General features: G+C 51.9%; 1 protein-coding gene across 1 annotated transcript; it reads right to left on the bottom strand.

Moving 5' to 3' along the window:
- Positions 1–6,560: 6,560 nt before the first annotated feature.
- On the bottom strand, positions 6,561–93,467 carry COL13A1 (collagen type XIII alpha 1 chain). Its single transcript, XM_016918471.3, has 39 exons — positions 93,447–93,467; positions 90,494–90,529; positions 87,639–87,665; positions 85,149–85,199; positions 78,203–78,238; positions 77,387–77,413; positions 76,277–76,303; positions 71,126–71,152; positions 71,003–71,029; positions 70,128–70,154; positions 66,948–67,013; positions 62,848–62,955; positions 60,749–60,775; positions 59,895–59,930; positions 48,087–48,131; positions 47,102–47,134; positions 46,332–46,358; positions 45,693–45,755; positions 43,486–43,539; positions 42,628–42,714; positions 41,567–41,620; positions 40,415–40,459; positions 39,551–39,619; positions 38,310–38,333; positions 36,409–36,471; positions 35,320–35,364; positions 34,857–35,009; positions 32,766–32,810; positions 29,991–30,032; positions 28,627–28,653; positions 27,689–27,769; positions 24,377–24,412; positions 21,208–21,261; positions 19,657–19,710; positions 18,040–18,075; positions 12,381–12,467; positions 11,324–11,401; positions 8,306–8,344; positions 6,561–6,649 (listed from the first exon to the last, which is right to left on the bottom strand). Exons 2-39 carry the CDS (start codon positions 90,506–90,508, stop codon positions 6,647–6,649), a joined length of 1,845 nt encoding a protein of 614 aa, XP_016773960.2. The 5' UTR covers positions 90,509–90,529; positions 93,447–93,467; the 3' UTR covers positions 6,561–6,646.
- Between the last annotated feature and the right edge of the window lie 24,223 nt (positions 93,468–117,690).

The following is a 117,690-nucleotide window of genomic DNA, read 5'->3' as shown; positions in this document are numbered from 1 at the left end:
ACAAGGCACCAGGAGGGGTTGAGCTGTTGCCAGAGCTTGGCTTGGAAGGGCTGGAGGATGACGTGGGTATTGGGTCATTGTTACTGTGATCACCTGCTGGTTTGCCAGGTTGACATCTGCTGTCACAGCCTACTGACTACCAGGGCCCTTCTTACTTGCAAAGTGTCCTGGATAGAACAAGAAAATATGGTCATTCTATTCATTGAAGAAGCAAGCAGCAAGGTGGTTTGAGTGTCATGACTAAGGAAGATATAAGGTGGTTAATTTCCAGCCACTGTCCCTTCAACAATTTTGCTAAAAGAAGAGGGCTTACTTCAGACCCTCCTGAAACTACATAGACTGCTGCCTCCGTCTGTGTCAGTTTAGTACTGGCTGGGGCACCTCTGGGCACCGGACTAGATGTGTGAGGCTCCTGGTTCTGAGGACCAGCCCATGCACCCGTCATGTCCACCCAGTATTACTCCTGGGCTTCTCTCCTCCGTTATGTTGCGGTTCCGTCCTTTCTAAGACAAACGCTCCTTGTTTTTCCAGCTTGGTACATTCGTCTGCTTATGACACTGGAAAGAGCCCAGGAAGTAACAGGGTTGATGGTGGCAGCATCAAAGGAAATTGAAGGAACTCTGTTGAGAAGAGGTGGGAGAGGTGACAGCTGCCTGGCCTGCCTCGGGAGGAGGCTTTCCAAGTCAGATCAGTATGGTACTGACAGCCCCTTCTGCAGAGAGGTTGCTCACAGAACCACAATTCTTCATGAGCAAGAGGAGTCTGAGAGCCCTCAAAATTGCAGCAACAGCAGAGGGTCCTGGCTGGGGCTGCAGCAGACACCTCAGCAGGCCACGAGAGCTGGAGGTGTGCGGATGTGGGGGCCTTGGCTTTCCTGGCTGAGCTCTAGCCCTTGGAGAGGACAGAGGCCCATCCTTGCACTCCTGAGGTCACAATACACTTTGATCATCCCCTCAAACCAGGTACCCCCTGGAAGGATTCGGCCGGCGACCCTCTGTCCAGGGGCAGCTTCTCCACCTCTTTCCTCCTCCAAGGCAAGGCGCTTTCCCCAAGGCTCTGGGCTTGCTGGCTTCACTTCTTGGCGACTAACCAAGGACTCTGGCCCTTGAGGAGGTATAGAGAAGGGGCATTTGAGAAGGAACCTCTCTGGTGATAGGCACATCCAGGGGTGCCTCCCTGGCCAGGACATCCCCCACCCCCAGCCACTGGCTGCCAGACTCCCAGCCCCTCAGAGTTGGGAGGTGCCCTCTCTACCCTCTTCCTTCCATCGCCATCCCACTTGTCCTCCCCTACCTGAGAAGTGAGCATGGCCCAGGCTCGAGCTCACTGGAAGATTCTATCGAGGAAAGGAGCTTGAGCCCAGGGTGGGGACTGCCTACGTGCAGGGCCAGCTCCTCCATCTCTGCTTTGTAACACCCCTCTCAGCTGACTCAGTCATCTGCTCATTCTGTCCACACTGGCCACCGCAGGAGCTTCTGTCCTCAGCACCCCTGCCCTAGCTGGCTGTACCTCTCACTTAGCACTTAGCACACTTGTCCCTGATGGGTGTGCTCCTGGTGGTTCTGGCGAAGCTCCTGGAGGGTGGATGGGTGTGCTCTTGGGTGTGCTCTGGCGAAGCTCCTGGAGGAGCTGGGTCTTACAGTCCTAGGGGCCTCTTCCCTCTCCTTCCCAGCCTGGCAGGAAGCCCAGTGTCTGCACACAGCAGGTGCTTAACAAAGCTGGCTGATAACTCAGCAGGTGGTAGATATGTATGATCCCCCGTCGATGGCTGGATTGTAGGGGAGACACTGAGCTAGGTCCCTCCTGAGCCTGGGAGTAAGAAAGTCCCTGCCCTTTAAGAGTTCACTATCAAAAATGGAAGAGCCCCTTTGCACACTCTCACATAAAGTGGAGGAAGAAAAGAACACTGAGTTCCAGGCAGTTGCAGGGAGGAGAGACTCCACCAACTGAGGAGCCCAGAACCGTCTCTCCAGGGCCATGGGATCTGAGCTGGGCCTTGAAAGGAGGCAGATAAGAAGCAATGGCATCTCCAGGTAAGGGCCCGGCTAGGGCAAGCGTGTGGAGGGGCAGCAAAGTGTGTGCGCAGGGTGAGTGGCAGGCCCTGGAAAGGAGGTGGGCCTGCTGGGGAGGGCCCTGGGGGTACAGGGGCTGTGGCCCTCTACCTCCCTCTGAGTCGCCTTCCACAGGTGCTTGGCTGTTTCTCAGAGATGAACTTTTCTAGCAGCCAGAGGTCACTTTGCATGTGGATTGCACCCAATTCTGCCTGAGTGGCTAAGACATGGCTCCCTTCCCTGCACCATCCTCCTATTTCCTTCACCACAGTGAGGGGCATCCTGCTTCAGCGACCCCTTGGGAGTTCTGCTCCTTTGAGAGGTGAACGGCTGCTCCTGCCCTTGCTTTCCTTCTCTGCTCCACATCTTGATGTGGTGTCCTTTTTTCTGAACACTCACAGGGAGCCTACTCTTTTCTTTTGCAATGATTTGGAGTCTAGGGTGCTTGATGTCTCATGCTGGCTGAAAATGTGTCCAAGTCCAGGGCAAGGGGAGAGACACGCTGGGGGAGTGTGTGGGGTGGTGAATGGGAGAGACACAGTGGGCCTGAGAGGAGGGAGGGAGGTGGGCCTCCCCATGCCAGTGCAGTGTCCCTGAATGTGTGTTGGGGCTTGGGGATTCCCGCGTGTGTCAGGTGGCCAGTGCTTTATTACTTTCTCTCTGATACATCCTCTGTGTCGACACCAATGTGAGAAACAACCCCTACAGCTGTTCTTGCCCTAAGGCAAGCTGACCCCGCTCACCCTACTCCTGGGTGGCACAGGCCTACTCCCAGTTTTGTTATTTGGGGTTACAAAGCACACACATGCCACACACAGTTTTGCAAAACCAATGCCATGCATAATACTGTCACAGCCAAATAACTCTAGGTGGAGGGGGGGACATGGAGTACTCCCGCCTCCACAATCCTCCCAGGAGGTGACCTGCCTGTGGGGCCAGAGGGCCTCAGGGTGTTGGAGCTGGAAAGTTTTATGGAGGTCACCCATGTCCAGCTTCTTCACTTGACGCTTGGGGAAACTAAGACCCGGAGTAAGGTGCCCAAGCCACACAGTGAGGTAATGGTAGAGAAAGAACTAGAAGCTGAGTCTCTCGACTTGCTGGCCAGTGCCCTCCTCCACTTATGGGTTAATAACAACCCTCCCCAGCTCCATCCTATGCCATTCTGCCAGGCGAAGGCAGGGCCGGAGAAGGGAGGCCAGCACTGGGTGGGGCGGAGATGGGGCGGGGTAGGCATGTGTGGAAGGAGCCTCCTCTTCCCTCAGCAAGGGAAGCAATGTGGCTTCCCTTGGCTCACATGACCACAACCACATAAGTCTCAGCCTTGGGGAGAGGCACCATTCGGGCCCAGATGACCCGGTCACACTGCCACCCATGGGGTACTGGCTCATTCTTTGCAGGTATCCAGGTGGACAACGCTAGGCATGTGTCCTGGTGTGCCAGAGCACGCAGCCACAGGCACTGGAATGAGAGAGGAACTGCAGGAGACAAATGGCCTTAAGACCCAGTGCCTTATAATTTACAAAGAACTTTCACCAACATGCTCAGTGGGCAGGGCTGGGTGCACCTCTGGCTCCCTGGGCAGGCAGTTCTCACCAGGAGGTGCCGCAAGTCCCCCAAAACAGACAGCATGTCTTTCTCCTCTGCAAGCCCTCTGTGGCCCCTGTCCATAGGGCTGGCCTTTCCCTGGTCCCTCCTGCAATGTGCCTGCTTCTCCTGTTCCATCACTGGATTGTTCCTTCTCGCCTGGTTGTCCTGGTCTGCTGGGCGTTAGTATGGACTCACAGCTACTGTGCAAACTCTTTGACCACGTGTCTTTTTACTTCTCATCTCCCTGTACTGCATTTGACACACAGCCAAGATTCAAGTGGAGAGGCTTGGGGGCAGGGGCCTGAAGTCAGGAGCCTGGGGTGCAGTCCAGTGATAGGGTGGGGTCCTGGCTGAGTACTATGGCAGCAACAACCGTGTGGGGTGACAACGTGTTTACACACACGGGGCTAAACCTCGGGGGGCTGCAACCCTCTGGGCAGGGCAGTGTGGGCTCCGAAACCAGGCCCAGCCTTTTTTTTTTCTGTGACCACTAGGTGGCCTGAAGTGATGTGTGTGACCCTGCCTCAGTTACGGCAAGGACCTTCCCCATCCCCTGGGCTTCCCAGCCACCGCTGTCTCCTCTCTACTTGTTTTCCTTGACTCTGACTTTTAAACTTCTCTTTACACACAGTTCTATTTTATTACATAGATTCTTGTGACTTTGAATCCTTTGTGGCAGTAGGTAAAGTGTCATAAGTAAATGAATAACCCCAGGACTGGAACAAAAGAGGTTTCTTTGCCCATTTACCCAGGATATTCAGCTAATACCGAATCTCCCCTTTCTGGGTTCCAGTGAATGTTCTACTCTATCCTGAGGTCATCAGTGAGCTGTGATTGCCCTGGCCAGACCCTGAAGGGGAGGGGTCAGAACGGGGTCACACCCTGATTGCCTGGGCCCTCACCTGGGAGGGGAGGAGTGTGGCCTGGAGGTGGGGACACCCGCAGCTAGGGTGACTGAATTCTAAGGGGCGGAGGATGTGGGCTGGGCTGCATTATGACTTTTGGGGGCCCTGGGCAGTTTTGCCTTCCTCCATTAAAAAAATACAAAAAATTATATTTTACAATTGTGCTGGTAGAAAGAGAAAAACAATCCTGGCTGGATTCATTGTTATATATTCATTTTTTTTTTTCTAAATTTAAAAAGGTGAAAAATTAAGATATTTTTGTGGCCTCTAAAAGTACTCCGTGGCTGCTGGAGAAGTTGTCCCTGGGCTACAGGGCCGTGAGAATCCGGCCCAGGGCAAGAAACATCCCTGGGTTCAGATGAACCCTCTTTGTGTCCACAGAGATCAACTCTTGTTCACTACTGCATGGCTTCACTTTTCTTTTTTCTTTCCTTCCTTTTTTTTTTTTTCCTTTTTTTTCTTTTAAGGCAGGGTCTCACTCTGTTGCCCAGGCTGGAGTGCAGCGGTGCGATCATAGCTCACTGCAGCCTGAAACTCCTGGGCTCAAGCAATCTTCCCACCTCAGCCTCCGGAGTAGCTGGGACTACAGGCGAGTGTCACCACACTCAGCTAAATTTTGAAAAATGTTTTTGTAGAGATGAGCGTCTCATTATGTTGCCCAGACTTGCTTCACTTTTCAAATGAGGAACCCAAGACTTAGAAGAGGAAGTTGTCCAAGTTCTAAGCTAAGCTAGTGACATTTAGAGTAAGAATGTTGGTATAGACGTTTTGGGTCTGAGCTGCATGTGATTTCATTACCATGAGCGCTTGTGAGTGTGACCTCATCCCCACACATGGCAGGGGTCTAATGACTGTGGAGCCCACTAATTTAGAGTTTTGTGTGACAGCATGTGGACAGAGTCTGAAGTTAAATTTCCCTTTGCGTTGTCTAGGAAGAAAGGATGTGTAAAGAAAATGCAAAATGTAAACCAGATGGGGATGTATGTAAAGTACTGGAGTAATTTGTTGTTTTCAAGCTTTTAGAAGCATGAATTTATGTTGTCAAACAGCTAATGATAAACCTGTATGCTACACCACAGGTAAGACTTAACTGGTCATTAAAACCGGTTTCCTGAGACCTTTTCTAAGCAATGCACTAAATATGGAAAGCAATACAACATTATTTCTTAAAAAAATAAAAACAACTTCAGATTGGCCCAGCCCAAGCCCAGATCTAGGCATGTTTCTGAATGCTCTTTGCTGGAGTGGAACAGCAGATGAGGCAAAGCTCCTTCAACTGCTAGTTGTGAGTGAACCCACAAACTCATATCAAGTCAACAGCTGTGATTAGCAATAGCTGGTACTAGGGACTGTAGCTCAAAACAAAACAAAGCAAAACAAACAAGCAAAAACCTACCATAACCCAACAGCAAGAGCAAATGGCTCCTTTGAAACCCTGGGTGCCCTTAGCACAACTGAACCTAAATGCTCACACAGCAAGCACTGTGATAAACTTGGGATCTGTAACAACATACATTGCTCGATAAAGTTCCCCTCCCTCCCTTTGTTGAACCTCACATTTCAAAACCTTACTCCACACTCCTGAGGACCCCTACTTCTGGGAATTCCTGCTTTCACAGGAGAGAATGTATTTAATATAATGATTAATCAGGATCATGAATTGCCATGTTTCATTTCTTTTAATAATGAAAATCCATAAGGGTTTAAAATACTCTTAGACACACCTAGCTTAGCAAATATCATGGACCTCTACATTTATGTGAATTCACACATGAGCTAGCCAGCACCTCAGTTCTGGCTGGCCCCCTTTGGCACCAGGACACAATAATTTATTAAGCTTCGATACTTAATAAGTGTGCACAAATATCATGCAGACATTACGACCAAACAAAAAATGTATTAGAGACATAGGCTTATACAAAACATCTTGTAAACAAAAGGGAAGAGGTTGATATTTTCTGTACAAAATATGCAGGTTTTTCTTTCTTTTTTAATAATCTGTAAGATGCATCATACTTCTGGCATTTTCAAAAAGTGAAAACTGTATAAAAATAAATATTCTATGTACAAACACACACACAGGCCAATCCAAGGTTAGAGGCATCACTGCAAAACAAAAACAAAACAATGTTCTGTTAGTTTCAGTGGGTCTGCAGAGGTTTATTTCCTTTGTAGGAAGGGAGGTAAATCTTGTCCTGGGTTGGATGGGAGTTCTGGACAGGAGAACTGTGGGAACCCTGAGCCCCTAGGTGAAAGAAACTGGTGGCGACCTTAGCTCCCTCAAGGGAGGAAACCAAGTTCACCTCTCTGTGAATCCCCTTTGTGGTCACTAGAGGGCACTCTCTTTCTCTGCTGCCTTTGGAGGCCTGATTGTTGTAACCACTGCATTGTCCCAGATTGGACTTAAGGTGTGAATGAGTAGTCTTGAAGCTCTCTGGTTGCTTCTACAAGACATTGCAGCTCTTGGTAGTGGCTGTTCTTCCCCTGCTAAGCACAACCATTTCTGTCTCCTAACCATTGGCAGCAACCTTAAAGAGGAAATTTTTTTAGGGGTCAAGGGTTCGGAGGTCTTATGACACCTCTGACCTGCTTTTGTGGTGCTTTAACTAGGTCTAGGTGGAGCTTGGCAGGAGGACGAGGCCAGGCTCCAGGGATGGATTCTGGGGAGGCATCTCTCTTGAGTGTTGAGCTTTTCCTTCTTGGGTTAGGGGGTGCTTTAGGTATCCAGGCAAGTAGGTGGTCAGCACTGGCCTGGGGTCTTGGTGGTTTCACCACTTTTACCCAACCCAGTGCACTAATGAGATTCTGGCATCTTAGTACAGGGGAGCTTGTTCATCTCATTGTAAGTGTGACTCTGCTGCCACTGGAACAGGACTGGATTCATTGAGCACAGATTCTTGAACAGGTTGGAGTCTCCGGTCCCTTTATGAGGATGAACCTTGAGACAGTGGTGGTGGGGGTTGGTGAGAAGACTTGGAGTGACAGGCAAGGTGGAGGGAGACGGTATGGGGCAGCATAGTGGCTGCCACCATTGCTGGGGACCAAGGCGGGTCTTCTGGATTAGTTAGCAAGCAGATGGCCTCTGTCTGCCTGGGCAACCCTGTGCTCTGGGGAGCCATGGTTGAATGGGGCGATCACATGCAAGGGCACAGTCCTATGATGTCAGACTGCTCTAACAATGGCAAATGCCAAGGCCAGTGTGAATCAATGAAAACTCATTGTTGGTAGGAACTCTGGGAGCCCAGGAGCGATCTGGCTGCAGGTCACATGTGTGGTGGCATGAAGCTCTGCCAGCTTAAATGCAAGGGGAGTGGTAGAGTGGTGAGGAGCACAGCCCCTAGGGGAGGCACAGTAGCATGTGAGTTCAGAGTGAAAGCAACTGAGCTGTCCTACATCTAAGACATGTCATCACGTGGCATAAACGACCTTAGAGGAACTCTATGAGTGATGGTCTGGAACTCCTTGGGGAAGTTCCTTGGGGGAAAGACACTATGTACATTGAACACACAAAGCATAAAGATGTCACCTGTGTGGCTGCATGGACATTCCGCGTAGGGTTTACTGATGTTCTAAGAAGCATTTTAAAATGTTTGTTAACAGCATGCAGTGTATGGGATGTTTAATGGGCACCCTGCCTTTGAGACGGTGACTATTTGACCTGTGTCTTGCTGCCTCATCTGTAGCAAGGCAGAATGGAAATTGTGGAAGCTTTATGGCACTGTTGAGAACAGAGCCCCAGTGCAAACCAATGGGAAGCCTTACCTTGTTCCAGCAGCCTTGGACTGGTAAGCCATCTTCGCCCTGCAAGGAGAAAGGAAGGCAGAGGGCTCAGACTTCCTGCAATGGTCCACCAAGTGGGCAGGACAGGGGTAACAAGGGCCACACACATTTTGGCAGCTGATCAGGTTATGGCCCACCCACTCTTGTCTATTTCTTTTCTCTACTACAGGTCAGAACCTCAGAAGGAGGTGGAAACAAATCCGGCTATTTTCCCATTGGTTAAAGGTCACATGCAGCTATAGTGCAAGGTCAATAGGGGCTGTCCTAGCCTGTGGGACCAGCAAGCAGAGATGTCCTTCCGTGCCACGAAGAAACAGTCTCTGCTGTGGCCCTATGGAGTGCCGGCTGCTCACGGGTAAGCCACTCAGCACAAGGGGGCCTCAGTTTCCTCCTCCATAAAACCTTGGCAAGGACAGTTGCTTGACGTGACCGCTAAGGGCCTTCCCAGCCTTCTCATTCTCTTATTTGTCTCTCTTCCTAAGCACAGGGAGGAGGACATGTAGACAGTCCTTCTTTGATGATTAATCCTGGGGTGGGGTGAGGGGCATGAAGGGACAGGCAACCTCATGAGTATTGCAGGATGGCCCTGAGATGCCTTTGGCAAGAAGACAAGGGTTCCTGGCGAAGCCTTAGACCTTGCTGGGAATTTGGGGGTGAAGTGTAGTAAAAACATGGGAATCAACTGCACACCGTCGGTCTCCTTTGTTGGTAGCAACCATGCAGCTCCTTTAGCCTCAAGATGTTCGTGTTCTGCCCTTGGTGATAGAAACCTTCCTGAGTTTTCTTGGGCCCTCATATCCTCTCCTTGCTGGCATACCCTATGAGGAATCTAGAAATCTAGAGACCCAGTGGGGAAGGCGAGGCTGGGCCAAGGGCAAAGGTCTGGTTCTCAGCCCAAGTCTGCTAGACAGGCAGGGCAGACAAGGAGATGGACATGGGGCTTCAGGAGACCCGGAGCAAGTGCTCAGTCCTGAGGGAGCTTGTGGAATGAGAGTCCTCTGCTGCCCTGGTCTGACGTCATCCACCCACGCCAGGGGCTGAAACCTCTCATCACCTGGCATTCAGCAGGGATTGGTCCCAATATGGAGGGCTTAGGAAGTCTGGTTATCTTGTAGTAAAAGTCATGAGCAATAGCTACCCCTACCCCTCAAGCCCATAATAACACAGAGGAGGAGGCAGAGTGAGAAACAAGGGGAAGACACTTCCCCGGTAAAATTAATAGAAAATTGACACATTGATATGGGATGTTATGGAAGAAAATGCCATTTTACATGGAGAGTCAAATCAGGGTGACCTTCATTTTCCCCTCTGGGTTGGGGAGGGGATTGCAGGGGGAGGAGGTGCATTCCACAGTTTCAGGGTGACCCTGTGCCCCTTCCCCAGCCTGCCATGGTGCGGTATGACACACGTCACATGGATGCTGGGAGGGAGAGGAGCCTCTGCGGGCCACAGCGGCATTCCCATTGGTGTGTGGATGGTGGCAGGGGGATATGGAGGGCAGGGCAGGCAGAGAATGAAAAGTAATGTATGGTGAGGAACAGAGAGGCCAAGGCAGCTGCTGGCAGAACTAAAGGTGCCCAGATTGTGGGAGGGGATTGTGGCTGAGGGAAGACCTGGCCAGTGCTCAAGGGAGCCCCTGCGGGCCAGAGCAGCATTCCCATTGGTGCGTGGATGGTGGAAGTCCTGGTTGAGAAAGGTGGCTGTGCAGTCTGCAAGCGCAGGGTTTGGCAGGACCAGCAGGGACAGGAAGCATGCTACCCGCCTGCTTGCTCTGCACTCTCCTTTTGTTGCCTATGCTCCTCCTAAAAAGTCCCTACTGCCCTTCAAGGGGCTCTACGACCACCTCTCAGGGTCACACAGCATAATTTCTTATATCTTTTTCTCTTTTGTTCAAAGAGAATTCCTGTGTGACCCCACGGCGGGGATGTGAGACCCCAAATTCTCTTATTACTGGTATGATAAAATAGCTCTTGAACTCCAAACCTATTGGGGAAATTTGGGGAGAGCTGTAGCCCCTTGAGCCTTGGAGTGAAGTGTTCCCTTCAGCTTCTTTTGCAGTAAGAGGATCAGCGTGGAGGCCTAGACTGTCCATGCCTAGAGAGGGATGGGCAGGCGGGAATAAACTGCTACCACTTCGCCTGGGACGTGCTTGGAAGAGAGGTCCTTAGCTGTCTCCCTGCCTCCTCCTTAACTACATTCTTGACCTTTCCGTCTCTCCCAGACTCTTCAGTAAGAAGCCATCTGATCATGAAAGAAAGGGACGAGGAAGGGTCTGGTAATGTCTTTGGAGATTTAAGCAAGAAGGACAAACCCTTTAGGATCCGAAAACCTAATCCTGGACCATCCCCTAGTTCTGATGGTGTCACCTGGGCAGCGACCCACGATCCAACCTGGAAGAATAGGCAGGTGGCCCCTCCTCCAGCTCACTTCTAGAGCTTCTCAGTCTACTCTGTAATCATGCCCTTCTGTCCCCCAAATCATGTGATGGAGGGGCAGGGGATACAGGGCTGATCAGGCATCTCATTCACATGTGTCGCTAGGTGTTCAGCCAGTGATTCTGAACTAACTTCACTGCCTGAAGGGAAAGAAGTGAGTCATGGTTCTGAGAACCAGTCCAGAGAATCCACTTTCCTAGCTGGTATCTGGTGGCAGCTTTGTCTAGAATCAGCTTGGAGATGAGTATCAGAGGCAGCCAAAACCAACTTCAGGGTGGGAGAGCTGGCTGGCATCAAGTGGCTGTGCTTTAGAGGTAGCTGCAGCAGGAAGCCAGGAAACATCCCAGTAAACTTTGCATGCAAGAGGGTGGCATGACTGGGAGCCCCCAGAGTACTAGCCTAGGCGGGGTGACCCTTGGCGTTTACAGAATGAAGAAGTGGGAAGTGGAAACTGGGGTGGGGATGGAGGAGGAGTGTGGAGGGTGGCTGGGGAGAAACCCAGTATGAATCACACACATGGGGAAGCCCAAATCGGCCATGCAGGCAAGCAAGGGCAATGCCATACCAATGGGCATGGGGCATCCAGTCCGTCCAGCCCTGGTAACCCCGGCTCCCCTTTCTCTCCTTTAAAACCTCGGTGTCCCTGTTCACAAAACCAACCACGATGATTATTCAGGTCAAGGCTGGCCAGCTCCAACCATGGAATAGAGAGGCCCAGTCCTACCCTGGCCAGGATGCAGGACCCTTGAGGCATCTACAAACAGGGGCTAAATCCCAGGTGATCCCCCATCTCCCAAATCCAGCTTTTGTGCTCTCTTTGTGCTCTGGAGAGTTCAGCTTTGCACACATACAACCTGCCCCCTTTCCGTTGATCCTCCTCTCTCTACAGACTCACTTAGTGTAAACACAGACAAACTTCAACTTTAGTGCATCATAATTTTTAGAACCTTCAAATGGATTCAAAGGCACTTGAGAAACCCAGCAGAAGTGCCTCATCATTAATTGCTGGCTCTTTTGAGAAGGCTTCCCATGGGGTGTCTGTCTGACTACCAGTTCTGGTCTGCAGCTTTAAAGGTTTCAGCTGGATGGCTGGTGAGTGTTGGGAGGCTGTGCATTAGAAGCCCCTCATCTGGCCTTGTTCTGCCCAGTTTTGAGCATCAGTGGCCCTGAGGAGACGCTAACTCTGGTGTCCTGCATCCTGATCAAGTGAGGATTCAGACAGCTTGAACTACTGGCCCACAGAGGTGGCCATGAAACGAAGAAGGCAAATCCGTGGCTCACAAATGCTACACTGGTTTCCAAAGCCATCCTGGAGCTAAGAGCTGAGGCCTTCCCTGAAAATCCCTTTCCTAGTGGTTTCCTCACTTCCACACATCGATTGCTCTGTATCTTCAAAGGAAAAGGATTCAAAGGCAAGGGATTTAGCCAGAATTACTTGCAGCTGTGGTTATAAAACAACTCCAACAGCGGGCAGAATTTCACCGGTCAAATGAACAGAGAGATTTTGGTAGCCTCAGTGTAGACATTTGGTTCTCATCTTAGTTTATTTGCCTTCTTTGTTTCCAACTTACAAACCTCAAGGACAAAAACCAGAACAATGCAAGTGATAAACAAAAACATACCAATGGGCAGGGGGCATCTAATCCAGGCGCTCCTTGGTCTCCCTTATCCCCTTTAGGCCCTCTAGAGCCTTTCTTCCCCCTCTCCCCCTGTAAATAATGGTTTAGTCCGAGAAAAAAAACAACATCAAAACTTTAAGATCATTCATGTGTTAAGGTTAAAGACAGAAAAAGAAAAATTAAATTAAAAAGGGAAAAAGAGATGCTTTAAATTAGGATATTGTCCCCAGTAGGATTTGGAGTCAATACCCACCTCCTCCCCACCCCCCAGGAACCTGAGAATTTGGCTAAGGTGGGTGGGAGGGGGAGGGGAGGACAGGCAGAGGGCTCAGAGCTGCAGGTGCAGGGAACCACAGACTGAAGATTTTGGTGGCCGGTTTTGCTAATACTAAGCCCAGCGTGGGTCTGTGCTGAACACAGTGGCTAGGGACCAACTTCCTTCTCTTTGAGTCTGTTTTTGAAAGGCTTTGGGGTGAAAACTTTTTTTTCCCCAATTAATGTTTATCCTTTTGACATTCTATTAGGAGGCAAGGTGATTTTGCTTGGAGCCCTGGGATGTGTGTGAACATAGCATGTATGAGTGTATGCATATATGTGCTTGTGCACGTGTGTGTATATGTATGTATGAGTATACAGGTATGTGCTTGTGTATATGTGTGTGTGTGCCCACGTTTGAGTGTGTGTGGGTATGTGCTTGGGCACATGAACACATGTGTGTGCCTTTATTATGCATTCCATTATAATAATATAATATGTGTCCATGTGCACATATGTATGCGTGTGTCCAGAGCTCACGGATGGCCCCTTGTGCTCAGCTGGGTTCTCCTGTTCTATCTGTGTCTCTGGTTCATCCTGGTCTGAAGTCAGACAGTTATTTGTATATGAATATGTTGGTTTAAGGAATTCATTTGTTTCTGAAAAGCTACAGTAAACATCATTTTTCTAAATTGAATCCTATATTGTATGTGTCAGAGTCTATTTAAAGAAGGGCTGTGGGGAATTCTTTTTAAAAGTGAAGCATCACTTCTGTAATGAATTTGCATTTGCATTTTTATATGTGTTTCCTAAAAAGGGGGCTCAGTATGCCCCTAGGGAGTCTTCCTGGGAGCTCCCCTCCTCTATGGAAGGGGGATTATCTAACGCTTGGGGACTTCAACAGTGTCACTCCAGGGTGACACTGAATGCTGGGCAGCGTATTAGAACAAAGGCTTGAAGTCAGAGTTGGTTCTGACAGTTAGCTGCGTGACTTTGTGAAGTTACTTCTTTGAGCCTTAGTTTATTTACCTGTAAAATGGGTACAATAATACCTGCCTCAAAAATTTGTTGTGAGGCTGGGCATGGTGGCTCATGTCTGTAATCCCAGCATTTTGGGAGGCCAAGGCAGGAGGGTCACTTGAGGCCAGGAGTTCGAGGCCAGCCTGGACAATAAAGCAAGACCTCATTTTTGCAAAGAACAAAAAAATTAGTCGGGTGTGGTGGCATGTCCCTGTAGTCCTAGCTACTCAGGAGTTTGAGGCAGGAAGATCACTTGAGCCAAGGACAGGAGTTTGAGGCAGCAGTCAACCATGATTGCACCACTACACTCCAGCCTGGGCAACAAAGCAAGACCCTGTCTGAAAAAAAAATGTTGTGAGTTCTTTGTGCACATTAAATGCTTAATAATGGAATATAGTATGTGCACATTAAACGACAGCTGCTTCATAATGATAATAATGGTCATTATTTCTTTTTAGCCAGTATAGGAGCCAAAGGTTGGGGTCAGAGGTTGTCATGTGCACTGTTCCTGCAGTGGAAGGCTGCAGGGTAGATGTTCATTAGAGGAAGGCAGAGGATAAGAATATTTTTGGCTGGGCACAGTGGCTCATGTCTGTAATCCCAGCACTTTGGGAGGCGGAGGCGGGCGGATCACTGGAGGTCAGGAGTTCGAGACCAGCCTGGCCAACATGGCAAAACCCCATCTCTACTAAAAATACAAAAATTAGCCTGGTGTGGTGGCACTAGCCTGTAATCCTAGCTACTCGGGAGGCTGAGGCAGGAGAATCGCTTGAACCCAGGAGGCAGAGGTTGCAGTGAGCTGAGATTGTGCCACTGCACTCCAGCCTGGGTGACAGAGTGAGACTCTCACAAACAAACAAACAAACAAACAAAATAATATTTTTGATGTTCCTCCAGATCTTCGGAAATTACTCAAATTTCTCTATTTCAGAGGTGGTCTGCAACTGCCAGTGCATTATTCTAAATGAATTTTCTAAAAATGCAAATCCTTACTTAGAAAATGACATGCGTTTAAATATGTATGCACATATTAGGTATATTCCCATCGGCCTGAAGTTTTGTCTGCCAACAAGAACATCATGGCACAAATCATCCCCAAATGGTAGACCAGCAAAACCACTAGCTATTTGGGTGGGGAAGCCCCCTGGTAAACTCTCTCAGGAGTGTGGCCCCTCATTCTCTGGGTCATGAGCAGTTTCCTAATGAAGAAGCTGGGCAAATCTGCCAGAGTGGGGGATCCCAGTCCAGGATACCCCGGGGGTAACAGAGGGTTGGCGTGTTCCAGACTTTCACAACAGGTAACGGACACTATGGGGAGTTGTGTTCTAAGAATCTGTGCAATTGCCCCAAATCCGGTGTCCTTTGAGGCTATTAGAGTAGTAACGTTGCCTGCATTCTCCCTGCCTCCCACCCCCAGTGACACAAAAGAGACCCATTGCACAGAGGGAACCCTAGCTGATAAGGGAGAAAGGGGCAAATAAAGTCAAGGGGCAAAGGCTTCTTAAAAACATAAGTAAATGTCTAACAGTGGACTTTGGAGGAGATAAACTGACAGCTGGTGAGGGGGAGGGGAAAGGATGAAGGACGTGGGATTATTATAATGGAATGAACATATCTGGGGGGAGAAGCAGTAAAGGAAGAGGCCAAAAGAGATAGTGGAGGAGGAAGAAGTGAGGAGACAAGACGGACTTAGGAAGTGAGACATACACACACACGCACACACAAACACATGCGCACACACACACACATGCACACACACACACACGCACACACAAACACATGCACACACACACACACAAACATGCGTGCACCCCCCACCCCCCCAAAGTTGGGCATCTCAGAGAGCAGAAGCAGCCTCACTGCATGCACATAGACCTTTTCAGCTGGCTGGTTTGCAGGCAGCTCCACAGTAACATCCAATTTTCCTGAATGATTATATTGCCAGATTCATGCCACCCTTTATCTTTTGACTGATTTCTTACCCTAAAGGTGGCTCCCGGGCCAAATTCACAGAGCTACTTAGGGGAAAGGGAAGCACCCTTAGTGACAAGGTCAGGATATTCTTTCCACTGGCGTGTGTGTCCCTTAGAAAGCTCCTGGTCTGGGGCTCTGGGCCTTTGCCCACCATGACAAGGACTTTCCTTCCATGAACAGGAAAGAGGCTCTGAGACCATCCTTTGATGGGACATGGAGAAGCATACCTGTAAGGTTGTATCTTGGTTCACTGTAAGATAAAACAAATCTCTGGGCCAGGTGCGGTGGCTCATGTCTGTAATTCCAGCACTTTGGGAGCCGAGGCAGGAGGATCACTTGAGGTCAGGAGTTTGAAACCAGCCTGGCCAATATGGTGAAACCCTGTCTCTACTAAAATACAAAAAATTAGCCGGGCGTGGTGGCGCATGCCTGTAGTCCCAGCTACTCAGGAGGCTGAGGCAGGGAAATCACTTGAACCCGGGAGGCGGAGTTTGCAATGAGCTGAGATCGCGCCATTACACTCCAGCCTGGCGACAGAGCAAGACTCTGTCTCGAAGAAACAAAGAAAGGTCAGAATGGGAGGCAAGATTGAGGGGAGACTCTTCCAGGACATTTGGGCATCCTGAGAGTCAAATCCCTGGCATGAAGAGGACAAGCTGCCCTTGAGTTGGAAACCTGCTCTTTGGGAATAAGTCAATTGGCTCTTTATGGTGTGCTCAAAAGAAAGGTGCGTGCCACCTCATTGTTTTCTGAACTTGACTTTTACTAAGTGACACATTCCTAATTTGTAAAGGGGATGGAGGAAAGTGTGTCAAACATCGGGAAGGGGAAGGGGAATAGAAATACTTTCCCACTGATTCCTGGGGCCTCCGTGGATGACTCAATAACCTCAGTTGCTGCAGCATCAGAGCCGCCAGCCCCCACCCTCCCTCTGTCTGTGACAAGGGTACTTGTCCTGCCTCCACCTCTAGAGCAACATGGTCACCGTCCCTTGAAGGACCGATTTTGCAGCCTTCAGACGGCTCAGTGTCTCCAGCCAACTGAAAAAGTCTGAAGAAGGAGGTTTAGAAAATACTAATTGAATATAATAAAGAAAACTAGAACACGTCAGAAAGACATTTGAAAGGAAGTTAGTATGCCAATGAAGAGGTGGAATGATCAAAGATTTTAGAGGCCTAAATCCTTTGATGCCACACTGAGGAAAGTCCTTCCCAGCGTGCTTAGAGCATCTGGAAGCAGGTCTGTTTATTCCGGCGGTTTCCAGACCTGGTCTTGCCATGGGCAGGGGTGGCGCTGCTGCTCCCTCTTGTTTATAGAAGATGCGGGACAAACTGAGCTGCTTTTGACCAGCTGCCAGTGAAGAGCACTTAGGAAAATGGGAGTGCTCAGTAAATAGATCTTGAGTTGAAGAGAATGGAATTCACTGTTGCCAGATAGGAGCATAGGCATTCTGGCACTTTCTGTGCATGAACGTGGTATCAGTGTGCAAAGATCAGCCACAAGACCTGGGTTCTGGAGACCGTGTGCTCTTCCTCTAACTCTCCATGGGATCCCAGAACACATAATCATTGTCTGGGCCTTGTTTCTCCATCTGTTCCTTCTCCTCTAAGTGCCTTGGATTTTAGGACCCGCTAGGAGACACACTTGGTTTCTAGGGGGTGTGCCCCCCACTCCAGGAAGCCCCATGATGCAGCAGCAGATGAGACCCTCCAGAGGGGAACCCAAAGGCCATCTCTTGGTCAGATGTAGTTAAATTCTCCCTGCTGGGCCCAAATGCTGAAGGCTGTGGCCGGTGCCACCCCCTGTTATGTGGCTGTGGGTGCCGTGGGCATTTGCTAAGTGTGTCCTGGTGAAGATGGCAGAAACCAAAGGGACAGCAAGGGTCTGAGAAGGCACAGTCCTTTCAGAGCCCTGCCAACTCTTTCCAAGAGAAATAGTGGCTGTAATATTTTTTAAAAGGGTTGGCTGCTTCCAACAGCTGTCTGCTTGTTCTTGGAGCTGGAATTTATTTTCTCTCTCACCAGTGGCCTGGAATGCCTGGCAAAACCAAGTTTCAGAGGGCAAGGACAAGGTAGCAATGGATCTAAAATGATCACGTAGGGGCCCACAATCAGGGCAACCTAGAAAGAGCTGAACACATGGATCTTGTTGCTGGATGGCAATGCTAAGCTGGTGGCTGCCATGGGATTCAGTCTCTCCTTGCTGTGTGGAAAAATACAGGCTTCCATGTGAGGATCAGGCCCCAGGCTCCCTACATGCCACAGGTTAAGGCCCTCCTTGTAAAGCCTTTCAATTTAGGATGACTTATCAGGAAAAACTGTTTGCCATGTTGGTCAGGAATCACCGATCGATCATTCCACCCCATGATGAAGACATTAATAACCAGAGCACGAGTGCAGGGGCTCAGACTCACCCGGTTTCCCTTGTCCCCGGGTGGTCCATGTAAACCCTGCAAGAGATCAGAGGAAGAAAGGCATGTTAATGAGGACACACAGGCCAGCTGTACAGTGCTTTCTTCCAGGCTCATCAAACTCTCCCAATGCCTCACTCACTGGAGACAGGTTTAGTTATTCCCACTACACGGAAAGGGGACAGAGAAGCAAATCGCTAAGAAAACCTGACCTAGAGGCAAATGATGAGTTCTGGGCAAAGCCAAGAACACACTTCAGGCCAGGCACGGTGGTTCATGCCTGTAATCCCAGCACTTTGGGAGGCCGAGGTGGGCGGATCACGAGGTCCAGAGATCGAAACCATCCTGGCCAACGAGGTGAAAGCCCGTCTCTATGAAAAATACAAAAATATCAGCTGGCCGTGGTGGTGGGCACCTGTAGTCTGAGCTACGCTGGAGGCTGAGGCAGGAGAATCGCTTGAACCTGGGAGGCCGAGGTTGCAGTGAGCCGAGATCATGCCACTGCACTCCAGCCTGGCGACAGAGTGAGACTCCGTCTCAAAAAAAAAAAAAAACAAACAAGAAAACACAGTTCTGGTTTTCTCACCTCTCCAGCCCAGGTCCTGGCCTGTGGCTGGGTTCTCCCGAGGTCACTACCGCAGGTGAGGGGTCAGTTCTGAGGATGCGCTTGTGGGGGCCAGGAATGCTCTAGGCAGAGGGGAGTTCCCAAGGCTCTCCTGCCAGGCTCTTGCTAGACCCTCTTTTCAAGGTGCAAAATGCTCTTCATTCTACAGCTAGGGGAATTTAGCACGAGGCAAGCCTGGCCCAGATGTGCGTACCTGGCCAACACACACAGCCTCCAGTGGATGGGAAGCTAAAGTGCGGGCTCTCTCAGGCAGACAGTCAACTTCTGTAACACAGTGGTGGGAAAGCATGCTGTGATGGAAAGCCAGGTGTCCCCTGCAAGGACCAGCTGCTCCGCTCATGAAGCCTCTCCTATCACAGGGGTCTGGATTTGATTCTGCCCCTTCTGAGGGCAGGGGCCATGGCGCACACTTTGCTGAGGGCAGGCTGCACTTAACACAGTGGGAGGGGCTACATCCCATTACAGGGTCCCCATGGCAGAGGCCCTGGTCCTCTCACAGCGCAACGCCCAGCAGGGCATGCTAGCCTATCACCAGTTGCCTCTGGGCAGCTTTGTCTGTCATGGAAATGAGAGTTCTCCCTTGGCCCTGGATTTGTGCTCCAGGCCCTAGGTGTTTTTTTTTTTTTTTTGGTTTGTGTGTTTGTTTTTTTGAGATGGAGTCTTGCTCTGTCACCCAGGCTGGAGTGCAGTGGTGCTATCTCGGCTCACTGCAACCTCCACCTCCTGGGTTCAAGTGATTCTCCTGCCTCAGCCTCCCGAGTAGCTGGGATACAGGTGCGCACCACCACACGTGGCTAAGTTTTGTATTTTTAGTAAAGACGGGGTTTCACCGTGTTGGCCAGGATAGTCTTGATCTCCTGACCTCGTGATGCGCCCGCCTCGGCCTCCCAAAGTGCTGGGATTACAGGTGTTAGCCACCATGCCCGGCCGGCCGTGGGTATTTCTAATGGGGGCAGGGGTGGGAGGAGAGGAACATCTGATCCCAAGAGACTCACAGGAAGCCCAGCTGCTCCCGTTGGTCCTGTCATCCCAGGGTCTCCTTTGCTGCCCTGAAATGGGAGAAAGAAATGCATGAATCCTGCCAGACACGGTAACAATCTTCCTTGCCATTTTCTACTTTGGTATGAAATACAGGAAACCTCTCCAGTCCCCTCAAGAGCCCTCCAGGAAGCAAGGGCTATGGGAAAGGTGGGGTGCTGCTGATGCGAACACTGCCTTGGGGAGGGGGCTCAGAAACCCCCCTCACTCTCCCTCCAGCAGAGCCTATCCCCCAAGGCCTCCCAGAATGACCCGTGGTGTCCTGGGCCTGGCTGGCCTGAGGCTGAAGCAGGGGCGAAGAAAGCAGGACAGGAAGGCAGGGAAAGAGAAAGGGAAGAGAAAGAGAGCTTTGCTTTCTTCTCCAGAGCCTCAAGGGTCACCTCTCAGAGCAGCCTCCTGGTTTCCCCAAGCTGGTGGTCACGGAGAAGCTTGTGCCCTCTGCAGAAGCTCCTGCCCTCCCCACCTGAGACAGAGCCAGCAAGGTGGGCGGATGGGGAGTGCAGGGAGCTGCACACACAGGCAGAGAACTCGACGGATGCCCACATAGGGACCTCCGAGCCCTGAGTGTGTAGAACCCAGGGGCTGGCTGGGAAGAGCTGATATAGAAAGACACAGCTCCCCTGCCTCCACTCAGCTGACACCCTCCACCCTCACCCTCGGACATGCCCATTCCAGCAGGACAGGCCGGGAACTGCAAGTCCTGTGACATGGCCAACGTCCATCGACAGCGACCGTGGGAGCCTGGCCTATGGCTCTGGCCTCCTGACTTCTTGCTGTCCTCCAGGAATTATCTAAACACCACCTGGCCCTGTGTTCCATGCAGTTTCCCTAAATCATTACAAAGTTTAGGCATGTCCAGTGACAATGGCGCCCAGGGCCTTGCCAAACTGAACCTGAGATGGACACAAGGTGGCCAGAAGCCAAAGTGGAGGAAGTTCTCCAATTCCTTTTTTTTTCTTTTCCTCTTTTTTCTTTTTCTTTTTCTTTCTTTCTTTCTTTTTCTTTTTCATTTTTTTTTTTTTTTTATAGAGATAAGGTCTTGCTCTGTCTCCTAGGCTGGAGTGCAGTAATATGATAATGGTTCACTGCAGCCTCCACTTCCTGGGCTCAACTGATCCTCCTGCCTCAGCCTCCCAAGTAGCTAGGACTAGAGGTGTGCACCATCATGCCTGGCTAATTTTAAAAAAATTTTTTGTAGAGTCTGGGTTGCGCTATGTTGTCCAGGCTGGTCTCAGACTCCTGAGCTCAAGTGATCCTCCCACCCTGGCCTCCCAGAGTGTTGGGATTACAGGTATGAGCCAACGTGCCTCGCCTCTCCATCTCCTTGATCCCTCCAAGTCTTGTCAACTCATAGCTACACAACCAGCACCCCCTGTCCCAGGCTGCTGTGAGGATGACCAGGAGAAGAGATGGAAGAAGGAAGGCATGAGGGCTGAGACCCCTGGTGTTGGGTCCCAGGCATGCCTCTCCCTCCTGGCCGCCCAGGCCCCTGGCTCAGTGACACTCACCCTCTCGCCCTTTGGTCCCGCTGGGCCTGGAACTCCAATTGGTCCTGGAGTACCCTGGGAAGGGGAAAGAAAGCAGAGGTGAGGGTCCCCACACTCTGGGGAGCCCTGGGTGCCCCACCTGATGCCTAGAGATGAGCAAGGTCCAAGGCCCAGTTTTCAGGGTTGGCGAGGCCAGGCTCGTTCAGGGCAGTCATTCGACTGGGCCGTGATCCTCTTTGGGTTCAGGGGCTGTTGGGGAAAGAGCACCTCCCCATGCCTCAGGGCCAGATTTGTGGACTGAAACCCTTTTGCTTCACAATCAAGCTTGCCAAGGCTGAAAACAATGGGAGAATGGTTGCTTAGTTTTGCTCCCAGAAGCACATGGGAGGGAGTGGACCCATCCCGGGGCAGGGGCCGGGGGCTGGCACCCTCTTTGCTTTGCAGCTCCACATGCAGCGGGAGGGTCTTCATGCCACAGAGATGGATGCGGACGCACACACAGGGGCAGAGAGAGGGTTGTTTAGCCAACACCCACCCCACCAGCCCACCGCAGACCCACAGCCCTGGCCTCAGCCTCTGGCCGGGGCCTTCTCGCCCCACTCACAGGCCTGCGGAACTGGCTGGATCGGGGGTGAATTAGGGTGCCTCAATGTCTGCACCGACACCGGCCTGGCAGGGAGGCGTGTCATGAGCTCTGCTAGCCCGGGGCTGGGGGTGCTGGAGCCATTGGAGCTCACGGCTTAGACACAGAGCATCAGGGCTTGCTCTGGCCTCCTCCAACATCTTCCCACGTTCCCAGTTCACAGCCTGGCCAGACCAAGTCTCTAGTTCAGCGTCTCCTGTTGTTGGCCTCAGATGAGGACAGGAGGAGTTGACTTGGGCTGTGGACAGTTTCCTGTGCTCTGAATGTATCTGTGAATGGCGGGGCATGACTTACTTCACGTGAGACAAAGAGGGGAGTAAGATGTCCTCAGGGCCCCCCTTTGCAACCACAAGGGAGGAAGGAAGGCTGCAGGCATCCATAATAGCACAGCAGAAAGAAAAAGGAGGCCGGGCACAGTGGCTCATGCCTGTAATCCCAGCACTTTGGGAGGCTGAGGCGGGTGGATCACCTGAGGTCAGGAGTTCAAGACCGGTCTGGCCAACATGGCGAAACCCCAACTCTACTAAAAATACAACATTTAGTCCAGCATGGTGGTGGGTGCCTGTAATCCCAGCTACTTGGGAGGCTGAGGCAGGAGAATCGCTTGAAACCCGGAGGTGGAGGTTGCAGTGAGCCAAGATTGCGCCACTGCACTCCGGCCTGGGTGACAGAGCAAGACTCTGTCTCAAAAACAATAAGGAGTCAGCTCGGGCCAGTGGTTCGGCACAGTGCCATGGAGTCATGTGGCTGGCCTTGCCTCGGAGGCCTACAAACTCCTGGGTATTGGAGAAGCTCCTTAGCCTTGCCGAGTGTCAGTTTCCCCGTCTGTACCACGTGTGTCTGCCTCCTTGACCGTGCCAGGTTTCCATGCATGAATGCATAGCAAGCATTTGGTGCTGAGCCTGACGCGTAGGAAGTGCTCAATAAATGTTAATATTGGCAGGGAAGGCTTATTTTTTCCCCACATTTTCCCTTAAAGTTAGGATACTGATTTTATGAGGAAAATAAAGCCTCAGTTCCTAAGGGACAGAGTGTATGAATTTGTACTGCTTCCCTCGGTCTAACATAAAAGGGAGAAGCCATTGAGAGGAAAGTCTTGGTTTCTCTGATTGCAACCACAGATCATCCCCGAGCCCTGCCCCGCACCTGAGACAGGTTTGCTAGGTGGGAAAGGATGGAGAGGGAGGGACTGTGGCGAAGGAGCAAACCCATAATAACTCCTGGAAGCCAGGGCATGCTGTCTGCATGTAAGGGTTTACAGTGTGAACTCCATCAGTGCAGGGAGGTGGGGGGCTCTGAAGAAGTCTGTCATCTTGGGCAAGCCATGTCACCTCCTATTTATGAGGGCACAGAATAGGCATTCAGTAGGACGGGGCTGTCACAGAGGTCTATCTTGACCCTCCTACCTCTAAAAGCTCTGGGCTTCTCTTGGTGCCAGTTGCAAGTGCCCCCGGCCACCTGGGAAGACCTGTGAGCCTGTGCTTCAGTGCGTCCCCTACGCTGCACACATGAACCCTGGCAAGGTCTCGCCTCCCCTGAGGGTGGCTCCAGCCAGCTAACTAGAACTCCATGCAGGCATGGGCAGATGTGGCCTTGAAAGCCCTCTGCAGGACAGAGCAGGGCCTCCCTGGCTGGAAGGGGCTGGGTGCACAGAGCTCTCGTGATGGTGTCCGAGCAGGGACTCGAGACTTGAGGGCGAGTGAGCTCAATACCCTGGGAAGGTTGACCTCAGAGGGCGCTCAGGGGAGGGACCGGAGGTGGACAGGAGGGAATTTTCCTCTGATCCTTCAGTTGTTAGTCATAAGCAGAAGGGCCAGGTGCTTTCTAGTCAAGAGTAAATGATGCCTGTTTTCTGGAATCAGAAAGAATGGAGGAAGAGAGGACCCAAGTGTGCCTCACTTGCTCTGTAATGAACCGCCATGTTGGGTTGCAGGGCGACTGTGCTGTCATAGGCAGTGCAAGGGTGGTTAGAACGTGCATAAGACATAGAGCTGGGACTGGCTTCTATGCTTCTGCAGGCTACTCCTGTCCTCAGCCTTCAAAGCTGTCCTACCCCACATATACCAGACTGGTGGCTGCACAAGACTAGGAGGCCCTCGTGGGAAGACAGGAGATGGACAGAGCTCACAGCATGAAGACAACACAGCATGACGGGCACACACAGACACTGGTGTGTTTGGTGGGGAGAGGCCATGGCTCAAACCTCCAGGGCTGGGCACCCAGGCTGGACTCAGCATTCCTGTGGAATCAGGAGCGGTGCTGCTGGAGTGGCCTCCCACCCCACACCTGGCAGGTTTGAGGTCCCTGGTTGTATTCTGTGGACCCTGGTTGTATTCTGTGGACAGGGGCATTCAGATGAAGGCCAGCCATATTTGGTCAAGAGGCCAGAAAAGGCACTTCAGAGCATCAATGGCACCTTTCTGGTGTCGGAGGTGGGACCAAGCATGATTCACTGGGAAAATGAGGCCACAGTGGGACAGACAAAAGGGATCACAGGCCAGGTGTGGAGTGGAGTGGGGTGAGGGGTGATGGAGAAGTGACACTCACCGGTGGCCCAGGCCTGCCGTCCAAACCTGAAGCTCCCTGGACGAAGGGCACAGTTTGACCAAAAGAAGGGGAAGAGAGGATTGGGAGGGAGAAAAAGGGAACAATGGGGAGGGAAGAGGTGAGTAAAGCAGTGACTCTGGACAGACATAAATGCTGGTAATCAAACACAACTGGAGAAATAAGCTTGGGAGGACAGGGAATGGTATTTACATGGAAACCAACGAAAACATGTAGACACTGAATGCAGTGGCTGGCTGCTGACCAGGCTGGGTGGAGGTCGGCGCAGATGGCCACCTGCTCCTCCCGCCCCCTCCTCTCCTCTCTCCCTTTATTCCCTCTCAGAAACCCCTCTCCCTTCAGTGTTATGGGGAAAGGGATACAGAAAGGAATGCTTAGAGAGATGTCTTGGAATCAGAGCTGTGCACCCTTCCCAGGACAGGTTTCACTGGGGAGGGGCCCCAGGTGAGGACGGCTCTCCCAGCCTCTTTGCATTCCTGTTTGGATCAGGCCATGCTGGGGCGCCCCTGAGGGTCTCAGCCCTGGGTGACAGCACCCAGTTGTGAAATCTGGGTGGGAGTTGGTCTGCTTATCCTTCAGCCTGGGGGAATGAGTTGGCTCTTAGATAATATTACAAATGATGCGTGACATTTCACTGGCACTTTACAGTCTGAGATGCTCAACCTAAACTCGATCCATTCATATGCTCCCAGACAAGGGCTCTTGTGTAGGCAAAGGCTTTGGAGGCAGCGGCCTGGGACAGAGGTCTAAGGCCATGTATTTCCCAGAGCAAATGGGCAGCAGGTGGGAAGCTACTGAGACCAACCTGCTATCAGCACCCTTACTTGCTCTTGTCCAGTGAAATACAAGGCTGGTGGGTCAGGGGTCGGGGGGCGCTCCTGTTCCAACCCTGGGTTATGAAGCTGCCTCTGAAACCCACCCAGGAAAACCCAGGGACCCTTTTCTAATGATTCCAATGTGACAAGTCAGGGAGAAGGCAGCGGCAATACTCTGGCCTGGTAAGGACTGAGTGCTTGAAAACTGCTTCCAACTGAGCCTCAGCCTCAGAATTTCAAATGAAAAGGAAGTCCCTAGAAGAGGGAGGCAATGAGCTGCTTCTTCATGGAAAAGGTGTTGGGTAGAAGGACTCTGCAGGGACTCTTCTCAGATTTAGGACCACACGATTCTGGGACCGACCTTGACTCACTGGGCTAGAGAGCTGTGGTTCTCAGCCCTGGCAGCACATTAGAATCTCTTGGGGGCAATGTTAAATAAAACAGATGCCTGGGTCCCACCCCATCCCAGCCTGATGCAATTCAAAATCTCCAAGAGCGAAGCCCGGGGTGATGGTGAGTTTGAAAAGCTCTCAGGGGATTCCAGTGTGCAGCCAGCATTGAGAATTGCTTCTGCAGGGCAAATGGGGGAACACTCCAGGATATGCCTGGAGAAGCAGGCTGCTACTACATAGAATAAAACATCCAGGTGAAACCTGGAAACAGAATGGTAGCTAAATATCCATGTACTTTAAAAAAATGCAGCATTAAAACTCAGTTGTCTTGAGAGGTCTGGAGCAGAAAGCACAAATTAGAGGCTTTCAGGCCATATGTGGGCCACTGACATATTTTGTATGGTCTGCAGTGTTGCAAATAATTTTGATCTAATGTTAGAAAATGGAAAGATTTCACATAAAACACCAGATGTTTAACTTCCTTTGAAAAATAGGAAGATCCAGAAATACCAGCTCCGCCTTCCTCCAAGGCAACAGTCAGCTGAGCTGAGAAGGGACGGTTCCCCTTAAGAAGGGATACACGGTCTCTAGTGAACCACAGTCCCCTCCACTCCCTAGTGTCTCCCTCAGGTTTGTGTCAGTTGTCTCATATGAATGCTTGTTCTGTTGTTTACTTAAACTAAAAAAAAATACTTCTCTGTACCCATGCCTCTATCAAAAGTGAGAAAATTAATGATAGAGTAGGTACTTTGTCTTTCATCTGGCACTTTCCTTGTTTATATTAATATTACCTGTTTGGTCGCTGTGCCTTTTGCATTTCAACCCCTGACTGAATTCTCGAGTGTTCATCAAGGTCGTTGGGGCCATGAATGTGGATAAGAAGAGGTTTGTGGTTGAGTGGGGCAGGAAGGCTCTTTAATAGTAAGGAGCACTTAATCATTCCAGACACAGCTTAAGACATGGGAAAATGCCTGCTAAAGTCATCAGTTTTCTGTAGTCTGTCAAGCAGATTGGCTTCTTAAATATTCCTACCTCGAATGCATTCATGAGAGTATAATTATACCTCCTGCATTTGCTGTTTGGTTGCTGTGATTGTATTAACCAGGCCTTCAAGCTCTGCCAGGCGGGGGTAACTGGGCTTTCCATTGTTTCTCTGCTCTTTATGGCTACCTGGGGTGGGAACTGGCCTTGAGCCCAGGACAGAGGAAGCCTGAGTGGCTGGAAGGAGTCACTTTGCAAGGCCATGGCCTCAGAGCAGCCTCTGGCTTGGCCACCAACTTTGTATGTGACCTCCGGTGACCCACTTTCTTCTCTGGGACCATCAGTGAAATGATGAGATGGATCGCTAACATCCCTTCCAGCTCTTGGAAAAATGCCAACCTCAGTGGAGGGTTAGGGGGCATGGAGCCCGGGCTCCAGGGAGGGTGGTGGGATGCGCTCACCTGTACACAGGTGAGGCAGTGAAGAGGCCATCAGCCCTATCCAGCCCAGCCCCATATCATGACATGTGAACACCTTCTGAGCAGCTCCCCACCTCTGACCTGGGGCTTCTGGCTCTGGGCAGGCTGAGATCAGAGATCTCCACGAACCCAGGAGATGAATGGCCTTGGCCTGCTGGGACCACAAAGTCCGACTTTGTCTGTGCCTTTCTGCAATGACCAGTGCTTAAGAGGGGAGAGCAAGAGTTCTCTTGGGGTCCCTCTGGGAAAATGGACTGTAATGGAGACTATCTTCTTGTCCCACTGCTTCCAAACCCTCCAAGCTTGGCCCCGTAAAGTCAGCAGGCTTTGATTGCTTCTGAACCAGGCTCAAGCAGGGCCTGAAGCTGCCCTCCCAGCTCAGTGCCCCTTGGGGTGGGGGAGCCTGTCTTCTTCAGCATTGCCTTTCCCCAGCACCAAGGTGGGGCCTGGGCCCAGAGGAGGAAGAGAATCAGAGCCTGTGGTCTTGCCCAGGTGGGAAAGACAAACCACATGGAACTCTGGATGCTCAGACTCTAGAACCTTAGCTTTCCGCTGGCTGTCCCCCAGTCCCAGCCCACACCCCTGGCCCATCAAACCCACCAGTCTTGCTGGGTCCAAGGTACTTACGGGTAGTCCCAGGGGACCACGGTCTCCTTTTTCTCCCTGGACGCCTTTCTCTCCTTTTGCTCCATCTAGTCCTGCTTCCCCCTGGAGGAAAGGGAGAGGGGACGAGATCACACAAGGACATGTCCCAGACAATTCATTCTTGCATTCTGGGGTCCTGGAGGCTGGGGTGGCATTTGTAGAGGAAGGAGGGGTCAGGGTGGCAGGCTGAGGATACCAAGAATCCCTGAATTCTTAGCCTACTCCCACCTCAGTTAGTAGCCCCTGTATCCTGTGGGAGCTTTGAGAGCCCCACAGAGAAAAGGACTAGGTGGCCTGGGGACAAACCCACAGGTCAGGCCTTAGCACAGGTGCCCAACTGCATGGCAGGAAAACGGGAACCTTACAGAGATTTGCTCAGATGCCTGAGATGCTACCTCCAGAGCCCTGAGGCTCACAGCCTAGTCGGGAGAACAAACTGCCCCGAAGTCTCTTGAATACCAGGGCATGAGGAAAGGGCCATTGTCACATCAACAGCCCCCAGCCCCCTCATCCATTTGAAATGGTTCAGGGGAGGCCGGGAGAGCCCAGTGCAGAGTCCCCCCAAGCTTGACCCAGGGAGGGGTCCCTGGGGTCCCTATGTTGCTGTCTCTCTCCCACCTCTACTCAGCATGAGTGAAGGGGCCAGGGCAGGTTTGATGGGAAAAGGATTTTAACTATTGGCTAAGAATCTAACCTGTCCCTTTGTGGGGTGACAGATGGGAAGCTTCTGAAGCCAAAGCATGCCAGGTGTCAATGATGGATGCTAAAGGGAATCTAGGACTTCCTCCTGCCCTGACTGGACCCCCTTGGCTGGAGTGTCACCTAATGCCTTCTAGGAAAAAGGGTCAGCTGGTCTCAGGTGCACTTTCCCTCTTTTCTACTAGCACTGACACAGCGCCTGTCATGTGACTTCTCCTTACCTTTGGTCCAGGAACACCTTGGAGCCCCTGCATTTGGAATAAAACAAGGTGCATTAGAACTGCATCTCTAGTTAACTCAACTGCCTAGTCCACAAATGGACCACAGAAGAACAAGGGTTTTGGGTGCAGAGTATGGTTTGGGGTCCCTGCCCATGAGAGGTGGAAAGAAATGCTAAGTGGGGGTCATGCTTGGGGCTTCCTAGGAAATAGTCTGAGCCAGTCTTTTCCAGCCAGGGCTCACAGAAAATCTCTCTGTGGTCCTCATGGTTGACCCAGAGTCTCATGAAAGAAAGACACAGAGGTAACACAGCAAACATTAAATTAATACAGGCAAAGTGCTTGGAACAGTGTCTAGCATCCAATAAGTTTCAATAAACGCTGGCTCCTATCATTATTCCTACTGCTACTTCTACCATCCACAACAGAGGACACACAGTGCCTTGGGGACCACGAACCACACAGAGGCATGGGCCAGCATCTGTTGCTTCAGGGTGCTTGGGGGCCCTCTAGGGGCAATGCACAGGGGCCCCATAGTTACATTTCTGTAGCCAAGGAAAGCCAATCCAGTGGGGCTGGGGCTCGCCCTTCCTTCCTTCCTTCCTTCCTTCCTTCCTTCCTTCCTTCCTTCCTTCCTTCCTTCCTTCCTTTCTTCCCTCCTTCCCTCCCTCCCTCCCTCCCTTCCCTCGCTCCCTCCCTCCCTCCCTCCCTCCCTCCTCCCTCTCTTTCTCTCTTTTTCTTTTTTTTGAGACAGGGTCTCACTCTGGTTGCCCAGGTTGGAGTGCAGTGGTGCCATCTTGGCTCACTGCAGCCTCGATCTCCGGGGCCCAGGTGATTCTCCCACCTTAGCCTCTTGAGTAGCTGGGATTACAGATGTGTGCCACCACGCCCAGCTAATTTTTTGTATTTTTAGAAGAGACAGGGTTTCATTATGTTGCCCAGGCTGGTCTCAAACTTCCGGACTCAAGCGATCCACCTGCCTCAGCCTCCCAGAGTGCCAGATTGGTATCACGGGCGTGAGCCACTGTGCCAGACCGGTGAGTCACTTTCAAATGAGGAATGGGAGAAGCAGATGTTTGATGGCAAAGGGTGAGGTAAACGTTGGGCAGAGCTTAGAGACAAGGGACCCTGGGGCTGCCCTACCAGTCAGCTATTTCCGGGAAACCAGGCAATGCCTGGGCTCCTTGGTGTCCCCAGTATGGTGCTGTTTAACATGGGAGGGAAAAAGAGCGGGGAGGGGTTTGTAGACCAGAAAATCCCTCCCTGGGAGGAAGAGGTGATAGTGACTAAGGCTGAGGTTGAGCCCAGTGACTGCCGTGGAGAGGGGACATTAGTGGAATGGCCACTGACAAGCCCTCCAAACTTACCAGAGGTCCGGGAGGCCCCTCTGGCCCTGGCAGCCCAGGAACCTAAAAGCCAAAGGGGAGCCCTGTTACATTTGAAGTGGCCCTCCCTCCTGATAGGGCCTAGAGCCCAGCTGGAGACTGCAAGGCCAGAGGAGGACATGGCTGCCCACTGGAGGTCAGCCAGTGACTGCCCAGCACAGTATCCCCCAAAAAAGGCTCAGAACAGGTCAAAAACTCATAGCAACCCGGTGGACTGCTCAATGTTGAAAAAGCAAATTTCCGGGAAATGTCCCTAAAGATCTATTCTTCCAGATTTTTCTTGGAAAAAAAAAAAAAAAAGAAAAACACCAGAAGATCTAGCAGCACTAGGTTCTTGTTCATGCACGGCAACAACAGCCTGGAGTGGAATTAGAGCTTTCCCCTCTAGGTGGGGCATGACACCTTCAGTTTACTCCAGTCCTCACCACTCCTTATTGTCTTTGATCCAGCGCTCTTGCAGTCACTTTTTGCAGGCCTGGCCCTTGTAGACATTTGAGTTTGAGACCCTTGGCTTAGAGAAGCAGAGATTGGTTATCTGGAATGTGGGGAGACTGAGCTGTTCCTGGAGATTGCTCCTCAAGTCCCCAAGGTTTGTTACAGACAGGATGGGGACTGCTGGTCTCTGTTTCCCTTGAGAGCAGATGCAGATTGTGCTAGAGGAGATTCTGACTGGACAGTGAAGATGGAGGAGCTCAGGGCTGCCTCCTCTACGGAGGGTGGTGCCCATTGCAGCTTCTGTCTCTGATGAACACACACATCCTTTCATCCACAGGCAGCCACTGCTGGGTCCTTCTGAGCTGCTCAGCCCGCCTCGGCTTCAGGGCTCTCCTCAGGTGCCTCGTCTTCCCAGGGGTAGAATTCCCTGGAGCATGGCCAGGGGAGTGACTCCTGTGCCAGGCCACGACAGAGGGCACCCCTACACTGGGCAGAGAGGAGGTCCCTATTGTTTCCTGGACCTGTGGACTTTGTCGCTCCATCACAGTCTCCTTGGAGGGAACACAGTCTTTGGAAACTCTGCCTTCTTAAAAAAAGCTTCCCATTTTTAACAAAAGTTTACCATTTTAATTCTTATTATAAGTAAGTGGTTTATGTATCCTAATCATGGTATTGGTTATACAAATCTCTACATGCATTTACATTCACAGAACTGGACACATTCCAGAAGAAGTCAATTTTACCTGGGTGGTAATTTTAAAAATAATAAAAAGAATAAAAAGAATTTTTAAAATTTTCTTTAAAAAGAAAATTTAAACATTTTCTTGATGTATCAGATGTGCTTGAATATATGTATATACTTTTGATATTTACATGTAATATGTGTAGAATTGTATATACATATATGTATATGCTTATGATTTCATATACGTATAAAATTTCGTTTTCAACTCTTTTTCACTTACTGTGAAACTGATGTTTCCATTTTTTATATGTTCTCCACCAGCTTCCTGGTAATGGTGCTGTGCTATTCACTGGGTAGAGTGAAAATGAGTTGTTACATACCCAGGGCTTAGTGCGGTGCTTGGCACGAGGGAAGTGCTCAGACGTGGTGACTATAATTACTATTAGTATTATTACTATAAGTTATTTAATCCTTTCCTTCTTGATAAAATTTAGACTGTTTCTAATGTTTATTTTAAATACTTCTTGGAGGGACAATGTGCGTATAATGCTTTTCCTGAATTAGGATCATTTCTTTAGGAGGCTATCCATTTCGAAACAAGTACCATACACATTGTACAATCAGGCCTGTTTCACTACATTCAGACGGGGCTCGGCAAGGTGAACCCACCCTGATGGGGACTGAGAAGGCTTGGTGGTCTCTCCCATGGGTCTGAGGTGCTATTTGGGTTGCCCAGACCCCGCCACCAAACATCCTGTCTCTGACGCATCCTTGATCTCCATTGCTTTCCGGGTTCTTGCCCCTGAGCCCACAAATATGCCTGATTCTCTGCTGTCTTTTGAAAATCTTGCCTCCATCCTGACTATTCTCACTCAGCCATTCTGTTTTCTCTTCCTTTCACCACACTTCTCAAAAGAATAATGCCTCTATCTGGAAAGCCTACCTCTGAAACTTTGTGGCAAACTCCTACAAAGCCGTCAAGACTCTGCCCAAATAGCACGTCTTTTGGGATGCTTGCCCGATTCCCTGAGTTGCTCCCATGCTAGTGCCCATTATGGGGTATTGTGAGCTGTGGAGGGTGGTTCTGTTTTTTTTTTTTTTTTTTTTTAGGCAGAGTCTCACTCTGTTGCCCAGGCTGGAGTGCAGTGGCACAATCCTGGCTCACTGTAACCTCTGCCTCCTGAGTTCAAGCGATTCTCCTGCCTCAGCCTCCCAAATAGCTGGGATTATAGGCACCTGCCACCACTCCTGGCTAATTTTTATTTTTAGTAGAGATGGGGTTTCACCATATTGGCCAGGCTGGTCTCAAACTCCCAACCTCAGGTGATCCGCCTGCCTCAGCCTCCCAAATTGCTAGGATTACAGGCGTGAGCCACCGTGCCCGGCAAGTTCTGTTTATTTTCGTATCTCCAGACTCTAGCACCAGGATGGAAGCACGGGAGGTGCTCTGTGAAGGTTGCTGAGAGATGTGGTTTGGGAAGACTGGAGCAGTCCAGAGGATCAGTGCCTGACCTACGGTGGTGCTCAGTAAACATAAACGTCAGGCAGTTGCAAGCTTCATTCTAAAGCATAGAAATACTGTGCATTCTGCAGAGACTGTCGTTTGATGAGTCTCTGTCAAATTATCTCTCATGTACCTCTGCTCCTGGGTTGCCCTTCTCCCCGGCTTCTCCTTTCTCTCCCTGTGGGCACAAAACACCACTGCATGAATGCCAGCCCTTGTGAAAGCCTGGGACAGACGCACCCTCACATCTGTGACAAACTAGACTGGGACGTGACTGGTCTAGGGGTCAACAAGGAACACCATGGAGGATGTGGAGGTGTCAGCCTGCAGGACAGAAGACTGGGCAGGGACTGTCATCACTGTCTTGAAGAATCTGAGGCTCTAGTACAGGGGAGGAGAGGTTGATACTCTCTGTGGACTCTGCAGTGTACAGGCCTTAGGGTGACCTGTGACTTGTTTCTTAGCCGTGGAGTAAGGCACATGGCAAAGGTGGTGGGACCTCACTTCTATGATTATGTTGCAGATTATAACATACATGTCATACAGATGGTGACATATAACATATGTTAAGATTATGTTACAAATATGTTACATGAACACACAAACACACGTGCACACAGCTCTGTCTTGCTAGCACTAGACACTAGAGAGACCCTACTGCTGGCCTTGGCCTTGAAGATGCCAGTTGCTATAATGTGAACTGTCTACTCTGCGGGGGGTGGGGAGGGCAGGGGCACAGGTGGCAGGAACTGTAGGTGGCCTCTAGGAGCTGAGTTCTGTTCCAGCAAGGAACTGGATTCTGCCAATACCAGTGAGCTTGGAAGGGGATCCCTAGCTCCAGATGAGAATACAGTTGGCTGAGACATTAATTGCAGCCTCATGAGACCATGGGCAGAGGACCCAACTAGGATGTGCCTGAATTCCTGACCCACAGCAACTATGTGCCAATAAATGTGTATTGTCTTAGGCCGCTACCTTTGCAGTGATTAGTTATGCAGCAATAGATAATAAATATGGCTCCAGAGGCCAGAGGTTCTGAGGGGTCAACTCGGGGAGGCTGACAAGGGAGCTTCCACACCATATCCAGGAATGCTCCCTCCATCCTGGGGCTGCCCCATGGTGCAGTGGACAGGTCTGGAGGCAGTGAGCTGCCTGCCTGTGCCGGTTGAGTGAGGAGTCCTGCACTGGGTCAGACTTGGGACTAGTTGACCTCTGAGGCTCTTTCCACTTCCTAGAGGAAAATTCTGAGACCAAGATTCTAGCACCGTCGAACTAGGTTGGTGCTCCTAGAGGCCATCATACTGTGAGCCAAGGAAGATGCAACTCCTGTTTACACTCAAATGAAGTAGCTGCTTGTTAAGAGGATCCCCCCTGCCTGCTCCCAGGCTGGGTCGGCAGGCTTGGGATTAGGGCAGCCTCGTCACAGTGCCAGGCACCCACTAGGCTGGTGGCCCCCGGGAGGACCCTCATCTGTGGCTGCCTGCAGGCAACCTTGACACCCAGCCCTCTGGCTTCACTGTAAACCTCAGGAGCCCAGCTGGATTAGGCAATCCTGCCACTCTGGGTCTGCTCTGGCCACCATGTTCTCCTTCTCTCCCCAGTTGGGCCATCTAGACCCTACAGACTGACAATGATTTCTGTTAGTGGAGCTCAAGGTGGTCTTGCTGAGTGTGACCAACTGTGGCCTGCACAGGATGTGGCTCCCTTGCTCCAAGGGTAGGTGTCTAGGATGGCACCCATTTCACAGATGGAAACCCCTGAGACCCAGAGAAGGCCCCTAAGTCAAGTTAGCAGCCTAGTGGACTGGGCGAAGGCCCCATTTCTGTACATGCAGCCTCTCCCGGGTATAGGGCTTCTGTACACTTTCCAAAGAGGCAGCTCTAAACCATGTCTTCATCTCTTTCCCAACAATCCACTGAGGTATCCAGGGAAAACATTATTATCGCCATTTTAGAGATGAGGAGACGGAGGCTCTGCAACAGTGAGTGGCTTTCCCAAGGATACAGATGACAGAGCACAACTCAGGTCTCCTGAGTCGGGAAACTGGCCTTCATAAAGTGAGTGACTTGAGGGGAAGCTGAGTGAATCCTCCACCCCTAAGCCCTGGCCCCAGGTTTCTAGCCCAGGCAGCAGCTCACACCATGCAAAGTGCAAAGCCCTGCAAAGCTGGCGTCATGCTTGGGAGTGGTGTATGCACGGAAGGGCAGCCAGCCCTGCCACTCACCGGTGAGCCTGCTTGTCCTGTCTCCCCTTTCTCCCCCTTCTCTCCTGGGCTCCCTGGGTGCCCGTTTTCTCCCTTCACTCCTGGAGGTCCATCCTTTCCTGGGGGGCCTTGGGGACCAGGAGGGCCCATGTCTCCTGGTTTACCGCGAGGTCCCTTTAGAAAATACCAAAAACGCTTCTTAGACACATTAATGGAGAAAAGAGGAGAGAGGGAGAGAGAGTAGAAAAGTCCAAAGGCCTTGGCTCTTTGGTGCTTGTCTGGGGCAGGCACAGACAGCCCAGCCTGGGTCTGCCTGGCTCCTCCTGGGGCTTGCAGGGTGGGCCCCTCTCCCTGCCCCCCCATCTCCCCTTCCCTTGCCCACTGGGCTTACACCAGGGCCAGTTCTAGAGCCTTCCTGCCCGACCTCCTGCCCCCAGGGCCAAGACTGTCTTCAGAGGTTTGACCGGAGGACGTCTGTTCATACCTTTTCGCCATCGTGTCCTGGAGGGCCTGGCAGTCCAATCTCCCCCTGTAACCGGAACAACTAAAGGTGACTCTCAGGGCAGAGAACATAGCAGCCATCAGTTACGCATTGCTTAGTGCACCCGGCATCCCACTCCACACTTTCCCATAGAGTTTGCTCATTTAATTCTAACTGTGTTGCTGGGAGGTATGAATTTGCATTGCCTCTCTTCTACAGACAGGACTCCAAAGCACAGAGTTGTGTGCCTGAGGCCCACAGTTAGTGAACTGAGGAGCCAGGATCCCAGTCTGGGCACGCTGGCTCCATGTCCATGTTTTAGCCACAACCTCCCACTGCTGCCTCTGGGAGCCCTAGGCACCCTGGGCTCCCTTGCAGAAGGGTTCTTGCCTTCCTGTCCCCCCTGAATGCAGAACCCCTGCCCTGGCTCTCCACAGGGTGCTCCTTTCATCTTCACACAAACCAAGCCCCTTCTTTGGGTCAGGTGGGGAGTTAAGGGAGGTGGCAAAATGATGTAGGTCCTACCCAGAGAAGCAGAGGAAAGGGCAGGGAATTCTGCCTGATAGATCAGGGGAGGCTTCAAGGAGGAGGTGGTCTACTGAATTGGGCTTGAAAGATGAGAAGGGCTTTGAAAGAAAGGTAAGAGGGAAAAAGACTTGCAGGGGAGAGGACCTCATGAGTGGGAGACAGAGGGGCAGACCTTCTGAGAAAAACACAGGTGTGTGGAGTGTAAAAGGAAAGCAAGGGCAGGGAGTGAGGTGGGAGGATTGGGGAGGGGCTCAGATGCCGAGGTCCCTGATGGGGTCCTCACTCCCGCTGTGGGTCTGGTTGGGGCAAGGGCAGGGGTGTGTCTAGACCCAGGCCCCACAGCATCAGAAGGCTCTGTGAATTACAGGAGCCCAAGCAGATGGCAAGGGTTGGATAGAAGAGCCACAGAAGCTGGGAGATGGGTGGGCGGGTCCCTTGGTGCCTTGGAGCAGCAGGAGGATATGGTGGTAGTGCTGGGAAGATGAGAGGGTCACAGGGGGAGGGGAAGCCCTGGGGTCGCTGCCCTTGCAAGGTCTTCACCCCCTTTGTCAAGACAAGATTTACCTTCTGGCCTGGAATCCCTGGAGCTCCAGGTGGGCCAATTTGCCCAGGAAGACCAGGAGGCCCCTAGGAGAGAAAGGAAAGACACATGGAAGAACTGTCCCACCGAGGAGGGTAGTCTGTGCCCTGAGGGCTATATGTGGAGGCTGGCTTGTACAGATAAGTTGTTTACAGACCTTTCTCCAGTGATAGAGATGCATTTTTTGCAAAGAAAATAACATGGGGAACCCAAAATGCAAAACATATAAGCACCAAGTGTGACTGGGTTGAAGTGGAGGTGGGGTTCAGAGAGCCATGTCCAATACCCTCTCCTTCTCCTTCTCTCTAGGGCATCTCTGGTCGCCCTTTGGGCTCCAAGAAGCTAAGTCTGACCTTCCCCAATAATGACTTAAAAATATCTCCAGAAAACAACCCAAATGCCCATCAACAGGGGAATGCATGGTACATCCATACAATGAAATACTACTCAGCAGGGAAAAAGAACCAAGTGCTGATGACAAGGGTGCATCTCAAACACATTCTGCTGAGCAGAAGCATCCAGGCACAGATACTGTTTAATTCCATTTACATGAAGCTCTAGAAGAGACAAAAGACAAATCTAATCTACAGTGACAGAAGTGACGCAGAGCAGTGGTGGCCTGGGGCTGGGAGTGACTCCCAAGGTGCATGAAGAAACTTTCTAGAGTGATTGGGTGGTTGATACTTGGGTATATACACTTATCAAAACTCATCAAACTCTACACCTAAAATGAGTACCTTTTCTTATGTGTAAGTTACACCTCAAGGTTGATTTTAAAGGAAAAAAAAATGTTTCTGGGAAAGTTTTATTTCCAATAGCTATTTCACATTATTATTATTATTATTAAGACAGAGTCTCACTCTGCCACCCAGGCTGGAGCGCAGTGGTGCAGTCTCGACTCACTGCAACCTCCGCCTCCCGGGTTCAAGTGATTCTCGTTCCTCAGCCTACTGAGTAGCTGGGATTATAGGCACCCGCCACCATGCCTGGCTAACTTTTGTATTTTTAGTAGAGACACCATGTTGGCCAGGCTGGTCTTGAACTCCTGACCTCAAGCGATCTGCCCATCTCAGTGTCTCAAAGTGCTGGGATTACAGGCATAAGCCACTGTGCCCTGCCAAATAATATATTTTAATGTCTCCAAATGAAGCTCATTGATTCCAGAACCATGTCGTTGATAGCAATTTCTGGGATTGGGACGTCACAGAAGTGGTGTTTGATTGTGAGTTTGTGCCATCCCTAAGTGTGTTCTGTGGCTCATAGCCATGAAAAAATATTAGGTGAATTGAAATTTCAGTAGTCAGAGAACTTCATGATCTCTCCTCCCATCCTCTACCTTAGAAGTTAAACTTGGTGGTAGTCATTTTAACTACAAATATTTACCAAGAGCCTGTCACTGGTAGGCACCTGTACAAAACCCAGGCTTGAAATTCCCTGGTTTTCCAAGTGCAGATAATGAAACTGATTTCCAGGAAAGGGGGATACATGGGAGGTTGCTACTAGTTTTTCAGGATTTAATTAGCTAAAAGTTGGGATAAAAGAGAAACATTAAAAATATCCTCCTCAGTACTGCTATTTCCTTCACGCAGCTGTAAATAGAATCCAGCATTTGTATTGTCACCAGAGAGCACAGCTGTATTGGTGAAGAGCCTTTACACAGAGGACACCCATGACCCAGGGCACGGGCAGCTCTCAAGGCCCACCTACCAGTCCTGACTCATCACCTCCAGCTCGGATCATCATCTGCCCCAGCCCTGTTGGGTCAACCCTAATCTGCAGCCCAGTACCTGCTTTCTGGAGGGGAGAAATCAAATCCTTGCTTCCAGGCTGCCATCCCCAGCCCCCCGTCCAGTGCCCAAGGAAAGCCAGGAGGAGCAAAACTTACCATCAAGGCCAGCGTCCGGATCTCCTAAAAAACCAACACCAGGCAATCAGTTGAAGAGCAAACCAAGAGTCAACTGGAAGGTTCTCACTGCACAGTCATGGAAACATGGGAGCTAGGCCCCTCAAAGGAGCGTGGGTCGAGGGAGACGCTTGCAGGTGGGCTCCATGGCCCCCAGACTCACACCACCCCCACCCCACCTCTCGCTGAGGTTTGTAATCACTGGAGAGAGAATACATAGCATCTCCTAAGCATGATTATACTCTGAGGCCGTCCTACAATGGACTCAGGCACACCCTAAATGGACTGCAACCTTTACTTCACTTTACTGAAGGGAAGGAAGCACCACCTCTTATTCTTTCTAGTCACCTTCTGAGGACCCTCCCTTGTTCTTTCCTCTTCTCCCAGAACCCAGATTTCAAAGTTGCTACGCACCTCCCTTTAAACAGACACAGTATAGCAAAATATGGAACCACTCAAAAAATAGATCAGGGAGATGATTGTTGGCTTTAAAAGAGGATTTTACACCTTGTAAATGGAGTCACATATGGACACAGACTCCTTTGAAGAAGTGGTTCTTGAGCAGGGGCAATTTCTTCCCCCAAGGGATAATTGGTCATGTCTGGAGACATAGTTTGGTTGTCACAGCTGAGGCTCCGGTGCTACTGGCATCTAGCAGGTAGAGACTGGGGACGCTGCTGCACATCCTACAACACACAGGACCGCCTCTCCCCCCACCACAAAGATTCTCCAGCCTCAAATGTCAACAGTGCCAAGGCTGAGAAACCCTGCTTTAAAGGGTGGGGAGCGGGAGCTCATGAACTTGAAACAGGGTTAAACTGACACGAAAGGAGATGCGTTCCAGGAAGATTTTCTGCTGCATGAAAGGGGGTTATACATGCATTAAAGAAATGGGGCCCCAGCACCCTGGATGGGCCGTAACTTGTGGGGTGCCAGGATAATTCCACTATGGCACTCAGGGGCCCTGAGGCAGGATAACTGGCCAGCTGGGCCCAGACAGAGAGCCCCGGCCACCTGGATGCCAGTAATGGGGCCATTTCCCAGGAGGCTACACAGCGGGAGGTCAAAGGAGAGAGAGCGAGGAAGCAGCTCTCCTGGAAGCGCTGCCTGAGGGCCTGAGGGCAGGGCCCCTACTCGGCTGTGTGGAAGGGCCCCCTGATCAGGGCATGGTGCAGAGCCTGAGATCCATGAGGATCTTGGCCTCTGGGCTGGACCCTGCTCACCTGGAGAGCCTCATTGATGTTTCCATTGTAATCCACCATCTCTCCTTTCCCCGGTTCTCCCTTGGAGCCCTAGAAGGCAAATGAGATCTCAACCCAGGGCCTGGACCAGGAGGGCCGGGAGGGCAACTGTGGCCTGCTCTCTATCAGCCCACACTGGCTGCACCTGGCTGCACATGGGTGGACCCAGAACAGCCAGCGGGGCCCTGGGGATTCTGAACACTCTCAGAGGATGCTCGGGGATTGCAGAACAAATCGAGAAGACTCCATGTGAGAAGTCTGGGCTAGGCCGACCTGGGAAGATTGGGTCCACCTGTGCTGCCAGTCAGACCTCCCACCTGAGGGCCAGAATGCTCTTCCCCTCCTTCCTCGTCAAGACCCCAAGGTCAAGCCTGTGAAAGGGACATAAAAACTTGGGACCCCAGTTCACTCTGCCAAAAGAAAAAAAGTTCAGCTGAAAGCTGAGTCATGCAAGAAGCTGCCTTTCCTTTTGTTCCTAATCAGACAGCTACAGATAAAAGGTTAAATATCCCCACAGGTAGCTGCTCCATGTTCACCACAGCTTACATAAAGTGCCGATTTACTGAGTGTGAGACTAATACACAATCAACTATTCCGCTACTTGCTCCTTTTCCCTTGCAGTGTGTGGATTACCATACCCTTCCTCTTTCCCCTCCAGCCTGCTTTTCCCCTTTAAATATTGAAGCCCTCAAAATCATCTTTGGCAAAAGGCACAGACCTGTCTCTTGGGCACGTGCCCTTAACCTTGGCAAAATAAACTTCTAAATATTAATTGAGACCTGTCTCAGATGCTTTTTGATTTACCAGCCGCTTCATGCTGTGACTCCAGGAGGGAGAGGCACATACCTTGGGGCCATCTGGTCCCTGTTCTCCAGCTGCTCCACGCTCCCCCTGTTGCATGACAAAATTGGAGCAAAGTGGGGATAAAGTTGGTACAGAGAGCCTGATGTCCCTAGATGGGCCATGTGATAAGGGCCAGGAGGCTCATCTTAGCTCTTAGTCCATAGAAGTGCAGGTTCCACCCCTTCAGGAAACATCCAGGGAACACCCACCCACACTCCTGTCCCTCTGAGTCCCTCTGGGCTGCCTCCCACTTCAGACTTGGTGGCGTTCTTTCTGTTCTGTGTTCATTGTTAGGGACTCCCCTTTGTCTCTCTCACACCTTTCCCCCAGTCCCCTAAGTCAGTTGCCTCCATTGGAGCAGGGACGTTTGCTTCTCTTTAATTCCATCCTGCTCAGGTATCCAGGACTCAGCAGCTTTTTGCCAATTGTCTGGGTGTCAGTTGCCATCGAGAGCCCACACAGTTCTTTTGCTGCCTACGCTACTTGTGAAAGACCCAGAATGCCGAGTGAAATGTGGAGGGCCAGGAGGGTCTCAGGAGGACATGGGTGTATGAGCACCCATCTCCCAGAGTGGGCAGGTGGAAGGATTTGTTCCTGTTGCAAACAGGACAGAGCCATGGAGAATAAATGAAAAAGCAGTGTAACTTGTGAAAAACCAAGCGCAGTTTCAATTTTTCTGGGATAAAGACAATTGAAAAAAATCAAGATAGAAAGTAAAAATAAAGGAAACAGGAACACTTTGGTGTGACTCCTGATGAACCTGCTCACGGGACGTGGAGCCACTGCTGCCTCCAGGTAACCCACTCTCTTTCTCCTCCACTGCCACAGCACTTTAGCCACTGTGAACTCATGAGGGACACAGCAGCCTTTCACAGGGAGTAGCTGGAGAGAAGCAAGAGCCCCTCGTTTACCAATGGCTCGGGAAGCTCTGTGTCACTCCCTGGTCAAATGTCCCATCCCTAGACTGGCTTTTGCATGACTGCTGTCTCAGTGCATGGCTCTCTAAAGCCCAAGCCAACCAGGAATTAGGGAAGCCAGTGGTCATGGCCGGTCAGCCTTGTGCCCTGAGGGATACCCCTAGGGTCGGCTGGGATGATTCTTGACCTCCCAAGCTGACCCTCATTTTGCAGCTCTGGGATGTGGGGGTCTCTGTACCTTGTCTCCTGGCCGCCCTGGGGGGCCAACCTGGCCATCGACACCTGCTTCTCCCTGGGGAAGAGGAGAGAGTTGGGATGAGGGCATGCTGGGCACCTGGACAGCTGCTTATGAGGGAAAAGATGGTCTTGCCATTCATGCCTAGATGTTGCCTTGGACTTCTCTTTCCCTGATGGCTTCTGCACCTCCCACTCTTCCACCTCCCTGACTCCTACCCATGCTTGGGCCCAGCCTGGGTCTTGATTCCTCTGGAAGCCCACTCCTGCTTTCCTTCCCTGCATTCTGTACGCTTTACTGGTGTCCACTCTGCCCTGCCACCCCCTCCTAGGCCCACACAGAGCCCAGCCCATGGCAGGTGGATATGGGCGGAATGAATGAGTGTATTGCCCCAGATGATGTAGAGTAATTCATGCTTTCCTTCTGAGCTAAGAAACAGACCCCCTTCATTTCTCAGTGCTGCTAAAGTAAACCAAGCAACATAGGAGCCATCTGCTTTGGGAAACCCAAATCTTACCATTGCACTTTTCAAGCAGCAAAAGGAAAGTGAGGGCAGTTTCCATTTGCAGCTGCCTCCACTGCTGCCACCTACCAGATGTGCTGGTACCAGGTGGGGCCAGCTGATAGTTGACCTGCAACCTACTCAGAGCCAAGGTGGGGGGCCTCTTGCCTGTCCTAAGGCCCTGAAGCCATTGGTCCCTTGCTCAGTTACAGCATGGCCATCAAGGTCCTGCAGCCATCAATCCTTGACTCAGTTACAGCATAGCCATGAAGGTCCTGCAGCCATTGCGCCCTGACTCAGTTACATCAGAGTCATCTGAATCACTGGGACCATCCATCTGCCCCAGGGAAGACATCTCCTCTGAAAGGTCAAACTGTTATCTGCTTGCAAGCAGGAGCTGGGTCCAAATGGCCTTTTTGGAATCCATAGGGAAAACCACACATCTGGAGCAGGGGAAGGCTAGAGAAGGCGGGATGTCCGGGACGTAGAGTCCCCGAGAACAGGCTGAAGACAAAGTCCCCAGGTAAGCACCTCCCCAACACCAATTCCAGGGAACACTCACCTTTGGCCCTGGAGGCCCAGGGAGCCCTGGAGGGCCAGGTTCCCCTCTGCCTCCTCCAATGGAGTTGCCAGCATCGCCTTTCTCTCCCTGGGGGTGGAAGGTGGAGTTAGCATCCCTGGTGTGGAGGAAGGTCTAGGCTGAGCACTGGAGGGACACTATGGGGTGTGGGCCCCAGGATGTCTGGGGACCAGGGGCCTTCAGAATCCCAGATTTATCTGATCCAGCTGTGGGATTTGAAGAGAGATTGGAACTGTTTACTGAAGGGCAGCAGGTTTAGAGCTGACACAAGGGATCCTTCAAAACTGGGTCTGGAGCAGTGTTTCTCAAAGTGTATTCCACGGAACACTGTTCAGTGGGTTGAGAATATTCAAAATGTGGAATAACATTATTATTGGTGGCCAAACTATGTAAGAAATGAAACATTAAATAAGCTTTGCAGACCCCATCACTGCAGGGTGCTCAGGCCTCTAACAGGCTGAGGAGCACTGTGACTTTCCAAGGGTCCCATCTTATTATGCATGTCTCCCCTTATTTTGGCCTCATCTTTTTTTTTTAATTTTTAAATTAAATATCTTACAGAGTTCATGAACTGTGGGATGCATTTGCAGAGCTGGTACCAAGAAATCTGACCAGGTCATCACTACCGAATTCTTTACATTTCAGCATTTTATTTTTGCCAATCAGGGCCTGCCTATGGCACCTCGCCCTCGACAAACAGAATCTGGCTGTGTTCCAGCTGCCTTTCCTGCAGTCTGGGAGACAGACATGTCCAATGCTGGGGCCTGTGTGGATGTGCAGGGCCAGGTATGGGATGTGGGTGATGAAGGACTTGAACCCTCCATTCAGAGCGACACCTACCTTCTGCCCCAGGAGGCCAGGAAGCCCAGGGGAGCCTTCAGCCCCCTTCTCACCCTGCAGGGAGATGCAGACAGTGTGGGGGTTAGGAACTGTTTCTGCAGCAGGTTTGGGAAGCCACCAGCTCCACAGCTTAGGGCCTTGCCTTCCCTTGCTCCTGCCTCTGTGCCCCTGCCCCCAGCTGGCTTTCCGAAGGGCTCCACTTCCTCCCGGCCCCCATCCTGACTGGCTACTTCCATGGGTCACTTCGCGTTGGTGACACCTGCATGACTGCTTTCCTTATTCCCATGTGGCCTGGGCCCTTGTCATTCATGCTGGGGAGAAGTCACACTGGCCACAGATCATAACAAAGGCCAGAAGCATCTAGTCCATCCTGGCGGTCTCCTGGGAGAGGTGAGCAGTTCAGAACGCCAGTGGTTGGGCAAGCAATTCCTTTTGACCACTCTGTTCTTCAGATTCTTAATGCTTAGCAACTAAGGGCTCCCAGTCTTTTCTGACACCCCCTTCTCTGCCTCTAGCTATAATCAGCTCACCTTATTTGGACATAGGGTCATTGCAAATGTAATGAGTTAGGATGAAGTCCCATGGGAGTAGGGTGAGCCCCTATCCAATGTGCTGATGTCCTTTTTATAAAAGGGAGAAATTTGGGCACAGACATGCACACAGGGAAATGCCATATGGAGATGGAGGCAGAGATTGGGGTGATACGTCTATAAGCCAAGGAATGCCAAAGATTGCCAGCAAGCACCAGAAGCCGGGAGAGAGGCTTGGAGCAGATTCTCCCCCTTGGCCCTCAGATGGAGCCCGCCCTGCTAACACCTTGCTTTTGGACTTCCAGCTTCCAGAACTGTGGGACAATGAATTTCTTCTGCTCAAGCCACCCAGCCTGTAGTACTTTGTTACCACAGCCCTAGCAAAATAATACACTTCCCTACCCAGCTTCTTCCACTACGGAAGAACTCTTTTTCCCCCATGACATGAATCAAAGAGCCCCTTAGAGATGCTGAACCCCATTCTCATTTCACAGATTTGGTGAGGGAAGCCCCAAGAGGTTACGTGACTGGTGGCCAACCCCTTACTGAGTCAGTGGCAGAGGCAGGTCGAGCCCGTCTCCCCGATGCTCTGCCTTCTTTTCACAGAGCAGCTGTATTGGTCAGCTCAGGCGGCCATAACAAAGTCTGGGTGGCTTTGACAGCAGAAATGTATTTTCTTACAGTTCTGGATGCTGGAAGTCTGAGATCAGGGTGCCAGTATGGCCAGGTTCTGGTGAGAGCCCTCTTCCTGCCTTGAATATGACAGCTTTCTTGCCGTGTTCTCACAAGGCAGAGAGGGAGAACGGTCTCTCAAAGGTCTCTCTCTTTCTTCCCCTTCTTCTAGGGCCACCAATCCTACTGGATTAGGGCCTCAACCTCATGGTCTCATTTAACCTTAATGACCTCCCCAAGGCCCTATCTAAATACAGCCACACTGGAGGTGAGGGCTTCAACATATGGGTCTGGGATGGACATACTCAGTGCACAGCAGTGTCCAATATCAGGTGAGTGTCCAAGAGCACCCCACCAGCAGGGCTGGGGTATCAGGTCAGCACAAGAAGCTTTGCTACCCATGGCCCTGGGGAGAGGCAGCTCTCATGTGTAATAATGTGAGCTGAGGGCTCTGGGCTTATAATTTGGCCAGATGTCTCAATGAACATTCATTCAAGCGGGAGCCACAGAAGGTGCCACACCAAGTCTTTTGGTGTCATCTCCTTGGCACCTGCCCCAGGGTAGCAGCTGAACGGTAAAGTAGCCTGAGGCTGGCCAAGAGGGGTTGTGGAGGGCCAGGCAGAGGCCCTGGCAGTGGGAGGGAGCCCCTGCTGCCCTGTCCTGCCTGGGCTGCTCCTGCAGATGTGCTTAGTTTGGGTATCCTTCGGAAGCAGGCCAGGTGGAGAAGGAAAGGATGTGGATCCTTGGGGAGCAGAGGTGGAAGGAGGCAAGTTCCTCCTTCTGCTAAGCTTTCTGCTGGGTAATCAAGGCTGCCCAGAGAGTGGGTGTGCTCTTGAGTGTGGGTTTCTGAAGCTTGGCCAGGCCATCCTGCCACTCCCCTCGTCTCGGGACACATGCACCAACAGCACGCTGCAGGCGACACACCAGCCACGGAGGAAGGCCAGAGAGTAGGGGAATGGCGAGGCTAGGATGAAGGGGCACACACTCAAATACACGATATCCTACCCTCTGCCCCCTCTTTCCCAGCAAACCTGGGGGCCCCGGCTTCCCTTCTGCTCCTGGGTCTCCCTTTGGGGTAAGAAGAGAAAGTCACTGATAAGAAGATGGGGCAGGGAGTGAGGGGTAGGATGGGCAGTGATCATTGACCAGCATTTCCAGAATACTTGTCCCTTAAGCTTTTCCTCTTTAAAAAAGGGTGTTCTGGTCAAAAACGTTTTGAAAATGCCACATAAGTTATTTCCTTTTGAGAGCTCCTCAATGCACATTTAGCAAATTAAAGGTTCTGAGAAGGTCTGCAGCAAAGAAACCTGTGTAATATTTCTAACCTAGTATTTCTCAAACTTTTTTTCTTGTCACATATCTTATTGTCACACCTCTTATTGTCATGCAAGAGGGAAAGAGAACCCTGTAGGTGCAGGGGACAATAGTCACTGCCTGCTGCAGCTGGCATGCCTGCAGGCCAGGACCCAGGGAGGGGGAGGCATTTGCAGTGTGCTCCTGACCAGTGGGCCCTTCTCTGCTTAGCCAGGTCCCCAGCCCCAGGCCAGCCTCAGGGGGACCAAGAGCAAAACAGCAGCAGCCCCTCCCACCTCTGCCCATGACCGATGCTCTGTGCAGCCCGGAACAATCTCTCTGCATCAGTACCTTGGTTCCTGGGATCCCTGGCTCACCCTGTGTGGAAAAAGAGAAACAAATGTGAGAGACAGAAAAAGCAGAAACAAATGAGCAAGGCACCTGTTGGTGGAGGTGGGGTGGGGGGCAGTCAGGGTGGGGTCAGTGAAACATCTGGCCAGCCCCGGCTCTTCTCTGTTCAGGCATCAGGTCCCAGGCCAAAGGAGGCCTATCAGGCTACTGACCCTTAGAGGGTCCTATTCTTCCCCAGGTGAGGGGTGTGGCAGGTGGGAGCATAAGTGAGGCAGCCCAGGAGGAAAGAGAGGAAGGAATGGACATTTGGTTTGTACATGGTGCCCCCTGTAAGTGCACCTGCTGTGAAGATAGAATTTGAGCACTTGTTTTTCCAGGCTGTCCTCACATCTGCCTGCAAACCAAATGGGCAGTTAGGGTGGGGGTTCTGGAGATGAACTCCTGCTCTCTCTGAAGCTTTGGAAGCATATAGCTGCCCAATTACAGAGCATAAAGGAAAGATCTGGGCTGCCTTCCTGCTGCCTTGGTGCATTGGCAGGCTAGTGGTTGAGGCAGGAAACCATTGCTACTTACTTGCAAGGCTTAGTTACACATCTGTGGCTCAAGGTTATGCACCTGGCACAAATGTTACTTTGAGAAAAATGTTTCCAAATCCTGTATGCCCCCTCATTGGTCTGGCAGCCACCCCACTGAGTCTAAGATTTCCAGCTCTGCCCACTCACTTCTCTCCCACCCTGTCCCTGATGTGTTGGTTACAACAGTCCACTGACCTTCATCCCAGCCACGGCAATTCCGGGCGCCCCCTGGCAGAGAGAGAAAAAAAAAAGGTCTGAAGACATTCTGCAGTGAGGGGGCAGCAGGGGGCGGGGGGCAGTGGACAGCCTCCCCATGGTGTGATGGGAAGGAGGACCGCTCACTCCTCCCAACCCCGCAACCACCAACCCCACCTGGGAGGTGGGGGCGCTGAGCTGACACCACGAGAATGGACCCTGAGGAAGGGGCTTTGTGTAGCTCAGTCTGCGGGGCTCCCTGGGCTTCCCAACCACCTGCATGGCTCCTGGCCTCTCCTGGGAGGCACAGTGGGGACTGTGGGGCACTAGATGGGGCTGGGAGGGGGTCCCTGGGGTGGAAGGGGGAGCTTCGTTGGAATATGAAAGGAGGAGAAGGAGGAGGAGATGGGAAGGGAGAGGGCAGGAGAATGGAAAGCCACGGGAGAGGAGTGCAGAGTAGATGACAAAGTAAAGGGGCTGATTTCACCAGGGTCAGTCGCCCCCAGTGTTTGGTTGGCATTACCCTCACAGTCAGCTCTGTGCACCTCTGCCCTCATGGACTGGGGAGTGGCTGGAGTGAACCCTGTTTTCATATCAGCTTTGTGAAAGCTGATATGAAAACCCTGTTTTCACATCACCTGATATCATTTCACTTTGAGAGATAGATGATGCCCAAAGTGCCCCTTAGCAAATCTCAAGTGGAGGTGATTTTTGGGGGCCCCTACTCTCCACTTGGGTCTTAGGACTGCAGTGGAGCTAGCGGTACCTGAGATGGCTTTTTATGACCCAGGGATGCCCAGGAGGAGGCCGCCCACATCAGGGGGCACTGATGAGAGACCACAATGCTGCAGCTGGGAGAACCAGGGCAGGCAGAAGGAGGCCCAAAGAGCTGGGACTCCAGAGTGTCCCCAGAGCTGAGGAGAGAGGGATGGGCACTGGGGGAGGGGCCTTGGGGCTGCCTGGGATGTGGGGAAGGGGGAGGTACCTTGGCTCCATGCTTGCCTGGCATCCCTGGCATGCCCCGTTCTCCCTGGAGGAAGAAATGAGAAAGCATGAGGAGAGGACCAGACTCGGGGCCTGTCAGCCTGCAAGGATGTCGGTGAGAATGTCTTGTCTGGAGGCTGGGATGGCTGTCTGGTTCATGTTGAGCTCTGAGGACCCTGCCCTGGTGGCAACTGTGTGGGCCCCTGTCCTCAGCTATGTGAACTTGCAAGAGGGCCCCAATTACAGGTCACAGAGCAGGAAAGGCCCCCAGACAGAGAGGCTTACCTAGTGGAATGCAAGTTCAGCAAGAGAAGTGACTGGCCCAAGATCTACCTACCACTCTGTGGTTGAGCTGTACCTGGAACTTGGGCTGTGGGACGGGACCAGGGGCAGGAGCCACCCATTGGCTTCTTGCCTACTGCACACCTTCCCTCTGGTCCCTGCCTGGGACTTCTTGCCTCATTTTCACTCCAGCAGCTTTGCTAGGATGGTACCTTCTGGCTGAGCCAGACAGGAGCTCTCTTCTCTTTTCATCTGGGGTTCCTTTCCCTTCCAAGTCCTCTGGGTCTAACTCTTCCCAAGGGCATGTGTCCCTGCCCATTTATCTGCACCCCATTTCTGACCCTACTTGTCCAGAGGCACAGGTAGGGTCACCTGTCCATTGTTGCTCCTCTGGGACAGCATGGGGTCACTCTACCATCTTGGCACTGCCCTATCTTTATGTTCAACATCTTTACTTCTCCAGAAAAATGCCAAGTCTATGAGAGTAAGGTGAGATCAGGAAGAAGGACACACCACAAGGAGGTGGAGTTGGAGATGACAGCCAGGGACAAGTGGGAGGCCAAGAGCAGGTGAGTCAGGACTATCATCGGCTACATCAGGGGAGGGGGGAGGGCAGCTCCTGGCTCTGGGAGTTGAATCCTATGCAGTGCCTGAGCACGAAGCCCCAGCTGGGGACCGGGATGGTGTCCAGCAACAGGTGACTGCAGCCAGCCTGCTGCCACTTCCTCCATCTGAAGGCCAGCGCTGTGGATGGGCAACACAGAGTGTGACAATCCTGCTCCCGGCCCAGCTGCCCCATTGGGTGTGACTGCTGTGGCTGCCAGGCCAGGCTGCAGTTTCCATAGGCTTAAAGGCAGAGGGGATCTGGTGTTCCCTGGCTTCCTTCTCAGCTGTCCACACTCTCCCTTTCCTGCCATTGTACAGGAGGTCCTGGTCCATCCTTCTCCTTACCAAGGCTAGAGGACTTCCACCCTCTTCCTCCGTGATGGGTCTTCCATGCAAGTGTCCAGTTAAGCTTCTTAACACACAGGCTGGATAGCGAGACCCCTGCCTTAAAACATCCTTGGCCTGCTGTTGACAGTAGGAAAAGGACCAGGTTCCTGAGCATGATGTTCTGACCCCTGCTTCCCTCCTAGCCTCATCACCTGATATCATGTCATGATATCACTAGTTTCTGTGTCCTGCTAGTTTCTGTGTCCCTGAAAATACTACCCATTTCCACGGTCTGTCTTTCTTCCATTTCAACTTAAAACCCTATTCATCATTTGGAGTCTTGGTTGATAGAGCACCCAGTTCTTGTCTGGTGCCCTGGGCTGAGCTGCCCTCGCACACTGACTCCTGCACCCCTATGAACCACAGACCTGAGGGCCTCTGAGTAGAGAAGGGTTCTGCCCTGTTTTCAGCCTGCAGAGGCTGTTTGATGGGAGTGGGGCCCTTTTATCTCTTCTATGAAGCTTTTTGCTATCCCCTATAACTCAGCGCTGCATCCTCAATGCGACAGGGACCACTTAGCGTTTGTAATCTGCACACACAAATTTATGTCTGCCTGAGATGGCTTCACTTTTATCCTCTTTGGGCCAAGTCTCTAAATTCTACAAAAGGCCTAGAATCTTTAGTTCCCAATGCCAGAGCCCTCTCTCAGCATGACCCCACCAGTGACCCCTGAACCATAGGTGGGATGGCAGAGCTAAATTCAGGAAGTTACCATGGCTGAAAATCCAGAGCCCAAGGCTTGCTCTAGACACTAACTTCCTTCTTGTGGGACTGAGAGAGAAGGGCACAGCCACTTACTGCAGCTGCCATGTGTCTGCACTGGACTGAAAAGCTTTACAACCTTCCTCTCTTCCATCTCCAACAATCCCTTCCAATGTGGGAGTGGACGTTATTCTTGCTTCACAAGTAAGCTAACTGCGGCTCACAGAGGACAGGTATGATTGCCAAGGTCATGCAGCCTAGGATTTTGGATAGTCTGTTGTCTGTTATGCCAAGGTACTTATTTCTCTTGGCCAACCCAAGTATCAGATGGACTGATGTTCTGTCTGCTTCCACCAAACAGCCTTTGCAGGCTGAAAGCAGAGCAGAGCTCCTCTTTGCTTGGTGGGGGTCCTTAGGTCTGTGGCCCATAGGGGTGCAGGGGTCAGAGTGTGGGGGCCGCTCAGCGCAGGATGCCCAGAAAAGCTCACTGCCTGTGTGCACAGCTGCTCTGTGGCCAGCAGAGGGCGTGACAGTACCTCATCTGAAGTCTGGCTACTCCAGCCACAGCGGTCTCCAAGCCCTCTCAGTAGCACCAGCTGAGGACTCCTGTCATTCTTTCCTTTGGAGGGTCCCCTGCTAACATTCTGAATGACCAGACCAGTTTGACTCAGTACAGAGGCCCCCACAGTCCTCTGGTGTGGGTGCAGGTGGGAGGTCAGCTTGGGAGTCCTTGACTATTCAGAGGCCCCCGTCATCCCTCTCTTCTACTTTCTCTGTCTTTTCTCTTGCTTTCCCTCAATGCCTCTGCCCTCTTCTTCCCACCTCCATTTCGAGGAGCTGGGCTGGCAGTGCAAGTGACCACGGATAAGCCACTTTCTCCCACTGGTCCAGGGTTCTTGGTTGCAAAGTGCGGTTAGATCAGATACCTCCCATCCACTGGTGCTCCTGTCTCTTCCCACCCACCCCAGCCCTGTCTCTGCTCCCCTGCACAGCCCTTTGGAAGGAGAGAGGCCAAAGCTGGGGAGGTGCCATTTGGCTTGGTTGGCAGCTCCAGAAAAAGCTCTGTGGGGTGGGGAGGGACTCTTAGCTTTGGTTAAAAATGCAGCTCTAGGAGGGGTCTCAGTGGGTCCCTGCTCTCCCTTCCTCCTGCCCAGAGGGGTGCTCCTGCAGGGAGGAGGTGGCATCTACTTCAAGCTTGTCTCTGGGCTTCTGTCTCCAATCCTGGAAGAAACTGCAGAGCAAAACCCCGGAGCGTGAGAGTCTCCAGGCTAATTGGGGTTGTCCTCAGCCCCTGTTGATGTGAGTGTGTAAAGACACAATCAGGCACTCAGGGGAAATCAGAGCCCCAGGAGCCTCCTCGGGAGGCAGCCCTCCTTGTTAGGGTGGCTGACCTTCACCCCTTCCCTCCTCTCTGGGTCAATTCTCTTAATTTCGCAAGTGACCCGGGCTTCCTTGATCCCCATGGCAGGGCCTCCCTCCCTCCCACCCCCTTGCTTGGCAGGAAGCAGGGGCGCCCCCACTGGCCTCCCCCAGCTGACCTCGCTCTGCCGCTCACTCCACTCTCATTAGGCTCACTCCCTGGGGCTTGTCTCCAGGGACCTGCCCCTGCCTGACCTCTGAACTGGGGAATGGCTTCTCCTAAAGCCAAAAACATTGGTTCCTGGATGATGGGGAGGTGAGAGTCATTATCAAGGACTCCAGCGTCGCTGTGGCTGGGGCCCATGTGCAGGAGGCAGGAGGCGGGGTAGGGGGAGGGCGTGGTTATTGCCCGAGGAGGACGGTGGCCCACCTCTGTTCAGAGGACTGTTCCGTGGGGCATGTGTTTGTGTGAGCCTGTCTAAGGGCTCCTTCTTTTCTAATTCCCCTCCTAGGTTTTCCTATTTAAAAAGTGTATTAGTAATTGTGCTCAGTTTCCATCCACTCACTCATCACTGTCTTGGTTTTTGGAGGGCCTGGCTCACTCAGTCCAGCAAAGCCCACAGGCCTCAATTCACCTCCTCTATCTCTGCCCCCTCTTGTCTCCCCAGAAGGGACTCAGAAGTTCCCCTGGGGGCTCTCAGCCACCTTACTTGGGCTGGGGAAGTGGGTGCTCTGAGCCTTACAAAAGGTCTTGGCCACGTGCATGGTGTGATGGCAGAAGCAGTGACTCCCGGGCCAACATCCAGCCACCCCTCTGCAAGGCTGGCTTTTTAACCTCAGTGTCAAGAACCAATGCAGGAAGGGGTAGATTGTAGTCATTGTGGCTGAGAAGGCTCGAGGGGAGCACAAGTGGGTAGAGAGGCGTTTGCTTTGAATGACCTTGAAGGCCTGTCCCATCCCTGATTTTGAGGCTGCCACTCAGACTCCCCAGCTGGGCACTGCACCTGAACACCACACAGCATTGATAGGTCCTCTGTTCTGGTCCAAGATTCCAGGTGGGAGGATGCATCCTTTACAGAGATGATAGAATGGAGGTGAGCTCCTTGGAGCATAAACCAGCCAAGCTCTGCTCCTGTGGGAGTGGCCTCTTAATTGGCGATTTACTGTTTGTTGAACAAGCTGGGCAGGGACTTGGCAAGAAAGCACAGTCTAGAGGAAGGAAGGGGGCTTTACGGTCAGCTCCCAGCCAAGGTCAGGCCAGGAAAGCACGGGGAAGTAAATGAAGTTCTCTAAGATTAGGCCTGGTTTCTGCTGCAGCCAGGTCTGGGTTGGAAGGCCCTGAGCAAATGCATCTGGTGGCACAGGCTCTTTGTTCTCTGTAACGGAGGAGGAAGGCCTGCCTGAGAGTGTGGGGAGTTTGTGGGGAGGGGTGGGGGTGGGGGGCGGTCGGTGGACAGCTCAAGCCTCAAGCCTGGACCAGGGTCTTTTCCCTAGGCCAGAAAAGCCAGGTGTGGAGGGCTAACGGTTTTCTCCCTATAAAGAGTTCCCAGGTCTTCCTTCCGGGAAAAAGGCAGCTCAGTTCCTGCTTCCCTGCTACAGCCATCTTCCACACCAGAGAGGACCGGAACCGCGGAAATCCCAGTTCCTCCTGTAATTAGGGCCGGCAGGAAGTGATCCGGGGAATTACCGGGGTCGGGTGCCCCATTGAAGGCCAGGGCTTTGGAAGGGCAGCTGGCTTGTAATCTCAATTTGAGATCGGTTGATTTTGTAGTTAGTTCCAAAAAGAAAAGTCAGCTCTAATTAATCTTGGACTTTGGAGTGCATGAAAAACAAAGCCCAGAGTGCTCAGGGTGGGGGCTGGGGTCGCTTTAGTCTCCACAAGGTCTCAGATCAGAGGCCCAGATCTTAGTTTTCTTGTCTTTAATGCGAATGGTCCCCACTAGGATTTCACAGCTTTCAAAGAAAATGCTGTCCCCACACTAGCAGGCTCCTGCATCTAGGGCTTCCATCTGCACGGAGCACTCAGTGGGAGTGGGAACGGCATGGGCTACTCAGGTCCTACAGGAGCCGGAGGGGTGCAGGAAGGTTTCAGGAATAGCTGTTGTGGAAGGTTGGGGCAAGCTGCCTCCTCCAGGCTTTATTGGGAGTCCTGAAACCATCCCAACTCCCTGAGGGACTTATTTGGATGGAGTCAGTGCCAATGGGCAAAGCACTCCACTTCCTTAATTCTTTGGCAAGAGCGACACACCAAGTACTCCCTGTTCTGTGCTGCAGACTCTGCAGACATGCTCCCAGGGAGCCTGGAGACTCAGAGAAAGGCCTGAATCCAGCCTTCTCTTACAAGAACGAAAACAGCTCAGCTGCCACCTCCTTTCCTTCCATTCATGGAGGGGTATGGGGGAAGGTCTACTGGAAATCATCATGGGGTCCCCCAGGGCTGCTAAGAGGCAGATAGTAAAGTCATTCAGAGCAAGGCTTTGGGATCACACAGACCTGGCTTCTCTATTTCCTAGCTGTGGACCTCGGGGAAAATGGCCTCTGTGAACCTCAGTATGCTCATCCATAAGTTGGGAATTGAGTAAAACCTACCTCACAGGGTTGTTACAAGGATTCAATAAGTTGATGCATGCAAAGTGCCTAGTACACAGCCTGGCTTGTTGAAGAAGCCAGTAAGGTAGTTACAATTGCACGAGTTATCATTCTACAGAAGTGTGTCCACCACACGGGCCCTTGCTCTGGCTGGCAGATCAGAATCCTCATGCCCTTTGGCTGAAGCATTGAGAAGGGGCAAGGGGAAGGGCCAGCACAGCCACAGAATGAAGGCTGAGATGGCTGGGTGGGTGGGCTTCTGCCCCTGTGCCCTTCCCCAGCCCTCTAGCCATCTCATCATAGGGCCCATCCACTCTCCTCCCCAGGGCATTCCTGTTTCTGGGGAGCCCCACTGGCCTCCAGGAGGGGTAGCTGCAGTTGCAAGCAGCTCTAGCCTGAAGCTCTCATTTCCTCCTCTGGTCTGAAACCCACAGCCTGAAAGAGGGGAATGTGTGTTTCAGCCATGGTCCTTCATGCAAACCATGAGGCTTAACATCCAGGCCACCACAGGCATCAAATGCGCCCCCAAAGTGAGACAGACAGACCAGTTCTGCTGTACTTAAAAGATAAGCTCTCACCAGGTTTTGTGATCCACATACAATCTGACAATACTCGTCAACCCTCTTGAAAGAGAGCCAAGGTTGTAATGTTTTAAACACGCTTTGCATCTTGCAACATATTTAAAGTAGATCAGTGTCATAAATTTGGATCAAATAGATACCACATGGGTGCACAACAATACTTGCAGTGTCTAGGCAGGAGGGCTGGCCCTGACTGGGGCATGGGGGCAGCACAGGGGCTGCTGGCCACACTGGGCTTTGATCTCAAGGAACTGATGGAGAAGCCTGCCTTGCGGGTCTGGCTGGCTTTTAAGAGGATACCAGGCCCAGTCCAGCTGCTGGGGGTGGTGGTGGACATTAGCAAACTTCATAGACTGAGAGCCTGTGGTGTCAGAAAGGTGTCCATCCAAGTGGGTCAGATCTCTGGGGTGAAGCAAGGAAGCTCATGTGGGGGGCCCATCAGTTACCCCACAGGTCCCGCTCACATCCTGACCTCAAGAGGCAGTCACATGGCCCCTGTCTCAGCTTGGCATCCCCAGCTGCTGGCACTGCTCCTCCCCAGGGTGGTAGGGGAGGGCAAACTCATCTTCCCAGCCCCTGAGACCAAGCCACCCTTCGTGTTAGTGCCTCCTCTGTAGGCCTTACTCCAAGCAGAGAGCAGAGCATGGAGGAAAGAATAAAAGAGAGGACTGATGGGCAATAGAAGGGAGGTAGGGGGACAGCCCTCCACATCCCAAAGAAACCATTAGTAGGTGGAGGTTGGGAGGGTTGGTCTGTGCAGTTAGCTTAGCCTGGGGTGAGTCCCCTGAGCAGATATTCAACTTCTGCACCAGGGTGCAAAGACAGACTGGCCACAGGGCTTGATGAGGCCTGGTTTCTAATTCCAGCATGGCTGTTTACTAGCTGTGCAACCTTGGGCAAAGTATTAACCTCTCTCATTTAGACAATCAGGATGAGTTCTAACCACTGAGCCATGGTAAGAACTGAATAAGGTGGAATAAATGAACTTTCTAAACTAGAGATGTGAAATATTGCTGCACTGCCCAAAGATGAAAAATCACTTCATCTCAAGATTCAGAGGGGAAATAAACTTCTGCCTGATCATGGTGATCACTGGGGTCAAGATATCTGCTGTCCCAGTGAGGCTGGGGCAGTGGGATAGGCACTTATAGCCTCCCAAGGAATGACCTCAAGTCCTTGGTGGCAGGCTGTCTGCTGCTGGTCATAGTTCCCAGTGCCAGCCCTCTGACCTTTGGTGGACTTGGAGGCAGTGGAGAGTTAGTGGCAAGATAAGGGTCCCAGCAGAGTAAAGGCCAGAACAGAGGAAAGGGTGCCCAGACCAGCCATGGGCTGTTGGCTTTGCAAGGCTAGTGGCTCCAGTGGCACCTACTGAAAAGACTCAGTGACAGGTTGGGAGCAGTGGAAGCAATGGGAACCTTCCAGTGACCCAGAGAGGCGGTGATGGGGCATGATGGCCTCACAGCCCCTCCAGATTCCATGAGAAGAGGCTACCGGAGAAGAGCAGAGAGGGTGGTCTGGCAGAGACAGAAGGGTTGGGAGGCAAGAGTCCAGCACGAAGGGGAAGGGTCTTCTCCTCAGTGCCTCATGAGACCTAGGAGTGGGGATGCTTCTGACAAGCCCTGGATGTGGATGGAGAAAAGACATGGACGAAGGTTCAAAGAGACAGAGCCTCCTCTCAAGGCCGGGATCAAGGCTCAGAGCTGCTCCTCTCTTAAGGCTATGGAGCCAACTCTGTCCCCATGAAGCTATGACTTCCCTGAGCTGGAAGAGATTTTCAGTCTCCCAGCTGATATGGAGACTTCTCTAAACACATCCCAGACCAGTCATTATCCAGCCTCTAATTGAACACCTCTGGTGACCAGAACTCCCTCCCTCCCTCCCAAGGCATCTGGCGATTAGGAAGCTCCCTCTTCTGGAGCTGGAATTACTCTTCTTGTAGAGTTTATTCATTGGCACTTGCTCTACTTCTAGTCATGCAAAAGAAAGTATGATCCTTCTTCCACACTAGAGCAGGGAGGCTCTGAGCAAATCTCCCGCTTCCTGGGGACCGGAAGTGCTGCCCCATCAGGAGGGCTACACTGGTCTTCTCTGCAAATTCAATGTAGCCTGGGTTACATGTTTCTTCCTACAATCTGAGTCTAGGATTGCCACTGTCCTGGGACCAGGCCCTCTAGCATCAGGACACCCTAACCCCAAGCAGAGGATTCTCCGTACTCAGGACAGCAGACCCCGTGCCCCTTCTGGATGAATCACTCTTCCAGTTTGCAGCAGAATGCAGACACCTGTCATGGTATGATGCCAGCCAAGGGCATCGCCGTGATGCCTGGAGACCCTCTGCTGCCCTGCAACTCCTTCACAGCTTGAAAGAGCTGGCCCTGCTGCTAATGAAAAACTGATCCCGCGTTGCACCAGGAGGCAGTAAATTTTATGAGTCTGTGTGAGTGGATAGAGGCAACTGCGGGGGCTGATTTCCACTTCCTGATACAATACAAATGTCTTAGTTTATGTAGAACTAATTAAAGATCTCTCAGGTCTTGCCATTTCATTCACCAGGCGCCCATAAAGCCATGTGGTTATGGCAACCTCATGACTGCAGTGTGCGAGGAATGTGCTTTGGAGGGAGTGCTTCTTCCCTTCCCAACATTTCTGCCCCTCTCCTGCTGCTGCCTTTCCTTCCTGCTTCTTTTCTCCTCCTGGAAGGCTCTAGCAGCTTCCCAGCCAGGGTCTGGAGGGCAGGGTTGCACTCCTTACAGCAGGTGGTACCATGGGAAGGACCCAGACCTGGAATTGAACTCCTGCTCTGCCACTTATGAGCCAGGAGACTTTGGAGAGCTCCAGTGCTATGGTTTGAATGTGTCCCCCATAGCTCTTGTGTTGGAAACTTAATCCCCAATGCAACAGTGTTGAGAGGTGGGACCTTTAAGAGGTGATTAGATTATGATAGCTCTGCCCTCATGAATAAATTAATGTTGCTGTCGCGGGAGTGGGATAGTTATCACGGGTTAGTTATTGTGGGAGTGAATTAGTTATTGTAAGAGTGGGTTAGTTATCGTGGGAGTGGTTTAGTTATTGTGAGAGTGGGTTAGTTATTGTGGGGGTGGGTTAGTTATCATGAGAGTGGGTTAGTTATTGTGGGAGTGGGTTAGTTATCATGGAAGTGGGTTAGTTATTGTGGGAGTGGGTTTGTTATCATGGAAGTGGGTTAGTTATTGTGGGAGTGGGTTAGTTATCATGGAAGTGGGTTAGTTATTGTGGGAGTGGGTGTGTGATTGCGACAGTGGGTTTGTTATAAAAGCAAGCCCAGCCTTCTCTTGCTCGTGTTCTCTCGCCCTCTCCTGCCCTTCCACTGTCCACCATGGGATGACACAAGAAGGTCCTCACCAGATATGGGCCCCTTGACTGTGGGCTTCCCAGCCTTCAAAATGGTAAGAAATAAATTTCTTGTCTTTATAAATGACCCAGTCTGTGGTATTCTGTTATAGCAACATGAAATGGACTAAGACACACAGTTTTCTCATTTTTTAAATAGGAGAATAGTCATACCAGCCTCACAGAGTGGTTTTAGGGCTAAAAATAATGCAGTTTCTGTTGAAAGATAGTGCCTAGACCATAGTATGTGTTCAGTAAGTAGTGACTACCATAAAATTATTATTGCTATTACAGTTATTATAATGACTGCTTCTGGGTCTTTGCTCAAATTGTTTACCTATCTAAAATATTGTTTCCATTCAGATTTTCTAGTGGAAGGCCCACAGTGGTAGATTAAAAATGGCCACAACTGGGCGCGGTGGCTCACGCCTGTAATCCCAGCACTTTGGGAGGCTGAGGTGGGCAGATCATGAGGTCAAGAGATCGAGACCGGGCCGGGCGCGGTGGCTCACGCCTGTAATCCCAGCACTTTGGGAGGCCGAGGCGGGCGGATCACGAGGTCAGGAGATCGAGACCATCCTGGCTAACACGGTGAAACCCCGTCTCTACTAAAAATACAAAAAATTAGCCGGGCGTGGTAGCGGGCGCCTGTAGTCCCAGCTACTCGGGAGGCTGAGGCAGGAGAATGGCGTGAACCCGGGAGGCGGAGCTTGCAGTGAGCCGAGATCGCGCCACTGCACTCCAGCCTGGGCGACAGAGCGAGACTCCGTCTCAAAAAAAAAAAAAAAAAAAAAAAAAGAGATCGAGACCATCCTGCCCAACATGGTGAAACCCCATCTCTACTAAAAATACAAAAACTGGCTGGGCATGGTGGTGTGCACCTGTAGTCCCAGCTACTCAGGAGGCTGAGGCAGGAGAATCACTTGAACCTGGGAGGCGGGGGTTGCAGTGAGCCGAGATCACGCCATTGCACTCCAGCCTGGTGACAGAGTTAGACTCTGTCTCAAAAAAAACAAAAACAAAAACAAAAACAAAAAACAAACAAACAAAAAGGCCACAAATGCTTTCTACTCCTCCAATGAAGAAGTAGAGCCTAAGACTCTTCCCACACTGACTCACATGACTTGGTCATGTGACTTGCTTCAACCAATAAGACATTAGAAAATGTGATACAAGCAGATACGTGACAAGTCTTTATGCACTGGGACCTGCCCATTTTGAATGCTGCCCTGGACCTGCTGTGCTGTAAGGAAGTCTGTCTAGCTTCCTGGAGGATAAGAGGCCATGTGGAGAACAGGGCCCCCCAGCCCACAGCCAGCATTGACAACCAGACATGTGAATGGGGCCATCTTGTTCCCTCCCACCCTTCTATCTGTCATTTGGTGTGACTGCATGAGTGGGCCCAGGTGAGATTAGCAGAATTCCCAGACTGTCAATCCACAGAATTGTGACAGAGAGTCAGTAAACTTGGAATGGTTTGTTACACAGCAATAGATAACTGATACATCTGCCCATTCATCAAGGTTGAGTTCTCAGGCTGTCTTCTCCCAGAATATTTCCCAAACTTCTCTCAACCTGAAATTTGTCTCTCCACTTCCTGTAATCATGCAGTGCCTTGTGACAGTAGCACTTAATAAAGTCTGCCTTCACTGGGGTTATTTGTGCAGGAGTGCTTCTGACTCTCTGGCCTGTAAGAGCTGGACCCCTCCATGTCCTACATCCTGGCTCAGCACAGAAAGAATTCTGCCTAGGTGGATCCCAGTAATTTGGCTCCCACTTAACAGGCCCTCGGGGGGCCAGTGAGAACCTGGCCTGCTTCACTACAGGCACAGCCACCTAGGTTGGAAGGGAGAGACCCTCTTGGGTCTGAGGTCCAGTAGGCCACTGATTTGTCCAAAGTCCTGCCCCACTTGGGTCCTCCCCCTCCATCTTACCTTCCGGCCATGGTAGCCCTGGATCCCTGGGTCTCCCTGGGAAAACAAAGAGAAGGCCATTAAAGAGGTTTTCCCACTGCCAAACTTTGACTTGTGCTGTTCCCCACACAATACTGTCCCTCTTCCTCTCAATGACTCCAAGTTCCACTGCCCCTTCAACACCCATCTCCAGCCTTCCCAGGAGCAATAGCTCTTAGCTTCCTCTGAGGCCAACACAGATTGTTCTACTCTTGAGAACAGGCTCCACTTTGCAGAGGCTGAGGAATGGTGGGAAGAGTCACTTGGGTAGAGACCCAGGAGACCTGATTCTATTGAACATGGACAAGTCACTTTCCCACAGGGCTCTTAGCTTCTGCATTTATAAGATAGTTAGGCACAATCAGCACTTGGCATCTTCTTGTCCCCAGAGCCCCAGGGTCCCCAGCTTCAAAGGGAGAGCCTGTTTGACATTGTGGGCTTCTGGGTGAGGGTTCACAGGAGACTGGATTACCCTAGAGGTCTCTTCCCATTCTGACACCTTATAAAACACTATTTTATTGGGATATTGTGACGGTGTTCTGGGCATGAGCTTAGAGTTTCCAGCTAGATGCTACACTCCTTAGAGGGTGGACTGTGCCTTCAATGCCAGCCCGTAGCACTTGCTTCATTGGCGTGAGCACACAAGAAGTGCAATTCTTGTTGGAATCAAATTAGTTCCTGAGAAGGGTGGTGTTTTGTAAGTGGGTCAAGCTTGATCTGTCTCTCAGCTGAGATCCCTCTCTGCTCCTGCCTCAGTCACCTTCTGTGCTGCCTCCCCCTCCCTCCTGCAGGGAATTCTCCCACCTGTTCAACACATCACCCAGAAGGACACTCACCTTTGGTCCAGGAGACCCAGGTAAGCCCTGTGGAAGCAAAAAAAAAAAAAAAAAAAAAAAAAAAGGGTGAGTAGAGCTGGTTGGGGCTAGCCATACTTACAGTAGACTCTAGGGGCAGAGCAGCTCCCAGTAGCTATGGCAAGAGAATAGGCATGCTATAGCCAACAGCTCTAGTGGGTCCTAGAAGGGGATCTGAAACCTGCTGAGGGCACATGGGGATAACAGGCTTATGTCCCTCTTTGCAGCCATGTGGGGGCCGTGGGCAATTCTGCTGTGCTCGCCCATGGAAAGTAGGTCAGCAGCATCATGCTAAATTGACAGTGTGGTTTGGTCCAGATCCTCGTTCACCCACCTCCTAATTGGAACCCCTCCCTAGAAAGCCGGCCTTGCCCAGCAAAGCCTCGGTTTTGCCCTTGGTCCTGCCTGCCAGCGGAGGAGCCCTCTGTCTCCTTCTGCCCATGGTGCTGTGGGCATGGCAGCTGGCCACAGTGAGGTGGTGTGAGCCGAGGGAGAGGCCAGGGAAGGCTGGCTCCACCGCAGCCTTGGGTGTAGGTGTGGACAGCAAACGTGGGCTGGAGAAAGCCGTGATGCCTGAGTCTGGTCTATTGCAATTGGGTTAAGAAACATGCTCTCTGGTTTTCTTTTTTTGGTGGTTGCTGTTGTTATAAACAACCTAACAAAGAAAACCACCTGGCTTGGGTTCAGTGGATGAGAGCCCCAAGTGTTAGGAGGGGGTGGGGTGGAAAGGGCAGCGGTCAGCAAAAAGTGAATTTGGAGCACTTTTTGGTTTTCTTGCCTTAGTTTGGTTCCGTTTCCTGAGTTTCCCTTCCTTTCAGGTTTTCCCATCTAAAAACTGGTGGAAATAAGACTAACCCCCCTCTCTGGGGTGCTGGGGCGAAATTGTGGAAAAATTTAAAATTCATTTCAGGGGTCAAGCATTGCAGGGGTCATTGTGCTGGCCTTCCCAGCCAAGGTGGATGCTCTGTTCGGCCATAGCTGTGGCCCGGCCCAGGGAGACCCTATAACAAGCTTTGAGATTGAAAGCTGGGCAGCCAAGGGGCCCAGACATGCAAACAGGCCATCTAGAATGTGGCTGTACACACAGGGTGCTATTTGCTGGGGACATCCTGGCCCAGTGATTCCACCTCTGGGACTCTATTCCAGCAAAACTATCAGAGATGCGCACAAACATGATGTTTCTTTGTCTATGTTCCATTCTTTTCACAATTAATTTATGGTGCTTTTGTCATAAGAAGGAAAAACAGGTTTTGTTTTGGTTTTTCTACCACATGGGAAAAACATTATTTAAAAAGCATTTTGCCCTTTACCTGCCTCTCCAATAACATTAGTCTTACGGGTGGGTGGAAGACCCGTTTTCTCTGAAGTCCAGGTACCCACTGAGTTATTCTGTCCTGGGGCTTTGTTGTATAAATTGGGCTGGGAAAGAGTGGAGTCTTAGCCAGGGCGTGAACATGGGTGACTTGGTGGCCGCTGGGCTTGACCTGTCACTTGAATGTGGTCCAGCCTGGAGAGGTGCCAGTTGGCCTCTCTGGAGTCCTCCAGGCAGTGACCCTGCAGGCCCCGCAGGCTTGATGCATCCTCAGGCTTGGCGCAGGTCTCTTGGCTGACTGGACCTTCAGCTCAGCTGGCAGGTGGCCCAGCAGTATGAAACCTGCACACGCCCCTGGAAGGCATGTTCACTGGGGTGCCAGGTAGTTGGATGACCCCTCACTACCTCCTTCAGAACCCACTGCCCGACTCAGGTTTTGCTAAGGGGCTCAGGGATAGCCATCAGAGGTGCCCTTGGGAATTCTCTTTCCAAATTCCTCTCTGCTGGGGCTGGGAACGGGGCAGGCAGGCCATTGGCGGTCTCCTCCCTGGAAGGCAGGGAACATGGCCCAGGTTGTGTTTCAGAGCCAGAGTGCAACAGGTGGTGAGTGTGATGGGGATGAATAGCCCCTTGCATGGTTCACCCACATCCAATGGCCCTGCCAAGGCATTTCTGCTTTTTGTAGGGGACCCACTGCCTATTCAAGGTTTGGAGGTTTCCAGAGAGTTCTTGGGACAAGTCTTGAAGGAGAGAGGAAGGGAATACTTACGGGTGGCCCCATAGGCCCTGGCAGTCCTGGGTGCCCCAGAGGTCCACTTGGTCCAGGGGGGCCTGGGGGCCCTGGTGGACCTTGGATGCTGGCCTGGCTCTGTTCACCCTGAGGTTCATGGAAACGAATGTTAGAGGAAAGGCCCCCAGAGCTGCAGACCGTCCCCCACCCTCAGGCCATGCACCCAGTGAAGGCCTGCTGTGATTTCTGCTGGGAAGGAGTGGTGATGGGGGGAGGAGGCGGTGGCATGATGGTGATGATGCTGTGGTAGTGGTGATGACATGCAGGGGCTGGTGGCAGTGAGAAGAACGCCAAGATGTTAGGTCCCTGAAGGTGGGGCTTCCAAAGAGGAGTTGCTGCGGAGAGACATTCTGCGGGAGGGCAGAGGCAGAGGAGTGGGTGGGAGACAGCCCCTGGCCCAACCAAAGGCCTGCTCCCAGCCTGGCCAGATGGCCTGAATCTTCAGCCTGGGCCTGCCTCTGTCACCCTCCCTGTGTGGCGAGGCACAGTTCTCCCTAAGCCCCAGTCTCTCAGCCATAGAATGGGAACAATAGCCCTCGTTTCCTGTCTCAGCTTTTTGCTGTCTTTGATTATCTGACCCAGAGGATCAAATGGGATCCTTAGGTCAAAGCCCATGGAATTTTGTTTGGCTCACTAAACAACTCAGCAAGAGACTTTACATATAAAATTTGAATTGGTGGCTTCTGACAAAACACTGGGAACCCTGGCTGTGCTGGGCCCACATTCCTACGTCCAAGGAGTGGCTGCCTGTTAAGTGGGGCCTGAGTTCTCTGGCTGCTTTTGTCCTCTCCCTCCTAGCCCTTCTCACACACAGCCTGCTTCTGTTACTTAAGGTGATCTGCCTGGTCTGGGAGGGCAATTGAGCCTGCAATCTTTGGTTTCATTGAAAGAGTTTGGAAGCTGTGTGGAAGTGCTTTATGCTGCGTGGGGAGGCTGTTATTATTCCCTTGTCTCCTCAGCCAGCTGCTCTGAGCCCAGCCTTCCCACCATGCCTGTCCACGGGATGGACTGTGAGCCCAGGGAGGTAGGGATGGCATCATGCTCCCCCTGGAGGAGGAGATGGCCTGGTGCACGTGACCCAGATCTCAGGGCTGGGGCAACACAAAGTCATCTTAGATCTAAACCAAGCCTGGCTCCTTGGTTTGTTATTTTCTAAATGACCTCTCTGGGATCAATCTGGGCTTAGCTCTTGTGAGGAGGGGCCCATCCCTGCAGATGGACTGAAGCAGAACCTCCTGGCAGGTGTGGGAGCTCCAGGGTGGAGGCTGGGGGATGCAGGCGGCTGGAGTTCCAGGCCGGCCCACCTTTCGCAGAGGATCTCAGCAAGCCCCTATGACACACCTGAGGGGTCTCCTGCTTCCCCATGTGAGGAAGGCAGCTGATGATGCTTGCTGCAAACTCTAGAGGGAAGTGGTGGTGATAAATAGGAGTGCACAACCTGGGAATGAGAAATGTAAGCTTTCAGCAAGACCTGCTTGCACCATCTTTTGGCTGGAAAACCTGTAGGCAGATGGCATCTAGCAGTGTCACTCTGGAGCCTGGGCCCTATCCTGCCACACCCTCTGAGAAGCCACTTTAGGGCTCAGGGTGTCCATGGCAGAGGAGCAGGTGTTGAAATCACTTTGGCAGCTGCCCTGACTGCAGGTCCCCCACCCGGCTGCATGTTGGTTGTTGATAAGTCTCAGGTGTCAGTGTTTCTTCTGAACCAAGAAAGGCTTCACTAAGCCTCAGGCCTTAAAAAGGGACCAGTGCAGCCTCCTTTTCAACCACATCAAATCTGATTCAGCTGCTTGGGTCTCGGAACCTCCTCAGAATCCTGTACTTTGTGTGTTTATATTTTTTGTGGGTTTCTACATTCACAAGATGGGGGAGGCTTAGTCTGAAGCAAACTCCCGAGCTCCTTTCTGGCTGTGAAATTCTAGAATCTTCATAACGTCACAAGTCCTATGTTACAGAAGAGAAAACTGAGGCTCCAAGAAGTTGAATTCCCTGATCAAAGTCACATGGGAATTCAGGGTGGCGCCAGGACCCAAAGTTGGAACCGCAGACTCTTCCTATTCTTTCCAAGTAAGCCCCCAGCAAAAAGGGCTCACCGTCTACACTTTCTGCTCTTTGGAAATGACCTCCAGCACCATCTGCTAAGCACATCATATTTCATATAAAGCTTCCTTTTTCGGTGAATCTTAGACCCAATGTTTAAGCGGCTTGCAGAGCCTGTAAAATCAATATTGGTTTATTGATAAGAAATGGACAAGCATTTTTATGTCCCATAGTGGCTGACAGCATAAAAAACCTGATTCTGGAGGCAGAATCTGCAGCAGGTAGCTCAGAGGTGCCTCGTCTTTTTTCTCTACTTTGGAAACCAGGTCAGGGTAGCACAGAAAGTTCTGGCTTCACCACCTCTTGCTCTTGAAAAGGGAGGCAGTAACATGCAGTGGCCTGGATGGAATCCTGCACCCCTCTTGAGTTCTTCCTTTGTAAAGCGGGGGATAGTGAGATGGCTGGTGTGGGGAATGCATGAGATAATTTGCATAGAATTCTCACAACAATGTCTGGAACCCAGTGAGGGCTCAACAAAGAACAGCTGATACAACTAAGGCTGGGAGGTCGCTGTTGGGGCCCAGGAGAATGGCTATTCTGAGAGTGTGGACTCAGCTCTCCTGGAATGGGGTCCGGCACAGCCTGGGGTGGGTGACAGGGGTGGGCCTGGTACTTCTCTAAGCTGCCAGTGGGCCTCCTGAGTAGCCATGCTCTGGTGAGTGCTCGGGCACACGGAGGCTCTCGAGGATTTGGCCAGGCGTAATGAGATATGTGGCCTGCAGGCTTGGGTGGCACTGGAGTCACGTGTCCCTCTGTATTTTTAGCTGTTAATTGGAGGGATTTTTCAGCCTTGTTCAATCAGGTGCCTGAACATCCAGGCCCTTGGGCTCCTGACTCCTGAGTCAGGCCAGATGGTTGCTCGAGGTTCTGCGGTCAGGCTTGTAGAAAGCAGCTGAGAGCCCTGCCACTGCTAGTGTCCCTGTGCCGGGCGGGGGACCTGGTGCAGCATGAGAAAGGTGAGGAGCACAGGGGCAGCCACGGGCCAGCCAGCCTGGAATCAAGCTGTGATCTCTTGAAGAGCAGAGGCCAGATGGCTTTGTTCTTTGTGATCTGCTCCTATCCAAGCCTCCTTGGGTTAGGAAGGCAGGAAGAAGAAGGAAGCACTTGCTCACAATGTGGGTTGTGGACTACATTCCCTCCACAAATTCCCTTGCTCCCCAAACTCAGGTTACGAGGGATCAGATGCTAAGCAGTCTGCATTTCTAAGCAGAGAGGAGGTAGGTCCAGCTGAGAGAGCCCTGGATGTGAGGTCTGAAGACCTGACTTCAATTTCAATTCTGCTTCAAGGCCAGTTTCAGTTCTGCCTCTTACTGTTAGTATAACCTTGGGCAAATCAATTCACTTCTCTGAGCCTCAGTTACCTTATCTCCAAAATATGGATAATAGTAATAAAAACAGCTAACAATTATGTCTCTTAAACTGTGCCAGGAACTATTCCAAGTGCTTTACATATCAACAACAACCCTGTGAAATAGACACTGTTATTATCCTTATTTTATAGATGAGAAGGCTGGGACACAGGTCAAGTAACTTGCCCCAAATGACACAGCTAGTAACAGGCAGAGAGACTGGGTACAAATCCCCACTCTGCAATGTACTGGCTGTGTGACCTTGGCAACTTGGTTAACCTCTCTGAGCCTCGATTTCCTCATCTGTGAAATAAGGATGATCATGGCTAATTCATAAAACTGTTGGTGAATGAAATATAACCAGGCCTGTGAAATGGGTAACAGGGTGCCTGGCACACACTGACAGCTCTTGTTGATGGCTGTTGTGAGTAATCATTGTGTGGTGGTAGTTGTGGGTCTTCTGGGGCCTGTGTGTTGTGTATTTCCATGTCTATGGTATACGTGGGCCTATTTTTGTCTGATTTAATTTCACTGAATTAGAGAGAGGTTCTGGCTTTGTCTGCAGCCCCAGCAGGCTTGCCAGGCCCCTTGGGAAACCACACATGGTCTGGACAAACGGGAGGTGTCTACCTGGAATGTCCGCCTTTTTATGACCGGGGGTGGAGCCAGTCGCACTGAATTGAGGAGAGGCAGCAGCTGAGGAGAAAGATGAGTTGGAGGGCCAGAGGGCAAAGGCCAAAGATCACAGGTATTCAGATCGATGCCAAAAGTCACCAGGAGGGCAGGGCGGCCAAGAGGGACCGGAGCAGAGGAAGAGAGAAGAGAGATTAGCGTGCACATAAGGAGTGGGAGGGAAGGAGTGGACAGGGCACTCTCACGGCTTGAGGATGCAGAGCGGAGCTTGCCCTTGGATGGCACAGCCGTCCCTTAGGAGGAGTTGTGGCCCTCAGTCCACACCTGGCCTCGGCCTCCAGGTCGGAGTTTGGGGTGTTGACCAGCAGCCCCCGGAATGGGACAGTGACCCCCCACGGCCAGGCTTGCCCTCCGTGGCCATGCTGGGCTGCAGAGGCTGCTGGACACACAGCCCAACGTTGCACTGCCAGCCCCACCCGTCCCTGCTTGGGGGACAGAAGGGAGCCAACTCAGAGGCTCTGGCCAGGGAACCACCGGGCCCGTGAAATTGGTACTTGAAGTTGGGCTGGTGTGCGGCTGGTGGGTTCTTTTTTTGGTTGAGCAAGAAAGGCTGGTGTCAGCGCATCTGGGGAGGGTGGTCAAGGGCAGTGCCAAGCCCAGCTCCCCGGGGTTTGAGCTGGCTGAGGGTGAGGCCAGCGTGGGCACATGCTAAGTGCTGCTGAGGGCTCACCCTGGGGCTGCGGGGCCTGGAAAATAGAGGCTGGGCAAAGATATCTCCAGAAAGCTCAACCACGTTTTTGCGGGAGGCAATTTGCAGTCATATTATCTAATGTGATTTTCATTTCTGGAAATTCTTGCAGCTTCCAGTCCCTCTACCCATTGAAGCTGAGCAACCCATGGCTTTAGGAGGCCATCAGAGCCCATGTGAAAACAAAGATGGCATATACTGTCATCAGCTGCTTGTTTTTGAAAGCGCTTAAATCACACGAGACTCCTGGGATGAGTGTTAAGAACCAGGAGCTGCTTGGGCTGCGAATGCGCCCAGCTGGGGATGGGGAGCCCAAGTGTGGCCTTTCCAGGTCACAGCTGCTGCCTTCTTGGACAGCAGTGGCACACAGAGCTCCACCCGCTCCCACTGCCGGGGCCTGGGGATGTGCAATGTTGGGCTGTATGTTCAGGAAGCCTCTCAGTGGAGAGGGGCCCGGAGACCTTCCAGAACCTACAAACCTTCAGGGCAATTATCTGGCTGGAGCGCAGAGCTGCTGGCATGCTGCTTAGGCACTCCTAGTTTGGGAGGGGATGGAGGTGGCAGAGACAGGGCGACAGGGACCGTGAGGGGAGAGCCCATAGACACCAGCTCCCCTGCTCCCCACCCCTCTCCTCTCCCTCCCTGGGGAAGCCACAGGCTGGAATGGAGGAGGGGCCACCTGGATTTCTTGGTGTCTTCCAGGCCCCGAGACCTGCCACCCCAACCCATCCCCTTGGAAAGCCAACAGATCTCTAGAAGGCCCCTGATTTTCTACCCTCTTCTAAATAAACTTGGTCTGCCCCTCAGCTGGAATCCCAAATCTATGCCCCCACCCCACGCTTGACATGTTCCCCAGAGTGCCACTGTCATGAGGTCAGGCTTCACTGCACCCTGTGGCCAGGGGTATCCTGCAGCCTTCTGTCACTGTGCCCTTCCCTTTCCTTGTGTTGGGCTGAGGGGCAGAGAGCCCTGCCCCCACCCCACCCCAAGCGCTTACTAAGGACGGGAGACACACTACCAAAGCGTCTGCAGTTGTGTTGTCTTTTGTGCTGGGGGATGTTGTCTTTCTTTTGGGTAACATAATAATCCTGTGAGCCTATCGTTTCAAATAAACACAGCTGACCTTCTATTATTGTATCAGGATCAGGCTGGCCGGAACACCAGGGCCCCTGCATCCCTGGAGCACATGCCGCTGACAGGCTGTGGCTCTGACTGCTGCTGGCCTGCCTTCCTCAGCCCGGGCCCAGCACCGCCGTAGCCTTAAACCCATCCCAGCCTCTCACGTACCAGGCTCACAGTGGTTCCCTGGCCCAGGAACCCAGACCTCAGGCCTGCCTTCCAGCTTCCTGAGGGTCTGGGCAGAGGCTAGGCCCTGCTAGCGTGGCCCTCCTGACAGCCTTCTAGAGTCAAGCTGACACCGAGCCTGGCTTATGTCTGTCTCCACTCCCAAAATCGCACCACCCGGACCTGCCTGGCAGGGGTGGGCAGCCAGGGAAGCTGAGCACCATGGGGCACATGAGAGCGGGGAGAGATGCCTAAAGATGCTCATCTCCCATCCCTGCTGTCCAGGTCTGGGAGCAACGAGGCCAATCCACAAAATGAGGGGCATTTTTTTCTGGGTCCAGCTCACTGGGGCTCCTGCTGGAGGAAGCTGTGCGTATCTTGCTCTCCCCTGTCCCAAGATCGACCCTGCTGCTGGAACACAAGTTTGAAGATTCCTAACAGGACAACAGTAGTCTTTATGGTTCTGTATCTTGGGGTGGAGCAAGGAAAAGGAAGGAGCAGGCGGGGGTGGGCAGAGGAACCATCTCAGCCTGAAATCCCCACCCTGCTTGGAGAAGGGTTTCCTCTGTTTTTAAAGAGGCCAAGGAGAGATTTTTATCCTTGAATTGCTGCAGTCAGTCCCTGATGATCTCCCATCATCGAGGTTTGGATGTGAAACACCATCATCTGATACAGTGACTAATAGAAAAGTCCCACTTTTTTGGCCACGGCTAGGCTGCCAGACACCACCCCCCCACCGCCACACACACGCACACACTTGCACACACATGCTGGTTGGGTGGGGAGTCAAACAGACTCACACAAGTCACGCTGCCACAGGGGGCCAAGTGCAGAGGTCCAGACACACAGCAGGAGACTCCAACATACCGAGTCAGACGTACGTACAAAGGGGCGGATGTACAGACACGCACGGGTGATGAGCGGCTCCATACAGCACATGGCCGGAGAGACACATCAGCTGTTCCCACCAGACGCACCACCATCCCAAGCTCCCCTCTCTGACTGCTGAGTGCAGAGGGCACTGGGTGCTCCTGATCCCCCATGATCTGTTAGTAACTGGAGACCCCAGGGAGATGAGGCTGAGCTGGGCGCTGTGCCCCAGGGATGGATCAAAGGGCCCTGCTAAATTTTAGGGGTTCACTTACCCGGTGTGGGTACTCTCCACACTGACCCTGGGAAGGAGAGGGAAGGGAAAGGTGGTGTTAGGCACTTGTTGGGGGTACCTGTTTCTCAGGGCACCCCCAGCACTTCAGGACATGCCACACATGTCACCGTTCACCAGCCCTCCTGCTCTAGTTTTGGTCTGAGCCCTCTGAGGCAGAAGAACTAAGTCCCTCCCTTGCCCCTGGCTAGCAGCAGGGAAGAAACTTCCACAGCCTGCCTGGAAGTGGCCCCAGGGAGCCTAGGGGTGGGGCTTCGCCTTATACCACTTGCCATAATGGCAGAGTCGGGAGTTATGCCCCATGCCTGGCGAAAGGTTGACCCTCTAGGCAGGCCCACCAGACAGCCCTGAACAGGAGCCACTGGATGGGAGCAGCCGGCACCATGGGGGCCCCAAGCCACCTTCTCTGAGCTGGGAGCACCAGGCCCCTGTACCAGCGGCCCAAGGGCAAGCACAGCAGTGTCTCTATCAGAAATTGAACAAGACAGAGAGGGCAGGAGGCCAGGCCAGTGGTTTACAGATTGATGCCTCTCAGAATCCCAGAGGCTCATGGAGGTGTCAGGGAACACCATGGAGTGACAGCTGGGAGGGGCCCAGAAAGAGGCTGAAGAGGGCCAGGCTCCAGGAGGACCCCTGGAAAGGATGTCACCCGGACCAGCCTCCAGGAGGACCCCTCACTCCAAGAAAAGGATGTCCCCTGGAGCGGTGTCAACCGAATCTATTATGCGGCACCTCGGGGGCTTTCCTGGTTCTGTCAATTAAAACTAAAGTTTGAAAATAACCATAATTGACCCCTTTCTACCAACTGGGAGGCCATTTCCTGAGATGGAGACTCTAGGAAACCTCCACTGCTCTTACCTTTTCTCCTTTTTGTCCCTGGGGTCCCTACAAAGAGACAGAGATGAGAGAGTTAGAAACCAAAGCTAAGGTCACAGCCACCAGAAGCTTCTCTGCTGGGAAATAGATGGATGAGGTACCAACCGGCTGTCCTGGGGGACCCGTCAGACCCTGTGGGAAGCAAACACACACAGGTCAGTGGGCAGACAGAAGACAGGCAATCAGGGACACCTGCCTGGGTGGGGACTGGGGCTGAATCCCGAAGGCTGGGCTCTACCAGCCATGGCCAGGTCATCCCAAGCCCACCACATTCAAGGTGGTGTGGCCTTATTCACAGAGTCTCAGCTGCTTCACCCCCCAGTGGGCAGGACTAGGGCTGTGATGAAGAACAGATGGCATCTTTCATCCATTCCTCCAACCACCAGCATCTCATGGGCCAGCTATGGAGGGGCTCTACCTAGAGGTCAGGGAGTTTTCTGCTCCATGGGACCCCCTACCTCACATGCATCAAGCCTCTGGGAGACACTAGCACATTCCACCTCCTGCCTCCCAGGCTGCAGTGAAGCCCACTGAACCAGAAGAGCTTCTGGCCTGGGGGTGCTGGGCCAGTGCCTCAGACAATGGGGGCCTTAGAGAAACCTTCAGCAAAAGAGAGAAAGCAGGAAGTTGGCAACTGAAGCCATGTTCTGGACTTCTCCAAGGAATATGAGGGGTCTTGAGGTTTCCTTCAAGGTTGTCTTGTCCATGCAGGGCTAGGAAAGGAGCCGGGGTTGGGAGGGACCCTTGCCGTCTGGGGAGGGCCCCGCATGCTCTGGCTCTCTTAGGAGGCTGCACCAAAGCTGGTGGAGGGAGGAGGAGAAAACAAATGCCTTATGGGCTGAGGATCCACCCTGAGGCTGGCTCTTCAGGTATGTGTCTGTGAGGGAGATGCTTGTGTCCACTCCAGCTCCCAAGTGAGGCGACAGAGACAAGGCCCCATGGCTCAGTGAAAGGTGGCACTGGGACAGGAGCCCAGGTTTGTCTGACGGCCAAGGTCCAGCTGTTTCCACTGGCAAATGCTCAGAACTGGGCCAGACCTTGGGAGTCAGGGCTTCTAGACTTGGCTAGAGCCATTAGCAGGTCCCTTTGAGCCACCAGTCTCTTTGGGGCCTGAAGCACTGCAGATCCCCACGGGTGGGTCCATCTGGGAGGTGGCTGCAGCATGCTGTGATGTGCCAGAGCCTTGTTCCTGCTCCCCGCTTGTCAACAGGGCCACCTCCAAACTGGGAAACTCCCAAGAGCATCACTGGAAGGGAGAAGTGGCCTTTGGGACCATCCATGTGGCACTCCCAGCCCATGTGGCTGGCCAAGTGTTTATTGGTCTTTTATTGTTTTATTGAGACAGGGTCTCGCTCTGTTGTCCAGAATGGAGTACAGTGGTGTGATCTCCGCTCACTGCAGCCTCTGCCTCCTGGGTTCAGGCAGTCCTCCCACCTCTGCCTCACAAATAGCTAGGTCTACAGGCACACACTACCGTGCTTGGCTAACTCTTGCATCTTTTTGTAGAGACAGGGTTTTGCCATGTTGCCCAGGCTGCTCTCAAACTCCCAGACTCAAGCAATCTGCCCGTGCTGGCCTCCCAGAATTCTGGGATTACAGGTGTGAGCCACCGCGCTCGGCCTGGCAGAGTGTTTAGAATGAAGTTCTGCAGCGCATGATTCATCCGGCAGTGAACCCGGGCCCAGACCACAGGTGACCAGGTCATCCTCTGTCAGGACAGAGATATAAGTGTGATGGGGGAGGGGCTGGCGGAGTTTCAGGACTGCAGAGACTTGGACAATTGAAACCAGACATCCCAAACGGTGGCCCAGGGGACAATCGTGGTCTTCATAGGGATTTCGTTTGTCCTACACGGTTTTATTTCAACTAGTTGCCAATACTTAAGAGAGCAAGCAGAGTGCAAATAAAAATTTGGATTTCAAGTTTCTCTTAATTATGTCGAGGCCCAACAACACATGGTACCAGTTATCTTCAGCCAGGCAGCACCTGCCCCTTTAAGGGCCATGGCCACGGGTGATGTGCTTAGCACTTGCCACCAGGCCTGTGCTAACCGCCACTGAGGCATAGCTAAGGCGCCTGTCTGCTTCTCGGGTGCCAAGCATGTTCTGAGTGCCTGGCGCTCCTCACTCGACAGCCCTGTGGGTGGTGGGTGAGATTTGGACTCAGTCCAGGCCTTGCTTTACAGCCCTTATGTCATTCCTGAGTCTCAGACCCCCAATCTTGTCCACCCCCCAACTACACTATTATACAACTGTGTCCTCCCAACACTTCAACACCTTATTTCAGGTTCTTGGGAATAATGTGAAGTGGGGGGGTGGGGCAGAGGTGACTCCCTTTTGACAGGTGAGGACACAGGTTAAACAATGAGGGTGAGTGCCAGTGCCCCAGTGGGACGCCAGTGGAGGGGACAGCATCTGGGGCAGGAGACAGACAGATGAAGAGCAGGGCAAGGTAATGATGCTGGACAGCGGTGGGCAACTAACAGCTCGGGTACCCATGCCAAGCCAAACAGGAATCAGATGCTCTGTGGCCTGCTGGATTTGATGAGGCAGACAGGGGATCTATCCCACTGATGTGGGCTCACGAGAGAGGGGGTGGGACTGCCTTTTCTGTTGAGTTAGCTCTGATCCCTGGACAGGCGGTCAAGTGCGTGGGGCAGAGGGATGGTGTGGCAGAATGAGGGCAGGAAAAGCGGCCCCATGGAAGGGTCCCTTTCCTCCAGGACAAAGTGCTGGCTGCTGAGAGGAGGTGTGATCGAGGGGTAAGACTCCACTGCATGGGTCTGAATCTCAGCTGTTGTATTTAGGAGCTTTGTGGCCTCAGGCAATGTACTTAGCCACTCTGTGCCTCAATTTCCCCTCTCATGAAGTGGGGATGATAAGCTGTTATGAGGATGACAGAGTGCTGCCTAGAGGATGACCATTATTATTACTTCTGGGGGGCCATGGGCTACCTTACGGTAGCATAAGGCTGCCAGAGAGGGAAAGAAGCTCAGGCTGAAGGGATGAGCACCCCAAGCCCTTTATGCCTCTATAACAATGTGGCATGGCAGTTTCTTCCTGCCTCAGTCTCCACTACTCCATGCATGTGCACAGCATGCCTGGGAATGGGGTAGGGGCGGGGGGAAATGCATTTGCAGCGGAGGCAGCTGTGATGGAGAGGAAACCTTGCTGGGGAACCTGGATTCCAGCGCCAGCTCTTCTGCCACTGCCTCCAGGGTCTTCTGCCTCCAGTGCCCTTCCTCCAGTTCTGCAGACATGTCAAGGATTTTCCTACCTCAGGACCTTTGCACGTGCTATTCTCCCATGTCCAGAAAGCACATTCCCATCCCCCTTTCTATTTTCTCTCGGTTGAATCCTCATTCTTCAGGCACTAGTTCAAAAGTCTCTTTCTCAGAAAAGCCATCTCCGACCCTTGGCCTGGGTGAGGTTTTTGTTATACCAAGATTTCCAGGGCACTAAGGATTATCTTTTTATAGCACTCATTGCAAAGCAACTTGTTAGTTATGTGAGTGATCATTTAAAAGGATGTCTCCCTACTAGACTGTGAGCTACAGATGGCAAGAACAGTCTCTCTCTTGCTCCCGTCTGTATCCCTAGCACCTGAAGCAGTGCCCAGCACATTTTAGATACTCCATAAAAAATGCATTAAAAGAAGGAAGGTGGCAGAAAGGCTGACAAAGAGTGAGGGAAACAGAAAGGGAGGAAGGTAATAAAACCTTAATAAAAAAAGGGAGGGAAGGAATTTGAGAACTGTGTTTCGATCTTGTTTTGGACACTCAGCTGTGTGACTTCAGGCAAGTTAGTTAGACTCTCTGAGCCTTGGTTTCCACACCTGTCAAAGGGGATTCTAGTAAGACCTGGAGCACAGAGTTACGCTGAGGATTGAGACAGTCATGCAAAGTGCTTAGCCCAGTGCCAACCACGTGGCAAACCCTCAATAAGTATTAGTTGGATCTGAGTCAAGAGGACAGGTTGGGGCCCAGAGGGAGCTGGCAAGTTAGGAAGAGCTAGGCTGGAGCCCAGGCCTTGCAGCCAACACTCCACCATCCCCCTTTCCACCCACGAGATTACCTGCCTCCCTCCATGCCCTGGCAGTGCCCCAGTCATGGGTCAAGGGTTGTCTTCACACCAGCGCTTGGAGCAAGGCATGAGCCAGGCCCCCACTGAACAGGGACAGGGGGAGCCTGCTGCATTGCTTTCACCACCCTGCACAAATTCCTGGCCCACCAACCTGTGGAGCAGGAGGTGGTCCCTCACAGTGTAGGCGTGACCTGGAACTTAGGAGGCAGAAATGCACCCCAGCCCAGGGCTGTTTTGTTTGTCTGTCTGTTTGTTTGTTTTTTTAAAGCAGGGATTTATTGAAAACCAAAGTACACTCCACAGTATGGGAGCAGGGGCCCATTAGCTCTTAATGGCCCATCAGTCCCTGCTGAGACCTGGCCCACCATGAGAGTGGGCAGCCCCTCATTCCCTTCTGGAAGGGATGGTCTGTGGAGACAGCAAATTTATTTCCAAAGCTCTGCAGAAGGTAGGGGCCAGGAGAACGCTGGGGCAAATGTTGTCTCTCCACCTTTTTGGGGCCTGAGGCACTCCAGGTACCCTGGGCAGATCCATCTGGGTGGTGGCCGCGGGATGCTGTGACATGGAAGAGAAGACCTTGCTCCTACTCCTGACTTGCCAAGTGGCCCAACCTCCAAAAAGAAACTCCCAGGAAGGCATGGGGAGAGGGGAAGGGGCCTTTGGGATGATGCATGTGGCACCCCCAGCTGAGATGATCCACTGGGCACCACCAGCCCCAGTGGGGCAGAACCCCTGGAGTCCCGGGGTGGCTCAGGGCACAGCCAGCACCCGGAAGGGGTTATGAGGCCTTGAGGGACCTCAGGCTCAGTAGAAATGGTGTCTCCTAGAGAAAGTGTCCCCTGTGAGTGCAGATGAAACCTTGTCTCCCAAGGCCCATGTGAGTGTGGTTTGAGAGCAGTAAGCTGGACACCGACCTCTGTGTGCTACCAGCCAGGTGTGCACTCTCTCTGGATCTCCCAGCCTCATGCTTCAGATGGAGAAGCCCCTGCCCATTTCTCCTCCCTGCATATTGATGTGAGGATCCAGGGCACGTGGTTTACACAGCTGGGGAGTGACCAGCACGGGCAGCCACTCCTGTTGTCCCTGTGGGACCCACTTTGCAGTGCTTGGCTGTGCCTGTGAGGCTGGGCCAACCCCCACCCATCTCGGGAAGGCAGGAAAGCTGGGCTCTTACCATGTCGCCCTTTGGTCCTGGGTGGCCCTGGAAGGAGAAGAGGGTGAGTACCAGGTGCACTGTTCGCAGCCCAGAAGTTCCACCCTCTGTCCTTCATGCTCCTCCCTGCCCCCTGTGCTCCTCCCTGCCCCCCGTGCTCCTCCCTGTCCCCTGTGCTCCATCTGCACCTTCTGGCTTGTGCACTCCTTCACCCAGTCCCTAAGGCAAGGTCATTTGCTCACTGCCCCTCGCTGGGCCTCACTAGCAGCTGCCTGCCCTTCAGAGAGCAGGGGTTGGGGTAGTCTCCCTAGACCCCGATGCTCATGCCATTCACATGTCCAGGGTAGCTTCGGGGGATGCCTGGTCCCGTGACATGAGTGGAAATGATTGCTGGCACCCCTGGGCTGCACTTAGCTCGCTGGCCTGCAGTTGGGGAGTAACTGGGTGGTGCTAGGGTCCCTCAACTGAGAGAGGCAAGTGGCGGGGCCAGGCGTGGCTGTGAGTGGGGCTGCATTCCGTCCACCCTGAGGGCTTTGGATGGGTCATGCTCCCTTCCAGCTGACTTGCTCCTAGGACTGGGGAGGGGACTCCTTTCTCCCATGAACATTTGTGTCAGGGAACCAAGTCCAAAGGACTGAAATGAATGAAGAGAGGAGCTATGGTGGGAAGCAGTCTCCACGTGGACTTGAGCACGCGTGTGGGGTCTCAATCGGGGAGGGAGACCCTGACCTCGAGGACAGGGCCATGGGAGACACAGGTGCTGGGGAGCAGGGGCGAGCGTGTGCATGAGTGGCCAGGCTCTTCAGACCAGCTATTTGACCTCCGTACCCTCCACTCTCCTCACTGCCTCCTGATCTCACCCCCACCCCACCCAGAATCACCCATTCTAGGGATGGCTCTCGCCTGGACTTCGAAAGCCAAGCTCAGCAGCTGGGGACCTGTGCCCTGGGGAAGGCCACTGGGGTCAGGGGTGACTCAAATGGCCCCCTCCACTTCCCACTAGTGACAACCGTCAGCCCCAGGACTTTTCTTTCTAAGTAAAGCGTTTTCCAAGGATTCAATGTCTTGCAGAATGACAAAGAGATCCAGGATCACTGACCTGCAGTGAGGGGAGAGAGCGGGTCCACTTACCGGTTTGCCGTCCAGCCCAATGGGACCCTGAAACCAGAAAGGCCAGATGTAAAGACTGAGCATCACAGGACTCCTGCCAAAGAGGCTGCCTGGGCAGTGGGGAAAAGCACAGATTCTGGATTCTGATAAGTTGGAGCTCAAGGCCCTGCTTGACCACGTACTTGTTAATGTGACTATGGGTGAGCCTAGGCCTCAACTTCCCATCCTGAAACGGGGTTGAGAATAATAGAATGTTGGATGCCAGGTGCACAGCGCAAGAGAGAACCCAATGGGTGGCCTCCCCATTAATGTCAAGGACCTCACCCTTGCCCTGAGTGCAGAGTAGGTGGTGTGTCCCTAGAAATCAGGGGCTGGCCTGCATTGAGTTTGGGAGAAAAGGGGAACTGCTCCCTCTGCTCTGCCTGTCAGAACCTGCCTTAGGCCCCATAGGCAGAGGTCAAGGACACCCAGATGGCCACCCCTCTGCCTCCCCCTCGCTGGATCTCCTCTCAAAGCTCAGGCACAGGCTGAGCTGCAGGGTGTTCTCCCACAGGGCATCGTCCATTCTATATTCCCAGGTCAATGCTGGGGCTTATCAGCCTGTGACTTCACTCACCTGGGGCCTGTCCTGCTGCCCCTTAATTTGTATATTTGCTCCCCTGTATTTATTCCTTGCATCATGACCTGACTGCTGAGCTACTGTCCTGAGTTGGTGTCCATGAATGACCAAGGTTTGGGAGAGAAAGAGTGGAATCGGGGCTGACCTCAGATGAAGTTTAACCCAATCAGGCCTACAGACCACCTGGGACACAGCTAACTTCAGCCTTCTCCACTTACCGGAAATCCAGGGAAACCTCTAGTGCCTGGTTGACCCTGCAAAAAAAAAAAAAAAAACAAGAGACACATGAGATTGAGCAAGGAGGAGACAGGGCCAATCCCTAGGCCTCCAGTTCATCTTTGCTCCCATCCGTCTCACTTTGTGTGATCGTCCTTGGGGGACACTCACTGTGGTTAGTGGGTTGGGAGGGAAGATGGAGAAAGATGAAATGGAACGTCATAGGAAATCTCCTACAGGGGCTGGGGGTGGGAAAGGAACAGGAAGGGCCCAGCATCCTCTGGGTCTACTTCTGGGAAGTGGCTCCTGGAGAGCTCCTCACCGCTGTGGATGCATGGCTTGTAAACAAACGCATGGGACAGTGGGGCCAGCGGAGACTCAGCCCGCAGCACATGGAACTCCTGGACTGCGGTCCTCTAAGCCCTTTTTTATTTACACAGTCATTGCTCATGGCCACTTATCTAAGGATGGCTTGGATATCAGAACCTGACCTTCAAAATGTGTGTTTTCAGGCTAGACTAGTCAGATTTCTCCTGTTCCTCTCACCCTAGCCAGCAGGCTTCTCCTAGCAGTTGGGCAATCTCTGAGCATCCCCTAATCTTTGTGGGATGCAGAGCAATCTATGCCTATTTTCCTGGAGGTGCAGAGTGCAACATAAATAAATATTTAGGATGGAGACTAGAAGCAGGTTCACTGGCCACAGTGATTTATGATCCAGTGGTTTATGATCAAGATTCAGGACAAAGGGGATGTGAAGAGATTAGAAGAAGCACAAGGCTGTGATGATGCAGGGCTGAGGAGGGATGGCCAGGTGGTCAGGGGTGATGGAGAGCTAAGAAACGTGAGTCTTGTCACTCTCCCTCTCAAGAACCAGCAAGGACTCCTTTCTACCATGTTCAAGGCCATCCCTCAATCCCATCCCCATCAACCATATTAGTTTCCTTTCCTGCCACATCTTTCCATCTATTCTATGCTCAGACACACTGGCTCACCCGCCGTTCACCACCAAACAAACATGCCCAGTTCTCAGCCTGAGGTCTCCTTTGGCTGACACAGCCAGAGTCTCTTCCCAGGCATGGGCTTTCTAGACTGGCAGACTAAATTCTAATCCTACCTCCGACTATGACTGTGTGACCCTCAGCAAGTTGTCTAACCTCCCAGAGCCTCAGTTTCCTCATCTATAGAATAGAGGTAACAGTGTAACCTCATAGGATCATCAAATTACATTTAATTATGTTTGTAAAGCCTATTGAAATGGTGGCTGCCATCATCAGACACTTGTTGAACTGAACTGAACAGGGAAGCTCCAGAATAGAGCAAGATTGCTTTTGAGCCCAATATGTCTTGTGATCAATGAAAGTTTGTCCTTGTCAAGCAGCAGTTTTAGAATCAGATCCTCTCCAGAAGATTTCTCTGGATTCACATGCTATGACCCTAAAACATCTCCAGGCTGCTAGGGTCCTCCTTGAAGCCACGAATATAAGTGTCCAGTGGCCTGTGCTCAGGGAACACGTCAGCCGGGTAGGATGGGCACCCTGCCATCAGGGTGGGTGCGCTGGTTCAACAGGGAGTGAGTTGAAGTCTGCCGCAGGCTTAGGATGGGCTTGTGGCAGCCATCCAAAAGGGCACGAGGGAGGAGATCCCACTCATCTATCGGAAGGGCCCCTGGCTTTTCTCCTCTCAAGGATAAGTGATGCTAAGAATAAACCAAGGAGAAAACCCGGAAACCATACAATGTCATGTCTGAAGCCTCCCAGTGTAAACTTTCTGTAAACTACTCTGCACACCAAGAGGCCTGAAGAAAAGGTCAGGAGGAGAGGATTCCAAGAAACATCTTCCATCCCGCTAGGGACAATGTTTATGTGGTAGGGATAATCACACAGTTTGTTAATTACAGAGCCTGCCCTGGTAGCAGGATGCATGTCTCCAACCAGGATCAAATCCAGGGCTAACCAAGGCTTTTTCAGAGATCTGGGGAAGAATGTTGTCACGGACCAAGTGGAAACTGGGACACCACTTTCTGGAGAGGCTGGGCCTGGGAAAGGCATGTGGTGAGACTTGGAACTGCACTTTAATTTATGTCTCTTCAATTATATCCTGAGGTTAGACATCTCTTCCAATATTTCTCTGCCTGTTTCTTTACCAATGTTTTCTAGTAGGTTGTTTTTTTCCTGCTGATTTGAGTGAAGCACTTTGTCAAGAAAAATAACTCTTTGATAGTCATATTTGTCATGACTATTCTTTCTAATTTGGCATTTGTCATTTATTTTGTTTCTGGTGTGTTTTATATTTCTATAGACAAACTTAATCTTCTCCTATGGCTTTTGGGTTTTGTGTCATGTTTAAAAGGGCCTTCCCCAGTTTCAGAATTATAAAATGTTCATTCATGCTTTGTCCTTGTATTTTACAGTTTCAGGTTTTATATCTAAGTATTTCGCTCTTTGGAATTTATTCCAATATAATGAATAAATTGGCTTTAATAATAAAAAAAACCAAACAACTGTCTTTCATTTTACCTTTTACTAACTGGCTTATTGATTGTCCCAGCATCATTTCTTGAACAATTGAGCTTTCTCTTCCTATTGTGAAATGAAGCCTTGATCATGTACCAGATTGACACATGCATTTGGCTTTATTCCTGGCCTCCCCATTCTGTTCTGTTCATGTGTTTACTTAGATTGTCCTGTTTTTGTAATACATTTTGATATCTAGTAGAATTTCGTTGGATTTCCAACCTCATAAAACATGCACAGGGATTAGGATCACATTAAATGTATACAAAATACATGTATTTGTACATTAATTCATGGATTAATATTACATCCTTCTGAACAAGAACAAGGGAAATAAGCTTTACATTGATCTCTGAAATCTTCTCCCTTAATTCAAGGTCAGAGTGAAAAGGGAGCCGAAGGAGGTCCCCACTTCTGAAAGCAGACCCCTATGTCTACTCCTCCCTGTCTTTCTCCTACTTGCAAATACACAGACAGAAGGTTCTTGTTGGAAAAAGCCTACCAAGAAGTCTCCCTTCTCTTATTTGACCCTTGAGAGATGGTCAGTTGTGTCTCTGCCGGGGGGCAGCCTCATTCTGCCTCCCTCACCAACAAGACTCCTTGCCGGCAAATGTTTAACCATTAGCTGAGTGGGGGAGGGTGGAGAGGAGAGCCCTGCCTCATAGAGCATCTGCCAATGTCTGTGGTATAAATACACCCACCATAGCCGATTTCAAGCTACCAGCATGAGGTCACTGAAAGCAGCTGGGAGGAGGTGAGGTGTGCATGGTCCACTCTTGCCAGCCGTCCAAGACAGCTCCAGCAGACCACATGCTCTGACCTCCAGCAGCAGATGACAGTTCCCATTGGACTTTATGGCATCTCTAACTCATCACACTCAAATTCAATTCATCTCCCCTGGCAAAATCTGCTCTTCCTTCTGGGAAAGAGTACTGTGTTACTCAAGTCAGAAATGTGGTGTCATCTTGAGTTCTTGCTTCTCCCTCAATCCTTATTTTTTATCATCACGAAATCCTTCAATTCCACCTCTAAAATAGCTTGCAAGTCTAGCCCTCCTGGCCAGCCCCACCGATTCTGCTCCAGTCCAGGCCTTGGTTGTTGCAAGTGCCTTCCAGCCAGCCTCCCACTGCAGTCTCTTCTAAACATGCTGCATGCTGGACCTTCTACAACCTTGTAAACTGCAAATCTGGTCATGTCCCACGTCAGCCTAACACAACCTACAGGCTCTTCACACCCTCAGGACAAAGCCCAACCCCTGACCATAATGTAAGGGCTTCTCATGGGTCCTTGACTGCAGTTATTATCCCCTCCTCCAGGAAGCCTTCCCTGCCTGCCCTCCTTCCACAAGGCTGGTGCCTCCTCCTTGTCCCACAGCTCTCTAACCATCCCCTGGCTTAGCACTTGCTGTCTGCATTGTCATGGATTATGTGATCGCTGGTCTCTCCCACTAGATCATGTGCCCAGAGAGCAAGCTGACAGAGGTCAGGTTTCTACGCAGCACCTAGCAGGCACTGGGCTCTTAACAAAAATGAATGGAGTGAATTGAGACACACTCAGTAGGTGTGTCTACCTGGTGTGGGGTGGCTCCTAGTGGATGAGGACTGGAAGTTCAGATATCTCCTGGCCCCAGAAGAGAAGCTGGAGAGCTCAGAGAGGGAATGGGCACACTTTGAGGTAGGGCATTTCCTAGGACTGGCAGATCCTCTGCCCAGGGCCTGCTGGGCCAGCCAGCATCTTGGAGGTCCAGCCTCCCCCTCGATTTACTGAGCCTCCCTTAAAGTCAACGTGCCCCAACACTGTATTCCAGCTCACTTCATTAGAAAGTGAACCCTCCTCCAAAGTGCTTGGAGGGTTCTCCCTTTGCTTGGACCATTTATCAAACTCCAAGAGGGGAGGCAGGTGGCCCCTAAGAGTGGCAAGGCTGGTTCTTATTAGCAGCATCTATGCTGGACCCTTCCTGGCTGAGTGGAAAGTCTCATGTTCTCCATCATCCCTGGCTGCCACCAAGGGTGCCCACTTGACCTCTACCCCTTAATGACAAATGGACCCTTTGTCTTCCCCCGTCCCTGCTCCCATTAGCTCAGGGCAGCTTCCTGGAAGGAGCTGAGGGGGCTGCCCGTGCTGTAGTGGGGACTCAGCAGGGATAGCTCGAGCCACTGGGTGATGGGGGCCAAAGTCAGAGGATGCTGGGCTTCGTTAAGACTCCTGGTATGATAAAACCTTTCCTGGTGCCAATGTAGGCACCCACCTGGAGGACTTTTTTCTCCTGAAGTAAATATCATTTTAAACGTAGCGTTTCAAACATGGAACAGGGTATTGAGGCAAGAATGCAGGCTTTGGGATGAGGATAACCTGGCCAAACCCAAGCTCCAGAACTTACTAGCTGGGTGACCACAGGCGAGTTAGGAAACCGTTCTCTCCTCTGTAAAATGGGCTGGTGGGGCCTGCCTCACAGCTGTGAAGGAGACCTATTATGTGACAGGTGCCTGGGAAACAGAAGCTGTCATTGCTACCTGAGCAGAAGGTGTTTTTCACTACTGGAGTCAAATCCAGTGCAGTAGATATGTTTCTGATTAGGTTATCCATGCTGGGCAGAGGCCGGGAGGAGCAGAGGCTCTACTGCCCTGAACACACCTACAGCAGTGGAGGTTTTCAAGAACTTTTTGGTAGCCTGTTGACATAATTTGCTGAAAGGGTGTGAGAGGACCAGCAGGATCCACACAATAGAACATCAGTAGCCAGACCAGAAGGCAGACAGAGATGGCAGCACAGGGTAGGGCCTGTATGCTGTGTTACTCCCCTGTCCTCCTAACACACCGGGCTCAGTCCTCGATGTTAGAACCTGGGAGCCTGTCTTCTGTTTCTATGACCTTCCCATCACCACCTTCATCAGGACAAATTTGGCCAGGGCATTGGTGCTGCACCTCCTCCAGGACACAGGAGGCTTGAAGCCCATCGGGGCAGCCACCGTGTGAGCCCAGGAGCACATGCGACAGTGACATCAGGCCTGGCCCGTCTATGACAGCAGCAGGAACCAGAAGCAGACTGGAGCCAGATGGTCTGGCTGAATGATCAGCTACCAGTGTAGCCACGTGCCAGCCCTATGGCTCTGGGCAAGTCACTCAGCCTCTCTGTGCCTCGGTTTCCTCATCTGTAAAATGGAGGTGATCACAGTCCCTATGTCATGGAGTCCTTGTGAGGATTAAGTGAGTGAATACGTGTAAAAGTCTTAAGATAAGACCACCACAGAGGAAGTGTTAAGCGTGGTCATTATGGTCTGAACCCAGAAGAAAACCTTGCTGTAAAGGCCATGCTACTCAGCCCAGGGCCACTCAAGTTCTGCCTCCGACCCAGCCCCTGACATGTCTGCCAGCCTGGCTCTCCTGCCCCTGCTCTCCTTCTCAAACTGGCTCTACCTTTCAGCTCCCTGCACTCGCCACAACCCCTCGCTTGGCTGTTCATCTCACTGCAGGCCCCCTCCCTTGGATGTAAGTTAGCCATTCGTTCTCTGGCCCCTCTCCCTCTGCTGTGGGTCTCAGTCTCCCAGAGGCTAGCCCTCTGCTCCCACCCCTCACTGAGCACGGGGGGTCAGGAAAAGTGCAGAAGGTGGAGCCGGCGGCCTGCTGCTGTGGTGAGGCCGGGGCTCCTCGGTTCTAATCCTGCCCAGCCTCTACATGGGAGGGCGCTCCCCCTCTCTGAGCCTCAGTTTCCCCTTCTGAGAGGGCTGTGTTAGACCATCCCTGGGATCCTTTCCACCCTGACGTGTGGTGATTTTATTAAAGCCCCGTGGTTCAGGGCTCTGGGAAAATAACAAGCCCTTCCTCCCACAGCCTCGATATCTTGCTGGCTTCATCACCCACACCCCTGTTTTGGTCCCTAAGGAAGCATATGTGAGGGGAGCCTCGCTGGTTTTCTCAAGCTCCCAGCCACGGGGTGGAGGGTGCTAGTGAACACACAGGACCCGGCACTGCACACAGAGGCATCTGTGAGGGTGAGTGTGGGCTGGCCCTCTGGCAAGACCAGTGGTGCGTGCCTGGGTCAGTGAACCCGGACTCGTATCTGCTCCATGGGCTTCCAGAAACAAAGGCTGGTTCCCGGGAAAGCCGGATCACCCCATCCGGAGGAGAGCGAGCCCTTTCTCCCTTCTGTCTATAAACAGCAGGGCCCACCTTGCAGCTGCTGTAGTTTCGTGGCTAGAGGGCAGGTCCCTCAGAACCCTCCCAAGGGACTGTAATTTAGGTATATTTAGCCAGGCCACTTTCCTTAACATCAACATCGGCACCCGAGGCCTGGTTGGGCTGACCACATCACATGCGGTGGCCTCCCCACCCAGGGGCACAGCCGCCCTCGCTGTCCCCTCATCCCCAGCCTAAAAGCCCTTTTCATCAACTCACCCATCCCCCCAACACCCTGAGGAAGAGCAAAAACAACTTACAGGGGGGCCGCGGGGACCAATGATGGACAGCCCAGCGTCTCCGGGGGAACCCTGCGGGGAGAGAGGAAGGGGGAGAGGGAGCGAGGGGCAGGGAGGTATGGAGAAGAGGAGCGGGAAAGAGAGGAACCAAAGGGAAGGAGCTGGCAGGGGGCCCGGAGCAGGACGCCGGCCCCATGGGACAGGAGAGGGATGCCAGGGGACGTGGAGGGCCACGAGGGGATCAGCAGAGTCAACACAGAGGGCACAGGGGCAAGGAGGGAGCATTCAGAACGGGTTGGGAAGGGCAGGTAGTAGGGGGAAGCAGCAGGAGGGAAAGGAGAAGAGGTGTCAGTGAGAACACAGGACATGGGGTTCCGGGGAGACAGGGTGGTGGGACCCCAGGCCGGGGAAGCGAGAAGAACAGGATCCATTGGAGTGGCGGGAAACAGGGAGACACAGGGAGAGAGGGGAGACTTAGCAAGGCTGCCCAGGCCTGAGTCTCTCCCCGGCCCAGCCCAGGATGCTTTCCAGCTCCCCCTCTGCAAATACCCATCTGGCCACACACCCTGCAACTGCTGAACAGTGACCTGCCCGAGAATGGGGCTGTGAAAACAGAGGAGGGGGACACGAGCAACATGCGTGCTGTGTGAACTCAGCATCCCTGACCCTGAAAGGTTGAGCTGCCTCAAATTCCCTAGTCCCGCTTTCAGAATGACATGGAGGGGTGAAGGCCAGGGCAGAATGTCAGCTCTGAGAGGAAGGCAGATGCTGCTGAATGATGAGCTCAAAGTGCTGTCAAGGGTGGCTGAGCTAGCTAGACAAGTGCCATGTGTGCGTGTGTGTGTCCCTAAGTTCAAGGTCCTACTCTGCCAGGAAAAGTCACAAAACCTCTCTGAGCCCACATACCTCCTCTGTGAACAGGAATGCTGAGAGCGGCTCTGTTGCCCTTACGGGAAACGCATTTTGGAAAATGTCATACCTTACAGGCAGGCGAGGGATGATTTCAAGTTAGTAACTGTTTATGTCATGGCAACGATACAATAATTTTTATACAAGGTGGTGTAGTGTCATGGTTAAGAGCCGGAATGCTTGGGTCTGAAGACCAGCTCTGCTGCCCACCAGCTGTGTGACCTTGGGCAAGTGACTTAATGTCCCCGTGCCTGTCTTCTCATCTGTAAGGATACAGATAGCGCCTGTCTCATAGGGTGGATGTGAAGATGTCATGTGATAATGTAAAGTACTTAAAACAATGCCTGGTCCATGGAAGGGGTCATGTGTCTTTCTCCTAGGCAGTTTAGCCTCATGCCAATGTGGAGCTGACAGTCTAGTTCCAATATGAGGACAGAATAGCATGGTAGCTAGGAGCCCCAGCCTTGGAGTCAGACACACTGGGGCACCTCTCCATCTCTGTCACATTCTAGCTGTGTGACCCGGGGCATGTGACTTGGCCTCTCTGTGCCTCGTGTAAATGAGAATATTAAAGCTTCCCTGAAAAGGTTATGTCAGTGCTAGTTGGGAAAACAGACAAAATACTTAAACCTGCACCTGACACAATTTGTGTTTAATACATGGCAACTGTATTATAATTATTGAGATTGTTATTTTGGAGATGGGAAACTATTGCAGAAATACTGCATTACAGACAGGGAAGTACAGAGCCGGGCACCGGGAGGTCTGGCTTGGAGCCCCTGCTCATCACTATTGCTGTGCCATCTTGGGCCAGCCCTGCTCCTTCCTTGGGCATCAGATGAGTTTCCTCATCTGCAGAGTGAACTCTTTAGAAGTGTTGTGCTTGGCCAGGCATGGTGGCTCACACCTGTAATCCCAGCACTTTGGGAGGACAAGTGGGCGGATCACCTGAGGTCAGGAATTCGAGACCAGCCTGGCCAACATGGTAAAACCCTGTCTCTACTAAAACTGCAAAAATTAGCTGGGTGTGGTGGCACAGGCCTATAATCCCAGCTACTCGGGAGGCTGAGGTAGGAGAATTGCTTGAACCCAGGAGACGGAGGTTGCAGTGAGCCGAGATCTCGCCACTGCACTCCAGCCTGGGTGACAGAGCGAGACTCAATCTCAAAAAAAAAAAAAAGAAGTGTTGCTCTCAGAAATCTCTCAAGAACCCCCCAGGGCTGATGTTCCAGGATGGCTTCTGGATTTCTGACTTCCCAGGGGGGCTCTATTCCATAGCCTCGGGGGTCCCCCTGGGCAGTTCCAGCTACACAAAATAGCGATTGGCCAGAGCGATGAGGCCTCATGCTGTCAGGGCAGGGCAAGGCAGGGAAGACCTCCTCAGCTGGGAAAGCTGGGACCGCCGCCCAGGAATCCCAAGACTGCTGCCCGATGTTACGGAAGCTGTTAGGAAACGGGGCCGTGAGAGGCAGTGAGGGCAGCAGGCCCAGCCAGCATCCTCTGCTGGGGCTTTCTTGTGGGGGAGGGCTGAGAGCCTCCCATCAAGAGTCCACCTGGAGGAGGAGGCTGGGTGCAGGGCAGAAGGGGAAAGTGTGGACTCACCTTCTCGCCTGGTTGGCCCTTTACTCCCTGGGGCAGCCACATGCAACACAGGGTGCAGGAAGGGAAAGGGGGGGAGAGAAAAAAGAGGGGATGAGAAAGAGGCACCCACACGAGAATCCATGTTCATAGACAACAACCAAACAGAAGAAATCACTGTGAAATAAGAAACAAAGCAAAACACAGATGCTGACACATGGCAGGTCCACGTCCAACAAGCACAGCATGTGGCATGTGGAAGGCGCTGCTGCAATGTGCAGCTGCTCCAGATAACTGAGAAACAGTGGCTGGGGCTGTAAGAGGCCCTCTTGAGGCACGTATGTGTGTGTGTGTGTGTGTGAGAGAGACAGAGAGAGAGAGAGAGAAAGCCAGACAATGGCAGAGAGACAGAGATAGAGAAAAGAGAACAAGATCCCACCTAAGTCAGGAAATCCTCCCCGGAAGCCATGGCCCCAGCTGGCCAGGACACTCTGAGGTTGGGGTGGGGATTGGGGGAATTGCCCCAGGACTGTGTTGTGGTGCTGGTGTCTAGGAGGTTTGCAGGTCCAGCTGAACACCAAGAACAAAGCTTTGCCAAGCTAGACAAGCCTGGAGTCCTTGGACCTGGCCGGGCAAGGTGGAGGGAGGGGGCGTGGAGAATCACAGGAGGCCAGAAGGCAGGACACACACCTCTGGAAGAATGGAGCACGGGTCAGTGATGCAGAGGAGGCTGGTTAGGCGGCCAAGGGTCCCTTGTAACAACAGTGACCAGTAGATGGACAGTCCCAATCCACCCTGCTCTGGACAGGCCAGTGGGGCCACTTCTGGTCAACCCCAGGGATGACCCAGGCATGTCACACCTACTGGCCACCTCACTGCTTATCAGGTGGCTCATGCCAGGACCCCTAATGGGCAGCCAAATGGGCCCATTGTCTCATTTAAAATAGCACCAGCAGCCAGAGTAACTTGAAAATAGACCTGCTAAGAAGGAAGTAGGGAGACCTCCTGCAGCTCCCCTCCTTCTACCCCCACTGCTATGGGAGGGAAGTGTGGACACTTCCTGGGGGGAGGTGTCCACAGAGCCCAAGAAGGAGGACAGGACGGACAGGACGGGAAGGCCCAGAGCTGCCACTTTGCATTTTGCAGCCTTCCCTGTGGGCCTGTCTCTGCACTCAGGGGAGAGGCTCCTGAAGCTTCCCTGGGAGCAGGGACTTTGGGGTCCCACAGTTGGCTTGGGCACAAAACCCAACTCCACCCTATTTTGGGTGCAGTGAGTCTCAACATCTTCATTTGGAAGACAGGGGCTCAGAGGGCTATGGGAACGCAGGTGACTGGCTCAGGTCCACATGCGCAGGCCCTTGGGAAAGGATGGTTGAATCACGTTTCCCTGCTCTGTACAGAGCCTGTGACGGCTTGGGAGGACTCAGGATCTGGAGTTAGAGAACGGAAGAAAACAGACAGGGCCGGGCAGCAATTCCACCGTGCTCTGCTCTGGGAAGTGGTGGGAGAGCTTCTCGTGGGGCGGCCCAGGGCTCCCAGCCTGCATGCCTCCAGAGACAGGCCTTGGGTGGGCGCTGGGGAGAGCAAAGCTCTGTGACATGGAACACTTGCCCTGAACTCTGAAATATCCCAGGCCTCTGGGGCTTCATTCTAAGGATCAGACCCTCCTCAGAGCTGCAAGGCCAGTGGGGGTAGGTGGTTAGTGGGGAGTAGCAATATTGTCAGGATCAAGAGCGCAGGTTTGGAGTTGGGCTGTCTGAGTTCAGATTTCTGCTCAGCCACTTCCTGACTGTGTGACCTTGGGAAGGACAGTTAGCTTCTGAGCCTCGGTTTTCTCATCGGAAAAGTAGGGGTGGAAACCGTGTCTACCTCATGCAGTTCTTGTGAAGTCTGAGTAAGCTAACGTAAGGCTCTTAGCACAACGCCAGCAAGCAGTTAGCACTAGCAAGGGTCAGCTATCATTTGGATGCCTTTTCTCAACCTCTGAGCACCGGCAGACTCACACCAGGCAAGCAAATTCACACAAGGATGCTACACCCACTCCTACAGCCAATCCCATGAGATTCTGAGGCAAAGCTGAGAATGACATGGGGGTGGTCAGGGGTCCTGGGGAGCCAGGCGAGGCAGAGGTTGATGGGAAGTTAGGAGTCACATGGGGAGAGTGGCTGAGGCCACTGTCCCAGCCCAGGCTGGGGAGTGGTGAGGGTGGGGCATGGCCATCACTGCCTTAGACTACTGCCTTTATAGCCCTTTGTAGACACTCAGGAACTGAGGCTGGCCTTCCCATTTCTGGGAAACACCCCCTCCATCAAACGTTCTCATCTCCCCTTCTCTATCTTCACTTTCCAGCAAGAAACAGGAATGTTTTAACTCTCAGCCTCCTCGTGAGGACTTGGAGGTGCCACCTGAGACCAAGCCCTGTCTTCACCATCTCTTAGTGCATCTCTGTCTGCAGAGAAGGCCCCTGGGAACCCTGGCTCCACCGAGGGGTGGTTGCAGGAGCAGCTGTGAATCTAAGGGTGAGCTGCCAGCTTTGGGGGGTGGAGTGGCAGTCCTCCCAATGTCGAGGCTCAGTTTGTTCCTGCCGTTCCCAGCAGGTGACTGGCAAAGGGCTTTGTTCATGCAACTTTATTGGGTTTTTCCTTTGCTGTGGCAGCTCTCTGGAGAGTAGTGCCATACTGTGAGGTCTGAAGGACCGGAATACAACTTCCCTTCTCCTTTCTTGTCCCTCCCTAAAGCACACTGGGGCCTGGGGAAGGGAAAGTGCTGACCCCCTCCTTGGGCCTGGGGTAGACAGCACATTGCCATGGTTTAGAGGACAGGCCAGCATGGAGAAGCAAGCAATGGCCACCTGAGCAGGTGCAAACGGGCCAACTCACCACACGTCCAGGCATCCCAATGGCACCTTTGTCCCCCTGATGATGAAGGAGGCAGAAACAGTCAGATGTGGTTGGAACCAGGCTAGCATGTGAAGGACCCTATAGGCAAACTGTGCACCTGATTTAGGGCACAGCTAACCCAGTTTGCAGCGGGGACGACATCCCGTATGATGCCCAAGCATCATGTAGCTACACTCCCTATGCAGCTCCCAAGGACTATTCAGCAAGCAGCCACTGCTATGGCTATGTGTACTTAGGCATGAGTGTTGTGGAAAGAGCACGGAAGGAGGAGTCTGGTCCCAGCCTGGGCCTCAGTTTCCCTATGCCTTTCCAAGGCCCTTGCTCCCTTAGACTTCACTGTTGCATCAATTCCAGCCATGGCCAGGATGTGCCTCATCTTTATCAAACACAACTTCAAGGCACAGAGCAGGGTGACTGGCAGCTCCCATGTGACAGATGGGTGAATCACTTTCCTCGGTCTGTCTCTGCCAGAGCTGGAGAGCAGTGCTCCTCCCAGCCCCTGGTTTGAGAAAGCAACCTCTGGAGTCTTTCTCCACTCCTCCCTCCTCTCGGCCACCTCCAGTACTGACAGGAAGGACCACGAGCCATGTGGATTCAGCCGAATCACGAGTTGCAGATGCTCCAAGGGAAATGCTTTGTTTTGTAGCCAGGGGTTACATCTCACTCTGGAAATCTGCTTATTAAGTTTTGTTCCTCCCCCTTTTGGTAGAAAATATTTTTTTGCCATCATATGCATGCAGACATCATAAAACCTGGGGTGGGGCCTAGAGTTTGCTAGGAGCCTGGAAGGATGGAAAGCAATAGGGTGCGGAGAATCAGGTGGTTTGTCCAGCCTGCTGGACAGGAGGGGACTGCATGGGCATTTCTCGGGTGACTCTGCATCTGCTAACCCCACTGAGGCACAATGCCTTGAGGAACAATGAGCATCCACCATGTATGTGGGGCACACCAGAGAGAAGCAACTATTTCTGAAATTAGGCTCTTAAAATTAACACATAAGGTCAAGACCAACGGTGGCTTTGAGTAAAATGTTTCACTTTTGCTAAAGAATGGCAGGGTAGCTGTGCAGATTAGAAGCACTGACTCTTCCCTTAACCTTTCTGAGCATCAGTTCTGTGGAGTGGGGGTGATAAGAGCTTCTTTCTCATGGGGTTGCTGGGAGGATGCCACATGATGCTGTCTCTGAGAAGCATGTGGCCAGTGCCTGGCCTTTGATGTTGAGTAAATGGCATCTGCTTGTGTAAAGCCTAGCACAGCCGTGGGCAGGTGAATTTCATCAGCATGTTTGTACTCCACACCTTTTGCTTTGTACACCAGGGACTCACATCCACAGTCTTTTTGAGTGTTACTCCTAGGACCCTTCATACGGAAGCATCAACAAGACCATGACCCGTGGATCCGAAATTGGCTCTGCCTGCGAAGGACCCCAGGCCAGGGCGGGTCGTCGGCTGTGGCAGCCCCACGGTCCACTCACTCTTGGGCTTTTGAATGATATTTCAGGTTGTGTGTTTTGGTTTCTTTTTCATTTCTTTTTTAAAACTAATGCTCTTTGCAGTCCTGGCCATAAAATGCTTGGGTTAGGGATGGGTGTGGAATGGCCAGGGACTGGAAACTATGTGCAGCAGCCCCTGCTCTGTCAATTGCCCCCTAAATGCTTTTTAAAGGTGGATGTTGTAAGAAAAAAACAAAGTCTGCCCACATTCCCCTCGGTCATCTGATGTTTCCCCTCCTTGGATTTCATGGGACCGATTCACCCGTCCTCCTTTGTGCTGGGGCTCTTACTGGGAGAGTTTCCATTTGCAAGTTTGAACATTCCCCCACATGCATTTCATTAAGAAAGCCACTGCTAGGCATGAATTTTAGAAGCTGTTGGATTAGTTCAAAGGTTACAGTATAATCCATGTCTAAAAGGGGAGTCATTAGGTAAGAGGGAGGAACATAAGGGTCTGGAATCTCATGGATGTGGCCTTTGGTACAGGGAGACAGGGCAGACTGGTGCCAGCCTCAGGCCAGGGTGCTCTCCATACCCGATTCCGGCCCCCTGACCGGCTGCAGCATCTTACCTGGGTCACTCCACATCTGAGGGCCCATGGTACACATACCCGGTACGCATACCCACTACTCAACTCATCCATGCCCCAGGCTAGACTCCACAGAGCAATGTCTTAAAAGACTTTAAAGGTGGATTTTGAAGGTGGAGCACAGACCACAAGCAACAGCAGTATGGAATGGTGTGTGATGATACGGGCCTCTAACAGGTCCCCACCTGAAGCTTGGACAGATGGACAAACTATTTTACCTTCCTGACTCTCATGTATAAAACAGGTTTATAATCATACCCATTTCACTGAGGTGTTGAACAAGCTGAATGTGTGAAAGGTGATAAATGCAGTACCTGGCTTCTCTTACAGTTTCAATAAGAGATGGCTATCTTTTTTGTCCCAGAGTCCCCATGGTTACTTGGCACAGCCTCTCTAGAATTGGGACATGGTAATTGAGGGAAAACAAAGTTTTTGAGTACGCTCTCTTATCAGCAGGCATAGAAGGAACAGTGGTTTGAATGTCAGCTGGTATGCAGGGGGATAGTCAGTGTGCCAGTGGGCTGCCCATCCGTGCAGCTGCTCATGGTAGGGTCATCAGTCTGGAAGTCAGCTGCAGCTTTGGAAGGATCTGCATGCTGTAATCTGTCTGCCTGGGGCAAAGGCGCACCAAGGGCTGTAGCTAAAGACGCCCCAGCAGGGTCCTCTCTAGATCTCAAAGGAGGAAGGAGCTGAGGTGACTTCACCCTAAGCTATAGATCAGGGACTCTGGAGAGTGGCCTGTCACCCAGATACACCTGGAGAAAAACCAGCCACCTAACCTAGCCAGTCCTCAGACTGAGAAAGAGCACGTAAAAGAGATGCAAAGGAAAGAAGAAACAAAAGTCACTTACTGGGAGTCCGGGTCTTCCAGTGGGACCCTGAAATGAAGAGTGACGTTTACATAGGTCAGGCAGGTATCGTAACAGCTAACTGTTGAACACTGTCCCAACCGGCTGTGTGACCTTGGCATGCCACTTGGGTAAGCCTTTGTTATTTTATGAACAAAACGAAGGGGGAGCCTTGATTGCTAAGGCTTATAAAGCTTCCTTCCAGTTCCGGCTCTGAAGAAAGCCCACCTGTGTTCACCTCTTGGCTCTGCCACTTACTACTTGGGTAACCTTCAGCAAGTGTCTTGGTCTCTCTGTGCCTCAGTGTTTTCATCTTGAAAATGGAAGAATAATCATTACCTATCTGTTAGGATCAAATGAGAGAACGTATGTAAAGCACTGAGCACAGCGGCTGGCATATAGCAAATCCTAAATAAATGCAGCTATTACTATGATTATTAGAAGAGAGGAGGACTGGCCAGAGACGGGCATGGGGCTGGCCTTGGTTTCTCCCTCCAGAGACCCTGCTGTCACATACAGTTTCTCTCCTTCCAGACATCCCACTGTTCCCATAAACCAAAGGCAGAACCAGGAGTAGGTCTTGGGGTGTTCCCTGGGAGACAAGTCCATCCCTGCAGAGCTGCTGAGAAAAGTTCAGGCAGCACCAGGAGTAAGTCACCCCTTCTAACGTTTGTTCCTGAGGACATCCCATCAATGGTGGTGCAGTGACACCCGCCAGTCGGTGGGGAGTCCTTGGGGAATGTGGGGCTACAGCGTTCATGGGGACAGGACTAGTTGCCATCCCGCCATGTTGTTGGTTTTGTCCCATAGCACTAAAATGTGAGCTCCTGAGGTAGGGACTTTCCTGTTTCATTCATGAATGTGTCCCCAGTGCCTCAGCAATGTGGACCTCTCAGTAATCCTCAAGACACATTTACGAATGAATGAATCTGCCTGCGGATACCAGGAACCTGGCAACACTCCTGCTTTCCCAGGCCCCCACAAGGACAGCCCAGGCACTGCGTCCCTTAAACCAGAGCTTTAGTGCTCAACCAATGCCCTCTTCCTCTTGCTTCTAAACTTCCTGTCCTCTAATGTCACAGAGTGGGCGGAGAAGTGGGGCAGTGACCTTCCATCCCAGGGAAGGGAATGCGCCAGGGTGAGGAGGGTCCATCCTCATGCAGTGGGTCTACTCTGAATAGGAACAGAAGGGGCAATTTGCTTACTGTGTCCTTACAACCGACATCATCCACATCGTGCCACCCTTACGAGGACACATGAGGGAAACTTATTTCAGGCCCCATTCTCAGGGAAAACTGTGCTTCACCCAAGCATCAGGCGCGCTCCTACCTCACTGCAGCCCGACCCTTGCCAAAGCTCTGCTTTCCTCTTTGCTCTGACCACCGAGAAGCTCAGAGCCAAGAGTGTGGCTCATCTGCACAGGATGTTGCAGTGCCATGGCTCTGGATTCCCTTTGCTTTCCTGCCTCTGTTCTCCACCCCTCACCTTCTGTTTCCTTATGTAGCTTGTCAATCCCCCTAAAATGTTTCTTGGAATGAGATGGGGTAGAAATAAATAAGACAATAAAATTCATTAATAAAAATTCACAAAATCATAATTTCTTCCTTAAAATGTAAGGTTTACCCAGCCACTTGGGAGACTGAGGCAGGAGGATGGCTTGAAGTCAGGAGTTCATGACCAGCCTGGGCAACATAGCAAAACCCCGTCTCTAAAAAAAAAAAAAAAAAATTAAAAAAATTAGCCAGGTGTGGGGGCATACGCCTGTAGTCCTAGCTACTTGGGAGGCTGAGGCAGGAGGGCCACTTGAGCCCATAAGATTGAGGCTTCAGTGAGCTTTGATCGCACCACTGCTCCCCAGCCTGGGTGAGAGAGTGAGACCCTGCCTCTCACTCTCTCACCCAAAAAAGTTTTTTCTTTTCTTTTCTAAAAAAGAAAAAAAAATTAAAGGTTTGCAAAAAACCTTTGGGCATCATCTAGGGAAGCCTTATGCTTTTAGGATTAAATGAATTAATATATCCTAAGTAAAAATATATATATATACAGTACACACACATACACACATATACCTTACAACATCCATATGAAGCAGACACCATTACTGTTCTAATTTTACAGATGAGGGGACTGAGGCAGAGAGAGGTTAAGTGACTTGCTAAGGTTACACAGCAAAAAGTGGCAGTGCCAGGATTTGATTGCAGTTGGTCTGGCCCCAGAGCCCATGCTCATAATCACTATGTTACACTGCCTCCATAAAAACATAACAGTGTCTAACACACAGTAAGTGTTAGCTACTATTTCAGCAAGGATCATATTCAGCAAGGCCTGGCAGCTGCTGGCAAATATTTCCCTATATTCCTTCAGAGAAAGATACATCCCTACTTCCCTTGGTCATCTGTTTTCAGTCTCATAGTTCCCAGTATTAGGAAATTCTCCCTTAAATTGAATCCAGGGATGGCCAATAGATAGCTTGAGCACTGACGCCAATGGATTGGGAGTAACTGACTAATGCATTATGTTAAAAAGCCTCCTAATTGATTAGCAATGTCTGCCAGGGGCATGATGGGTGGGGCAGTGGTAGCTGAAAATTTGCTTCCACCTAAATGGTTCCTGCTGCAGCTTTAATCCATCCTGCACAGTTGTGTTCTTCAGGCACTGGCCGACCTTGTGCCCACAGAAATCTGGGTCTTCCTGTTGGAGGACAGAGCCAGCCCCCAGGATACACCCAGACGGCATCAGACAGGCATCTCAGAGCCCCTCTCTCTGGCCACCAGCATTCTTCTTTTGCAGGAAGCAGAGATAACAGGGCTGAGGAGGTGATTCCTGCCCAGGCCAGCTTCCCATTTCCTCCTCCTCCTGCCTTGTGGTTTCAGCCAGCACTGGGCAAAGGTTCAGGGCTCCTCTTCTGAGCTGGGCTCAGAATGTGGGGAAAGCTACCTGGGCCTTTCTTCTTCACTCTGTGGGCAGAGACTGAGTGAAGACTCATCCCCTCCACCTCATGGGCTCCTTCAGCACAGACCCAAAGGGGTCTGGGAACAGTCCCTGGGTCGGGCCAGCACAAGCTCTCAGAATGCAAAATTCCTACTGAGGAAAGGATCCTCAAGTAAGGCAGGGACTCAGAGCTGTCCTGGCATCCTGGCCCTGGGGGTGAGGTGTGTGCAGGAGGCTGCAGCATCCTGCCTCTGGGGGTGAGGTGTGTGCAGGAGGCCCCAAGGCAGGGTGGGGGCAGTTGAGGGCTCTTGTGGCTTCCTCAGAATGAGACAGGGAAAAGCAGCACATTTCCCACAGGTGAAAGCTCTACGTGGCAGAGTTTATTTTGGAAGATGGATGATAGGAATTAAGATCTGACACACCAAACGTGCCATAATAAATTATCCTTCCTTTCAAGTAATGACATGACAGGTCCTGCCTCACTGTGATGTGTCAGGGGCCACGGGATCCTCAGTGTGGGTGCAAGGGCCTTTCAGGGCACAAATGGAGTCTTCAATAATGGCCTTTACTAAAAATGAAGCAGGCGGCTCCCACAGGTACACATCAAGAGGAAAACAACTATGGAAATGACTTCTCCAAGGAAGGGATGATGATAGGGTTGATTTCAGCAACCTTGAGAAAGATCTGATGCAAGGGCTAGGCCCTTTCAATTCCTATCTCCAGCTCCCCCAGCGCCCTCTGGTCTTTTGTTGGGATATCAAAGGCAGGTGCTCCTGTTCTCTGGATCCATTACTTGAGGGAGGCAGTCTCCTTGGGCTCTTCTCAGGTTCTCTGGAAGTGGCTCCACTCCCCGCCCCACCCTGGGCTTCCTAGCAAGGCCAGGAAGGAGTGCGGCATGATGCCTATAATTTATGTGCTGTCTCCCAGTCTAACCGGCTGACACCACTCTCTCTTACATAACCATTGCCACCACCACCACCACCTGCCCAAAGTGGCCAGAATGGAGCTGCCCCACTCAGGGGTGTGGATGTGAGTCCCCTGGAGCAGACCATGCTTGCAGCCAGCTCGATGACCTGTTTTCTGAGACCTTTCAAGGGGCAGAACTGAGGAGAGATTATTTCTTTTCTTCTAATACCAGGTGCTTCTTTTTTTTTTTTTTTTTTGACTCCAATAGCTTCTTTGGGGACAAAGGAACTGAGCTAATTAGAGGGAAAGCCACCCTTTCATATTGAAATTTGGGGCCTGCTTTGCCCTGGGGGCAGCCATTGTCTTGCCCTGGAGGGGTGCAGAGGTGGGTGAAAAGCAAAATGGTAGCCTCCTCCCCACAAGAGGCATTCTGGAGGGACCCCTCAGGAGCCTGCATAGGCCCCCCACAAGACAGCAGGGGCCCAGCTTTCAGTGCCCCCACCCAGAACCCCATTACCAGCAGGTGACACAGGCCTTTCAGATGCATGAGACCCTCGGCTTGAGTACTTACAGGAGGTCCTGAAAGAGAGAGAGAAAATGCCTGGGTCAGTGTCATTGCTGTAGGGGGCGGTGGGGAGGCCGCCTTGGAAGCAGTGTCCAAGGATTCATCAGCGGAGGGGTTTCCATCTGGTCTTCGAAGTTTGTCTTTTCCTGGCCCACGCTCACCAATATAATCTCTTCCCCCTTTATTTCATCTCCATATTTTCATAATTGGATGAGAAATCCAGAGGTCTGGGCCCCAGGCTCAGCCCTGCTGGGGACCTGCCGGTGGCCCTTCTGCCTCAGCTTCCCACCCCACAAAACGGGCTCTACGGGACCTGCCTGAACTTGTGTACAAGGCTGCTTTGCAGAACACGGGACAGTGGGCACCGAGGCACACTGAGAAAGGCGGAAATAACAGATCCTGTAGAGATGAGGATCATTAGCATGCCCGTGTCCTCACTGTGCACGTCAGGGAGGGCCAGCAGGCAGGCAGGGGCGGGCGTGGATGGCCACTCTGCACCCTGCCTGAGGCCCATTGGCCTGTCCTGGTTTCTGTTTAGCAGTGAGTTAGGCACTTCACCCCTCCGGGGTCTGCCACCCACAGCCTCTTTCTCAAAGCCCCCTCTCGGGCTCCGGCCCCACCCTCCTCCATGCCTCTCTCTGTTCCTTTCTCTTTCTGGTGTCCACTCCCCACCTCCCTCCCACGGCCGCAGCAGCAGCCCTATCTCATTACTGGCAACAGCCAAGAATGACAAATTCAAGTGTTCCGAGAGGGAGAAAAAAGGAATAGGGGTGGGGAGCGGGAGGGAAGGTTTAGAAAAGCAGTCCCAGAAAGATAGGGAAGGAAAGGCACTTCTGCGGAACATGAGCCACGAAACCCCACCCTCCCGGTGATTCCCAGCTGGGCCTGGTATGTCTGCCCGGCCCCTAGTGCCCTGGCCACGTTAACTCAGCTGCGACTCCTGTTGCTTCTTTTATGCTCGGCCAATAAAGGCTCCTATGTTTCCCCGTGCTCCTCCCATTCCCAGAGCCGGCTTCCTTCTCTCCTCCTTTATCTGTCGGCTTCTCTGCCCTGGTCACCATCCAGGAGGAAACAGCCTCTTTCATGCTGGCCTCTGTCAAGCCATCACGTTAAGGAGGAACACAATGTTTTAGATTAAAAGCAACAGAAAAAGTCAAGAGGTGTAGAGCCTGGGTGAGCAAGCCCCAGGCCCGGGCCTTGCATGCAGGGCCCAGAACAAGCGGGAGGGAGCACAGAGCAGGGGGAGCATCTGGGAGCCATTAGGCTGAGTGGCAGAGGAATGTCACCCAGAATCTGAAAATATCCCCTTAGCGCAGCCTGCCAGAGGGGCCAGCTTAGCTGGGAAATCTGTGCCTCCTGGCTGGGGGAGATGTCCTCTGCATGAGAAGCAGGCTGGTGACAAAATTCAGCCTGTGGCAATTTTGGGATGCTTCAGCCACATGGAGGGCAGATGCCTTGCGCCTGCCAGGCCTGACGGGGCCCTGGCTCCCACTGTGGCAGGCTCTGGTGAGGCCCCCAGTGACACAGGCTAGAGCTCTGAGATGTCCCCAGTGACACAGACTGGAGCTCTGAGGGCAGCCCGGCCTGTTGTTAGCACTCTCGGCTGCATAGGTGTCACCAGATGCAGCCAGGTAGCTGGCACAAGACTCAAGGCTCAGCTGGGTAGCAGGAGGAGCAGTTTGCTGGGTCCACCCCTGGAGGATATAAATTCTACTGAAGATTTTGAGGGTTTTTACATCACCACCACTGCCACCACCATTGTCACTGCATACACCTCTATGGTCCTTATTAGGTGCCAGGCACAATTCGAGGGGTTTTCCATTATGCAATAGGTTCTATCATTCCCGCCTTGCGGATGAAGAAACTGAGGCATGGGAAGGTTAAGCGACTCCCCAGGGCCATGCAGCTAGTAAATGGTAGAGCTCTGGACCCTTCTCTACAGTGCCTCTCTCTCTGTCTCTCATTCAGAAAGCAACCTACCCCCCACCCTGCAATTGCCTGCAGACCAAGTCCTCTCCAGACCTGCCCCTGGGATGCCTGTTATGGCCAGCCTCCAGCCCCCTTCTCTAGACTCAACCCTCTCATCTGTCTTTTACAGGCACCTTTGTCTTATGCAAGGGAATTTGGCTCTTCCAAGCTCAGCCAGGCTGCCACTCCCCATACCTGTCCCCTACAGGGATTTCAGAAACAGGAAAATCCTCTTTGTGAGCTAATGCTGTGCCATAGAAGGGGAAGAGCTATACAGGTGCTATAAAAGAAGACTTTCTCTCTCACACACCTTTTTTCCCCTGTTAGGGATGGTCTTCATGAGACCCACTGGAAAATCTTCAGGTGCCTTGGAAAACCCAACTCCCGTCCTGCCCCTGCCAATTTTCATCAAACAGGCCTGCACTGGGACAGCCCTGGGTTTCCAAGCAGATGCTTCCCCTGATGCTGTGTTCAATGCCTGGCAGCTCTAAGATGCTGGGGAGCTGATGGCTTTGCAAAATCTAGCAGTGCCTTGATGTCACTAGTTGCTCTCCCATGTGGGCCACTTGGCTGTGCCCATTACCCTGGCCAGGCACCAAAGGATGGAGTCACTCCAAGGCATTACCAAGTCCCCACAGTACAGATGGAGAGAGAGAGGCCCAGGGAGATTCGTGACCATCCAGGGCCATGTTGTGGGCAGGTGATGGCGGTGAGACCAGCATTCAGTCTCCTGACTCCCCATCCTGGGGTCTTCCTAACAGAGCACACCATATCTCATGCTGATCCTGCTGAGGTACTGCCCGTACTACCACATTTTGAGAGAGGAGGAAGACACCTGGACTCCACCCATGCACCTGCTGCTTCCTCAGGAGGAACCTGTTTCTTGCAGCAGGGAGAACTATGAAGATTGTCCCAGCCCCCTCAGGTGGGCTAAGCAGCCCGCAAGCAGGGCTGTCAGAGAGGGTCACAACAGCCATCCAGGGTGGGGACATTCTGCCTGAGACCTCCCTGCTGATGTCTGTCACGCACTGCCTCAGCTTCCTGCTGAGGCCACTACTGTTCTCCGCCGGGGTTTGACCCACCTCTTCCGAGCAAGGCGGCCATGCTCCCCCAAAATGGACACATAGGGATGGACCCCCATGAAGAATTCTGGGGTAGCATTCTGGGTCGTGCCTTTTTTCAACCACTTTTTGTATGTTCGTTCATTCAACAAACACTTAACAATGCCTACTGTGTGAGTCACTGTGCTGGGCTATGGCTCGCTAAAGATGAATAAAGTATACTCATTGTCCTCTGAGGAAGGAAAACTTCATTTTTTTAAGCACTTATTATCTACCAGGCCTGATGCAAAGCTCTGATGATACAGAGATGAATAACTCATTTCCTCCTGCTGAGAAGCCAACAGTTTCCTATGTTAGAAAGCCAGAGAAATTCCAGTGATGAGAACTAAAACAAACATGAGGGTTTAAGGGAGAAAGGTTTGCCGTAGGAGGATTCATTTTTTCATTCCTTCATTCATTCAATCAACATTTACTGAGTGCTCATTATGCGGCAGACATAGACACAGTGCTAAGCATGGTAACTATAACACCGCACTTCGTCTTTATAACAACCTTGTGAAGTTGGCATTATCACCCCTTCCATAGACTTGGAACCTGAGGCTTAGAGGTTAAGCAACCTGCCTAAGGTGGTCACCTTGCTCTTAGATGATGGCATCTGATTCTTAAGGTTAAAAAAATTTAATTTAATTTAATTTATTATTATTTTTTGAGATAGTATCTCACTCCGTTGCCCAGGCTGCAGTACAGTGGTGCAATCACGGCTCACTGCAGCCTCAACCTCCCTGGGCTCAGGCAATCTTCCCACCTCAGCCTCCCGAGTAGCTGAGACTACACACTACACCTGGCTAATTTCTGTATTTTTTGTAAGGACGGAGTTTCACTATGTTGCCTAGGCTGGTCTCAAACTCCTGAGCTCAAGCTATCTGCCTGCCTCGGGCTCCCAAAGTGCTGGGATTATACGCATGAGTCACCATGCCTGGCTTAAGTTGATTGTTTAACTTTTATTTCCATATGGTAGGGCCTGGATTTGAACCTGGTCTCTCTTGCTGCAAAGCCTGTGTTCTCCTGGCTGGAGGTCATGAAGTTCTCAGGGGTGGAAGGGGCAGCCGGGCCCTCAGCCCCTTCTAAAGTGGTCAGGTAAGTCCCCTCCCCCTCGACCCTGGACTTGGTGCCACCCAGTCTCTGGATCCAGTCCTGGTCCTGGACAGAGGGCATCAAGAGTGGCAGGGTGCTCCCAAGTTCAGTGTCATCTGAACCATCTTCTGACCCTGCTTGACCGCTGGGCTCCTAGAAGCTGGGGTCCTAGCCCCCACCCATGCCTCCTGGTGCCTGCAGCTGACCACCTGCCACCAGCTCTGCCACATGCCAGACCCACCCATCTCTGCCAGGACAGGTGCTGTGCATCATGGGCTCCCCTCAGACCTTGGGTGACTAATGATATTGGTTACACTCTGCCTGCTGGAGCAGGGGTTCTCAGCTTGGGGGAATTTGGCTCCCCAGAGGATAGTTGACAATGTCTGGAGACATTTTGATTTCACAACTGGGAAGCTTCTACTGGTCTGTAATGGGTACAGGCCAGGGATGCTGCTAAAAAGACAATGCACAGAGCCTCCTGCCACAAAGACTCATCTAGTCCACGTGTGAATAGTGCTAAGGATGAGAAACCCCATGCTGGATTAATGGCACCAGACCTGCCTTGGGGCTCCTCCCGTGCCTCAGTCCCTAGGACGCACGCCCTCACCCATGGCCCAGGCCTCACCGACCTGTGGTTTGCCAACTCTTGGGATCCCATTCTTCTACAGTTTGGCCTGTTCCACCTCCACCCAAGACCTCATTAGGACAAATAGTAATTTGTCTGTTATTCATCTATAGAGTATGTACTCTGTGCCTGACGCTATGCTAAGACCCTTATTTCACTCGGTCTGCCCAGTGACCCAGTGAAGTATTGTTGGTTATTGTTCCCACTCTACAGATGAAAAAGCTGAGGCCCAGAGAGTTTATGGTGCGTTCAAGGCTGCAGAACACATGCATCACTGGGCTGGTACTTGGCCCCAGGTCTGCCTGCCTCCCAGGACCATGGGCCCCCGAAGCTTGAAGGAGGCACATGGAGAAATAAAAGGAACAGCCTCTGCCTCAAAGAGCAGTGAAGAAGGGAAACACGAGTAACTTTAAAAACCATGAAAAGCAATTTGTCAGGGGCAGGCATGATGGCCTGTGAAGGGACACTGGTGAGCTTTAAGGCAGCCTGTGTCTTCTGGGGTTAACTTCAAAGAGAACACCCAAGCCCTGTCACGTACAGCCCTACGGCCCAAACCCTGAGTTTCTAGGGAAGCCTGAGGCAGATTTCTGGGTAGACCATCTGAACTTATTTGATGTCCTGGGAGCATGGTTGACAAATCATGCTTTGTGACTGATAAAGCACTTCGTTATATCACAGTTCACCACAACCCAACTCCCATTTTATAGATGAGAAAACTGAGGCTCTGAGAAGGGTGCAACTTGCCTATTATTCACGGCTGGTAAATGATCCTGAATCCTGGTCTAGTGCTATTCACAGAACAGCCCACCATTAGCAAAGCTTTGAGAAGCTTTACATTTCTTAGGAAAAATGTCTGACTACTCAGAGCCAACTTGTGCAGTCTTGCAAGAGCCAACTGTGGGCATCTCTTCCTAACTTGGCGCCCAGTGACTTCACACTGGCAGCTGGAAATTGGCCATGGTGGGAGTATTCACACCACAGAAATTGGCAAAAGCTACAAAGCAGCCCCACCTTACCCCAAGAGCCACTTCTTAAGCGTTTGCCAGCACGCCACAGCTCACATCTGTCCTATGATGACATCTCTCGGCCACAAGACACCCCCAGACCTTTCCAGCCCAGGTTGATGGGGTGTAACAGGTCCTGGGAGAAGTGGGCAGCAGTTTAAATCACACACACCTACAGTCTCTGTGCCTGCACTCATGGCTGACACTGATAATCAATCACAGCTCCTTAATGAGCCTAGACAAGGTTTCACAATTCTTTGCAACACAGCCACTATCAATCAGCAGAAATTGGCACATGATCTGGAACCTATTAGTCATCCTGGAAACTAGAGCCACCTGGAGGTGAGACTCAGGGGAAGCAAGTAGACGAAGCAGGAGGACCCTTTTCTAACTAATCAGGCAGGACTGAGTCTAGCCTTGGGGAGTGGCAGAGACGGAGGTGGAGAGGCTGGGTGTCCTGGACTCCCCAGACACATCTCATACCAGGCATGGGGACTAGCATTGATTGCAGCTCTCTCTCCCATCCCCGTTCAGCTGTTAAGGTTGGCAGAGAGACTGGAATGTACGAGCAAGGAAGGGACAGGAGCCAGTAAGATCCCCTCCAGCTTAGTTCATGCCCTGGCCCCAGGAGGTCCTCAGAGGACCCCACACTACTAGCTATGCCACTGCCACCCCTGGAGCCACCTGAGAGCAACCTGAGTGGCCACCTTCCTGTAAACTCCATGGAAGTGGACTTCACACCTGGCAGCCTGGCGGGGCACTTGGTCTGGTTCCAGGGGCTTCTTGACACTCTGCCCTTGGCTAACCCCTGCTTTCAATCTGGAGGTGCCCCCTTCACTTCCTTGCTCCTTGCATTGTTTGGCAAGTGCCTGAGGGCTGGTGGGACGGGGGAGGCTCAGATGCCCAGCACCCGGGGTCACTCCTCTCTGTGGACGCAGGAGGGTGTGCCTAAGTAGCAGACTTTCTTGGTTACCTCTTCTGCGTCCATTCTCCCTTTCTCCTCCCAACAAAGCCTTAAAGTTCCTCCAGGCTCCTCTCCTTCCCGATGCAGTCCTGTGTTTCCAGGGAAGCCGTTCCCCAGCCTAGCTAGCAATGGGTAAGGGTATATGCCTGGGGCCTGGAGCCCTCGTGGAGATGGCTCTGGTGAGACGGTTTGAGCAGGCAGAGGGACAGGAGATCCCCTTACCACCCCTGCAGCTCCCTTGATGCCAGAGTCCCACATCCCTTGGAATGGGGGATAGCAGCCTGGGGCCCAGGAAAATGGCCGCAGAAGGCCACAGGCAAGGAGGGCATGGGGGACCTGGCTGCAGGGTTCTGCCCAGGGGGATGGAGGGTGATGCCCAGCCCCTGGCAAGAGGAACGACAACCCAGACAGAAGATGGCGCTAGGCCAACCCCGTGCCCCTCCCCCACCCAGCTGTAATTCTGGGTGAAGGAAAGGGAGAGAGGGAAATGGTGTCTCGACAGCTGATGAGAACCTGAAAGGCTAAGGGTTGAGCAGGAAGTGGCTGAGTTCCTCAGAATTATTTTTCTCATTCTTCAGCAGAAGGCAGGCACTTGGAAGCACGGCTCAGTGCAGTATGAGGGGGTAAAGAAAATTGTATCCTGGCACACTGGAGCTGTGTCTCCCTCATGCCCGCTTTCAACACCTGCTCAACACCAGCTATGCATGGCTGCTGTGCAGAAGGCTGTAAAGGTCACCTGCTGTCCCTGACCTTGAGGGCTTCTTTTCTAGCTCAGGAGACCGCCCCATCCAAGTACCCTGACACTTCGTCCTGAGGCTGGGGGCTGTGGCAGCTTTTCCCTGGAGCAGGGCTCATCTGCTGGTCAGTGCATCTACTGCTTCCTGCAGACTGAGGCCGGAACCCCAGAGTGAGACTACAGCCCCCACGCTGCCCACCAGGTACAGGTCCCCCGACTCTGCCTTCCGTCCAGCTTAGAGGTGGGTGTCCCGCTGGTCCTGGGGTGAGGCTGGCCCCACGTTGGTCTCTACTCCGAAGCAAGCTCCTGTCTGGGGGCACTCTGTGGCTGACATTCAGTCCTTCTTCCTTCTCAGGGCTTTGTTTTACCTTTTCTCATTTGAGCCACAAAACAGCCCTGAAAGGCTGGAGTAGGAGTCAGCAGCCCCATTTTCTGAGTGAGGGACTGAGATGCAGAAAGGAAATGTGCTGTCTGGAAGCTCACACAGAATTCCCAAACTCCAGTCTCCTCCGGCTGCAGCCCTCTGGGCAGCTCCCCTGCCTGTGGCTCTGGGCCTTGTGACCTGCGACTGGACTGGGAGGGGCAAGTGGTCCTGACGAGACCCTTGACCACTAGCCCCAGCCCTTGAGTCCCAAGCCAGGGCTGCTTTCTTCCATTGAGGGGTCACTCAGGTCCCTGAAGGAAGACAAGTCTCTGGGCATCACACCTCTGACCTGGGACTTCTTCCTGACACCGGATCTCGCCAGTGTTCCTGTGCAAGGCCCTGCCTGGGGAAGCTCAAACGTCACATCATGGCTCTGCTGGCCAGCGCCCTGCTCGGCGACTGCCGGAGGAGCAGAGAGGAGGGGCTGGGGAAGGGTCACAGCTCAGGTCAGACTCATGCCGAATGCCACCCCTCAGAGGCCTGGGAGGGGCTGCAGGCTTCATAGGTCTTGCTTTGACAACCAGGCCTGTATCTCTGAATGATGAGCTTTTTGATTTTAAAGTCACATTTATTATGTTGGTACAAAAGTAATTGCGGTTTTTGCCATTAAAACGAATGGCAAAAACCGCAATTACTTTTGCATCAACCTAATATTTATAACCCAGTTTGGTCTGGCATCATGCTAACCTCTTACCAGCGCCAAGCACCTTACACATATCATTTCCTCTTCACAGTAGCCCCATAAGGTAACTATACAAGGTGTGCTATTGTCCACACCTAACAGTGGAGGAAACTGAGCCACAGAGAGGTCAAAGTTCTGGCCCATAGTCGTACAACTGAAATCCAGGCATGCCCTTAGCCCCAAAGACATGCATCATCTAACTGCCCTGACAGGCAGTTTCGGTACTATTATGCGCCGTTTTGCAGGTGGGGCTCTTGTGGCTGTGCAGAGAAGTTAAGTAATTTGTCCAATGTCACACAGCTGGTAAATTGGCAGAGCCTTTGGAATCAGCTACACCCTAAAGCTTTCTTTCTTAACCTTTACATTTATTGCTTCAGCTGCAAAAGCAAATTAAGAGTCAACAAGACTTAGTGGTAGGGGGATATGGTTAGACTGCTGAGAATGAAAACCTGCAATGAGCCCTTCCAAGTTCCTTTGAGGACCATGTGGCCTCATTCCTGGGCTAAGTTCAGACCACGCTCGTCTCTTGCCTGAAGTTGGCTCCCAGAGTCCCCCAGTGAGGACTGATCACGAACTCCATCCAGACACTGCCCATCTTAGGAGGAACTTCAGCTAGACACATGCACACAGTCTCGTAGTTTCACTGTTCTTCTTTTTACTTAGAAGGAATGGGGAACTGCCCAGAATCCTGGACAAGGGCATAGGCTTTGGAGCCAAACAGCCACAGGTTCAAATTTCTACTTTACTACTTACTAGCTGTGTGACCTTGGGCAAGCTGCTTAACCTCTCTGAGCCCAGTATCCTCTGTAAAATGGGGGTAATAAGAGTATCTACCTCACTGGATTTGGGTGGTAAATGAGAGAATACAAGTAAGATATTTAGCACTGTCCCTGGCTTAGAGTAAGCACTCAATAAATATAGCTATGACAATTGTTATGGTTGTGAAGTCAGAAGTAATGGCATCCAATCCCAGAAGCATACGATACTGCCCACTGTGTTCTAACCAGAAGAATGGCTAATAAGAGCTCTTCTCATGTGCCAGGCAACAATCTTTTTTTTTTTTTTTTGAGACGGAGTCTCGCTCTGTCACCCAGGCTGGAGTGCAGTGGCACGATCTTGGCTCACTGCAACCTCTGCCTCCCGGGTTCAAGCAATTCTTCTACGTCAGCCTCTTGAGTAGCTGGGACTACAGGCATGCGCCACCACGCCTGGCTATTTTTTGTATTTTTAGTAGAGACAGGGTTTCACCATATTGGCCAGGCTGGTCTCGAACTCCTGACCTTGTGATCTGCCTGCCTTGGCCTCCCAAAGTGCTGGGATTACAGGCATGAGCCACTGCGCCCAGCCAACCAGGCCACCAATCTTAATGCTTCACAGGTATTACCATGTTTAACCCTTATAAGCCTTTTAAGGTGGACTTCAGGAGGCTGAGACAGAGAGAGGCAGCATCTCCTGCCTTGCATCCCAAGCTGGTGAGGGGCAGGCTGATTCTAGGGCAGCAGTCCCTAACCTTTTTGGCACCAGGGACTGGTTTCCTAGAAGACAATTTTTCGGGGTGGGAGGGATGGGTTCAGGATGAAACTGTTCCACCTTGGCCCATAAGGAGTGTGCAACGCAGATCCCTCTCATGCACAGTTCACAATAGTGTTCTCACTCCTGTGAAGATCTAATGCCACCACTGATCTGACGGGGAGCAGAGCTCAGGTCATAATGTGAGCAGTGGGGGAGCAGCTGTCAATTCAGAGGACACTTTGCTTGCTCTGAACCAGTACCAGGCCCTTAATCACCCTGTTGCCCTGCCTCTCAGATGAGCCCTTGAAATCCTGGAACCCACAAAGAACACAGGCAGGGCTCAGGGTGAGCTGAGCTAAGCAGAGCAGGCTGGACAGGGCTGGGTGACCTTTTGAGTGAAATAGTACAGATTTAAGCCATCAGCTTTGAACTGTTGGGACAAATTGCACATTTTCTTACTTCCGTGGGCCCCTGTCGCTTCCAGGTTGGGGTCAGAATCATAAGTCCTGAGTGAGGAAGCCTTGGGGGTAGGTCTTGCTGGTAGAGACTGGAGTCCCAATTTTACAGATTCAGGCCAAGGGCAGGCACTGTTCTCAGGCTGAACAGTTTCCTGGCCAGGCCTCCAGCACGGGTCAGAGGGGCTGGGCTGCCACACACAGATAGGGACAGTGGGCCCAGGGAAGGTGGAAAAGTTCTCTATCAAGTCAGCCCTTGTGTGGGCGAGGTGGAAATCAATCAGGGACGAGCCTTGCCCATTGCACTCTGCTGGCTCTGACCCCTCAGCTCTATTTTGATAACAATCTGGAGTCTCCATACTTGAACTTGTCACCCTTGACTGAGTCTCCCAGAAACAGTGAGATCCTCCCACAGGACCTAGAGATATCTTCTCAAGGGTAGGGATTTCCTGCTCCACCCCCAGCCCCTCACCTTGGGCCCTTCCCAGGAAATCAGCGGTTGTGCAAGTCTTGCTCCCTTCTCCACATCCAAAAGGCATCGACAGTTCTCCAGCAGAGGTTGCAGTATGCACATCACGGCTTCACATCCTCGCCTCCATGCAGCTGACTTTGATTTACCACAACCCCACGACATCAAAATATTCAGTGAATTATTCTCATTTCTATGTGTGGATCTCCGTTCCATGTTCCATGTCCATGTTTTTCTACCTTGTCTTTTGTTAGGCTGTAAGATTTATGATGGGCACAGTCCTTAATTCTTTAGTCACTACTCTAAGAAGAGTTGAGGGAGATTAGGTGTCACAAACTCCAATGCCTACAAGGAACCAGGCAGGTCACATAAATAAATGAAGTAGGCCAGGTGTCATGCGATAGGGCATGGTGGAGACTGTGGCAAAGTGCTAAGGGCTTGCCTGTGTGCCTGAAATGGACTGGATGCCCCTCAGCTGCAACCAAGTATTGCCAGTTGAGGATGCAGACCTACTATTGGCAGATCTTGAAACTATTCAAGAAAAGCTGAGAATCAGATATTTTCTGCAAAATCTTCTCATTTCTAAATGCTGATACTAATTTAAGAACACTTAAAAACCACTCTGCAGGCCAAACAAAACCTGTGAAAAAGCTACATTTGGTCCTCAAGCTGCTAATTCGCAATACACAATCTCTGGGGACCTTCCAGGCCTGAACTGCTCCAATTCCACAGCCCAGAACTTCTGGCCCAGAGTGTGGGCTCAGTCAATCCTTGCTGAATATGCATGAATGAGTAATTAAATGAATGGATGGGTGGGCCCACTGGCTATCATCTGACTACAGATCTGTGAAGGAGCAATGTCATAACAGTGTTTGGACATTGAACTTGTACGTGAGAGTTAGTTTGACCAAGAGTGGAACTGTTTGGGTACACTAAACAATGACAAGTGTGCTTGCATCCCTCCCTCTTGCATCCCTCCCCCCTTCTACTGGGCATGGAGCCCAGAGCTGAAGACAAGGCCCACACAAGTCCCCGGCCCCAGGATGCCAGGTGAGTTAGGAGGCTGCTTTCCTCAGGCCCGGAGGTAAAGCAGGACTCCGTGAAGCAGGGACAGGGAATAATTAACAATTAGTAAGGTACTTAATCACCCCTGGATATCTATTTTTCTTAAATCTTACTTTAAATTGCACACAGTTAACAACATATACAGCAATTAGTAATTAGCTAATTACTAATTATTAGTTATTAGTTCATTATAATATGGAGTGTTATTATAATATGTTATTAGTTCGTTATAATATGGAGTGTTTTAACTTACAATAGCACAATCAAGCGAAACATCATTTTTGTCCCTGTCTCTCAATGAATCCTGTCTCAAGCAGCTGTGTCATTAGTCCGGGAGGGCATGGTGAAGGCATGCATGTGTAACTGTGGGCCAGGAAGAAATAAAGAAACACACAGTCTCATGGGTGGCAGCCTGGCAGCCCCATGGCCTGCTTCCATGCCATCTGGCTGAACGGCACCACCAACCCCTCTGAATGTCACAGGTGGCCAGGAAAACAGCTACCCTAACACTTACAGTGTGCCAGCAGTAGACTGGGCACTGTGTCTATTTACTATTTCTAATCTTTATAACTCAGCCTATCTGAGTTCTAACTTACAGATGTAAACACCCAGGCTCCATAGGTTACACGGATTGCCCAAGGTCAAATCACAAGTAAACGGTGGAGCTGGGATTCTTGCCTGGGTCTATGAGACTGCAAAGTCCATCCTCTTTCCACACCAGCACACAGCCTGGAGAACGGGGAGCCTCCGATTTCCTTACACACATGACAAAGCTGTACAGTACCCAAGGTTCTCCAGGGAAGCACTGGAAGGGTTGAGATGCAAGCCCAGATGTCCAAGCCCTGCGCTGAGTACCTGTCTATTCTGGAATTGCAAATACCACAGGACATATACCATTCCTCTATCTGGGACCCATGGCAGACATAACTGATCTATTTCAGCACTGTTTCTTGTACTTCTTGGCAACCACAACCAATCAATCACAGCTCGTCCCTGTGAGGAAACGTACTTGGCATCCTTGGCAGGTCTCAGTACAACTGCAAGTGAAAGAATTTTCATAACTGAGGATGTAGAACCTCTAACCAGAGTCTGGTGACAAGCAGAAATGACAGAAACCACTTTTTTTTTTGAGACAGGGTCTCAAAAGACTGGAGGGCAGTCGTGTGATCTCGGTTCCCTGCAGCCTCAACCTCCCGGCTCAAGCGACCCTACCACCTCAGCCTCCCGAGTAGCTGGGACTGCTGGCACACACCACCATGCCTGGCTAATTTATTGTTTTAAAATTTTTTGTAGAGATGGGGTTTCGCCGTGTTGCCTAGGCTGGTCTTGAACTCCTGAACTCCAGCGATCTACCAGCCTTGATCTCCCAGAGTGTTGGGATTACAAGTGTGAGCCACAGCACCCGGCTGAAACCACTGTCTTTTGAACAGAAAGGGCCTAAACATGTGGCACGAGAAGGGGCAAAGGGAAAAGGAAAGGATGAAGCCAAGTTCTGACATCTCACACACCATACCATGTAGGCTGAAGATTGAGGCCCGGGCTGCACAGTGAGCTGTATGGCCTCCCGTGTACGTGCCAGGGATGTGGGGTTCTCGGGAGGCCGAGGAGTCCAGGAACTGGATCCATCTGAACTGAGAAGAGTGGAAACACTTTGGATTTTACATTTGGCTTTGCTTTAAAATTTTTTTTGGTTTGTTTTTCTGACATATATTTATTGTTCAAACAGCTCTGTAAGAACATTAAAGGACATTTTGTGAAAGAAAAGCCATCATCCATAATCCCCCATGCCCACTCTCAACTGTTTCCATTTTCTCTTCCCCTCTCTGATCCTCGTCCACACGCATACCTACGTTCACAGAGCAGAAATCAGTGTGCACGGAATATGGTCCACTGCTTCCTTCACTTACCATGACAAGGCAGACACATTCCTGCATCAGGGCAGCCTTGGAAACGACATCTTTAACGTGGCTGCGTTTAAAGATCATATACCGTGATTTATCTTTGAGTTGGTTACTAGATCACGAAGTTTCTGTGTTTTTTATATTCTATGCTGCAGTGAATATCTTTGTACATCTAGCAGTTTTCCTTTTATACATTGTTTTCTGAGCCTAAGGGAGGGAGCCTGTGTGAAACCTTTGTGTGAACATCGTTATGGTTCTTTATACTTGCGTTGACCTCATATGTATAAATTCTTGAAAGTTTTGAGAGCATCGTACTTCCCTAGATCCTATGGCAATCGTAGAGGGGCACATGTGTTCCCTCACAGGAATGAGGAATCGGAGGCTGGAAGGTTAAGAAGCTGAGTCGAGGTCACTCAGCAGATTAGAGGCCTCATTGGAAATGGCAGTTGTGTTTCAGGCTCCTTGTGCGAAGCTCTCTCACACCTAGAAGCCTGGGGTGCCAGGTGGGGGATGGGACGGGGGGTGGGTGCAGTATCCATAGGAAATGGAAACAGCAGGACCAAGAAGAGGGTGAGGCGTCTCTGGTGGCTTCCCCTCCTCATGGAATGTCCCTTCCAGACAGAAGGCTCTGACTTTTTAATTAAGAGAAGATGCTTTTTAGAGGGGGCAGGGGCACCCTGGGGAGACCAGGCTGTGTTATCAGATGCTGATCGCTAGGAAGATATCTCCCCACTGCTGGGCTGCACAGAGCCCCCTCCCCGTACCTCCCCCCGCTCCCCCGCCCCAGCTGGACAGCTCCAGGCAAGGGCTCTGCTGGGGAGGCCAGGCGGATGTCAGAGCTCTCTGCAGACAAAAAGTCTGGGTGGTCTCCATAGCTCTGGTCCCTTTCTGTCAAGGCACTGGGAAAGCCGCAGCCCCAGCTCCAGCAATGGGCCGAGTCCACCTTGGCCACTAGCATCATTCACTGCCCAGGAGAAGGGTTTGCCAGTTTTGCCCAGCGAGGTCCATTCCTCTCCCCTCCCAGCCCACTGGGGTCTCCCAAAATGGGACAAGTGACCTGCAGGCCACTCTTGGCGCCACCCTTGTACTTGCCCCCAGCCCACCATCACAACCAGGGGTTCCATGGGGCTGCAAGGCTCGTCAGAGGACTTCCTGGGTCCACACCAGCCCAGTCACCCCACCCTGCTGAGTCTCAGCCAGACCGGCAGTCAAGGGCCACGTACTGAGCCATTGCTCGATATATCTGGCACTGCTCTATGTTGGTGCTGGCACTACAGAGGTAGAAAAGACATCTTCTAGCAGGCGAGCTTGGGCAAGTCCATCTCTGAGCTTTAGTGTCCTTCTCTGCAAAATGGGGACAAAGCAGCACTTTTCTCACAGGAGAGTTGAAGGAATTAGATGAGATAATATATGTGAAATGATAAACCAGTACCTGACACATAATAAGCACCATACAAATACTGGCTTATTATTATTATTATCTCTAGCCGCAGGTGATAGACAACAAACAGAAATAAATGGGAAAAATTTACACACTGATGACTGCTATGAGAAGTTACAATATGCAAATATAGTAGACGGGGCTGGAATTTGGGAAAATGCTTTAGCTTGGATGACTGAGGAAGGCCTTTCTGAGGAGGTGGTGTTGGAGTCGAAACCTAGATAATGAAGAGGCGGCACGAGAGAGTCCAAGGGATGGTCACTGCACACCAGCACAGCAAGTGCAAAGGCCCTGGGGTGGGAAACAGAAAAAAATCCTCTGTGGTTGGAGCTGTGATGTCTATTACAGTAGCTGTCAGCCACCTGTGGCCGTTAAAATAAAATTGAAATAGGCCAGGAGCGGTGGCTCACACCTGTAATCCCAGCGCTTTGGGAGGCTGAGGTGGGTGGATCACCTGAGGTCAGAAGTTCTAGACCAGCCTGGCCAATGTGGCAAAACCCCACCTCTACTAAAAATACAAAAACTAGCTGGGGATGGTGGTGCAAGCCTGCAATCTCACCTACTTGGGAGGCTGAGACAGGAGAATCACTTGAATCAGGGAGGTGGAGGTTGCCGTGAGCTGAGATCGCACTGCTGCACTCCAGCCTGGACAACAGAGCGAGACTCCATCTCAAAAAAACAAAACAAAACAAACAAAACAAAAAACCACAATAAAATTGAAATAAAATAAAAAATTCAGTTCAGTTCCTCAGCCTCACTAGCCACATTTTAAGTGTTGAATAGCCACATGTAGCTGTGGCTACTGTATTAGACAGCGCAGGGAGAAAATATTTCATCCTGGCAGGAAGTTCTATTAAGCAGCTCTGCCCTGGAGTTTCAGGAGAAGAAAATAAATGGACATGAAATGAAGCAGGAAAGGAAGGCAGGGGCCAGAATTCAAGGGATCTTGAAGGCCAGGGCAGGGAGGAGTTTGGCATTTTCCCCCAGGGCACTGGGAAACCTTTGGGGTGTCCAGACTTTGGCAACATTGTTTTGGCTCAGGGTGGAAGGGGAGCTCCCTTCCTGATTTCCCTGATTCTCCCACTTCTCTGAACCTGAGAAATCTTCAGAAATCAGAGCCAAAGCTGAACAGATGTATTCATTGAGCCCAACACCCCTGTTTTCTCGAATCTACAGTTGTGAAGCATACGCAGGAATGCCACAGAATCTCCCAGGACCTCGATTCTCCTGAGGGGTGCATGGTTCCCCTTAGTGAAGGCGGAGATGGAGCCCTGCTCTCAGGACCCCTGGCCCATGTGCTGGCCCCTGTAGAAAGGCCCCTGTAGTGCCTGCTGTGCTGTGCCATCCAGATTCCCCTTTAGGGAATGAAGGACTTGTCCCTTCAGATGCTAGGGTGCTGCCTGCAGATAGCTCTCAGATGTCAGTCCTCTGCAGGAGTGCCTTGGCTAAAGAGAGCCACCTTGTCCAAGAACCCCCTTCATGGCCTGGCCCCCTTGGGGCAACTCTGAGGGGCCATCCCCGTTCCAGAACTACCTGGGTGGGCTGAGGCCATCACTGAGAGTTGGCACAGCTCATCATCTTCCTTTGCCCAGGTCTGTTGCCTTTCCCTTCTCTCTCTTCCCCTCCCCTTTCAATGGTGTGTATGTAGAGTCTGCTGGCTGACAGTCAGCTTCCCAGGGAACCTGATCTGCCTCAGCCCCCCTCAGCATCACAAGGACAACAGCCCGCCCTTTGCCCATTGGTAAAAGACAGCACTAAGAAAAGCAGTACCCTGAGCAGGCTGGCAGAGACCTCTCAGTAGGTGGCTTCCTCCAGACGCAGGAGGCCGCTGGAAGGCCCCTGCATTAGACATGCGCCATGGGGTAAGAAACCCTGTTTCTCGAGTGTCACCCCATGCCAGGCAGTTTAACGTGTGGCTCCAGGTCCTCTTCTGATGTCTCTTAAGAGGATTGTTATCCTCATCCCACTAGAGACAGGGCCGAGGCTTTGAAAGAACCCAACTTCCTGAAGCTTCTTGATGCCAGAGCTGGGATTTGAACCCAGATCTTGTGGATTCCAGAATCTGCCTTTTGCCCTGTATCATACTGTGTCGCACAGTCTAAACTTACCTAGAGTTCCAAACTCAGTGATTTAATGAGTTAATGTACAAATTCATTTTACAAATGTGGACATTTAGATCTCATCCATGGACATTTGGATCTCGTCTGCCTTTGCTGTAGTTGAGAACCAAAGTGATCAGCGCCTCCCTCCACCTCCAGCTCACCCAGTGGGAGTTTTATGGCTCCAGGGCAGCCACCAGCTAATGTCTGTCACCATCACTATGTGTTCAGGCTCTGCAAATCCCGCTTTGATGTGCTAACAGCTCCTAATGGGAACAGTGGCTAATAAATCATTAAGAGGAGCCCAGGATGACCAACTCGTCCTACTCTCCTGACCTCTGACCTTACTCGGGAGCTGGCTGTGGGGCCCAGTTTCAGCTCCATCCCGTAAGGTGCTGGGTTCAAGGAAGCTGGAATCACCTGGGCAGGCCACACCGGGTGGGGAGGCCTGGAAAGTGGCTGGGGACATTTTGACTTCTGCAGATGAGAAAAAACACCTGTAAAGGAGTCACTAAGGGAATCACAGCAGAGGTCTGCGCTGGGGACAGGTCGAGGCAGGCTGGGAAGACAGTGGGAGCCGCCATCCTTGTCTTCAGCCCCCAAACACAACAGAAGGCTACACACAGTTGTTCCCACATGCTAGGAGGGTCAGGGAGTCCCACAGAATTGAGGCCAGGGCTAAGATAAAAAGGAGATGTGAAAAAGAAGGAAACAATATCCTCTCTTGTTCTTAAAAATAAATAAAAATAAAAACGTGCCATTGTGTGGGCATCATACCACCACTCTCCCCAGAGACAGAGCAGAGGGGCTGCTGAGCCGGTTGGTGACTGCGGACCATGGGCCTCCATGATGGGGCAGTGGGAAGTGATCAGGGGGCACTGCTGCGGAAGCGCCCCCCACCCCCGCTCCCCGTCCCCTGCACCAGGCTAGGCAGCTGGGCCTCTATGACAGCCCCCAGGCCCCTCCTGGAGGAAGCGGGAAAGGGATTGAAGGGGAGGGCAGCCACTTCTGTCTCTGATGGGACAGAATAATGGATTTGAGATCTGGAAGTGACCTTCTACCAGTTTAGGGTCAGAAACCCGTTCTCTGTAAGCACTGTGATATCAGAACCTTTGAAAATTCTAAGACATTTTAAAAAATGGTTTAAACACTTCTCTTTGGGTTTGGTAAAATCGTTAAGAGAATTCCAGCCTGTCTGAGCCAGAGGGGAGGTGGAGATGAATTGCCCACATGGGTCAGGTGGAGCAGAGGGGTGTCAAGGCACCCTGGGTGTCTGAGTACAGAGGCAGCGGCAGGAAATCCCATGGGGACAGCACCACAGAAGCAAAGGCAGGCTGTAGGCTGCAGCCCTTGGCTATGCAAATGTCCATGCTAGGTAGCACCTGAGCCACAAAGAGAAGGTGAGTTGTGGAGGGGACACTTAGGCCCTCACTTGTCCTTAAGTGACCCCCTTGGCACCAGCTGGCTCTTCTGTGGGGAATGCTTCCATTGTTTTCATAAGGGGAGGGCATCTCTTTCTGGTCCAAGAAACATCCTTGTCCCTTTGCCTCCAGAAAGACACAGCAGAAGTGTGGCGTGGGGAAGGCAGGTGAGTCAGGCGACAGGTGAGAGGACGGTGCGTGGGTCCACACCTGTTGGCTGTTCTTGCTCTCACTCAGTAGTGTTTTTCTTACACGGTGAGTGATCCTCTGTATCGAAGGTTTTCTCAGGGGTATCCTTGGGGATGAGCTTTGGAGCCAAACAGACCTAGGTTCAGATCCCAGCAACTCTTAATAGCTCCAGAGCCCCAGGCAAGTTTCTTTTAATTTCTCTGAGCCTCAGTCTCTTTATAAAGTGGAACTAATAGTACCAGTTTGCAAGGTTGTTGGAGACATATACACATATGTAAGGGTCTTGCACTTAATAAGTCCTTGGGAAGTGGCAGCTTTGCTTCTTATTACTAAGCCATCCAGGAGGTATAGGATGATTTTAATTCAGCTCAGGCCAGTAGCTTGCTCACACTTCGCCAGCAACCTCAGTTGGACTGCTTTGTGACACTTGGATCAGATGTGGCCATCTGATCCATCTTCCTGGCAGCCTCTGCAATTGTCCTGACCCCTCCCCCAGAGCCCCTCAGTCTCAGCTGGTCCCAGTGGCTTCTTCACCTCCGTGACTCAGAGGTCTTGAGCAAATGACTAGAGACTCCATCTGGCCAGACAACCCCCATTCTAGGGACCTAGACAAGCCCGGGAAGAGGAAGGAGATGGGCCAGGGGGCAAGAAGGGCAGTTTCCTGCCTGTGTTCCAAGCATGCTAGGTCTCAGAAGGGT

The sequence above is a fragment of the Pan troglodytes genome, chromosome 8 (assembly GCF_028858775.2).
Source record: "Pan troglodytes isolate AG18354 chromosome 8, NHGRI_mPanTro3-v2.0_pri, whole genome shotgun sequence".
In the NCBI taxonomy this organism is placed as follows: domain Eukaryota; kingdom Metazoa; phylum Chordata; class Mammalia; order Primates; family Hominidae; genus Pan; species Pan troglodytes.
This window is presented reverse-complemented; position numbering and strand designations above follow the sequence as displayed.

Excerpts from the sequence above, each read along its gene's own strand:
- COL13A1 (XM_016918471.3), bottom strand. Across the intron at positions 38,334-39,550 it reads ACATCAATGAGGCTCTCCAG|GAGATCCGGACGCTGGCCTT; the intron begins GTGAGCAGGGTC and ends TTGGTTTTTTAG. Across the intron at positions 32,811-34,856 it reads CAGGACAAGCAGGCTCACCG|GGAGAGAAAGGAGAAGCCGG; the intron begins GTGAGTGGCAGG and ends TTGTGCCCACAG.